Source organism: Haemaphysalis longicornis, unplaced genomic scaffold, assembly GCF_048455015.1.
Source record: "Haemaphysalis longicornis isolate Haplotype H1 unplaced genomic scaffold, Haemaphysalis longicornis Haplotype H1 scaffold_6, whole genome shotgun sequence".
Classification (NCBI taxonomy): Eukaryota; Metazoa; Arthropoda; class Arachnida; order Ixodida; family Ixodidae; genus Haemaphysalis; species Haemaphysalis longicornis.
In genome coordinates this window covers 162,853,618-162,997,796 of record NW_027526407.1, presented here as the reverse complement: position 1 = coordinate 162,997,796, position 144,179 = coordinate 162,853,618, and the positions used below count along the sequence as shown (strand labels likewise).

Below are 144,179 nucleotides of genomic sequence, written 5' to 3'. Positions count from 1 at the left end.
GCCATGAGCAGAGTTGTCGCCTGCCTCCACACCATCTCTCGTTATCCCCATAGTTACAGAGATAAGCAATAAGTAATACCAAGGAGGGGTTCTCTAAACACCTATAAAACATGCAATTTCAGTGCTACAACAAAAATGTTGACCAGCGGGACGTCACGTTAGTAACATCCAGAATTTAAACTACTTTTCTGAATACTGCTTTGCAAAGCTGTGCGCCACATAATTGAAAAATAACGCATTTTTTATTGCTTATAACCAGTTTTCTACCCACGGGACAAACGGAGCAAGCACTTTGGCGGTTGGGCAGCAATTTTAGTAGCTAGCACTCGGAGCTCATGGATTATTGAGCGCAGTTTTTTTCGGTCTAGCTTGCGTTCTTTTGCTGCATTCTTTCCCCAATGTTACCGACGCGTATCAGATGCCACTCATCCTCTCAAAGGAAAAAAAAAGCTTTCCGCATGTGCGATTCAAACTTGCCGCCTCCATGTCTGCCTCTATTGGAGTCAGATACCTTAGCTACTCGGCAACAGGAATGACAAAACAGTGAAAGTGTGGAGACTGTTGTATAAAAACTAGTTTGTATCACTGGACCTCAGTGCACCTTTCTTTTAAAGTTTAATTCACCCAGGGCTTTAGCCTCCAACGTAGTATTATTGAATGCTTCGGAAGTAATGGCCAAAGATATTCAGCAAAACAACGTTATCAGCATTTTCTCTTCCGAGGAAATATACAAACTGCGTTTTGGTGAAGCTCTGCGACGTACATCTTCATCATTGTCGTATTTGATATTACACTCTGCAAATAGAAGAAAGTATTATCTTATATTCCGACTACCACAAGTTGTTTCGATCAACATGCTCATGAAATGAATTCTGATTTTATGCTGCCGATCTTTTTTATTGTCATGCGAGAAAGTTCGCCTCACTCACTATAGAGGCTTCTTGCGTATGACGTCTTAAAGCATTAGTAAGACTGTAGACTACCAGGATGACTATTAGGCTAGAAAGAAAGAGAGAAAAAAATACGAATACCTAGTTTTCCTTCATCATGGTTTCTTTTGGTTGTAGCGCTTTCCAATGTATGCAAGAGTTGTTAGGAGCTCGGGGGCAACTTTGCAGCAAACTGCATTTTTGGTGTAGTTTTTTTAGCGAAACAAACTGTTGGCAAATGCTTTATACCTAGCTTTTCACAAAGCACAAAGTAAAAACAACTGAGACGTCGCTTCTACTTTGTCAATATTTTTTTCACTTACAAGGCATGCACACTTCGAGATAGCAGTACACATTTAGGTAATGCGCTACTATGTCCAATACGTGATCATCTGTGCGCGCCTGTAAATTTCACCTCATCCTTGAGTAAGGTATCTTTTGTCAAATGCGTTTTGGTGTAATATTACTTCCGCTGTGTCCTTGTACCGTCTGTAATCCATAAATTGCTGCCGTCATGTTTTTTTGTATGAAGGCTCACATAAGCAGTGGTCTGCCCTTTTGAGCAGCGGAATGGAGCCTCTGGGACGTATTAGCGAGCCTTTCTCGATGACAGAAAAACGTTTTGTACTACAGTGTTCTTTCTCCCTGTAAACATGCGCAAAATAGTCAGATTGCTGTCAGCTATATCGAAAAAGTGTCTCATGCAAGACAAAAAACTGCCTTCCTGTGGATGGGACTACTCATTAACAGGTCCTTAACGGGTCTGTCACAGAGGTTCAGCCTAACTGTCTGACTAAAACGGGTCTCGTCTGTAGGGTGCCTATCTGAATTGGTTCCTGTATAAACGTAGCCCCGTATGAACGAGGACCTGGCTGAATGGGTACCCATCTAAACAGGATCATATTCCATAAACCGGTATAGTAATATGTCATAAAAATTCTTTTCTCAAGGAACCAGGTGCCCAGGCCATCACTTTTATAGTAAGGTGCGACCAACAGAAGATTATAGTACTCACCTTCACGCTTACAAATTCAGCAACCAAAGTCATCGCTTTTAATAGAAAAGCAAATTCTTTTTTATGTAGCTTCGACGACTGATACACTTGCCTTTTTTAGGCATAATTCCTCAATCACATCTCTTGTCAGGTTGTGCTTGTGCAACCTCAGGTGGGACGAAAGATAGAAAAATTTTTAATTGATTGATTGTAGGGTTTAACGCGCCCACGCAACTTAGGCCATGAAGCGAGCTATAGTGGAGGGCTTCGGATTAATTTTGACCACCTGGGGATCTTTACGTCCGAAATCTTATTCAAAGGGGCGTTTTTACTTTTCGCTTCCATCAGAAAAGCGGGCGCCGCGGCCGGGAATTAAACCCACGACCTCGTGCTCAGCAGCGCGACGCCTCAGCCACTGAGCCACCGTGAGGGATAGAATATTTTTATTCTGCTGCAATTTTATACCTGCACCGTCTAGCGCAAGGCACTTAAAATTTGAGTGGACGTACGTAGTTAGGGTGGTTTTCTCTCCTCCGGATAAACTTGTCAAGTGTTTGAAGTTGGTGAAAACGAATTTGCCAAGACAGACGTCTGGCAGCAGTCGCGTTGTTCATCATGCTGCACAGTTTATCCCGTGCTGCAGGGTCGTTGTTTACACATTTCCTTATATTTAGACGACGTATGATGCGCCAGTCAGGACGGAACAATAATGTATGACTCCTGTGCCACCAAAGAGGTTTTCAAAACAATTCTTATGCGCACATAACCTCCACCTTCGCAACCCACACACTCAAGATTCAAGCAAGGTGTAGTCCATTGTTTGAAAACGGGTATATTTTGCAGCGGCCCCCAGAGAAGCTGACATCAGAGGTTATGGAGGCGGTTTACATAAAAAGAAACAAACGCAAAGGGGTCAGCCACGCGTCCGGGATGCTGAATGAAAAATAAATTGTTTTCCTATCTAAAGTGATGGCTTAGGTTGCTGGGGTTTTATGTATGAATGTGAGCATCTCCATCGTGTATTCATCGCACCGTATTATTGAAAGGATGCTCTGCACGCGTGTTTTTCTGGCAGTATATATATATATATATATATATATATATATATATATATATATATATATATATATATATATATATATATATATATATATATATATATATATATATATATATATATATATATATATATATATATACATATATATATATACATATATATACATATATATATATATATATATATATATATATATATACAGAAAGATAGGTCGGCAGTCTACAACGCCAAAGGAGGCATAGGGGTGTGGTTAGGCTCTTTTTTTTCTACGGTAATGACGTTAAGACTTTTTTTTTAAATATACGGAAGAAAGGAAGAAAAAAACGCGCCCCCAGAGTGGGGACCGAACCCAAACTTTTCGACAAGATCTCGAATGCTTTACCAATTCTCCTTCACTTCCTGCGCTATTTATATTTACTAGAAGTGTATCTGACGCTTGAGGGTGGTAGCCAGCGCCCTCAAGGGCACCCATCAAAAGGCGTGGGTTCGGTACCCGCTCTGGGCGCGTGTTTTTCTTTCTTTCTTTCTTCTGTACATTTAAAAAAAGTCTTAACTTCATTACCCGTAGAAAAAAAGAGCCTAACCACACCCCTATGCCTCGTTTGGCGTTGTAGACTGCCGACCTATCTTTCTGTATTTCCTCAGCGAGCCCCTCATTTCCTTAATATATATATATATATATATATATATATATATATTTATATATATATATATATATTGAGGGAGACGTCAAGGGCAGCCGTCACCCAGAAGACACGTCGCCGAGGCAGTGGAAACAGCGCGTTTATTCTGAGCGGGAACCAAGAACTCCAGCCCCAGGAATGATGATGAGGATGGGTATGAAGAAGGCATGAGGTACGGCAGGATGATGATAATTGCCCTGGGAAGCAGACGAAGTATACGATGAATTGGCCACGACAGTACAAGGGCACTTATCTATGTCTCCTTGAAGTCGGCACTAGCGCATGGGACAGATTGGTTCCAGCAATTCCCCCCTCTTCGCCGAAGCGACCACCTGGGAGCAGTTCATGGAGTGCGAGGCGTACATGGTTTCAACCGGGACCCATGCACGATCTCTGTGCCCCTGTAGCGGTGGTCCGAAGGAGGAGAGCAAGGCGCGAGGCGATAATGTACGAAGGAGGTTTCTTCCAGGGTGGTGTAGGGACCAAGAATTCAATGAAGGTAATTCTCACATAATCCTGGCTTGCGAATTGGCGTCCAAAGGAGTACCTTGTCAACAGGGCGGAACTAGACAGCCTGACGCGTGGCGTCCTATCGGAGTTTCTGGTCGTGTTGGCAGGCTTCCGTGTGCCGGCGAGCAAGGTGACGGCAATAGGCAAGGCTTGAGACCAGCTGCTTGGATAAGAGGCTTGATGTAGACATGGGAGCAGTAAAAAATGTGGTATCCAGATTAAAAGACGGGTGGTGGCCAAAAACGAGAGAAAATGGCGAAATACCAGTGGTCTTTTGAACAGCGCGGTTGTATGCGAATGTAGTTATATGGAAGAATCGTGTCCTAATTTGAATGGTCGGATCGAATGTACATGAAAATTATGACCGACTAGGTACGGTGGAAGCACTAAATTACCCTATCTGTCTGCGGGTGGCATGTGGACGTGGTTTTGTGGACTGTATGAGAGGCTCGGAGAACTTCCTCGAGAAGGTTGGACAAAAAAGTCCTGCCGCGATCGCACAAGTATACTCGAGGGGCGCCATGACGCAAGAGTATCGCGCATAAAAAGACATTGGCGACCTGAGTAGCACAACCAGAACGAACTAGAACTGTCTCCGCGTACCTTGTGAGGTGGTCTACGGCTGTTACGACCCAGCGATATCCGGCAGTTATTGGAGGTTGTCGACCGTAGAGGTCAATTCCCACAGTTTCAAACGGTACTGACGGGATAGGAAGATGCTGTAGGAGTCCTGAAGGCACAGAAGTCGAGCATTTGCGCTGCTGGCATGAGCCGCACGACGCATTGAAGCGGGCAGTCACAGGTAGCAAGGCCAGGCCACAAAAAGCGGCTCCGGACGCGATCATACGTCTTATGAAAGCCTAGATGTCCAGCTGGGGCATCATCATGTAGGCTTGCAGTATCGTACTGCGGAGGGAGCGTGGCGCAACGGGAACCCATCTGTAGCGTGACGGGTGGTGGTTAAAATAGTGAAGGACTCTATTTAAAAGCCAAAATTCTTGAAGTTGACGACGGCCGCGCTGTTCACAGGATGTTTGGTTCTGGTAAGGCAGTCAAATATACCACGGCAGTAGGGATCTGATTGTTGAAATGTTGCCGAGTCAGACACGTTGTCAGGCGCTATGTGGCTGACAGGGGCGATGGTAAGTGTCGTGTCACGCGACGTGGTCGCATCTGGAGCTTCGGATGACTCCAGCGGACATCGTGAGAGGGCATCTGCATCAAGGTGCTTCCTTCCGGACTTTGCAACGACTGTAAAGTCATATTCTTGCAGGCGAATAATCCATCGTCCGAAGCGTCCATATAGGTTTTTCTGCGACTGAAACCAGCAGGAAGCATGGTGGTATGTCACCACTGTAAAGAAACGGATGTATAGGTATGGGCGGAATTTCCGAACCATCCAAACAACAGCGAGACACTCCTGCTCGGTAATGGTGTAATTCTTCTGAGTTTGACTGAGAGGCGTAGGAAACAACCCTTTTCATGTGTTGGTCATCAGCCTGCCAAAGCACAGCACCATTGCCATGTCCACTGGCGTCAGTATGCAGAATAACCGGTCGGGACTCGTCAAAATGACAAAGTACTGGACCGCAAGTAAGTCCTCGTTTCAACTCTTGGAAGGCCTGTTCACATGCATTAAACCACTCAAAGTGTGTTCCGGAGTGCATCAGCTTGTTGAGGGGAGAAGCAATAGCACCGAAATTCCGGACGAAGCGGCGGAAGTGCGAGGACCGACCTAACAAGCTGAACAGATTTTTTTGTTGTAACGGGCGCAGAAAGTTGATTACAGCAGCAGTGTTGTCAGGATCAGGCCGAATACCATCCTTGTTTACTACGCGCCCCAAAATTTTATTGCTTCGACTAGCGAAGCGGAACTTCTTAGTGTTGAGCGGAAGCCCCGAATTGGAAAGACAGGTGAGAACTTCATCCAGTTGCTTTGGGTGCTCAGCGAAACTTCAAGAAAAGATAACGATGTGGTCGAGATAACAAAAGCATGTTTTTAACTTGAGACCTCCGAGGACCATGTCGATCATTCGTTCAACTGTTTCAGGGGCATTGCAAAGCCCAAATGTCAGGACGTTAAATTCATGGAGCCCGTCGGTGGTGGCGAAGGCGGTCTTCTCTGTATCGTACTCATACATGGGGATCTTCCAGTACGCCGAGCGCAGATCAAGACTTGAGAAACATTCGGCGCCTTGTAAGCAATCTAGGGCGTCATCAATTCGTGACATCGGGTAAACGTCATTTCGCGTAATTTTGTTCAGTGCGCGATAATCGATGCAAAATGCACCGATCCATCCGTTTTGCCCTATCGGAGAAGAACACGGACTAGTTGAAGGCCGAATAATGTTCCCCTGAAGCATTTCGGTGGCATTGTCGCTGATAACTTTCCTTTCTGATGAAGATACGCGGTAACGACGGCGGTGAATAATGCTGAGACCCGTCAGTTTCGATACGTTGCGCTGCCACCGACGTCTTACCCAGTACGGTACAATTAGAGTCGAAAAAAAGCACATGTTAAAAATTATTTATGTCAAAGTTCACACGTTCAGTATCTGGTGAAGGCGCCTTGGATTACACCCCAATGGGGTCGTACATTCTGCGGGGCAGTGAGGCGTACGGTTCCTCAGCGTGCCCTGGCATTTGGCGGAGGGCGTCCCGTTCCACATTTACAGCCAGCCGCGAATGGCCGGTGGTCGCCATGGTGAGGTAGCGATGAGTAGAGTTGTACTTCATTGCTCCTGAAATGTTTTCTATGGTGCTGACCATAGACTCCATTGGGAAGCTACTCGAGTAGCTGTTTACCGCATCTTCAACTAGGCACTAGATGGCTTTTAATTCGCGGAAGGGCCCTCGAGCCTGTGAGGTGTAGCACCCATCTTTGAAGGGCGCGTTCAGGGCGTGAGGTATGAGCTCGTGGTCGATGACTTGGCATGGTGCGGTGCAGTTAAAAGCGCGTCATCGCTATTTCATATTTGCCGCGCTTTCGAGGCGCTTTTTCAAAGAAAGTGCTACGAGTTGTGCCGTGCCTCCGCCACATGGCGCCACGGGTCCCGCAACCGAGAGAAGACGCAGTGAAGCATCCCCCTCGCGAGGGGCACGATCAAATGCAGAGCATTTCCGGGGGCGCATGACGTTAAGTAGTTTGCGTTACGTTAATGTTGTTGCACTTGTGGCCACTGCTGACGAGAGAGCACTCGTCAGCAGTAATTTGAATGAGTCAACGATATAAGGCACGTTCGTAGGGTCCCATTCTGTGTCGGCTTTGTGGCGCAGTGGGTAGAGCACCAAGTACATTGCGTTCCGCCCGCAGGGTCGAGGGATTGAAACCGGGCGCCGGGTAGTTTTTTTATATAGTAGGGAGGGGTGCGGTGCAAACTACGGACGTCAACGCGGGTGACATCGTGAGTTACTGAAATGCTCTGCATTTAATAGATTTATGTTTGTTCAGAAGCTGCAGTAACGACTCAGTTTCAGACGGGGAAAGGTCAGAGCTTATTGTGGTGGTTAGAAAGGAATCAGGAGAGTCAGAATTGAGATGAGTAGTAGATGAGACCGCACAGAGAGGGAAAATACAGACGGGAGTAGAGGCAGCAACCGTAGCAACTGTGGTGCGCCAAGGTAGGATCATTCACTCACGATTGGTGTTAACTACGAAAAGAGCAGCAGTTCTCTTTGAAAAGCCCAGGCTCAGAGCGATCACCAGCCCTCTGGGAAGGATCGAGGGGAGGGAGTAATGAGAACGTCACCATCGCAAAAGCGATTGGAACTAACCGAGATGACTTTCTCACTGCCAGGATCAAGGACGTTAGGCGCGCTGACCACTAGGCGCTGCTGCGGCGCGTCATCAATAGTTCAATCATCGGTTTCCGTGAGTTCCGTGTCTGGGCGTTCAAAAGATATAATAGCGGATGCCGACGAGAGGAAGTCCCACCCTAAAATGAGCTGATAAGCGCAATGCGGCTGTACCGCGCACTGTGTGTGGTGCCGAATTCCATTGATGAAAACACGCACTGTAAAATATTCAGTAGGTTCGATGATACCTTGGTTGGCGTTACATAAAGTTGCCCAGTGTACAAAGTTTTCTCTTTTCGCAGTTCCAAGCATAACTTTTCATCAACCACTGAAATACTGGCTCCTGCGTCCACTAGCGCATCAACAATAACACCTTCTACATCGGCTCTTACTGTGTTCGAAGGTTTCTCTGGATGAGTTGTCGATTTTCCCACTGGTGCAATTTTCCCTACAAACACTGGAGGAGCTTCTTTTCCTGGTGGGTGTTAGTAGCGTGGGTGGCAGGACGGAGGGAGGACAAAGAACGACGGTACGGGGAAGGCGAGCGCCGGCGTGCAGAACGATTACTGGAAGGCTCGAGTGGCCATGGAGGCGACGAAGGGTGGCGCGGAGGGGAAACGTGTTCGGTACGCCGATGGCAGTAGGGAAACTGGGAGTGGAGACGTTCGAACGGGGCGTAGCCTCTTCGCTCGTGTTGCTGACGCTGACGGCAGAAACGAGAAATGTGGCCTTTGATCCCACAATATTAGCACACTGGGCCATCTCAGGACACCGTCGACAGCCCGGTCGCATGATGGTGTAATAATGGGTGGAAGCAGGGGCTGCGGCAATCGCTGTCACATGGGCCTGCGGCTGCGGTGGCTGAACCTGCAAGGGTGGTATGGCTGCAATCGCAGAGTAGGACAGCGCGTAGATGGTGGCCAAGGGAGGGGTCGTGGGCGAGGAGGACTGAGTTAAGATGGTGGCACGAGGAGAACGTGCGGGTGAATATCCCGTCGTGGATGTCAGCTCCTCCTTGAAAATATCTCGAAGCTCCAGCGCTTTACTGTGAAAATAGTCACGCGACGAACAAGGCGAGTCCTGCTGCTGCAGTTCTTTGCGGTTGAACGCGCGAATGAGGCTGCGCAGGTCAGAGTCCCCATATGGATGAGAGGCGGAAGCCTCCTGGCGAAGGCAAATAGACTGTAGTTGGTCCAACCGTTCACAAGTCTGCGAACATCACTGAAGATTGCAGGATTTCGCATAGCCAGAGCGTTAAAGTGCGATACCCTTCAATTTATGACGCACCTTGTCATCCTCTGGCAGTGTTTCTTCCACACGGAAAGAGTGACGACGTCCTCAATGTAGAAGGCGAATGTCTCATCAGGCCGCTGAATGCGAGCGGCAAGCGTTTGTATGGCTACGCCGGCGCGAATGGACGGCGTGCCGAAATTTTTTTGTAGCTCCTGAGTAAAGTTGGTCCAGTTGGTGATCGTGTGTTCGTTGTTACGAAACCACGTCTTGGCTGCCTCGTGCAGGGAGAAGGAGACGATTGGAGGCTTGAATGCGTCATCCCACTGATTAAAGCTGTTTACCCGATTATAGATATTCAACCAGTCGTCGACATCCTCACCTCGACGACCAGAAAAACATGCCGGATCGCGGTGGTGGTTGGTGATTGTAAACGCAGTAGGCACAGCAGCTGACCCTTCGGGGGGGTGGGGGAGGGAGCAGTTTCTGCTTTCGTGCTGCATCCCGAGAGGCAAGTGCCTACCGGAAAGGAGCTCCAGGTGTGCGACTGGGAAAGACAGAGTACGAGACCGAGGTGTACCTCTACCATATGAGGGAGACGTCAAGGGCAGCCGTCACCCAGAAGACACGTCGCAGAGGCAGTGGAAACAGCGCGTTTATTCTGAGTGGCAACCCAGAACTCCAGCCCCAGGAATGATTATGATAATGGGTATGAAGAATAGATGAGGTACGGAATGGTGATTATAATTCTCCTGGGAAGATGACGAAGTATACGATGAATTGGCGACGACAGTACAAGGGCACTTATCCATGTTTTTTGAAGTGGGCACTCGCGCACCGGACAGATTGATGCTCACAATATATATATATATATATATATATATATATATATATATATATATATATATATATATATATATATATATATATATATATATATATATATTTATATATATATATATATATATATATATATATATATATATATATTTATATATATATATATATATATATATATTTATATTTATATATGTATATAAACATATATATTGTCACGAAGCCACAGACGACGCAGTTGTATTCGAGGAAAACAAGCTTATTGGAGCGAGCTTGTACTCCCCTAACAACTCAAAGAATACAGAGGCGGCGAGGCGGCGAGGCAGCAGTCAACAAAGTAACGTACGCATGCAAGCTACGGCGAGTCGAATACTCCGGCTTCTGCTCTGCAGGCTTTTTATCTTTCGGCGCGCGTGGTTCTCAAACCGTCGATTCACGTCTAGAACTTTGTAGATCCAAGAAGATTATTCTGGGCTGTTCACGTTAGATCAGAATGCTCTCCCTGTCTGAACAGAAAACACATGCGGCACAGAAAGAAAGAGTGGAACACGCGCTTCTCTTGGCACAGAGAAAACACATACCGGCGCAGGCGGGTGGTAAAAGCAAAACACAAATAAACACAAAGCATGGTTCGCGGCATTACCCCCTCTAAGAGTGCATCAACCCGCTGCTAACATAGGTGACAGCCCGGACAACTAAAAATAAGAGTTCGTCATCGTCCGTAGAAAGATTTTAAGCGAACCACGTGGACGACTTCGGGTCGCGTTTGTCGTCGTGATGTGCCGGAGGCACCATTGGGGATCGCTTCATAGGTAAGTTGGCCAACACGTCGTGGAATCTTGTAGTGTCCCAAATACCGTCGCAGATATTTCTCACTCAGTCTGCGTCGTCGGATGGGAGTCCAAACCCACACACGATCCCCTGGGTGGTACTCGGCGGCTTGGCTTCGGAGGTGTTAGCTGCCGGCACCCACCAGCTGCTGGTCCGTTATACGAACTCGAGAGAGCTGGCGGGCCTTCTCCGTATCCAGAAGGCATCCTTGGACGTCGGTGTTCAGGCCGTCGGCTTCTACATGCGGCAGCATGGCGTCAAGCATTGTAGTCGCCGTCTTCAGTAGACGAGCTCGAATGGTGTCATTTGTGTGGTTTTTGTATAGCCGTGTTGTACTCAAACGTGACATACGGGAGCACTTCGTACCAGGTCTTATGTTCAACGTCTACGTACTTGGACAACATATCCGCAATCGCCTTGTCCAAACGTTCGGTTAGTCCGTTCGTTTGGGGGTGGTACGCCGTCTTTCTTCGGTGATTCGTGTTGCTGTAGAGTAATATTTCTTGCATCAGCTCCGCAGTAAAGGCTGTTCCGCGGTCAGTGATTAGGACTTCCGGGGCTCCATGTCGCAGAAAAACTTGCCTTATGAAGAAATTTGCGATTTCCTGTGCAGTCCGAGCGAGTAGGTCCATTCCAATCTGTTGGAAGGGCCTCGATAGGGCGGCAATCGGCTGCAGAAGTTCGGCGGGTCTCGTCACTGGCGTTTTTCGTCGCTGGCAGTCGCGGAAGCTCCGGACGTAGTGGGTGACGTCGAATGTAAGGCGGGGCCAGTAGTACTTCGCCTTGATTTTTCCAATTGTGCGGGCTGTGCCGAGATGTCCGGAAGACTGGTTGTCTGGCACGCGTCCAAAACTTCGTCACGAAGGTCTGCGGGGATTACAAGAAGGTAATTCGTTCTTGTTCCGGGGATAAAATTCTTCTTCACGAGGACGGAGTTTCTCAGGCTGAATGCTGGTAAGCTGCGTTTGAAGGTCCTAGGAACGGCGACGTTTCATCTCTCGAGGTCGTCGGTTATGACGCGTAAGTCGGGGTCGGCACGCTGCTGGGCGCCTAGCTCGCTCTGCATCACGATTCCGAAAAACGCGCAGTCTTCATCAGAGTCCTGTGGTGGTGGCTCGACGGAGGCGCGCGACAGGCAGTCGGCGTCGGAGTGTTTCCTGCCGGATTTATAGACGACTGTAACGTCGACCTCCTGCAGGCGCAAGCTCGACCGCCCAAGATGGCCAGAGGGGTCCTTTAAATTGGCGAGCCAACACAACGGGTGGTGGTCTGTTACAACCTTCAATGGCCTTCCATACACGTATGGGCAAAATTTTGAAATCGCCCTTATAATTGCCAGGCACTCTTTCTCAGAGGCAGAGTAGTTTTTCTCCTCCTCCGACAAACCACGGCTGGCATAGCCGATTACCTTTTCGCAACCGCTTTGTTTTCAGACGAGGACGGCACCCAAGCCTATATCACTGGCGTCCATACGCATTTCCGTTTCGGCGTTTTCGTCGAAATGATCGAGCATGGACGGGCTTTGCAGGCGTTTTTGCAGCTCACAGAATGCTTTTTCTTGGTCGTTTTCCCAGCTAAAAGGGGTACTATCTTTCGTCATGCGTGTGAGTGGCTCTTCAATGCGTGCGATGTTTGCGACGAAGCGCCGGTAGTATGCGCACAGTGCAAGAAATGCTCGCACGCCCTTCTTGTCTTTCGGAATGGGGAAGTTGGCAATGGCTGAAGTTTTTGCCGGGTCAGGTAGTACTCCTGCGACGTTGACGACGTGGCGCTGAAACTTCAGCTCCTCATACGCAAAACGGCACTTTTCGGGCTTCAGCGTTAGCCCCGACGTACGGATGGCCTCGAGTACAGACTTCTACTTTGGAATGTTTCGTCGAAAGTTCGGGCGAATACCTCAACGTCGTCGAGGTATACGAGGCAGGTGTGCCACTTCAGGCCAGCTAGTACATTGTCCATGACTCTTTGAAACGTTACTGGTGCCGTGCATAGCCCAAACGGCATCACCTTGAACTCTTACAGGCCGTACGGGGTTATGAATGCAGTCTTGTCTCGATTTCTCGCGTCCAATTCAATTTGCCAGTAGCCAGTCTTCAGTTCCAACGATGAGAAGTACTTCGCGTGGCACAGGTGGTCTTGAGCGTCGTCGATTCGTGGCAGGGGGTACACGTCCTTTTTGGTGATCTTGTTCAATCGCAGGCAGTCAACGCAGAACCTAAGTGTGCCGTTTTTTTTTCTTCATGAGTACGACCGGCGCAGCCCACGAACTTTTCGATGGCTGTATAATGTCGTCGTTGAGCATGTCGTCGACTTGAGTCCGGATGGCTTCGAGCGCTCGTGTGAAGAGACGTGGTACGGTGACTGTCGAGTAGGTCAGGCACCATCTTCGGTTATTATTCGGTGCTTCGCTAGATGTGTCTTACGTAGTTTTGCGCTCGACGAAAAACATTCGCTATAGCGACGCAGCAAAGCCAATAGTTTGTTCCGTTGTTCTTGCGGCAGCACCGGATTCACGTCGAAGGGCTGCGGGAGCTTGAAGGTTTTTACGGGTGTGCGTTCAAAGTCGGCGACCGCAATCACATCACTGGCTTCTTGCGTTTCTTCGAGGAATGCAATTGCCGCACACTTGTTTAAATGCTGGGACTCCTCGTTGAAATTAGTAACCAAAACATGGGACTGGTGTTCCCTGAAGCGCGCTATGCCTTTGCGACAGACCCCACGGTCGAGAAGCAACCTTTGATGACTGTCTACGATAGCGTCGACGTCAAGTACAGCATCTTCACTGTAGACTGCGATCATCAAGCTTGCGCGGGGTGGCAGGGTGACATGATCATCGGTAATCCTTACATAAGCACGACGTTCGGGGTTCGGCTCCGGCGTCATGGAGTGGTGGGGCGAAAAAGTTATTGACTTGGTCGGCAGATCGACTATTGCACCGTTGTCCCTCAAATAATCCATTCCAAGAATTGCGTCGCGGGAGCAGTTAGGCAGAACGACGAATGCCACAGGGTACGTTGTGTCATCTACGGTGGCGCGCGATGTGCACGTTCCACTTGGCGTCACGAGGTGGCCTCCTGCTGTGCGTATGTGCGGACCGTCCCATCTGGTCATAAGTTTCTTCAGCTTAGACACAAATGGCCCGCTCAATTCTGAGTAGTCGGCTCCCGTGTCTATGAGGGTGACTACATCAAAGCCGTCGATGGACAGCTGAACGTCGGACGCCGGGTGCGTCGTGGCGTAGTATCTCTGCTTGTACGTGTTGACGGCCGGGCACTATGCGTCGTCGTCTTCGTCGTACTCTCAGCGGCAGGTTCGGTCGTGTCGGGTACGCGTCGCGCCGTTTGGCTGTCTTCGTGTTTGGAAGTCACGTCAGGGTTAAATCGGGTCGTCCGGCTGAGGGCGTGTCGTGAATAATGGTCTTCAGCGAGTCGCTGCGTCGTTGGAGGGTTTTCATTTTTCCGTGGTCGTGCAAATTTACCTCCAGAAGTTGCTGCTTTTAGTTTCCCCCGCGTGGGCTGGGGGACCTTCCACGTGAGAAGTCAGCAGTGCTGCGGCGGTTTGGCGACTGGTACGGGTAGGGCGACGGTGAACGCTTTAATCGGGCTGGTCCTCGGTTGGTGTTGGACAGGTAGTCTTCGATCTCAGTTGGGCGCTGGCCAGGTCGGGGGCGTGGTGCGTCGACGGAGAAGCCTCGCAAACCGAGCCTCTTGTAGGGGCAGCGACGATAGATGTGGTCGGCCTCTCCGCAGTGGTAGAACAGCGGTCGATTATCGGGCATTCGCCACACGTCGGCCTTCCTTGGGATGGGGGTTGCACCGCAGGTGGTCGGGGCGGCGACATGGGGCGTCGTTACGGAGCCTCGTGACGGTAGGGCGCAGTTGAGCGAGGTCGGTGAACAGCAGCCGCGTAGGACATGGCTTGCGGCTCGCGGGGTGCTTCTGACGTCGTTGAGGTTCCCAGCGCTTGCTGCACTTCTTCCCTTATCACATCGGTACGGGAAGCGACTTGCGGCTGCGGCGGCGTGGGGTGAAGTTTCCGCAGCTCCTCCCTAACTATTGCGCGGATAGTCTTACGTAGGCGGTCTGCCGGAATCGGCATGCTGTCGACGTAGTTCGCATTGGCCGTGCAAGAAAGTTGCGGTCATACTGCTTAGTACGCATTTCAAGAGCCTTCTCAATTTTGCTGGCTTCGGTCACAAATTCGGCGATGGTTTTGGGCTGGTTGCGGATAAGTCCAGCAAACAATTTCTCCTTCACACCGTGCATTAAGAAGCGTAACTTGTTTTCTTCCGCCATGCACGAGTCAGCACGCCTGAAGAGCCTCTTCATCTCTTAGACTGGTGTTGTGTCCGCGTCTGCAGCAAGACTTGGGCCCTCTCTTTTCGCACAACTGTGGTGAACGTCGTTAAAAATTTCGTTCGTAAATCGTTCCCAGACTCTAGGGAGCTCTCATGGTTCTCGAACCATATCCGTGCTGAGTCCTCAAGTTAGAAGAACACTTGCCTCAGTGTCTCCGCGTCGTCCCATCGATAGAACAGCCTGACACCTTCGACTTGCTCCAACCAGTCTTCAGTGACCTCCGAAGGTGATCCATGAAATGAGGGGGGCTCCATGGGCTGCTGAAGAAAGAGGGCAGGACTGGGAGCGATGGTCATGGTGCCTGCGTTGATCATGGTGGTGGTCACGACGTCTTCTTTCTTCACTTTATCCAGAAGCAGTCCAAACTCCGGCTGCAGACCTTGTTGTCGGCGGTTGGCACAAGTTGGACTTAGGGGTGGTAGCCAGTGCCACTCGGACTACTTGGGATGAAGGAGATCTTCTTTTTAAACCCCGGGCCGTGACTCGAGTGTCTACGACATGTAGAGAGTGGTCAACCAGCGTTTAATTTTATTAGGCTACCTTTCGCAGCAAGACTGCCAGGACAGATGCCCTCGATAAGCATATAGCGAATCAGAAATGGGAAATGAGGGGCTCGCTAAATTCAGACAGCGCAAAAGTTGGCAGTCAAAAAAAACCCCGAAAGCAAAGAGGGGAATGTGGAAGGTCATAGAAATAAATGAAGAAATTTTTCAGTCACAAAGAAAGTGGTAAAAAAATGCCCGCCGGGTGGGATCCGTACCCACGTCTTCCAGAATACCAGTCTGGTGCGATGACCACTACGCTACCAGAGGGGCAGTTTTTACACAACTTTTTTAGTTATTTATGTTGAAGAATTTTTTGTTTCCTGCACTTGGGTGTGGTAGCCAGTGCCACTCGGACTACTCGGGGTGAAGGAGACCTTTTTAAACCCCGGGCGGTGACTCGAGTGTCTACGACATATCGTGAGTGGTCAACCAGCGTTGAACCCTCTTAAGGTACTTTTGGCACCACGACTGCCAGAACAGAGACCCTCGCTATGCATGTAGCGAATAAGAAATGGGAAATGAGGAGCTCGGTGAATTAAGACACAATGATGGTTGGCAGTCACGAAAACCTCCGAAAGCAAAAGGGGGAATGTGAAAGGTAATAGAAATAGATGAAGAATTCTTTCAGTCAGAAAGTTAGTGGTGAAAAATTGCCCGCCGTGTAGGATCAGTACCTACGACCTCCAGAATACCAGACCAGACCATCGCACCGGACCTCCGCACCAGTTTAGTATCCATTATTTTCATAGCACCAATTAGTTTCCAAAGGAGTTTCACTTACTGTCGTTCGAATTTTTCTGTAAACAAGGTATAAATGGGTGAGTGTCTGGATATACTTATCTTCATAATGAACAGTTGCTAACGTTAACCCCTTGAGGTTTTGGAGAGGACCAGTCATTGGGTTGCCAATTTGACTGCGTGATTGTTTCATGATTATTCTTAATGGCGCAAGGGTCTCTAGGCCAAATAGCGCCAAAAGAATGGTGTGTAATGTCGCAGGTGAGTTATATGCTATATGCTTTCGTTAAAAGTTGGTTATGTAAAATAGGCGTATAGGGCCAAAGATAATCAGTAAAAAGGGAATAAAACTTGTTGTGAGAGCATAAAAAGATTTGGGCTAAAAAATCGGTGTCCCTCAGGAAGAGTTTCTGCCTAGGACAAAAAGGCTGAAGCCCCTGAGTGTTACGAAAAACTACCTGAGCAGTGTCCTCATTACTGACGGACAAGCTGGGGTCATGTGCGATAAGATATTTTCATTAAAAATGAATCTCGGCAAAGCAGTCTAAAATTTTTTTGCAACTGAATATTCCTTGAACTGAAAAACTGTGTTAATTCGGGCTTGTTGGTACATACTTAGTTTGATAACAGCGCTAAGACAGGACACAGAGAAGGCGACACGAGACTGGGCGCTGACTAACAACAAAGGGTTTATTTCGCCGCAGCTGAATATATACCCTGGGAAATAAAAACAATAAAACACACAAAATAATAAAATTCCGAAGGCAAGGGCTTGTTTCTATAAAAACGCACATGCGCTAAGATTACAATCAATGACTTAGGTAATCGTGCTCCTTTTTGTGCAAGTCAATTGACGCCATGCTGACGGAATTGTCATTTCGTGAATGGATAATGTGGGCCTCAAAGATTTCCCTGGTGCGTTGCTCCTTATATCTTCTTAGTACACGTGTCTGTTTAAGTCTTGGCGTGCATCCACACTTCGTACAGTGAAGGTCTAGACTGCTGCCTTTTCCTGTTTTTTGGTTGCAGGCGTGTTCCGTAGCCGGTCGTTTAGGCAGCGGCCTGTTTGGCCCGTGTATGACTTACCGCAGGACAGCGGTATGTCGTACACTACCCTCGATGAGCACTCAACGAATCGCTGTCCGTGCTTCTTAGAGCAAGGCCGCGTCGAGGTTTTTTCCGCATTTACTCGTCGGCAGAGACCGCTTAATTTGTTAGGGGCGCTGAACACTACATTTACACCGACTCGAGCAGCAACCTTCTTGAGTTTGTGGGAAACCCCATGAATATATGGAATGACAGCCCACTTCCTTCGATCTGTCTCTTCGCGCTCTTCCACTGGTTTTCGCCTTCGTAGTTGCTTCAGGAGGGTTTCTGATATACTGAACATCATGGGAGCGGGGAATCCTGCCTTTGTCAGCCGTTCAACTTGATTAGAGAAGCTGGGCCCCATCTCATGCCAGCAGGATCTGTTGAGGGCGTTGCGGAGAGCCGATATGGCGATGCCTCTTTTGACAATTTTTGAATGTGCTGACTTGAAAGGCAGTAGGCTCTTCTTGGAGCGAGGCGAGTATTTCCAGCACACGTGCTCGGGGCGCAGTGTCAGCATTAGGTCAAGCCTGGTCGGTAGTGGGACTCAGCGGGTGTTTCGATACGTTGACGATTTTTTAGTTTTTTACGAGCGCGATGAAACTTCGTGGGGTCAGGAACAAGTGCACTGCATTCTCAGATTGTTCAAATCCACCCTTCGGGGCTTCACCTTGACGACCGAAGAACCTTCTGATGACCACATTAGATTCCTTGACCTAATGCTGACACTGCGCCCCGAGCACATGTGCTGGAAATACTCGCCTCGCTCCAAGAAGAGCCTACTGCCTTTCAAGTCAGCACATTCAAAAATTGTCAAAAGAGGCATCGCCATATCGGCTCTCCGCAACGCCCTCAACAGATCCTGCTGGCATGAGGTGGGGCCCAGCTTCTCTAATCAAGTTGAACGGCTGACAAAGGCAGGATTCCCCGCTCCCATGATGTTCAGTATATCAGAAACCCTCCTGAAGGAACTACGAAGGCGAAAACCAGTGGAAGAGGGCGAAGAGACAGATCGAAGGAAGTGGGCTGTCATTCCATATATTCATGGGGTTTCCCACAAACTCAAGAAGGTTGCTGCTCGAGTCGGTGTAAATGTAGTGTTCAGCGCCCCTAACAAATTAAGCGGTCTCTGCCGACGAGTAAATGCGGAAAAAACCTCGACGCGGCCTTGCTCTAAGAAGCACGGAGAGCGATTCGTTGAGTGCTCATCGAGGGTAGTGTAGGACATACCGCTGTCCTGCGGTAAGTCATACACGGCCAAACAGGCCGCTGCCTAAACGACCGGCTACGGGAACACGCCTGCAACCAAAAAACAGGAAAAGGCAGCAGTCTAGCCCTTCACTGTACGAAGTGTGGATGCACGCCAAGACTTAAACAGACACGTGTACTAAGAAGATATAAGGAGCAACGCACCAGGAAAATCTTTGAGGCCCACATTATCCTTTCACGAAATGACAATTCCGTCAGCATGGCGTCAATTGACTTGCACAAAAAGGAGCACGATTACCTAAGTCATTGATTGTAATCTTAGCGCATGTGCGTTTTTACAGAAACAAGCCCTTGCCTTCGCAATTTTATCATTTTGTGTGTTTTATTGTTTTTATTTCCCAGGGTATATATTCAGCTGCGGCGAAATAAACCCTTTGTTGTTAGTCAGCGCCCAGTCTCGTGTCGCCTTCTCTGTGTCCTGTCTTAGCGCTGTTATCAAACTGATTATTCCTTCATCCGAGAGAAAGTGCTCCGGGTGTAGTGGTATGTGTTGTGTTTATATACTAGCGATGTGTCTTCGTCTGATTGTTCTGAGTGACTTACATTCAATTAGGAAGTGGAGTACAGAAAGATCTCCACATTTGTCACATGTCAGTCGTGGTGTCCCATTTAAGAGGTATCTATGTGTGCCATGTGTGTACCCTATTGCCCTATCCTTAAACGACACAGAACAACTTTTACAGAACTGTGTAGTTTTTCGGGTATGTGTCTACCTATTTGTGGTTCAATTGCAGGGAGTTTGTTTTCTGTTTGGGTGTCCCAGTGTTTTTGCAGGGTTCCCTGCGTTTTTTTTATTCAGCGATTTCAGGTCACAGTAAGGCACTGACATTATATCCACATTTCTACGAATAGCAACGACAGCTGCTTCCCTATCAGCAGCCTCATTTATTGCTATTCTACAATGGCCAGGAACCCAGCAGACAGTAATTTGGAGCCCCATCGAATTTGCGGCCATGATAGCAGTTATGAGGAAATAGAATACTGCGGTTTTATGCGGCTTCGCTAGCGACAGGGCTCATACTACACTGAGAGAATCGACGTATAAACTCGAGCAAACTATTTTGTTCTGTATTATGTGTTATCTAGCCAACAGTGCAATGGCTTAGGCTTCACCTGTGAAAATGTTACTGCAAAGAATAATGACTTTTGAAGCACAGAGGTTCCGTCCAAGTACGGCACATGACACTGCAGAATTTGTTCTGGACGCGTCTGTATAAAACTCTGCACGTTGAATTTTATGAAGAAGACCTAAAAAGTGCTGTTGAATTAAGGAACTAGGTGCTTTGTTTTTGTTTATGCTTGCAAAAGCCATGTCGCATGCTACAGCCGATCGCTTCCATGGGGCTATAACATCAGCTAAAGAGGTTTTGAACGTGTCTTTGAAGGAAATGTCCTGTTGGAGGCTACAGTATACACTGTTATTGCATAGGGCTGCGGAAGTTACAGCCGCCTAACGAACTTAGACACAGCGGATGTGTCATGGATGAAGAGGTTAGATAGGTGCTTTATGACTGAGGTTGTTTTTACAGCACATAACAAGGAGGTGCAAGCATGCTGGGTTTCCAATGACCACATGTCAGATTCTACCTAAAAACTTTCTATCGGGCTCGTACAAAAGGCACGCATCGCCAACTGCAGGCCTAAATGATAAACAGGGTCCTGTATATTTAAAGCAGCTTTTGTGGCTGACATACACTACGCTATTATAATCAAGCTCCGATCTTACGAGGCTGTTGAAAACTTTCAATAAGCATGGTCTGTCCGTGCCATATTACTGACGCGACAGAATCTTTAGAATATTTATTGGTTTCGTACTTTTTATTCATAATTGTTTTCTGTAAGGAATAAAGGATAATTTTTCATCCAGCAGCACTACCAAAATTTCGTGCTCTTTTGCTATCCGGATAGGCTTTCCTTCAGGAGTCACACATGGGTCCGCCCGTTTGCCTCTTAGCTTAGTAAAAAGGACGCAGCTGCTTTGGTCACACCTAAATATAAAACCGTTCGCATTTGCCCATCTTGAGAGGATGTTGACTCCAAGTTTATAGTTGTCTTTCACAAATGGTTATATTGCAAGATTTAAAACTAATCTGAACATCATTCACATATACAAAATAAAAGAGAGAGCGAGGTAGGCTGTTTAAAGAATTCATTTTGACGATGAAAAGTGGACACCTCAAGACACCTCCTTGAGGTACACCGTTTTCTTTATTGAAAGCGCGTGATAAGACGTGGCCAACTCTCACTCGGAATGTCCTCTGGGTGGACAGTCTTTTTGACATTTGACATATTGCAACAGATTCCGAATGAACAAAGATCGAGTAGAATTCCGTCACGCCACGTAGTATCATAGGCCTTTTCCAGGTCAAACAATATAGACTTAGTGTTATATATGCACGAAGGCGTCACGCGCGTATGCCTCAAAGGCCAAAAGGGCATTCGCTGTACACCTTCCCGAGCAAAACCCCGCTTGACACTTGTCTAAACTCCCGTTCTGGTCTAAAAAATAAACAAGGCGTCTGTTTATCATTTCCTCCAAAACTTGCATAAACAGCTTTTTAAGTGCGAATGCACTTCTTAAGCGAGCTTGAAGCGTCCGCCGCCGTCAGCATTCCGCCGCCGTCCGCATAGCAACAGCTGCGGGTGCGCGCGCTCCTCGTCTTCCTTGGCAACGGGGGGAGATGGGCGCGCGCTGCCTGGCCGCTGACATGGCACATACCCACGTGGGGGATTGGCCAGGAATCGGGCGGGAGAAGGGCTAATGCACCCGCTTAAAGGAGTACTGACACGAAATTTCAAAGCTGAGATCCGCTCTAGCAATCAAGTACAACGACAACACAAATAGGTGTCTGTGAATAAATGCATATTTCTTTCTTTGTAGTTGTGTGTGTGTGTGATCTCTCTTTCGCGAACATTACCGAACCGATCAAATTCAACTCTTGCATTCGCACTTTCACATTCTTCCCCTCGGGGAAATGCGGCGAAATTTTAATGCAATCAGCCGGTAGCTGGCAGGTAAACAGGTATACTTCCCCTCTTTTAGTACTGGAACTACAATGAATTCTTTCCAGGATTTGGGAAGCCATCGTACTTGCTATGTTTTATTGAAAAAAAAAATAATTGCTTCTTGAGCGTCTTGATGAACATATTTTAACATTTCATAAGTTACTGTTTCAGACCCTGGAGCACTTTTTCTTCATGTCGAAAGTGCAACTGCATACTCTTGTTTTGTGAACGGGCAGTTGTAGCCCATGCGTTTTTCTTTTCCGAAGAGGCTGCTGTTCCACTAACTTTTTGTGTTCCTAGAATTGTGCAGTGTGGTGAGCATAGCTGGAGACACTCTCAAAGTCTTGCCCAAGGGCGTTAGCTTGATCTTCAGCTGTGATCCAGTTGTATCAAGCGTGTCTCCAGCTTTGCTAATAAGTGGTAGGGTGTTTGTGTTTCTTCCTTGTAATGCACTAATTCTTTTCCAAACATTGTGGGTATGCCAATTGGACATCGTGAAAGCTGCTGGTTCTGATCGGGGACGTCCATAACCACAATTTTTTCTTAAGATTTTGGGGTTTTTGGGGCGATGGACGGACAAAGAACGGCCTAAATGGTTCTGGTGTTTATGACCTAGGTTACGTCCAGCACATAACTTTTTTCTATAGGTTTTTCCTGCAATATTGCCCGGACAATTTTATTTAGTTCGTAAACATAGGAAGGAAAAAGCTGTTTGATTTCTGGTGATGGGTTATCAAAGGCATTAGTTTGTGAGAATAGTATCATGACAAACATCTAGGATACAGTAAACGCAAGAATATAAAAGAGGGCGTCAGTTAACAACCTCAGAAGTCCATTTTTCTAGGTCACTTATACCTTCGGGATAGTGAAATTATAAAAAAACAAGCAATACACAGATATTGACATAAAAATAAATAATTTGAGAAACAGCTTTATAAGCAACATCTTCAGCTAATGCTATGCTCAAACAGCACCGGAAAAGCGCCTGTACAGTTGTTATTTGAGCGGCCATGTCCATGTCTCGGGGGTTATATTCTAACATCATCACCTCCTTCTGAAACCGCATGTATCTGACCTAGATAGTAAAGTACTGCGGATCTACGTTTTTGTATGTTTTGGCGTCCAACGTTCTGTAAGTTTTCTGGACGCGGGGTGAACCTGATGCCACTTGCGCTCTCATCACTGCTCTCCTGACATAACATGGCCTCCAGATTTCTTGCATCCCTTTCAGCACAATAGAAGCTGAAAAGGCGTTATTTATTTGAAGCACTTATGAAGTGTGTTACCTTACGTCACGTTGCATATACCGACGCTACATATCCTATGTTTCACGTGGGGTACGTCTTGCCTTGTCCGCAGATATTTAAGCTTCCACTTTCTGAGCTCGTTTGTTTTAGGATAAGAGGTGGTTGTGGTTTGTGCGATCGTGTTCTCAGTATTGCAATAGTGATCATGAGTTTGTATGTCAGATTATACACATTTCAATTCTCACGAGCGCTGGAACGGCATGTAGGAGCATGATCGTTGCATACACGTCTGTTCACCCTATTTGCCGTGCCGTGAAAACAACATTTCCCCGCAAAAAGGTGTCAGGTGATCCGTACTCGTTCAATTTACGTCTTACCCTGCAAGAAAGTTGAAAAAAGGCCAACTGGGTTGAATAAATATTGTTAAAACGGTTGAGCGAGAATTTACAATGGCTGAAACCACCTCATAGGATGGTTTGATCATGGATTTGTATATTACATTGACGTCAGGCTCACACGCACCGCGATGGAGAATCTGGACCAGTAGTGACTTTGCTGAAACGTTTTCAATGTCAAAATATAACCTTAATGACGGGCGCCTTGCTTGATATGGGCGGCCTGGAAACTGTGTTCTCGCAAAAGTGTTGGAGCAATCAGAAAAGACTTCTATTTGAAGTGAAGTGGTTCTTGCAAGTACTTTGTTCATTATTTAAAAGGAGGACCTTATCTCCTTCTTTTAAATACCCCTATTTTGCCCTCTTCTCGAGTGTGTAGCCACAGTATATAGAAACCGTTGCAAGAAGTCTATGAGCGACCGCGAAACCTGGTCATGCTGCTGTTGTTGGTCTGAACATTTCTCAACTGCATGGTAATTGCAATTACATCTTCATCGTCTAGATATGCAGCATCCAGAATAGATAGGCACGTTAAGCATCGCGAGCCGCAAGCCCCGCAAGAACCATTAGAGGAAGTATAAGAAGGCAACTTTCCCGTTTTCTAACAGAAAACCATGCAAACGTCTTTGAAGCCGAATACGCAGCACGCGTAAAGTCCAGAAGGTTATTTCAAAATTGCCATCCAACAAAATTAGTTTTATTCGCTCACGACATTAAAAAGACGGCTATAATTATAACCGAGTTTTTGTTCTGCCTCAACAATGCCTTAGATTTCTCGTTCTATAGGAAAATCATCAACTGTGCACAGGACATAGATATTGTTCCCAAAGCTAGAACTCTCTCGACGCTTACCTATAACGTATGAGTACTGATGCAACGATCCCGTTTACTACCTTGGCTTGAATATTGATATATGCTTTCTTGTCGAACATCGCGCGGTTATCTGGCCTGCGAAAACCTGCCTAAACCTGTTTTTCTTGTCTAGAATACCATATATACTATTTTTTTTACTTATACGGTATGTTGCTTTCTTATTGTTGACCGTCACATCTAGACGCTGAGTTATATCTCTTAGTGTTTTGCCAACAGAGCACACGCACTTGAGCACCCGTACTATCGGATGAATTAAAAACGTTTGTACATAGTAACACGAACAAGAACGATAGGAAAGTCGAACAAAAGGTTTTTCCGTGCTATCAGATATCCCGTGAGGCGCATGCAATAGCTCGGGCTTTCGCCCTTTCTATTATTCAGTACTCATTATGAAGGGACAAGTCTGTTATTGCGGCTTCCAAAAATATCTTGCAGAATACTTGTGCTTTCACCCTCACCACATGCTGGCATCTCGACATGCGATCTCAGTTAGGGGAATGCTTGTATTGGACCGGTGGTATTGTTTATATCTTTATACACCATTTAAAGGCATGTATGTTATGATGAAGTGACTATATTTCTTTTTCCCTTTTATATTCTCCGTAATTTTATGATCCGTCTTTTTCAAGAAGTTTCCTTTCACTTTGTTTCTTTACAATCTGCTTTACCCTCTTTATATTGAGTGCTCATTATGAAGGGATGAGTTCGTCATAGCGCCTTCCGAAAATCGCTCGCAGTGGTGTCAGTGGCGTTAATGTTTCTGATGTACATCTAAGGACGAGCGTAAGTTGCGTAGAAATAGATAACTGCTAATACTGCTAATTGTGTTTTTTTATTCTCAGCTGCTTTGTAGTTTTCAAATATAAGGGCCCGTGGCAACCAATAAATAAATTGTTCGTCTCAATTTAATAAGTGATGCAGCTTCAATTGTGTTAAAGACACTATGAGGCACAAAAAAAAAGAATGTCTCCTCAGAGTATGTTTGAAAATGCTCCCCACGTTTGTTTGGTAGGACACGCTGCACTCGTGGGCACAATTTGTGTTTTGCGTTAAATCTTTAGGCAGATGTACAGTGCAATGTCACATCAACGTCGGTAATATTTGCTTGCCACCCCACTTGGTGCCTCACTTCTTTCTGGCCCTGTTCATTGGTTTCGTAATAATGTCATTCGCCTGCTTCGTAGGCAGTGAAGAATCCTAGTGAAGCGTTTTTAAATTCTCCCTGCGAGAAGGAGGCGCAAAGCTTGCTCAGAGTTCGATTAGGTGTTGAAAATGCAGCTTGAATCCTCGATTAGATGGAGATCTCACCGGAATTTTCCCGGCACCACCTTTATATGTTCAATTGTAGAGAAAGGTCGTATAGAGTTCGTCGACTTCTTTGAAGTTATCTCCTCTCTACGCTCAGATAGATATCAGGCATTTCAAATGCTCAACTAGTGGCTCTCACGGAACAAAAAAAGACGTGCAAGCGCAGCATGCACAATTACTAACATGGTCACTGCTTTTTTTCGGCGTTGTAACTTTGCCATTTTTGTGCTACCAGTAATGCACATAGAAGCAATTTTGTTTTCGTCACCACTTGCTCTTAGAATTTTGTGGTGAGCTTGCAGCCTCTAGTTTGCCGGAAACATTTGTGTCATAAACCAAAAACGTGCGCTGTACACAGCAGTTCTCGCTCAAGACGCCGAGAGTATGCCTTAGTCAATAAGGCGTGCAGTAGCAAGCTAAGTATTCGTTTTAAAGGCAAAAACCACAAACAAGCATAGAAGCCGCATGATGAATGATTAGGCGCGGGTGAGCAATAATTACCCCCTGCTGTGTGTTCTGGTGAAGATTGGGTTTGCAGCTGCTCTCAAAAGGGGAGGGAAGTCGACGTCAGTCGAGGGCTAGCACAAGCCTCGGGCTATACATACAACACCAAGCTGTTCCCGCCCAAGACGCCGTGCTCATTTGTCAGGAGCCAGGATCTCCCACCAGAGAAGCCAAGTGCAAGCGACAAGGCCGCCAGAACAACGAGGAACATTACATACCCTCCCCCATCAGCACGTGTAGTGGTTTACAATGGCTGTGCTAGGCATCCACTTTCGCACGGCAGGATGGCGTCAATTTGTTCCTTAGCTTTGATATTGTTCGATATCCTCATCGGCACAGTTTCGTATATGAACAAGAGAAAGCACTCGTTTTATTGCGAGAGCCTTCTCTAGTTCACCGGTACGACAGACACCACCGTCAAATGAGTTGTTTAGAACACAGTACATGAGAAGTAATTGATGTATAGAAATGACAAAGTGAATTTTATGATAATGTAATGGTAAAACTTGGGGTATTTTTAATTTAGAAGGAAAGCTTGCATATGTGTAGTCACGTCTTCGGAGGTGGCATACAGCGACATGGTTTGCGGCAAAGGCAACTTCATCCGCGTTCTGTAATGACACTGATGATGATTATTCATTGATGAGTTCATCTGGCACGCAGGCGGGAGATTTGGACAGACATAATCTGTTTACTCTACTCCTGCTCGAGCTAAACTATATATATAGACATTTTACTCCCTCTGGGATTCCTCTTTTCGGACACTTAACTGCTGTGGCTGCATCTGTCCCGACGGAGACCGTTGCCACTACAACCGCTGCTGCCTCAACGAGCGGTGTCGTCAGGGGTTGGGCTGCCTGATGCAACCAGGGTGGGGGGGTGGCTGTGGAAAAAGTCCGTCCCGAGGTAATGAGTCCCTTCCGAAACCTGAACTCTTACTTCCCCAGAGGGAAAGAGGCGAATTGTTTTACGCCTTTTGGAAGGAGATGTTTGCAGTGAATTTCACGTGAAATATTTTCTGTTCTGGCTTAACCCTCTCGCATTTCCTGGAGTCGGCCGCTTGTGGTACTCTGCAGTTTCCACACGTGAGGTTGTTAGAGTCGAAATTGTTGGTGGGGTGGTCCGCGGCGGCGCATTTTGCACAGGTTGTTTTACCGCGGAACGAGATTGCCCTGTGCCTGAACCAGTGGCACTTAAAGCAGCGGCGCGGGTTGTGAGTTTATTGGTGAATCAAAGATCTATGAAGACTGAATATAGATATTGTAGAAGTGCCGAGTGGTCAAAGGTAAGGGTAATGTGTTTGGAAGGGATTTTCTTATCATCCCTGCGCATCGGGACGAGGCACGCGGCTGTGACGCATGATCGTTGAACCCTTCAGAAAGGTTGGCATCTCTTTCGGTAAGGGGATCTGTCTCAGACATCACGCCCTGGGAGCTGTTCAGGCTTCGGTTAGGTGTGATCCTGATGTCCAGATAGACCATTTTAGTCTGATCAAGAATCTTTGTTGCCTGTTGCTGGTTTTTCTCCTAAGAAAGAGTTCATGCGTGCGTTGTTCATCACATTGTGCGTTTCCCCCAATACTCTGTCCAGATACTTGGTGATCAAAAATACTGATTGTGAAGCAGGAGGGCGGTCTTCGTCAAGAGATTCTATGATCAGGAAATGAGAGTACTTCTTTGGCTCACCTTTCAAGGATAACCTCATGCTTGGGAGTGGAAGAAAAGTGACTTCTCAGCGCCCCTTTTTCAGGGACCGATCACGGTTTCGGGGGGTGTTAGAATTTGTCATAAAGAATAGAAAAAACCAGGGGACCAAAGTCCTCTCTTTGCGACGCGGTTACCATGATACCGAGAGAGGCCCCGGAGTTCCCGGCATGGTAAACCGGCAGGCAGCCCATCCGCCGGAGATTTGCCTGGGCTCCGACGGCAGCGTTTGTGGTTTCTTACCCTTCACTTTAAACACATCACCACGGTACATCACAGATGATGTTAGAGGGCTCGGGGTGCGTGGTTGCACCAATACTATCACCAACATTACTCAAGGTGCCCCTTGCTGGTATGACCTTATTTAAACGAAGGACTTTCGCGTACCCGTGTACTCTGTTCTTGCTATTACATAAAAAATGTTGAGATGATGCGCTTTTAGGCCTTCGCCAGGGGGCGTAAACAGGTGTGTTAGTCAGTCCTAGTGGTTTGTGGTTCCTTTCTTCTTCCTGGCTTTTGTCTGTTTTTCTCCGTATTACAATGGACCAACTGACCCGCCAGCACACCCTTTTGCAATTTATTTCTCTTACGCCGAGCTCTTTCACACCTGTCACTCCGCAAACCACTTCAATGCGCATCAACCTTTCCGGTCTTGCGACATTCCACTGTCGCTTGTGTACCTTCTCCATCTAGAACGACATCATTCCACCGCACGTTGCTTGTCTCGTTGGACCCCTGGCCCTTCAAAGGGGCACGGAATGTGATTGTGAACCACATCTTACGCTCAGAGGCGTGGCACCAAGTGAGCTTTTTGGAGGACAGCCTTGATGTTATCGGTTTCCATGAGGCTTATGCTGGAGGGGCACCACAACGCTTTCTCCGAGAGCTTTTGAATGCATCCCAAGTAGCTGAGCTCGTGTGGTCAAAGGTTCTGGATTCTCTACCTCGGAGGACTCATCCTGTATGTCCTTTCCAAAAAGTGAACATTGTGAGAACTCCGAACTTGCCAAGACCAGCTGAGGAGTTGCTGAGCGTTGAGCCCAAATTCTGCGAGCATCCCAGTCTCCACAAGACAGAGCTTCTCACCCTGGTCAAATGCAACGCGTCTACTACTTCGTCAGAGGACGTAAACAGGTGTGTTAGTCAGCGCCTGTAATTTGTGGATGATTTCTTCGTCCTGTATTTTGCACTCTTATTCTTCGTATTACAATGCGCCAACAGGCCCGGCAGCAAACCCTTGCACCAGAACGTCATTAGGTAAGGGTGAACAAGGTCGCTTGCAGATACATGAACGCAGTGTACTAAAAATATTACAAATCTTTGAAGAACCGTTTATTAAGGAAACATTCTCATAACGATAAGAAGGGTGCAAATAAGAGTGGATGTTAAATTGCTTCTTGGAACTATTTTTGTCAACTTTATAATGCGTTGGTCAGTTATAAACAGCACCTCTCCGTTGTTACACCGAAAACGAGCGGCCTTTTGTGCAAGGCCAGCCCTCCTTCTGCCAAGCCGGCTTTAGAAATGCAGTATGAAGAACTTCATCTTCGTACTTCATCTTCAACTTCATCTTTATCTTCATATTTATCTTCATACTGCGTCCCTGAAGCCTGCAGCGGGCAGTGTTTTTAGCATCAGCTAACCTCGGAAGGTGCTTGTTGTTGTTTCTTCTGTACATTAGGCACAAGCTTACCTCCACTACTTATTCTGCTTCTTCTTCTGAGCGACTGCATTCTCGCCCTTCAGCACCATGCGCATTCTGCTAAGCCACCTCTGTTTCGGGTCCGCAACTTCTTTGGTTGTCCCATACTCATGTGCGCAGCACATTGTCGGCGAGAGGTATTGTGCCGCCGCAGTTATGGCAATGCGAATAAAGCTTTTTGGCACAGTTTTGTGTAGCAGACACATTAGCCCTCCTTACGCAAGATTCCTTCCCACTCCACCATGTGGGTACGTGTGATGTGCGCGCTCATAAAACATAAAGCTCATTCTATTGTTGAAACCTCCACTTTCAATATTTTTTTCGAGTTCTCGCGTGAGATTATGTGCCCTTTCTTCATTGAAATGCTTAGGTTTCGAATTTCCAGCCTTATGTAGCGTTCACACTATCCCTCCATGCGCCAGATTTCGTGCCAATCGCCCATGTTGGGAAGTTTTGCGTGGCCCTACTAGGAGACCCAAGCTCACGTGAACTCGGTAATTTCTTGGTAGTCTTTTTGTGCTCATCGATGGCGCAACCAGTATAATAAACAGTTGTGCAACTGTAAACGTTTTAATTCTCCGGTTCGCACATTTAAGGACTTTCTCCTGATTAACAAAAGACCCACTTTAGTTATCCTCGATACAAGACCAATTCAAAGATACCACAAGAAATGATCCGTTGATACAAAACGTGCGCGCGTATAACGCACAGAAGTGTGCAATACATTCAAAATGACCGCCTTTCGCACCCGTGTCCAATGTGTTGTTGATGCAAAACGAAATCACAAGCAGAAAAAACCAACTGTGCGCACCAATAAAACTTCCGATTCATATACTCCCTCTATCACACACGTTTCAGTGAATCATAGATATTAAATTAAACTCTCCCGAAACACTGTAAGCAGCACCTACTTCTCTGGTGGTCGCCGTAAAACATCACTTCGCCGAACGGAGCCATGTACACTTCCCTACTGCCATCTCTATTGGTTCATCTTCATTATAACGTCTTTGATTTAAAATATCATACGACTTGGTTTTACGTGAAAAAATAATGTCTCACGGCATGGTGTCGGGATAATCATTGTTCAAAAATATTCAACACATCTCTATTGCTGGAACTTTGCCGGATAAATCAGATATGTATAAACTGGACAGTAACTCCTGCCCCGTGACACTTCAATCTGATGCCAAGTGAGTAGCAATAAATAGGCCCGTTGAAATACTTCGCTACAGGTGAGAAAAACTGGAAACGAAGAAAGATATACGAATAGGTTGAGCAACCAATAATTTGGGATTAATTATCGTTCGCATTTCTCCAACAAAGCCCATATAAAGGCTAATGTGTGATACGAATTTTTCGCTGCCCCTTAAATAACGGGGTCCTCAGACGGGGTGAAAACCGCGCGATTCAGAACAGGATTATAACAACTAAGCCACTTATAGGAGGCGGCGATGTCGGTTAAAAACTACCATTCACTTTTGAGGTTTTCGTTGTATGCTTTTTCAAACTTTAATTTTTACAAGGTGCACGTCTGTCTTACCTGAGATATTTTTTCTAATATATCATGAAAAGTTAGCTATACATCTACATTCCTAATCCAGCTGCGTTACCACGAGTGTGCAATAAAGGGCAGAAAACACCGGACGTTCTCTCACACAGCGAAAACGTGAGCACTAGGAGGGAGCGATGGCCTGTCAGCTTTAATAACAGCTGCGGCCCTTTATCTAAAATTCAAAACAAAATTGTGAGGATGGCGCATACTTGGTTCATAATACAGAAAGAGCAACGTCTGGTGGTTTGAAACGACCGATGATTCTGTTGTACACCTGTATAGAAAACCTGTTTTTCACCAGCAACTATCGTCCCAAAATATACAAAAACGCGTCATTCTGTTTCAGCAATTGATCACGAGATCGTTGGCCTTTAAAGAGGTTCCCAATGCCACTGAATGCCTTTTCTGGGACCATTTATTCGCTTTTGGGCGGTAGTCCCGGTATAATATAGCATATTCAGGCAATAATACCCAGAATAATATGAATGTAACAAAACAATCATACATATATTCTACCAACCCATCCATGAATCAAGAAATATTTATATTGCAATAAAATAAATAAGAGAATGTAAACAAATCCAACGAAAATGTCATTTATTGCCTTTACGGCCACCTTACAAGAAAACGGCAACGGAGCCTACCCCATGAAATAAACGCCTATAAAATGAAGTACTCAAAATAAGGTTACACAATTCATTTGTATCTAGAAAAAAATTATATATAATGTAAACATTTAAACACTGTAGTAGAAAAACGCAGAAGATAACTCACGTATCAAGAAAATCAGGAGAAGCATGAAACGTGAATATTGTCTGCTTATAGTTTGAAAGTCGAACGTCACCTGGCGTCGCCAACAAACAAGTGCCGGTTCTTCTTAATAATCCTAAATCAATAAACGAATATGGCAATGTACAAAAGGGTCATTATGTCGCACTATCCCAACTAAGACTGAGTATAAACAAGAATATTGAAATTTAACTATTGTATATAAAAATGCAAACGAGAAAACGTAACACGTGGGCAGCGTTGGTTGCGGGATCGCATAGAATTTTCTGTGTTTAAAAGGACGCGAATGTTAAGAATACTTTTCGGTTGCCGTGTTAGATATTTTTTCATAAAGCTCATTTACAAGCTTTCCTGCAATAGGTAATTGTCGCGACTGCCAAGGGGAGAGCAGGCGGGACACGTCCGAATGTTTTCGCACGTGAAGCCTAACTATGGCACGAGATAATTTCTCTGCACGCCGCTGGCCCCAGTGAGCTGTATCGCTCCTAAGGATAATGCAAGTGCGGCGGCCGACAACTTCACTTGCTGGGGCGCTCAGCCAGGCCTCTCCGTTTGTGACAGAGGATTGATGAGGAGTCCGTGTGGGCCGGGGTAAGGCAAAGCGTACTCTGTAAGTATGCAGAGTGCCGAGTGGAAGAGTTGTGCCTGGAAGGGCTGATGCGGATGGAAATGAAGGCGGCTTTGATGAAAGCGGGCTTTCGGCCATCGATGAAACCAACTGTAGCACGCCCTTTATATATAACGAGGAACGGCTTTACAGAGCGTGACATGACCCAATGTGGTCGTTGCAAGTTTATTGGTGAGGCCTGTAGTTACTGTATAAGCGGATGAATACATATTGGCTGTCAAAAAGGTTTGCGTGCATGATACCCGGGTTAGGAGAACGTGGCCGGGGGGGGTTGGGGATAGATCTTGGCTTAAATCGGGCTACATCATTTACGTAAGGCGTACTGGTTGGAAAACATTGTCTTGATCATTCAGAGGTACCAAAAGGTCTGCAAGAAAACGCAATGACGCGATGCGGACAGTGTGAGACACCGCACAACCTAAGAATTTTTTTATGTCAGTAAGTAACGCGACCAGTACAACCGGAAGTTGAACTGTCCTCTGTTCGGGTGAGTCATGAACCGTCAGTGAGGCCTTTAGCTGATGGTGAACCCTCTCGACCATGCTATTGGCTTGTGGATACCAGGTCGGTTTTTTAGGGGAGTAATGTCGAGAAGCAATATCAAGCGGGGGAACAGTGGGTAGTGAAATCGACGGTCGCGGTTCGTGACATTTTTCTTCGGCAGACAAAAACATAGGCTTCATTTGGACATGAGTGCGCAAGCAAGGGTCCATGCGATTATGTCTCTTTGGAATCGCTTCCACCAGTTAATAAAATGTTTCATTACGCACATAAAAGAATCCCTTCAATAATTGTAGTGGCCCTGCTAGATCATCGTTTATATTAGAAAATCGAGAATCCGGCAAGAAAAATGTTGCGAAGGGCACATGTGATAAGCCGAGACACCTTGCATTGTGCGGGAAAGCGAGGGAGCAATGGAACCATGTGCGTACGTCGGGATTCATGTTGGGCTTCATGTCGGGATTCATATCGGTGATTATACCCTGGTAGGTCGAACTCTAGGATGCGAGAGACGGTGAATAGAGTCGTATGCAGTACGACCCATAGATGTTCGTGTGAGATCGCGTTCACGGAGCGAAACACAGTAAACTACGCAGCCGATGCTGATTTTAGAATCTGGCTTAGGAAAGTCCTGCAGCCGCAGTGATGGACTCCTCAAAAACCCATATTTCTGATTTATAAGTCGTATCGTTGTAGTTGAGCCTATTCCTGAGGGAAGCACCCACAGCTGGTAACAGCGTAAATATGTCTCCGGGCGTCTACTACTGGGATGTTGTAATTTTCTGTACGTGCGTAATCTTTGTTGTAAACTATGCGTGTTGCGGCTGATTACGTGCCTTTCGAGGCAAATATGTAGTCTTAGATGACTTGAAGGTGCTCCTAAGAAGTTTGTAGTTGTTGAAGTCCATATATTTGCGGCCTTGATTAAAACCACACGTTCATCACAGCAAAGTATTTCGGTAGAAGCTGTAGTGAAAAGGCGCTGCAGTGTTGCTTAGTTTAAGAAAGGTCCTTATAAAAGAACCCAAGCGGATTCGAGCTGCGACAATTGTGTTTCTGTTCCAACCGCGCAGCGCGAAGCGTGTACCATCGGTATTGTGGTAGCGTGATGCTACGTTTGGGCTAGGGGAGTTGTTTAGTTGATGCGCTTCTTGACAGTAGTCAAGGCGCTAAAACTAATGTAGGGCCATCTGACTCTGTTCTAGTGACAATTTCAAGCTTGCAGGAAATATTTGAGGAATTTAACTATCACAGCACAGTTGGGAATCAACCTTCAGTAATAGTTTACTATGCAGATTGAACGCGCAGCTGCCTCAGAGATTCAGACCACGGAAATTCAATTTTTGTCTTCACTTTGTTTGGTAGAGGTCAATTCTATAGCGTTCGACCAAGTGACTAAGAAACTCTAAGGACTGCAGTCTTCTGCACGTTTAAGGGTCCTCGGAGGGCGGATTGGAGAAAAAGGTTCTGAACCTGATTCGCGAACTTCATTGGCAGTGACAGTGCGGGATCTTTCCACTACAGTTGATCATCTTGCGGAAGTCTTTCTTTATTATTTGGGAATTCTTTCTGCAGGTTCCGAAACACATCTGAACACATTTATAGTTAATGCGGGTCACTTCCAAGTCGAAAGTTGCGTTCCTCAAAAGCTTGCGTCGGCATGAAATATCCACACGTCATGGTGCTGGGGGCTGAAGTGGGGCAAGTGAAATGCGGGGGAGGAAGGGCCGTGTGCAGCCGCTGTGGTGCTGAATTACCTTTCAAGTGGAAGGGAGGGTGAATTCTGTCTCATAGCGTCCGTTCAACGTCTGGGCCACCGATGTCACGACCTAAAAGGAGAGGCGAGGCGGGCGTCACTTTGACCTCTAAACAACAACTTGGGTACCCATTTATATTTAAACGCGTTGCGGGCCTCATATTGTAGCTGCGTTGCCAGCCCTCATCAATAATGAATTTCGGCCTCAGAATTCCAATTTAAATTACCATTACTCGGAATTCCCATTGGTCAAGCGAGGACATTTTTGCTTTCAATTTGAACTTTTAGGTTAAAATTTAGCGGAAGAAACAAATATTTATTAGGGTAAGAAAGATAAAATATTGGCGGAACCCACAGTTGTGAAAGTCGCATGATTCCACATCCGAAGTAATCAGGCTGATCTGGCTCCGCTGGGCGTCTCTGTATACGAGGGCCAGTGCATAGCTCCTTCGCTCCGGAGATTGGAATGGCTCACGAAGCTGTATATAATGTGCAGAAACATACACGATATGACGTTGTGGTGGGCAGAATGCAAGGGTTGCAGATGGAGCAGAACGTAGCGCTGACGAGCAACGAAAGCATGGGGGGGTTTGCGTCTCAACAGTAGTGAGCATTGTAGATGAAATTGGTTAGTTGAACTTGAAGCAACGGTACCCCTAGCGACGAAAAATTTCAGTATATCTGATTGGCAGAGGGTACAGTGGTTGTATTGATATTTGTTTCAGGGGAAATATTTCACGGCGTTTTTTCTATAATCCGTTCAACGAGCACATACAGAGCTGTATCATATCCTTGGTGTTCCTTCGTAAATAATATTTATTTTTTGATTTATTGTAGGGTTTAACGCGCCGACGCAACTCAGGCGATGAGGCGCGCCGTAGTGGAGGGCTCCGGATTAATTTTGACCACCTGGGGATCTTTATCGTGCGCCGAAATCTCGTACACACGGGCGTTTTTGCTTTTCGCCTCCATCAGAAAAGCGGCCGCCGCGGCCGGGAATTAAATAATAGCATCATCATTGATATGTGCGTGGCCTATTGATATATAAAAGTTCGACGGAAACGCGTAGAAAGAAAATATGCGTCTAAACGATTGCGCTCATAAATATTACTTGTGTAGTTTACCTTTGTGTGACCAACAGTAAAAAAAAAATCCAAAGGAATCAGTTATTTTCTGTGGTCAACCGAATGCCAGTTCTATGCTAGTCACCAAGCCAAACAATTGTTGGCAATGGCTCATCTTTGGTGTACCGTTTTAATGCGGCAAAACATTGGGCGTTATAATAAAATGCTTTAGAATCACAAACCTGCTTCCATGCAAATAAATACTTGTTTATTAAGACCCTTGGTAAACCTATTACTGCGCCTCTAAGTGGGTGGCTTACTCGGGTGTGTGAATATTTTATGAACTTTAAATTTAAGGTTTGAGGAATACATAGGCCGTGCCAAGTCTCACGCGGTAATAAGATTTACTTCTTTGCATGCACCATGTGTTATGGCGAGGTGCGCGAATGAGACTACAAACCGTAAAGAAATGCCCAGCGCCGTAGGAAAACCATTTGATACAGATATACAAAAGTTTGGAGCAGTACTGTTGCTGTAACAAGACTTACAGATGACACTCTCTCAGTCATAACCACTTATATATTTTCTTCCGAAAGCATCCGACTGTTGTTTTCTACATTTCTTCACCACTACTTGTGTGCCATGAGTAATTAAATATAACTAATAATCATGACGTTCATGGAACGTAAGTCACTTTCAATGTTCAGCTGTGTTTAACAATTATGGCCAATCAGCTCGAATGCCGCCGATAAAAAATAGATAATAAAATATGTAGCGTGTCTTCCACTGATGAAATTGCGAGAGGAAAGATCTAGCCTTTGTAGAAAAAAAAACTGGGGCGCACAAAAAGTTGCAGTAACATTAGCCATCACAACGACGTCTCATTCCTCCGGTTTCTAGAGTGCACAAATATAGCTGAAAGTGCGTCTAGTGTGACCAAACATGATGCTCACATATAAAGCACCAGAAACAGCATTCTTTCTTGTTGTCAAAGCAAGGGTAGAGCTCTAATGCACGGGCCACAGTTGGCCTCTTTCTCCGAATGGGCAGCTGCTTTGAAACTTAGCCTTGGCACTTCAAATAATAGTAGCTCGAAAACGTTCCGCATTAGGATAGACGGGAGGGTATTTTGACAGGCAATCAACATTCCTTTTGAGTTTCTAGATTCACAGATACCTATGTCATCTGAGAGTTACAGTGATGGAATCAGGAAAGGCGTATAGCGGCACTGATATTTTACTGCGCACTTGGATGTGTTATTGCCGAGTGCGCCAGAGTTAAACAAAGGACTATGCCTAAATTGACAGCTCTTTTATGTTGAATTCATTATTTCAAGAAAGAAATGTCGGTGCACATTCATAGCGTAGCGGATAAAAAATATCCAGCTGATCGGAGGATCTTTTCATTACAGTTGATCATCTTGCGAAAGTCATTCGTTAATATTCGGGAATGCTTTCTGCAGGTTTCGAAACATATCTGAACATATTTATTAGTTTTGAATGCGCTGACGTCTAATGACAGAATTTTCATATCTCTAAAAGGAAGCTTCAATATCTTTTCTTTTATTTCAGTGCGTAACATTTAATGATGTAAACCTTATTACTTTTAATAAAAGCCATAGCAAGTGTTTAGATTTTTTTTCAAACGCATGAACATATTTCTAGACATTTAGGCATTAACCGAAGACGATTTTTCTAGAACTAGTGCTTTTCACCCCGTTTAGATAACACTATAAAATTCATCGCTAAAAAGACCGCGAAATATTCGCACTTTAAAATGCCCTGGATGACCTCATTCTAATTAACCATACTGACGCGGCTTCGCACTAGTACAGCAAAGATTGAGAAAACTACTAAGCTGCCCGCCCCACCTCAGTTGTTTGTTCGGCTACGTTTATGCGCGGTTGTGCTTGAAGACTCGGCAAGTTTTCTGCTGGGTAATGCTTCCAAACTCCGGGAAGTGTTTAGCCTTATGTCATCGTTAGCCGCCTAAAGCAATTAGAATTAGCTCATAACTCTTGATGTTCTGCAACGCGCTAGCGTTTCCACGTGGTTCCACAGGCGCGATATTTGGAATGGAACTGAAGTCGTCGCATCCGTTGTCGAGTAGTAGAGTGTGTCGCCATTCCTCCGCTTTCTAAGAAGTAGCGGCCTTCTATTGTTTCCCTATCCCTCCCTTTGTCACAGACCCTGCTGTTGCACCTTCATATGGACTTCCAAACTTGCCACAGCAAGTTCTCTATCTCTATCTGGACCGGATCATTTCTCCGCAGGCTTTCAAATCTCGCCCTCAGTCAACCGCGTTCGCACACGCTAGAACCTGCTGCAACTACTACACAAAATCAGCGAGTGTATCGTGAGCGCATGCAGAGTCTGTAGCAAATGTCTTCAGCGTCTCCTTTCTACTTTAGTCCCGAACGCGCGTGAACTGGAGAGAAGAGTTGCACCCGAGAGATGGCGCCACGAACACTGGACAGAGTGCCCATGAACGTGCCGGCGGACACGTTGGCGTTATCGGTCGGTGAGGTTTCCTTTCGAACGTTCACCAACAGAATACCAAATAAAACAGAATCGCTGTATTAAACCGGTATCGGTATCAGGCTATGGTGGAGTTTTTATTTGCTGATGCTGCATTTTGCAAGTTGTACTGAACACTGAAGTGTATGCTTGTGGCATGTCATTGTGCACCTCCCATCAGTATGAAAAGAAGATGTACAGGTTGCATTCTCTTGAATGGCAGTAAAAACATTATAAGGTATATATAAAAGTTGAAATTAGGAGAATTAACCCAGAGAAAGAATACACTCTCACTGACCGTCACCAGAAACTTCACGACAGTGGAACTTTCTTCGAAGACAAAAATGCGTTTATGAGCAAGCGCGCTGATTCATGCTTCTGTATATTTTCCTGACCATTTCTACGTTTGCATTTTGTTATGCGCCGAAATACAACGCAAGACTACTTTCTGGCGTCTGTGGATAGCAAGTGGTAATACAGTGGGAAGATTGCTGTTAGAGGTCAGAATATTTCAAGCATGGTACACTTCTCTTTGGAAAATGACGTGCATGCGAGACGTTCGAAAGCGGTGAGAAAGTTGTAGCTTTACGCAAGCGTCTAGAAGAACAGCGACTATATGAAGGAGCTTGTTGTGGTGGAGTGTGGTAATACATCCCCTGTGTAGCCCAGACTGAAACGCTATTGTTACAACATTAGTTTATCTGGAAAGCGCTTGAATTCTGACAAACACACACACTAAATCACTGGCAATGCCTGCCGGTGTAGGTGCGGTTTGTTCAAAAGGTAGGCTGAATAAACTTTCACTGTTTCAATTGCCTCTGACGTTGTTTGGGGCGAGCAAAAGTAGCGGGTTTCCCGGCCAAAAATATCTAAGGTTGATATTTTTTCACCATTTTATTCTGTAGTTTTTTTATGGTAGAGTCTTTATGATGCTACTATGCGCATACTTTGCGTCGTAGAAGGAGGAGTTCATAGTATCTAATTCCCTTTAATGCATTTTAGCACAACAATAGTGCCAGAACTGTTTGTCTTAACAAATAGAACCTAAACGTTTGTCTTTAGCTGCATTCGTCTACGTTGGCATTGAAGTGGCTCTAATGAAAGTGCAATAAGCGTCTTGTCTAGATCATTTCAAGTTTTCATTGGTTCAAAATGACAAAGCAAAAGTTTTTGGTTTAAAGTATTAAATTACAAAGCACTCCAAAAATAAGTGAACCTGAATTTTCTTCCTGTCCGCAAAGGCGTCCCCGACCGGAAGCCTGTGAGGAGACATCAAAATCTTTGGAAATTATTGTGAAACTACTTCGAAGTGCGGGTATTGATGTTTGCCGGCAATATACCTCATGAGACAACATTACCAAATCTCTTATTGTATATGTGAATGGGTGAGCGCACATATCTACGTTGGATATTATATGTCGCGCCGTCGACAGCATCCCTGTGCCGTTGTAAATTTATGCCGGGTGTTTCATTCCTTGAACGCTACGGCGTCGGCTTCCGTAGTGAAATCCCCAAACGAAAAGAGGTGTGACTCAAGGACATTGGTAAGTAAAGGCACTGCTTTCGCTATGTTGTCGTTGTACTCAACACAATAAAACTCGGCTTTCCTTTTTTGCTTTAATTATGTGTGCATGGTTGACAGACTTAACGCGGAAACACTCGCGCAAAGCGTGGGGTGTGTGGTCACCAGCCAGTTCACTAATTGCGCAGGTGGAGCGCGTGTTGAAATTAGGTTCCCTATTCATCCGAATATTATGGCAATGTCTCAGCCGTCCTCACTTTTAGCACCATGACATTAGAACTGGCAAAGATATTTAAAATATTTATCCTTTTCTAATGTGAAATGCAATAACAAAGGAGCTTCCAATTGCGGTTTCCTAAGCTCTGTCTTGTGCACGGAGTAAACTCATCAAACAATATCGTAAGGTAACTTATATGACACATGGGAAACAATTCTCTTTTTCTGTACGTAGGTACCTGAACGCAATATGCCCGGGTGCACCAAACTAACCGAATTATCCATGAAATATATTGCTGCCCATACGCTGCGTGAAGCGCCCTATTTTTTAGAACACCTGTACGAAGCAGCTCATCACCACCACTCAGTAGATTGGAGATTGCATGGCCTGCCTCGTAGTCTCTGCTGCAAATTATAACTTCTTGAATTGTGCTACCAAAAAAGCGCATGTCAACCCTTGCTCAGGAAGTGTACCTTCATCCGGCAACATACTCGCTCAACACCAACTGTTCTTACAGATGCGCTGACGCCTAAGACAGAATTTTCTAATGTATAAAAGGAAGCTTCAATATCTGTCCTTTTATTTCAGTGCGTAACATTTATGATGTAAACCTTATTATTCTAATCAAAGCCAAAGCAAGTGTTTAGATTTCTTTTCAAACGCATGAACAAATTTTTACACATTTAGGCATTAACCGAAGACAATTTTTCTAGAACTAGTGCTTTTCAACCCGTTTAGATAATACTATAAAATTTATGGGTAAAAAGACCGCGAAATATTCGCACTTTAAAATGACCTGGATGTCTTAATTCTAATTAACCAGAATGACGCGGCTTCGCACTAGTGAAGCAAAGATGCAGAAAACATCTAAGCTGGTGTCCCCACCTTAGTTCTTTGTTCGGCAACGTTTATGCGTGGTTATGCTTAAAGACTCGGCAAAGTTTTCTGCTGGAAAATGCTTCCAAACTCCGGCAAGTTTTTAGCCTTATGTCATCAGCTGCATTGCACATTTTATTGTGAGTCATATGACGTGATTTACTTGTTACCCGTGTAGGCTGTTAAACGGCTTTATTATGCGGTTTTCGCCTAAATATAACCTTTCAACTGAGGAACTAGTGATTCTCAAATTCCTGAGCCAACGCCGACTCACTAACATACCAAAACCAATATTCTATGAAAAACAAAACATTTTTTATGTATGGTTGGTTCCTACCTGTGTTGTCTAGTTGCAGGTATGATTCATTTCAGCACGTACAAAAAGTTTCGGAAATATACAGAAATTTGTTTTAATTAAGTACACTCTTAATATTCCCAAACAACGGTTACGCATGGAATGCATAAGCTATAAAAACATACATTGCAACACATATTGTATTAAAACATACGTTGTAGATATACATTTTAAAAATACTTTTTTAAAAGCGCATTCGCCCTGTCGCTGTCCTAGAAACTGCAAAAAAAATACGTTTGTTTCTCTTTTTGGCAGTTCATAATTCCCCCTATCACAATGATTTGCGCCCTATAACAGGCGCGGGTTTGTTGCATAATATTTTAATGCTGCTTCTGAATTTGGTCCTCACGACAGCTTCGTCTGATTTGCGTTAAATCGACAAATTATATGTATAAAATATTCTTGATGATGCAAAACCTGCCTAAGTAGTTAGGTATTCGAGGAGTTCCCCCGTGCATAACTTGAGGAGGCATTAAATTGTCAATGAAGGTAGACAGCGGGTCCCCAATTTGCGTCATATCTCGTGAACTTTATGATAAGCCCCGCCCGCAGTGACCAAGTCTGAGAGCCTCCAATATCAACCTTTCCTGCTACGTAGGCCTCACACCTCTCTAGGGAGAACTTCAGTTACGAGTCCGCTACGGAGGGGTGTCCAAGGGCTGTTTTCCTACTGTGTTGGACTGTGCACTGCCACGCCCGTGTGTCCGTGATTTCCTTCGTTTACTCGACCACTCAGGAGCTCTAATATTGCAGGTACAAGCACGGGACGTCCCTCCGAAAGGCCACGAAAGCAGCTACTGCTTCAACAGCATCTTCGAGGACTACAAGGACGTCGTTTCTGCCGATCTGGGCCTCATCGAGGGAACCCCCGCCAGTCTGCACCTAAAAGAGGGCATCATTCCAAAATTGTGTAAGGCACAGTCTCACCCCTACGCTTTGCGCGAATAAGTAACGCAAGAGCTGGGCAGGCTGGTTTCAATGGGAGTGTTGTTGCGAGTAAAGCATTCGGATTGGGCAACGCCAATTGTAGTGGTGCAAAAGAAAGAAGGCACTGTGATAATTAGCAGTGATTTTAAAGCCACCCCTGAACCCAGCTTGTGACACTGAGCAATACCCGTAGCCCATGATTGAGGACATCTTTACTCGCTTAAGCGATGGTGACTGTTTTAGCACTCTTGACTGGCGCGACGCATGCAACCAAGTACCACTCGACGAAGCTGCAAAAAAAGTCTGCGCCATTAACACGCACAGAGGCCCCTTGGGGTTTCTTAGGTTGCCGTTCGCTATGCCATCCGCCCCAGCAATCTTTGAAAGAAAGATGAATGAGTTGCTGGCAGGCCTGCCGGGCGTTCAACCTTATCTAGACGACATGCTTTTTTCGGAGAGAAGGAATGATTATGGCGAGCGACTGAGAAACGTCCTGCAGCGCTTCCGCGAACGAGGAGAAAAGCTCAGATTTATAAGTGCGAAGGGCGCAGATCGTCTTTGACGCATCATGGGCACCGAATCGACCGAGATGGCCTTCACCCGACAGAAAAGCACGCCGACGCTATGGTTGAGGCACCAAGACCGCGCAATGTTACCGAACTGCGCTTGTTACTTGGAATTCTGAAGTTTTACGTGAAGTTCCTGCCTAGCACGTCAACTACGCTTTTTCCTTTATATCAGCTGCTGGAAAAGAAGGCGGGCTGGATCTGGAAAGAGCAACAGGAAGCTGCTTTTACAGCTGTGAAGACAAGGCATAAAGATGGCCAAGTTCTCGTGCCTTTCGATCTAAACAAAAAGTTGAACTTGGAATGTGACGCATCCCCCCACGGTGTGGGAGCAGCTCTGTTCCGCACAGTAGGTAATGTTTATAAACCAATTCGAGTCTGTCCCAGAACATCGAGACAAGCTGAGCGGAACTATTCTCAACTAGAACGAGAGGCACTGACGCTCATTTTTGGCGTAACAAAATTTCGTGACTACCATCTAGTGCGAGATTTCACGCTGGTGACAGACCACCAGCCACTTCTGGGCCTGCAGCGACCGGACCGCCGGACACCAACGATGGCCGCCGCCCGAATCTGACAGTGGGCACTTTGCCTCGGGGTTTACCAGTACAAGCTTCAGTACACTCCTTGGATAATATTAATAATAATTTTAATAACAATCTTTATTTCAAGGCACTGAATACATATTCGGGCCAGCCCAAGCCAAAAAAGGCTTGTGGGGCGGTGCCCGGCAGTTGCTGCCCGTTACGGACACCGCAATACAAATATTGTCGTCTTAAAAAAAAGGAAAAGGAAATAGAGAAGAAAATGCAGATGTTCCACTCGGACGTCCTGAGCCGTCTACCGCGGTGAGTTCCGGAACCTGTCCCGTATGATGACCCGGCCGTATACGTTCTGTCTCTTGAAAGACTGTACAAAGGCAGAGTGACCACATGTGAGCTAAAGGTTTTGATTGCCACTGACCCCTGTACTATCTGAGGTTGAACGTTACACACCAAACGGGAGGTCTGAAACAAAAAAATTACACCATCTGGCCGCGGGGAACCATGATGAGGATACGAAGCATCATGAGGATTCCGTGTGGTTCCATTGTGTTGCCGTTATGTATAGTGATCTGGTGTTTAGTAGTGCCAGAGGGAATTCCGCGTCCAGATACACACCAGTGGCAAAGGCACGCAAGTACTGCTGTGTTACGGTGAGTTGGCGGTGGTTCTTGAGGCGCCGAAACTCGTCCATCATGTTCTTGTCGATGTTGTCGTCTCTGTGGTAGAATCGGTAGTCTCCGTCAGCGTTGGAGAGGTAAAGGTTGTTGACGTTGGGGCACCGGCTGAGAGCAACGTACATGCCCTCCTCTTCACAGGTTTGTCTTCTCCTTCTTGTTCTTCAGCGGTTTCCCTACGGGAAGATGACGAGGGTGGTTGATCGCGAAGCTATCTCGTGATGGATTTTTTGGTTGGCCAACCCTTAGTGGCATCCTACCACAGTTATCATCAGAGGCGCTGCCGACCGGGCGAGAGCAACGTACACGCCCTCCTTTTCGCAGCTTTGTCTTCTTCTCCTTCTTCTTGTTCAGTGGTTCCCCTACGGGAAGGTGACGATGGTGGTTGAACGCGAAGCAATCTCGTGATGGATTCTTTGGTTGGCCAATCCCTAGGGGTATCCTGCCACAATCATAATCAGAGGCGTTGCGGACGGGGCACAGACGCGGGACATCCCCCCAAGAAGAGATGCGACTTCTGTATCACACGCACCAGGGATCGTCTGCTATGAAAGCTGTTGCACGCTCGCTGTTTTGGTGGCCAGGGAAGGATAGAGATATAGAGCAAATATCGGCTTCGTGTCAAAGCTGCATCCGGAACCTACCGGTGCCTACAGCCGCTCCACCCGTCAGCTGGCCAGCGGCGAATGAGAAATGGTGTCGTGTCCGCGTAGATTTAGCGGGTCTGATCGCAGGAAAAATGATTCTGGTCGAGGTCTACGCGCACACAAAATGGGTCGAAGCCATACCGCTAGTGCACGCTAACAGTGAAGCCACGGTCAACTGCCTGCGTACTATTTTTAGCAGGTTTGGTGTCCTACAAACCTTATTTTTTGATAATGGACCGCTATTTACCAGCCAGTAATTCAAGATATTTACAAAGAACAACCACAAAGTGCATCTAAGGTGTGCCCCTTACCACCTCTAGTCGAATGTAGCTGCAGAAAGAGCAGTTTAAAATATAGAGGGGCTTCAAAAAATGAAAGGACAGAAGTTGGAGGACAATCTAGTGCGACTCTTGTTCAACTACCGAGGAACTCCACAGAAAAATGAGAAGTCACCCGCAGAGATGCTTCTCGATTACCAAATGCGGTCCCAGGAAGACTTTTTTTTTTGCTTTTACTCTTGCCGAGCCGTTGCAGGGTCAAGACGACTGTACCTTACTACCCGACACCAGTGTTTAGGTGCAGAACTATGGTAGCGGTGGCAAGTGGATATCGGGACGGGTCAAGACTGCGTCCGGGTCCAGGATGGCTATCGTGGAAACTTCCGGAGGACTGGCCAAGCGACACGCCGATCAAGTGCGCTTGCGACGCCACGGTCCAGTGACGCAACAGCAGCAGCCTGACGATGTGATCAGGCAAACCTGCAATTGGTATTTTTTCACAATCTCTAGATTGGAGTTATGCACTATGAATCCCTGATTACACACTCATTTTAGGGCCGAATTTTCAGCAATAGCTCTCGCTCTATATCAATGTACCACGGCATGTATCAAAAATCCTCATATTTTCCGATTTCATGGCAGTTATATCGGCATTAACTTCCTTTTCCGACACTCCATTGTACCGCACACTAATATTTTTTGTTCCTAATCACGTGAATAAGGTACGCTTGTCTTGGGTCCCTGGTCATACAGACATCAGGGGCAACGAGCTACTGGACCATTTTGATAATCTCGCTGTCACAGCTCCCATTCAATTCGGAATTCCTAATGTGGCTCATTTTGCATCTTCAAGATTAAGGCGAAATTAGCATTTAGTTGCTACTCGTTTAGACTCACTTTTATCATTTGAAGAGTACCAACATTTAGAGTTCGGGTGGAATGTTGATTTTCGTGGTTCTCTGCAATGCGAGGTGACCTTCACCGAGCTGTGCCGAAGGATTCCAAGGCCTAATTTCAATCTGTTTAGATTTGGACTTTTACCTAAAAAACTAAGTGCGCGGAGCCAGGAACCTGAAACAATCGAACATTTTTTTCTCCACTGCCGCTGTTTTTGAACAGCTAGACAACTGCTTTTGAAGGGCCCAACTGAGCGTTTGGGATTGGCGTTTTTGATCCCACTTCTATTATCTATTAGCGCATCACAGTTGGAGTTTGCCAAAAGGGATATTTATGACTCTATTCAAAATTTTCTTTCGGCTTCAGGTTGTTTGAATTGCTGAATGGTGCTAATAATGGGTAATTCGGGTTTTATTCATCACTAAGTTTCCCTTTACAGCCTTGTTCCAGAAATGATTTATATTTTGAAGTCCCCACGTATTTCAACAACTCATTTAGCCCTGGCCAATCTCCCTTGTGTGTACGTGCAAATATTATTGAGGACATCATCATCGTCATCATCATATTCATCATCATTGCGTTGCGCGCACAATTAGGTGCGCATCTTTCGTTACGTGGCGGCGGCAGCTAACGCCGCTCCTCTCGCTTCGTCCCCCTCCCTCTCTTACCTTCAAACTACATATAAGCGAGCCTGGCTTTGACAATAAATCGACGTTCTGCTCTCTTGCTGACCGGCATGAGCTCTGTTCTTCTGCGTGCCTTCGGGCGGCCCGTGGAATGCTACAGTGCTAGACACTCTGCAAAGCCACAAAAGTGGCTGTGGATGGCTCAGTACACCGTGGGTATGCAAAGCAAGTCTGTTCGAGTCTTTGTATCGCCTCGTTAACTTTTGATGTGGCTGTTTTCCCGACCATGGCTCAAAGCCATTCGGTCCTGTGCAACGCTCACTGAAGGGGGACCTGCCAATTTTTCATTCACGGCGACCGTGGTGCTCGCCTCGCCGGGCGCCAGATGAGGCATGCAGCCCGATGCGACTCTTGGGTGGATGCGTTGAGGCAGCGGGGTTTGGCGGCTTGTTAGCCGCTGATCGGCCGTATCCGCAGCAGCCGCCACTGCTGGCTGATCGGAACGAGTGAAAACTGGGATGGTACGCAGCGTTGATAGTGGGCCCGGCGAGTCATGTGATCCCATTCAAGGGGTGTGTCCCAAGGGGGTGTGTCTGAGGTCAAAAGGTAAATCTGAGCACCCGCGGCCAACCGCTGGGTGTGAGTGCTACAGCTTTGCTTTAAAAGACCAGACTTTCAAAAGAAATCACCCAAGACAAGTATAAAAATCGGCATTGATTAAATCTATGTGGTCAGTACCATAACCGCAGATTCAGCGACGTTCGCAAATGTGATGCGTAGAGCGATGAAACAGCGGAGCTAGTGGATTTATCATCATTACCCTAACGTTTCTTATATATGTTCCTTTTTCACGATAATAGTGGGTAAAAAGCGAAGCATTCTTCATGTAAACAAAGCCAGATCAAAATCCACAATCTACCCTCCCGAAGTCCAAAATGGCTGAAATCTATATTGCCCAAGTCCAAAATCTGAACTGCCGTAGTTCCAAGCCAAAGTTCACTTCAAATCAGCCAGTGCAAAGCCACTTACAGTGCTAATGATGGAAATCCCTTAGTGGGCGACCTGTTTAGTTAGCTGCGACCCCAAAATACAGAGTGTCATCAAACTGGTCGAAGATGCCACTCGCGCCAAGAGCTGGGGGCCGCCATCTGAGGGGGGGGGGGCAGAATTCAGGAAGGCTCCCACTTTCTCTTCGCCGTTTCACCCAGTTTTGGTAAAACTAAAGTTACTATCATCATCAGGAAATGCTTGGTGCTTTGAATGCGGTGGTAGTGCCTACAAATAGACGGCGTTTTTGTAATGCGAGGGACCCAGCATCAATTCAAACCACGGCAAGCGGTTTTTGTCCTTGAGACGCGGACTTGCCACCAATGCTCGTGGGCTATTTGGCTTCTGTCCTATTTTCGTCCGAGTTTTTCGTCACCTGGGATTTCCGTTTTGTGCACTTTGATGCGCCGAGATTTGCTTGACGCCTGGCATGGGTGAAGCTGAAGCTGAAACTGCACCTTTGTATAAATAGTCTTAGACCTGTGCGTTGTTCCGAATTGTGGGGGCAAGTATTGCTATTTGTTTTTGAGGCAACGCAAGATTGTTCTGCGCTGCGCCCTCTAAGCGATAGAATTAGGCTAACATTGAGATAATTGCACACGCGTAGTGGCATCGTCATCCTCGTTTTACATTGCATAACAAACTGACAGCGTTTAATTAGTACACTCCAGGAAAAACCCATTACAGATTCGTAATCACGTTCGACATCGGTTAGTGGAATCACCGCATAAAAAGACTTCATTGGTAGACAAAAAACACCGGAAGTACGAGCAAATAAAAAATTTACCACACGGCAGTTGGAATACATTGATAAAACAATGTGCTCTTTCTGTCTCGCATGTGGTGACGCATGCAAGGTGGATGAACCATTCTTCGCTATCTTTGACAGTATAATAAAGTTAGACATCTGCAGCAGATGGTACGTAGCAGCCGACTGCCATGATCATGCAAAAGCAAGTGAACCATCGGTAATTAATTGCACGGGCGAGACAGCTCCGGACGGCCTGCTGGTATGTCCTCGTATGCGGGGATGCGTTTGCAGCAGTCAATGTTTCCTAAACTGAGGTTTATAGTCCTTGAAAATAAACGTTTTTGAATACAGATGTTGTGACGCACACCCATTGCGTGTATTCAATACCTCTAATGAATATACAAAAACTGTCTCGGTAATCAGGAATAAATACGAACTCAAAAGATGTCTGTAACACTATCTATTGAAATTTTTATTGCACATTTTTCAAATTGTTTTCTTTGGCAATTACTAAGGTCACGATAGCAGTACGTGTGAGGTACGTCGCCTCATCTCGTCTCCTATTTTGAGTCACCTTTCTGGAACGGTGAAATGCGTCTAACTACGCGGATTCGCATGAAAGGCAGGGGAACCTTAGGCGATTATTTTGTTGCCTCGTTTGTAAAAGGCTAGAAGCCAGCTGTGCTGCGTTACGGTTAACTGGGAGTCTCTTAATTTGGACACATTTTTTGGAAAGATGCCATGTAATTGCTCCTAAATAAATACAGATATTTCGAATCTGTTTTGCTAACGTACCCGATGGAACTTTCCGCAGTCTGTTCCAAAACGGGGCGGTTTATTCTTTAGCATTGTAATATTGCTAGTTGTTTTAAAATATTGGGTTAAGAGCGTATAATTACAAAAACCAAGAACTAGTGTGGAAGGAACCTCTATGGTTGTGGTTTACTCGGCGCAAAGCAGTGCAGCAGAAGGCTCGCCACTTTTGCTTATCATACGACCTGGTGGCGTATATCTTACGCCGTTGTGGCGTGATACAGTGGGCACAGTCGGTTGTCGCGGTGGCACGAGGCTCTTTTATCTTTCTTTGTGGCCAATATTGTGCTGAGACGTAACCGTGTGAACGCGTGGTGTTTACGTCCCTATGATACGGATAATCCCTGACAAGATCCCACCGGCCCTCGATTATCTTCTTCGAAAGCGCGTGCAACACACCGACACTCATACTCAAACACAATCCCGTGCCTTATCCACTTTGTTAATTGTCTAGCACTACCTCGGAAATTTTAGGGCCACGCTCTTTATGGGGTCGGGCTGTCAGCGTCTCCTGTCGTCACCGTCGTTTCATGTAGTCCCGGTACCTAAATACCAGCAGACTCATTTTCCGACGCCTAAAGCTAAAACGCAGCGCTAATAACAGAACACACAAGGACACTGCTTCTCCAACGGCTTGCTCCAGAACAATTAATTCATGCTTCAAAGACACCAGACTGTTAGAGCCAAGCTGTAAACCTCTACCACGCAGCAGTTTCATCTACGTGGGTAATATAGCCAGTAGCCAAGAATACACTGTACAGTGCATGCCTCGCTCCGTGCAGATGGTCCGGCTTTTTTTACAAGCATAATTGTCAGGTTGGTCATTTGATTAATGAATATGTATTCGTTGCGGTTTTTATGATAAAATATTGTTTGCGCGTCTATTCAAGGTATATGGGCATTGTGACGATAATTTTGATGTCGGCGTTTATAAACCTAACGCGGTATATATTTGAGTTCATCTGAGTTTTTACACTTATTCAACGTCTTCAGTACAAAAATCTCCCATCTCTCTGTCTTCTTAGTCGCATCAGCAATAAAGAAGGAGGGGATGGAGCAACCTAACATTCAAAACTCATGCGAGCTTTCTATCTGGCGTTTCACTTACCTACCCCTGAACTTTGACACTAACGAGTGCGACATACACTCTCAGAAAGCTTAATAAAAAGAGCAAGAAGCATGCTGTGAATTTGCAATCTTCCTCCTAAATGACAGGTTGGAGGATGTGCGCACACTGCAGCATCGAAGCATAGACTAATGCTAAGCAGTCGCCCCTAGACCAGTACATGGTACCGGCTCTGAAGGGAACTTTTATTCGTCTAAGAAGAGGGAAAAGCAGGATCTCTGAACACCACTGCCGCTTCCTAACAGCATCTACGCACTGCCTTCGTGGCCTTGAAAGTCGATCGCGCAATTACAATTCGAGAAAAAGGGCCAGAGCCGGCCCTAAAAGAACAGCATGACAACACAGAAGGAATGTACATAGATAAAAAAACTTTCCTGAAAATATCTCCTTGATATAAAGGAACGGAGGCAATTCGTGTAGCAAATATAAAAACTACAGCCGAATACATAATGTATTTTGAAGCCGCCGTACAAACTACAACGATACCCAAATCTACAAAACTCTGAAGGATGTTATAACACCTTTAAGCACATGACGAAAGGTTAAGTTGTCTGATTGGGCTTCCGTACTTGCAGTGTTGCGGGAAAACGTTTCCCCAAGCTGCCTTCGAGATCCCCTAGTGAAGAGCAAAATAAATAGACCCCGTACCACAACGGAAAAATGTACAGAAGCAGAAAGGCTTTGGTGCTCTTTTTTTCGGTGGAATATCAGCAAAGGAATCGAAGCTCAAGGACAATGGCTGAAGTCTTCCGGCTCTCTCCCTCCTCAAGGAGGAGATGACTAATCCGAAGACTGTGCGACCTTGACCTTGTTTCTGCGTGTCTAAGAACATGTTCTTTCCCTAGCGCACGGAGGAAGAACAAGATATGAGGGGAAAAGGCAGTTTCTAGGGGTCCACAAAACATCTCCAATGCTTGTCGTGTCTTAAGGTAGCGCCATCTATCGCTGAAGAAGAAATTGCGCTGCTGCAGCCTCGGACCAACTGGCGCAGCTAGTCCGAGTGTCGTTAGTTAGCACCACCAAGCACAGGAAACAAAAATACTTTAACATAATTACCCCAGAAACTGGCAGGGAAAATAGCCCCACCGGTACCGTAGTGGTCATCGCTCCAGACCAGTATTCTGGAGGTTGTAGGTTCGGATCCCACGCGGCGGGCATTTTTTTCTCCACTTTCTTTCTTGCTTTCCAAATTCTTTATCTGTTTTAATGACCTACCACATTCTCCCTTTTCCTTTCCGAGGTTTTCTTGACTGCCAACCATTATTTCTGTCTTATTTTATTAAGCCCCTCATTTCCTATTCTGATTCGCAACATGCACAGCGAGGGCCCTTTTTCTTGCAGTCTCGGTGCCAGAGGGAGCCTAAGAGGGTTCAACGCTAGTCGCCCACTCCCGACATGTCCCAGACACTCCAGTCCCGGCCCGGGGGTTAAAAAGAAGGTCCCCATCACCCTGAGTAGTCCCAGTGGTGCTGTCTACCACCCTACAGTGGAGGAAACCAAACTTCCTGGCCATAAATACCCCAGAAAGGGGCGGAAAATATAGCCCCGCCGGTAGCGTAGTGGTCATTGCACCAGACCGGTATTCTGGAGATCGTGGGTTCGGATCCCATCCGGAGGGCAATATTTCCTCCACTTTCTGTGTCTTTCCAAATTCTTGATCTTTTTCAATGACCTACCACATCCTCCCCTTTGCTTTCGGAGGTTTCCTTGACTGCCAACCCTTATTTCTATATATATATATATATATATATATATATTTATAAATAAGAACAATATGCAGTGATGACAGGGACGACGTAAAGCATCTACACTAAGTCAAGTCCATCCTTATGAACAGGATTCACCCGAAACGTGCCCTCTATCAGGCGTACCAACGTGCATCGAATCTCAAAAGGGATTTCGTGCTCAACAAACAGCAAAAAAATAAAAAGCCTGGCCACCCGCCCTAATTAAATTTTCAAACACCCTCCCTAACGTAAACAATATCTTGGGGAAATACAACCTCATTTTTGCCAGTAACGACTGACTTAAAAGGACGTTCCCAGAAGCACCAAAGGTTACCTACTGGAGAAACAGGAATCTAAAAGATATTTTAGTGCATGCTAAATAGGGCCTTCAAAGCAACCAGTAACACAAAGCTGCCCCCGTCCCAGATGCAAGACTTGCAGGCACCTGTAAACAGACTGCATATTAAAAAGCACAGCCAGTAGTTATGTTCACAAATTTTTTCCAGTTTTACGTTAATATCATCCAATATTGTGTATGTGAAATATGCTCAATGTGTTACAAATAGTATATACGTGAAAGGAGTCAACCTAAGAGCCCACGTCCTAATGGTCACATGACAAAAAGTGTTAGCTAAACCTCCTTAGTTCTAGCGTAGCATTTCAACCAACCAGGCCACAATTTTAATGATCATAAGTTGTATATACTTCAGTCAAACTCGAAGCCTCCTAGGGGCACAAAATATGGAGAATCCTATTTATTCATAAATTACACTCTATGGAATTCACTGGAAATTATGCGAGCTGGGCGGCTTGTTTGTCCTGCGCCTTGTTCGGCGGCATTTGGGGTCCCATGCATCTGCTTCCCAAATTTCTACGTCAGGCAGACAACTTATGTTTTGGCGCTGCCGTGGCCTAAAGAGGAAAAGTGGACGAGGAGGGACGGGAGCTCCTCTTTGAGGCCTAAGAAAAAAACAGGCGCCCGTCGCATGCGGGGGGCTTCAGGGAGGGCGCTCGTATACGTACTGCTCCCGACTCTGGGAGCCCAAGCCGACCGGGATGGTTACAGCTAGCCGCGGCTGTCAACCACGCAGTTTTGTGTCCCCTATCGCTCCTCGGCTATTCAAACAAATATGCGTGTCTGTCGTTCACTGCCTGTCCGTTTATTTCTGCAATTTTACTTTATTTTTATTTTTTTGCTAAATATATTTCTGCCTTTTTGTCGATCTCTCTCTCTTATTTATTTTTGTTTTTTTACTTTAACCCTTTCTTATTGCTGCCTCCTATGCTCTTTTCTCCCGTCTGTAACTCTTTCCACCTGAAAATGTACGTGACCGCCCTGGAGCCTCAAAGCTTGAACTGTATGTAAACAATTTCCATTCTGTAAGACATCATTCTTGATAAAGGACGGTCCCCTTCCGAAACGTTGAGTCAGCTAATATTGTTATGTTTCCTTTGTGCTCTTCTACGTATTTTACACAAACACACACACACACACACACACACACACACACATATATATATATATATATATAGTCTGGAATCAAAAACTCACACAGAGCGCGAAAAAATAAGGTTAGTAGAGACAGAGACACGGGAGAAGGACATTAAAATTAAAAACAAAAGTTTACTGACGTTTTAGGGAGAGTACTCTCTTTCTTCAAAGTACAAAATAAGTTCGTTTCAGAGTTATATATATATATAGAAAATGTAGCAAGGGCCAGGGCAAGGTAAGAGGAGGGAGAGTTTGTACATATGGATCATGGTTGGTGGGTAGCAAAAGAATGAAGAGAGAGCTGGAAAATAAATGACAAAAACGGTAATAAGAACACACAGTCACGCGGCACGAACATTGGAAAAAAAGAGAGTGAAGAACCAAACACAGAGAAAACATAAATAATTAAAAAAAACTAACAAGGTAATTTTCCTCCCGCGTGGCAATGGGGGTGAAAGAGGGGTCACAAGAAGATATGCCCATGCGCGTGTTTGACATGGGTAAAAAGATTAGTCACGCGGAACGAAGACGTTCCAAAGATATGCAAATGCACACAAAGGACTAACATCTGCCCATACACACCCGTTCTAGGAAGCCGGGTAAGGTTATTGAAACAAGAGACACGTGGTTTCTGATGGTGGGAGGCAAGGGTCACGCCCAAAAGCATTGAAACAGATAAAGAATTTTGAAAGAAAGAAAGCGGAGAAAAAATGCCCGCCTGTTGGGATCCCACCTTGCGGGCATTTTTTCTCCGCTTTCTTTCTTTTTTTCCAAATTCTTTATCTGCGTCAACTACCTACCACAACCTCCCCTTTGCTTTCCGAGGTTTGCTTGACTGCCAAACCTTATTTCTTTGTTTTTTCTACGAGCCCCTCATTTGCTATTTTGATCTATATATATATATATATATATATATATATATATATATATATATATATATTGCTACTGGCAACTATTCATAAGGGCTCCTCGGTTCACAGAAACACAGTAACAGGTTTAATAAACCATCCAGTTCCAGTCAGTCCCACGCTCACCTTTGTCTTCATCTTCATCTTCCCGAGTCCACCTCTCTGACTAGCTCATATACCTAGGGGGATCAGCCTTCTCTATAGGTATAATATGCGTCTAATTAAACCATAACACTTCCCTCAGTCCCCAGGGAAGGTGACAAGGCCGAATAGAGGGCCTGCATAATGATGGCGCCTATAGTCACAGCTCACGATAGGGTTCACGGCAGCTGAATAGCGCACATGGCAAGGCCGTTGTGCGCTATGTTCTCCCGCTTGTTCCACCGGCAGCAGCCATCGGCCACAGGGTCGTTGCCGCCGGCCTCCGTCAGTCGTGCTGAGGTGCACCATGTGGGCGCAGATGTGGCACTTTTGGTCGACCGGGTCGCTGTTGAGGCAGTCCCGTTAGAAGCGGCCCGGCTTCTCGCAAGTCTAGCACTAGGTAGATGTGCCGGAACCATTCCTTTTTTCGACCTCTTCGCAGTCCCTGGCAATGTGGCCCTGCTTATGGCATAAGTACTCCGTTTTCTCTTGCTCCTTGTAGTCGCGTGCGATGTGGTCAATCTTCCGCATTTGTAGCAGGACATCTCGTCCGGTCTACGCTGGCAGTTTTTGGAGATGTGGCCAGTGCCGTTGCAACTGCGACACCGCTGCTCCGCCTCTTTGCAGACCCTGGCAAAGTGGCCATTCCGGTTGCACTTGTAGCACCTCTCCCTACTGGGCGGAATGTAGTCCATGCGGCCACCACGGCCGCCCCAACCGCAGACTCTGCCGCATGGGCCCAGGTCTCTACCCCTGCTTCCTCTGCCGGCTCCGTCTTGGAAGCACTCGCGGGCAAAATATCCCAGCTTGTGGCACTCGTAGCACTGCGTCGTCGTTGTGCTCCGCCGCCGCGTTGGTCTGCTGGCAACTCGAGTAAATGATGCCGACCAAACCACTGGCTCAAACAATACGTGTTCAGTCAGCTGCCTTGTCCTTCGACTTCCACCCTAGAACCTGCCATTGGCGGTAAACCTTTGCTAACAGCTGCTGCCACTCCCATCTAATATCCGTGTCCCCATTGTGCGGCAAAACCCACGAAGACACGATCAACAAGACCTTTCCATTTACCATGGATACACATTAGTGGACGTACAAGGAAAGCAAGCATAATTGCGAGCAGGCAGGACCAACCAGCAGGTATTGTACGAGTAGGAATGTCATCACGTCGCTTGCAGCTAGGCTTTGACGAAAAGAGTTATTTCGACACCTGCCTGTTGACACCAGCTACATCCGACGATTACAGGCCAAATTGGGCTTTCGGCTTCGACAAACACGGTGGAGTCTTCCGAGGACACTCGCATCCAGAAGCACGTATCAAATCGGTTGTATTTCAGCTCCATTGAAGGCAAGCAACTATGTGGCGGGTACAGACTGGATTAGGTGGGGCACATGATCGATTACAGAATGGTCCAAAATGTTGACGGCAGCACCCGTGTCCACTATAGCTTTTAGTGAGTTGCCCAGCATGACCACATCCAACAACACATGAGGAGCGTAGTGGAGAACCTTCGCCTGACTGCGGCGTTGCCCGGCACTTCCGCAGCCGCAGTGGGCACAGACAGCACTACTGGGTTTAGTTCGCGAGTAGTTGCTTCGCTGACCTGGGGAACATCTGGTGCATCCGATTCCGTACGCGCTCAAGTACCTTCCGGCGAAAGGTGAGGGGTTTGGTAAGTTACGCGGATTCTGGCCCTGGACGACCCGCGCTGGTGTGTCCTCATCGGCTACACAGAGAATCTGCTGGGCGGCCACAATCACGCGCATAGTGACCAAGGGCACCACACAGGTAGCAGCCCAGATAAGGAGGGCACTGCCGAACCCCACCGTAAGGTAGCCGACAGTTGGAAGTCGAAGAGCGGGACACAACTTGCTGTGTAGCAGAGAATTCTAGAGTAGAAGCTTATAGCGCCAATCCAAGATCCGCACGGACAGTCATCGGCCGAGCGAGAAGCACAAAACGCTGCAGGTTGGGGTTCTCCAGGGCGTCAACAAATGCTCTGGTGCCAATAAGATCTTTTGTGGCGTTCGGAGAACCCGCGAGTAACTTGTGCCTTAGTCGCTCCAAGCAATTCGCGAGATCCCCTAAAGTCATACCTTGCTGTCACACACGCTTCAGCTTAGGGAAATGTAGCTTAGCAAATGTAGGCCAAAGTGGTCGTCCATGGCCCAAAATTAAGCTTGGCTTGTCGAGTCTCGTGTCCTCCGGCACGTATTCCAATACATCATAGTTAGGAGGGCGCAGCTGTGCCACCAGAACCCGAGCCTGGTCCATCAGAGACCAGCCATTGACCACAGCAACCGTCTCAAACGGAATACGGAAGGCTGCAATGAGGTATAACCATAAAAACCTGGTGGACGAAGTTAAGCACACTGGTATTAAAACGTGGAACATACAAAATGACCAGTCAGGGCTAGGGCAAACGGTCGACCCGACGACTCCACGACAGCCATACGATTGGATAGGTCATAAATTCGACCGTTGGCATCCACTAACCAGTCAGTCACCTTCTCAGTAATTGAGCTCAGCTTTTCGTTGATGGCGCAGGTATGGAGATCCAGGTGGCCAAAGAGGTTGCGAAAGAGCGCTTCTAATTGGCCTGAGTGCGCTTTATTCATCGCGCCAAGTCTGACACAACGTTGGGGCTTGAAGTTGGTGGAACATGAGGTTCGCGCAGATCCTGACCTCTAACGTGGCCCCCGTCGTCGACACAGTGGACATACTGAGTGGTGGCCAGACAGATGGCAGAGAAACCACCCACGGGAAGCGATGCGGATGAGTAGCTCGCTGGTGCAACTCCTTGTGGCACGAACATGCCACAATCTTGGCTTGTAGTCGCACGGCTCTGCCTCTCGGGGGACTCCTCGATGCGGGATGCAGGCGCGGCAAGAAGGAACGGCAGCTCAGCGAGAGCTCGAGCTTCTCTGCGCATTAGCATGTCTATCCCACCGCTGCCACCAAAAATGCTACGGGCAACTATTCCCAAGGGCCCATTGGTTCACAGCAACACAGTAACAGGTTTAATCAACCGACCTGAGCCAGTCAATCCCGCGATCTTCTTTTTCGTCTTGATCTTCCTCGTCCTCAACCAACCTCTCTAAACAGCTCACAGTCCTACGGGGATTGCCCTTCTCCATAGGTGTAATATGAGTTTAATTATACTATAACAATATATATATAAGGTAAGTACCGACAGAGACACAGGAGAAAAACAAAAAAGTTAAGTAACGTTTCAGAAAGAGGACTTCCTGTCTTCAGAGTACTCTGAAGAAAGTCCTCTTCCTGAAACGTCCGCAAAACTTTGTTTCTTAATTGTTTCTAGACTATAAAAAATATATATAAGTGTGTATATATACACACACATATATATATTTATATATATGTAGGTATAGACATATATATTTATATATATATATATATATATTTATATATATATATATATATATATATATATATATATATATATATATATATATATATATATATATATATATATATATTGTTAAGGGGTTTATTGGTGCTCAGGAACACCGAGGAAGCAGTCAGAAGACAAGGGGCGATGCCGAGCCAGCTGAACCTCTTCTTCACAAGCTCCTTTTTAATGATGATAGATGAGGTGTGCCAAAAGCACGGCGGTGATGATGATCCACGATAATGCACGGCAATGGCGCTGTCAGGGAATGTCCCGTAGTCTTCGCTACAATTTCCCCCCCCGCGGAAGAAGACGCCATCCTGGCGGCGAATTACGGAGCAGACGAAACCAGAGGCTCGTGGTAGGGTTTTAAGCGCTGCACGTGGACAGTCTCACGCCCACGGCGGCGGAGGTCCGTAGAGAGGGCCATAGGCTCAACGATGTAGTTTACTGGTGACGTACGCTCCAAGACGCGGAAGGGGCCATGATACTTGGCGAGAAACTTCGTAGACAATCCCGGGGTGGTCGAGGGAATCCATAGCCAAACCAACGACCCCGGCGAATAAGTTGGTGTCACAGCTGTGTCGTCGTGGCGAGATTTTTGCCGCCACTGGTCTTCAGCTGTGAAGGTTTTCGCGAGTTGTCGGCACTCTTCCGCGTGTTTGGCGGCTTCTGATGCTGGGGTGCACTCCGAGACATCCGGACGATAAGGAAGCACGGTGTCGAGAGTGCACGATGGTTCTCGTCCGTAGAGTAGGTAGAAAGGGGAGAAGCCGGTTGTAGCCTGTATGGCCGTATTGTACGCGTAGGTCACATAGGGGAGAACAAGGTCCCAGTCATCGTGGTCGGAGGAGACGTACATGGACAGCATGTCTCCAAGAGTTCGATTAAAACGCTCAGTGAGGCCATTAGTCTGCGGGTGGTACGCAGTTGTTGTGCGGTGGATAGTACGGCACTCAGTGAGGAGCTTCGCGACAACATCGGATAAGAAGACGCGTCCTCGGTCACTTAGGAGTTCTCGAGGCGCTCCGTGGCGCAATATGAAGCGACGTAATAGAAAGGAGGCGACGTCTCGTGCTGTGGCGGTAGGCAGTGCAGCGGTTTCAGCATACCGCGTGAGGTGGTCGACCGCAACAATGACCCATCGATTCCCGGCGGCTGTGTAGGGCAAAGGCCCGTACAGGTCAATGCCTACACGGTCAAATGGTTTCGCCGGGCAAGGAAGGGGCTGCAGCGGACCAATAGAACGTGACGGCGGTGACTTTCGGCGTTGGCAGGTCGCACATGATCGGATGTACTTGCGCACAAAGTTGTACATGCCTCGCCAATAATAGCGCAGGCGGATACGCTGGTAAGTTTTGAGCACCCCTGCATGGCCACAGGTGGGATCGGCATGAAGAGTGTCACAAATGTCGATGCGCAGATGACGAGGAATGACAAGCAGCCACTTCCGTCCTTCGCTGTCGTAGTTGCGGCGATATAGCAACTCGTCGCGAATCGTGAAGTGCGATGCTTGCCTGCGCAGAGCCCGAGATCCGTGAGCGGGTGACGTGCCAGAAAGCAAAGAGATGAGGGAAGCAACCCAGGGGTCTTTTCGCTGCTCTGTTCGGATGTCGGAGAAAGAAAGTGGTGACATGTCAGCGTCGTCAGCACGGAGGCACCCGGAGTCGTGGGACACTGACATTGGAGAACGGGAGAGGGCATCCGCATCGGAGTGTTTGCGGCCGGATCGATATACAACCCTTATGTCGTACTCCTGGAGCCGCAGAGCCCACCGTGCGAGCCGCCCTGACGGATCTTTTAGTGTGGACAGCCAACAAAGTGCGTGGTGGTCTGTGACCACGTCGAAAGGGCGACCGTACAAATAGGGCCGGAACTTGTCCAGCGCCCAAACAATGGCCAAGCACTCCTTCTCCGTCACGGAATAGTTGGATTCGGCTCGGGTAAGGGTGCGGCTGGCGTAGGCAACGACATATTCATCAAAGCCTGACTTTCGCTGGGCCAGTACAGCGCCAAGGCCGACCCCGCTGGCATCAGTGTGGACCTCCGTAGGCGCGTCAGGGTCAAAATGCCGGAGAATAGGAGGTGACGTAAGAAGTCGCCGCAACGTCACGAAGGCCTTTTCACATTCAGGGGTCCACGCAGAGAGATCGGTGGAAGCGTTGCTGAGTAGCTGCGTCAATGGCGCAACAACGGTGGCAAAGTTGCGGACGAATCGTCGAAAGTAGGAGCAAAGGCCTAGGAAGCTTCGCAGTGCCTTCATAGAGGTCGGCTTGGGGAACTCAGCAACAGCCTTGAGCTTAGACTCGTCGGGCAGGACACCGTCCTTCGAGACAACGTGACCCAGTATGGTTAACTGCCGTGCAGCAAAGTGGCATTTCTTGAGGTTTAGTTGTAGCTTTGCGCCGGCCAGACAAGTCAGAACTTGCTCCAGGCGCCGTAAATGGGTGTCGAAATCTGGGGAAAAAATTACGACGTCGTCCAAATAGCAGAGACATATCTTCCATTTTAGTCCGCGCAAAATGTTGTCCATCATGCGCTCGAAAGTGGCAGGTGCATTGCAAAGGCCGAACGGCATGACGTTAAACTCGTAGAGTCCGTCGGGTGTTATAAATGCCGTCTTTGCGCGATCAGCCTCTGCCATAGGCACCTGCCAGTATCCCGAACGCAAATCGAGCGACGAGAAGTACTCAGCTCCCTGTAGGCAGTCAAGTGCGTCGTCAATACGCGGTAGAGGGTAGACGTCCTTCCTGGTGATCTTGTTGAGGCGGCGATAGTCGACGCAAAAGCGTATAGATCCATCCTTCTTCGTCACTAGAACGACTGGTGACGCCCAGGGACTGTTTGAGGGCCGAATAACGTCGCGTTGGAGCATGTCATCCACGTGGACATCAATAATGCGACGCTCTTTCGGAGAAACACGATAGGGTCGTTGTCGTAGCGGTGGGTGCGAGCCAGTGTCTATGTTGTGTTCCCCTGCTGATGTTCGGCTGAGCGAGGCTTTCACGCAGTCAAAAGACGATCGAAATCGTTGAAGAAGTGCCAGCAGCTTAGCTCGTTGAGTTGGGGCGAGGTCGTTGTCGATGACCTTACTAAATACGTCGGAGTTAGATGCGTCTTCTGCTGACACTGTTTTCAACTCCAGAATATCAAGGTGAGGTGGATCATCGGGCACGTAAACTACGGCATTATGATCGACAGGTTCAATCCAGCCGAGCGTTTCACCTTGCAACAAAGATAACGGATGGGAGTACAAATTTGTAACCAGCATGCGGCTAGCGCCAGCGTGGGTCGATAAGAGAGCGGACGGCAGCGGAAGACGCCTACGGCGGTTGAAGAGCACAGATGGCGTAAAGAGCACAGTGGCGTCAGTATAAGAGGCACAGCCCAGAAGCACGGAAACAGAGCACTGCGGCGGAATGGTAGTGTCCTCGCTGACGACAAGTTTAGCGGCGTTCGCTTTGTCACTGTACACGTCACACTGTGAAGTAAACTCAACCTCCGCGCGCGCACAGTCAATGACGGCATTGTGGCGAGCGAGGAAGTCCCAGCCCAGAATAACGTCATGGGAACACGAAGGTAGCACGATAAGTTCGATTATGTACAAGAGGCCTTGGATGGTGACACGAGCTGTGCACGTCGCCAAGGCTTGAATGTGTTGCGCGCTCGCAGTACGCAGCGAGAAGCCACCCAACGGCGTCATCACTTTTCTAATCATCCGACAAAAGTTTTCACTAATCACTGACACAGCAGCGCCTGTATCGACTAACGCCTGTGTTGGTCTGCCTTCTACTAATACGTCAATAACGTTCAGGGGGGAAAAACGAGGCCTTGAAGAGTTCGACCGTAACGCAGTTCTTGCCTCAGGAACTGCGGTTGCTAGTTTTCCTCTTCGGAAGCGGGTTGCCGTCGACGCATCGGAGAAATAGAGCGGCGACGCGGAGATGACGAGCGACGATTCCCAGAAGCGCGGTGGTCAGCAGGTGAGGGACTGATATGATATCCATCGGAGACGTCGTGGGGGACTGGCGGCCTGTTCGACAAACCATAAGTCGGCGGTCGGAGAACAGCCGTGGCTGGCGGTATGCGGCGGCAATATTTCGCGACATGCCCGGCATAACGGCAAAGGAAACAAATTGGGCGATTGTCCCACGTTCGCCAGCCATTGTTAAACTTGGCAGGAGTCCGAACTGGAGGAAATGGGGTCATCGGTGGTACCGGGCGCTGATAAGATGGTGCCGCCTGACGTGGAGGGACTCCCATGGTGTCAGCACACGTCATAATCGGCGCCGGGGGCGACCGGGCGGCAGTTTCTGCATACGTCATCGGCGCGGTTAACGCAGTCATGTGATGAGGATCCACAACGGCAGTACGCGGCAGGGCTTCAGCTACTTGCTCCTGAATCACCCTCCTGAGTGTCGGCACAACAGGGGACGGAGTCTCGGCAACGCAAGGCAGCAGAGAAAGCTGACGAGCGACTTCCTCACGGACAAGTTCCTTTATGCGCGACAACAATGAAGGGCTTTCGGGGTCACCAATCAAACTTGCTAAAATGTCGTCAGGAGCTGAAGGCCGCCGCGTGAGGCTTCGCTGCCGCCGAAGCTCGTCGAAACTCTGGCAGAGGTTTACTACGTCAGCAATTGAACGTGGGTCCCTCGCCAAGAGCATCTGAAAGGCATCGTTGTCTATACCTTTCATGACGTGCTTGATTTTATCAGCTTCGGCCATGGATGGATCGACACGCCTGCATAGGTCCAGAACGTCCTCGATGTAACTGGTAAACGTTTCACCAGTTTTCTGCGCACGGGTGCGCAAGCTTTGCTCTGCGAGCAGTTTGCGCACGGCGGGACGGCCAAAAGCTCTCAAGAAGCGCGTCTTGAACTCGGACCAGGTGTCTATGCCCGCAACGTTGTTATTAAACCACGTCTCGGCGAGTAAAGTTAAGTAGAAGCCCACGTTGTTGAATTTCATCACATCATCCCACCTGTTGTACATGCTCACGCGTTCGTATGCCGACAACCAGTCTTCGACATCCTGGTCTTCCGCTCCGCTGAACTTGGCAGGATCCCGTTGCCGGGTCGCGCCAGAACAGATGATGGTTGGGGCGGGAGGAACCACGGGCGGGTCAGGCATGGCCGTAGGGATGGTCCGACTGCGAAGTTCCAGGGTGGGGACAAGGACTCCGCACTCTCCACCAAACTGTTAAGGGGTTTATTGGTGCTCACGAACACCGAGGAAGCAGTCAGAAGACAAGGGGCGATGCCGAGCCAGCTGAACCTCTTCTTCACAAGCTCCTTTTTAATGATGATAGATGAGGTGTGCCAAAAGCACGGCGGTGATGATGATCCACGATAATGCACGGCAATGGCGCTGTCAGGGAATGTCCCGTAGTCTTCGCTACAATATATATATATATACACAAAGTAGAAGTACGCTCTTCGGAGACTTTATTTCCAACTTTGGGTAAAATCGTACGGACTCAGACAGTCGTTTACTGACGTTTTGACCGCACGACCAGACTTCATATGAGTAATTAATAATACCCAGAACAAGACTGGTCCTCCTGTTTTTGTTTTTATTCATGAGTGCCCTAGGAAGCTTAAGAGGGTTCAACGATGGTCGACCACTCTCGACATGTCGTAGACACTCGAGTCACGGCCCGGAGGTTAAAAAGAAGGTCCCCTTCACCCCGAGTAGTCCGAGTGGCGCTGGCTGCCACCCCCAAGCACAGGAAACAAAAGTACCTAAACATAAATACCTCAGAAAGTGTAGGGAAAAATCGCCGCGCTGGTACTGTAGTGGTTATCGCACCAGACTGGTATTCTGGAAGTCGTGGGTTCGGATCCCATCTGACGGGCATTTTTTCTCCACATTATTTCTTTCTTTCCAGATTCTTGATCTGATTCAATGACAACAACATCCTCCCCTTTGCTTTCCGAGGTTTTCTTGACTGCAAACTCTTATTTCTGTTATTTTTGACGAGCCCCTCATTTTCTATTCTGATTCGCTACATGCATAGCGAGGGCCTCTGTTCCGGCAGTCTTGGTGCTATAGGAATATTAAGAGGGTTCAACGCTGGTCGACCACTTTCGACATGTCGTAGACACTCGAGTCACGGCCCGGAGGTCAAAAAGAAGGTCCCCTTCACCCCGAGTAGTCCGCGCCGGGTAGCCCTGGCTATCACCCCAAAGCAGAGGTAACAGAATTACTTAAACATAAATACCCCATAAAGTCGACGGGAAAATCGCCCCGCCGGTAGCGTAGTGGTTATCGCACCAGACCGGTATTCTGGAGGTTGGGTTCGGATCCCACATGACGGGCATTTTTTCTCCACTTTCTTTCTTTCTTTCCAAACTCTTGATCTGTTTTAATGACCTACAACATCCTCCCTTTTGCTTTCCGAGGTTTTCTTCACTGGCAACTCTTATTTCTGTGTTATATATATATATATATATATATATATATATATATATAAATATATGTATATACACACATATATATATATATATATAAGTGTATACAACTAAGCGATCAAACAAGGGCAAGAACCTAACTCCGACAAAGAGGAAGTTACCCTGAATAGCCCATCAGCCAGGCTCAACATAGTCATAAAGCCAGCCGACAAAGTTGATAGCGTAGTCTTTTTACCGATGGGAAAATACAAGAACGAAGGTTATAGGCAGCGCATTACCCCTTGCAACTAGAAGCCCTTAGATAACAATCCGAGCCAGGAATACAGCCTAAAAATTCTTCAGAGCCTCACAGATCTGCGATCCAGATAATTATTAACGACCACTGACCTAAATTTCATAAAACCGAATAATAAGCATGCAGGACGTCTTAACCTCCTCCCAAAAGTCCTTAAATTTCCAATGGAATTATTGTTCACTGCCGACATTCCTGGCAGACGCATAGGTTAGAATAATATTACCCCAACCGAAGCATTATCTCTGTTTCTTAGTCATTACCTATCCGACATTCTGGCTCTTCTTCCTTCATTCCTTCAGGACACCCCCCCCCCCCTTCCTCCGCATAATAGAAGACATAAATAGGTCCGGGCCCCTACCCACTGGAACCCTCCTTGTTACACTTGACGTAACCGCATTGTATACAACCTCCTTTTCGGCGAAGGAATCGACGCTATTTCAAAAGCTCTAACAGAGCGCCAGCACCAACATACGCCAGAAGTGTACATAACTTTGTTAAAAGCTAGTTTTAACTCTAAATTATTTTGAGTTTGACTCTTCTTACTTCTGGCAAGCTTCTGGGACCAGCATGGGTACTCCATTCGCGCCAACCTATGCCAATATATTCATGAGGCAACTTGAAGCCACCCTATTAGGCTCTTTTACGCATAAACCTCAGATTTACCTGCGCTACATAGACGACATCTTCATAATTTGGGAACACGGTCGCGCGACTATGGAAACGTTTATATCGCATCTCAATTCTTCGCATCCGACTATTAAATTCTCCTGCCAGTATTCTGAAAAAGAAGTGAACTTCGTAGATGCTACCGTCATTCTAGACAGCGGTAAACTTAAAACCACGCTTTTTAGAAAACCTACAGACAGGCAGCAGTACCTAGATTATAAAAGCCATCACCCGAGGCACTGCAAGAGAGCCATCTTTGTAGGACAAGGCACCAGGTTTAGAAGAGTATGCAGTGATGACAGTGACTACGTAGAGCCCCTAGATGAACTCAAGTCCACCCTTATGAACAGGAACCACCCCAAAAGCCCCGTCTAATCTTAAACCACCCCGTCTAACGACCCCGTCTAATCTTAAAAGGGATGACGTGCTCAACAAACAGCGAAAAAACGAAACCTCCAGGCCGCCTGCCCTTATAACTAAATTTTCAAACGCCCTCCCAAACGTAAACAATACACTGCGGAAGTACTACCCCATTTTGGCCAGTAACGACCGACCTAAAAAGACTTTCCCGGAAGCACCAAGGGTTACCTACTAGAGAAACAGGAATCTAAAAGATATTTTAGTGCATGCTAAATAGGGCCTTCAAAGCAACCAGTCATAGACAGCTGGACCCGCCCCGGATGCAAGACTTGCAGGCACCTACAGACAGACTGCATTGTAAAAATCAGAGCTAGTAATTATGTCCAGAACATTATTTGAAGTTTCTCGTGCACTTCATTCGACATTGTGTATATGTTAGAATGCTCAATGTGCCCCATACAGTATGTAGGCGAAACGAGTCAGCCTATGAACCTACGTGTTAAGGGTCACCAGGCAGATACTAGTTGCAAATCCTTCATAGCTGTAGCGCAGCATTTCAACCAACCAGGCCAAAATTTTGACGATCTGAAGTTGTATATACTTCAGTCAAACTTTTAGTCTCTGAGGGAGAGGAAATACCGAGAATCCTATTTATTCACAAATTAAACTCCATGGAACCTACTGGAATTAATGCGTCTAGGGGCAAGTTGGAATCCCTGCGATATTCCCGGGAATACAGAATTAGGCACTGTCTTGCATATTCCTTATCCAAAGACTATGACCCTTCCCTCTGTTCTTTACCTGGGTATCTAATTTCTTATTTTCATTCCTTAGCTTCCAGCTTAATATTAGCCCGCATCCCTACAACCTTTGGTTTTGGAATTCTATTGCATTTATTTTATTTCTATTTTTTACTCCACTTTGTCCTGTGCCCAGTACGTTACTATAACTTTATCTCTTCGTTTTTGAGTTTTAGGACAGGCCTGTTCCAGGAATGTTGCCGTGGGTGACACGTGCCATTTTACTACTTGCCGGGTCATTGCTTTTTTTGTGTATGTGGGTTTGTGTGGTTTCCCTACTGTTTTTCTTCCTTTTTTTTCTTTTTCCTTGACCTTGTTTTTCCCCCCTCTCAACCTTCTCTTTTGACCTGAGGATTGTAGGCAGTTTCTGATAAGGGCCCAACTCTCTCCGCCTGATCTGCTTCCGGCGGTTCTGAGAACCTTTCGGTATGCCCCTCGGCTAGTCAACAAACACCCTCGTTTTCCTTCTCTCCAAACAGTCTCAGAATATCAACCCCCGGTGGACTTCCCTGTGACCCACTTCGTGGCTCAAACTATACAACCTTCTCTCTCCCTCAATATCTCCCCCGACATACTCCCAAACCAATCCGCTTTCTCAATTTTACTTCCTTCTTTCCTTGTCTTCTCTCACCTGAGAACCTACCCCTATACAAAGCGCGCCAGCCAGGCGAGGAATTGCCCTGACGAAAGCAAATCTCTTTGCTGAAACGTTGCAACAATCGTCCTTTTACCTTGTTCGAAGTTTTGCTTCTCTTGTGTATATATATATATATATATATATATATATATACACACATACATATATATACGTGCCAGTAGGCTTACAAACAAAAAATGAAAACGGGGCAAACATAAAAGAATGATGTCAATTGTCTATTTAAACAAATTTTCTGACGAATAACCAGTTTGAAGCCCTAAAAAAGAACCTGAAATGCACCAATATGTCACAAATGAGCGCCAGTTTATAGCCTGCTAAGGTTAACGCCAACACCTATGTTTAAAGTGTTTTCGGAACGCTAAGAGCTACAATTCTTTCTAGAGAGACACAATAGCCTTTCGTCACCTTAGAGCACCTAGCCGCTGTATGTGACCACTGCTCGAAATAAAAGCGGGTGCACCAGAAAATCACCTTCTGAGAGTCCCGTAAAAAAAACTCATCGTAGCCCGGCTAAGGACAGTCGCACTTGACATCACCCTTTAAATTGATGCGTGCCTCTTTGCCAAAAACAACCAGTTGCAATGTTTTCATGAGTTACACGCTGCCAAAGACCGGTTTTGGTACATCCAGATATACTACAAAAGATGTGCTATTACGCGACCAGAAGCCATCAAGGTGTGTTTAGTGGTCTGAGAAAAACATTGTATGTGGAGCTTTTTGACCCCTTCATCCGTTAAGGCATTTTGGGAGCTCATAGTAGTGTTTCATAGGACGGCCAAAATGGCACACGTTCTTTATTATTGCGCAATGCAACCTGCAAAAGGGTTCACGAAACCCCACAAGAACAGTCTTTAATGTACGGATTCCAAAAGCCGCAACTTGTTTACGTAGTACCTTCGATGTACCTAGCCACCGTAGCTACACGACATCATGACCGAAGCATGGGCTTCAACAAGCTCACGGCTTCCTCTGGGTAGTATGGAACCTTGGTTCCTCGGGTTAGGAAGGTGTATCAATCGGATGGCCTCAACGAAGCACATGATTGTCATAGACAATGTGTAGGAGAGAGGGACGCAGTCGGAAAGAGGGCTCTTTGCGGTGCGTCTTTTCTACGGAGGTCATCGTTGCTAAGCCGCAAATACGAAAACAACCCCGAAATAAAGCATATATTCTGTGTAGTAAGAAAAAGTGAATCCAGTGTCTTCTTGTATTCATTTAAAGGGACTGCGATGCCCTTTCTTCGCTTCTTTCGCTATCAACGCCAGCACGATACTAAAACTATTTTTAAGAGGGAGCCACCACCGCTGTGGGGCATCCCTGCTTTATACTTCCAGAACTTTCACGATGAGTGAAAATGTTTTAGGTTTGGCTGTTCGTTCCGCCGCGTCATGATGTTTTGTGTCAAATGAAACAACAAAATATCTGTTTACACTAAATCGACTAACGTTACATTGGTTCCTGATTTGTTTGTATCTTTGTTTACATTCAGTAAGGTAATGCTTATGTTGGTTAATTCAGAGACGTTTCGTAGGAATACCATTTTATGGTTTGTGAGGCTACAGAACGACAAGCAAGCAGAGTGTTGAAAGCGGAGGAGTCTCCCCTGATAACATAGCGCATGTAATAGGATGCAGATGACAGACGCGTCCTGTTCCGTCTGCTTGAAATGAATTTCATTTTAGCAGTGAAGTTGTTTTTCTGTGGTCAGGACACTTGAAAATACCAAGAGAAGCTGATCGCTCCTATAGGTGTGCCTCGAGTGCACGTTCGTCAAGCTAAGCGAACCCATTATTGGATATTGGCCATACTGATAAAAACACCCTAGATTTCACTGCGTGCCTTCAGCGCACGTTGTTCACGCCAAATCTACCCAGTGAATAGGATTGGCCAACATTGTCACCAAAAAACTCCACCGGTCCGCGTATCATGGTAACACTTGCCCGCAACAACAAAGACATGTCGTAGTGTACGCCCCTCGTTTGTTCGTCCTCGTATCACCATGCGCATGCGCTCCATACCACAGCAGAGCGGTGACTTGGTTGTCGAAAATTCTGTAGGCGATTATTGACTCCACATGGCCAGCCGTGGGTAGTTCGCAGAGACGAGGAAGGGGCCTCATTGGAATGGGCTCTGCGTGCATAGCATCTGCTAGAAACGATAACTCGCGCTTGCAGTGTGGCGTGCGAAAACGTCAACGAAAGACCTTTTGTGGGCCTTGCTGAACATAAGGTCTATGAAATTTTATTCCGCCCACCCCAAACACGACACCACAATAATACAAAACCCAACTTTATGTTCGTCTGATCCCCTACAACACATACGCCATTCAAATCTTGAGCGTGAGTGCAGGCTTCCCCGATTTTATTATGTTGAAGGAATTTAAAACACGGATTTTTATTTTCAGAATTACGCAGGAGCTTACAAAGACAGGACAGCTTTCGAGTACATATCTTGAGAAAAGCAATCACAAGTGGCTATAGAGAGGAACCTAAGACAGGACCGTCTCTTGCCAGCAGCGAGTCACGGTATGGGATATTCAAGACACACGGATATTGAGCACACCGTTTATACGCTATTTATTCTGAATTCCAGACGCCCACGAACTTACAACGATTTTCTGAAATTTTATCATTCTGTAATTTATAAACCAATTCCACTGCAGATATTCAGCATAGAGCGTATGGGCTAGGCAAGCACAGTGGGTGTCGTATGCCATTTTACAGACCAGACAGTAACCTAATCACAGCATTCGGACCCCGCATTCTTGTTACTTGATAGTATATTGTAATGGCGGGCATCATATTTTTGTTTGAAAATCATCAGCTCCTCCAAAAAGTATACTCTAACAGCTTTCTTTCGCGTTGGGCATGCGCTATTTTCATTTGATTCTCTCCTCGAAAAGACAACGTTCACATGAGTGCAAATGGTTTTATCGTGCTTGTGCTAGTTGTCTTATCTGATTTTATTTTATCTTAGTTGTCTTGTCTTATCTTATCTATTGTCTTAGTTGTCTTATCTTTGATATCTTATTTGATGTTCATATAACAAACATGGAGCGAAATCCAGATAATTTCAGCGCACATTTATTTGACGTACCCGCCAAACCAAGAGCGACAATTTTTTTGGAATATAGAAGAGGTTAGATGTCAGGCGTTAGAGCTATTTTCCAACGGTGACGTTCCGCATCAATTTGCCCCAATGTTTACTGCTTTCATGAAAACGCTGTATTAAATGTAGCGCTTTTTGTTTGCCTTTATATACACGCAAGCGCCAATGTACTGGAATACCTGATACGGCCAGTACGCCCTGAAACCGCTGTTACAGAAAGCCAAGTGCACTTCACCCGTAATAAAACGCTTTCACATATAGGTACACCGGACGCGGAGAACCGGATGCAACGCTAGGGTCTGGGCAACCTATCATGAATGGGGACAAGCATGTGAGGACTACACGCTTTCACTGAGGCAGAACACCGTCGTGCGCTGTAATACCTTACTTGTATCGTGTAGAAAAGTATAATAAATGAAAGGCCGGAAGTTGCCGCCGGCATGGATTTTTTAGCCCTTCCAGACAGATGGAATTTACAGAACCTACGGATAATAAAACAGCACTCAAAAGTTCAGTAGTACAGGCGAACTTATAGAAGCTCACACAGGCGTAGTGTATGCTTTTTGATAAAAACAGTTGTCTTACGAGTGGATATTTTTAGTTAAAATATTTGAGATTACTGCAAAAATGGGGCAGATTTGCTGTACTGGAGCGAAGGCTGGGCAAATCGCGTAGCTGGTGGCCCCACCTAGTTTATTTTTGGTGTTGCTAGGCTTACGCAGGGCCATGCTTGGACATTCGGCTGAGTTTTCTGCGTTCCTTTGCTTCCAGGCTCCGTCAGTCACGTTTCTGCATTGTTCGTCTTTAGCGCCGAAAGATGAATGAGCACGCGATCATTAGAGTATGTACAATATACGCGTGGTCATCCGTTTTGCGTTGAAGCTCCAAATGTAGTGGGAGGAGAAGCGGGACAAGTGTTTGTTAAAAACTTCAGAATTCTTTCGGTGGCGAATGTTCCCCTTGTGTGGTCTGGAGTGTATGACGCGAATAACGAAGTTTGGTAACGTTAGCGCTTGTCGGCCTTTTGGCTTCTTTTATTTTGGCGATGTTTCTTCTATTTGCTCCATCATTATGGTGGCACTCCTCGTAACAATCGATACACCAAGCCTCTCCATAATGCGTTTTCAGAGCCGTGCTTGTACGAGCTGCTTCTCCCCTCTGCTCTACGCGTTTCTAAAGTCGTGCTTTATTTATGTTTATCCCCCCTCCCACACGTCACGACAAGAGTTTGCCCGAGAGCGGCGAGGCAACACAATAGTGAAGCGATGCGGGCCCGCGCCGTGACGTCATCGATCGCGTAGATTTTCCCGCAAACGTTCGCCGGCCCAAACACTAGCCAAAGTGCATAAGTGCATGCCAGTTAGAAGGCCTTCTGTTCAATTTTTCTACCTGCTATTTCTTATGATGTGGGCTTTCTTTCTCTACAAATAGACCCCTGGCGCCGCAATTAAAAAGTAGCCTTTTGCGGTTATCAGTCCATGTGGTGTAATACAACTGCTGCAAACAAATATTCGCGTGAAAAAACTTCTGGATGTTTTCACCAATACTCGGTGACACATCACGTCTGACTTTTTAAGAAAAGGGCATTCACGTTCATTGCCGCAAAAAAGCGGCAGCGAAACTTGTATTTCGAGGCGTGAACTGGCAATTTTATACCAACGCGCAGACAGCTCGTATCTCCGCCGGACTGGTGTAATGAACGATACGTGGCTGATGAAGTTTTGAAAAATTCACACAAACAGAGGATTGTGATCGATGACGCCAAAAATTATATAAAGTACCGATCTTCGGTTTTACAATATCCTCACGTTATGCAACTACGACGACGGTACCAACGTATCTGCAACGTTTCGCACAAATGATATTTCATCGTCTTTGTGTACATTGCTGGAACACCAGATATGAGTGGCAGATTATGTGACTAACGCCTCCCACAAAACATTCCTACCTAAATACGAACAGTACATAGATTCAATAAATATAACTGATTGTCACGTGATTTATACAAGCGCACGTATTTTCGCAATTTCCCTTCAAATCGCGAGTGTGCGTGACAACCGCGTTCCTCGTAGCGGGGAGAGATAATCACATTAACTATAGGCGTTCTTAAGTTCTACTCAAATATAGTTAGCATTCCCCCGGCCAAATTACTAGAGGTGCGCTTTGCGCTTGAACTGTCATTCGAAGCATACATTTCTCATTAAAAAGTATTCAATGTTTGTGGGCAATACAATTTGTTTCATTTTGTTTCATTTTAAAACCAGTGTCAAAGTGGCGCTTCCTTCTAGCTTTTTCTCAAAAGTAGGTATTTTTAAGTGGTTTTATTTGATTCAAAAATTCTGGCAGAACGTATATTCGACACAAGCAGGAATTTTTAAAGAGCAATACAATCTGGTATTTGTCATCACTGTATAAAATCACGTAGTGTGAAGCAAACCTAACGAATGAAAATGTACCCTTTTATCAGCACGAGGGCTTCCAAGAATGTCCCTGTCTGTTGTACAATAAAATTTCCCGGTATTTCCCCGAGGGGAAGAATGTGAACGTGCGAATGCAGGAGTTGAATTTGCGCGGTTCGGTAATGTTCGCGAAAGAGAGATCACACACACACACACAACTACAAAGAAAGAAAGATGCATTTATTCACAGACACCTATTTGTTTTGTCGTTGTACTTGATTGCTAGAGCGGATCTCAGCTTTGAAATTTCGTGTCAGTACTCCTTTAAGCGGGTGCATTAGCATTTCTCACGCCCGATTCTTGGCCAATCGCCCTAAGTGGGTATGTGCTAAAGAAATTAGGAACTCTTCTTGGCCAATCGCCCTAAGTGGGTATGTGCTGCGGACGGACGGACGGCGGTGGACGCGTGATTCAGGTTCGCTTAAGAAGTGCATTCGCACCTAATAACGCATCTAAACTTGTACGTCTTTGGAATGCCACGGACACATATAGCCTGATGACGACGATAGATTACCAATCAACCAATATTAGTATTGCAGAATTATATGGCTGCGTTAAAGGCAGCAATATATCTCCAATATTCGTGCAGTTTGCTCTAGTTGCCCGGTTATACTTTTTTTCGCTCACGGTTGCCAAAAATATCTACAAAAATACACTTGCCAGTTAATCTAAAAAAGTATTGTAAGGATCGTTACTTTTAAACAAAGAATGCATAAGTGCCATGAAACTTGCAAATGTGTCTCGTGCTGGGCGGCCTCTTTGGATCCGAAAGAACTGCAGCCATTTGCAGAAATACAATAAATTCGCAATTCGCTTACCATGGCCGAGTTAAATGATTAGGTGGGGGAATTGATTCGCCAAAATACTCCTGACACCCTTATAAAAAAACTGTGGCTTCACTTAGTGTCTTAACCGCATTTCAGAAAGAATGCTTTCCTATATCTCGCCAGAAGACGACAACCATAGCTTGCGCGCAAAAAAAAACACTGGTTGTGTGGCACAAGCATGCCTTATGCATTGAACGCTAGCCACTGCTCTCTCCGACACCCGAGCCACTGGTTACTACCATGTTCCTATGTTTTCAGCTTTAGTAAATCGTCCGCAGCCATTCACGGCGGTTGATATGCAACCATTTTGCGACGAGCAAGACTCCGGAATCACTGGAACTTCACCGGCAGTTCACAGTCCTCAAGTACAGGACCAACTTGGCGACGTGCGACTTCGGGGGCTACCCATATTCATTTGCATCCCCGGCTTCTGCAGAAATAATGGTAGGAAATGTTTCAATTTTTTTTAAGATAACGACATGAAGGACGCTTGCAAGAAACGCCCTCATCTGCTAACGCGGTGCGGGGAACATACATACGACATTTTCTGCGCCTCGTTCAACCCAAGCAACTTAACAAAATGGTCTGCCATGACATCGCTGAGGTACTAAAGGCTCAGATTGGTCCGCAATCTTGTGCAGTTTTCTGCAGGGCCCGCTTTGAAGGACGGAAGCAAAGGCACGACGAAACGGTCAGTGATTACGTGGCAGTGCTCAAGAAACTAGCAGCGGTTTGCAATTTTGGCACCAGCACAGATACGACTGTGAATACATCAAATATATTACTCAAAGTAACAATGAATTATCATTTTCTGCCTGGTCTTTGAACAAGCAAGTCCACCATCCGCTATTTGCAGAAAAGAACTTGACATTGAAGACCCCTTTAGACTTTGCACTGCGAGGTGAAAACACCCTTCAATACCGGAAAAAAACCTACAGGTGGAATGGAGAGAGATTCGCAATACTATACAAGTACCTGCAATGCAGCAAGAACAGGTCTCTCCAGTAGCTCGAGTAACAGGATCATCAGTAACAGCAGCTCCAATAACAGCTTCATGAATCTCTGCTTGGTATACTGGGACCATGGAAACCAACGGCTGAAGTCCTCTCACCACGTTTGACCAGATGGTGTATCATGTTTTCGGCGTATGATTACGATATTGTGTACAGGCATGGAAAGAACCACCAAACGCAGACGTGTTAAGCCGACTGCCACTGCAAGGACCCATTTATGAAATAGGCACCTTGCCACGTGCTGCTGTTCTAAGCGTTATCGAGCCCTCCGCTTACTTCTACAGAGGTAGCCCTTCTGACGCAGCAAGACAACATCTTGCGATGGATTTACAAGTGAGTTCAATGCGGCAGAGTGGGAAAACTCATTGGAGATGATTTGTCTCTTTACCGGTGCAGAGCGAGCGTACTGGCTCCTCATTGCGAGTATCTCACACTAGGATCTCGGTTGAGCATACCAAGATTAGCCGGAACTGCAACTTCTGCACGCTTGCCACCTAGTCATGGTAGCCCCGAAGTGACCAAGAACTTTCGCATGGTGACCCGGAATTGAAAATATGATTGAAGAAATGGGGAAGAATGCTCCTAATGCGAATAAGCTCAGAAGAGCCCACCAAAAGCCGCCCTTACTACGAAGGACCGTACCCAGACTCTATGAAACAAACTGCGTGTTGACTTCGCGGGGCCACTACTCGGCAGCGCCTAAATGGTTGTTTTGGACGCGTACACGAAGTGGTCGGAAGTTTGTCCCGTCACACAAAAAACAATCTAAATTTGTCGTTGACTGACTTTGAATTGTTTTGCCAACCTTCGGCATTACACGAGAAGTCATCTATGACAACGAAAAACGTTTATTTCAAGCGAAAGAAAGCAGTTCTGCGCATCGAATTGCATTCAATTTACAACGTCACCAGTGTATCACCCTGCAACAACTTGGCAAGCAGAATGATACGACGCCGAACTAAAGAGAATACTCTTAATAGATGAACACTGCTCCATACAGCGCCAACTTGCAAGGTTACGCAAGCGGCAGCACTTGACGGTGCACAATGAGACAGAAATACCACCAGCGAGAGCGATGTTTGGCCGTGAACCAGTATATACCCTCAATTGGCTCAAACCAGAAAAGGAAACTCACATATCTGATCACCAGCAGATACCTAAAGAATCACGTTATTTCGCTGATTGAGAAAGGCCCCCCATCAGACAGTTCTTTAGAAAGCAATGATGGATTAAAGGCTTACTTTCGCGCCGCGTTGGACCACAGTCCTGGAGGGTAAAACGCGCCCTCATAATTGTCTCCTATCATCACAACCACATCAAGAAAGCGAGACAGAGCACCACGCCAGGGAACTCTAGCACAGCAGACGATTTCGCTGATACAACGCAAGAGAAGCCGTCGAGCTCCGCTGTTCTACTGCTACCGTACTCGCTGGACTCTCATAATAAATTCCTCCCAACCATCAACCTCGACATCTCAAGCAAGGATCACCCGGGTCTAGGCGGCCTCGCGACCGCTACTGAGACTTCCCTTCCAAGTTGCCTCATTAGGGGGGGGGGGGAGATTTACATGTCTTTAGAAGCCAACAACGATGATGCATTCCCGAAATTGTCAAGCACTGGTTGTGTGGAACGAGCATGGCTCACGCGTCGAACACTTTGTACTGCTCTTTCCGACACCCGAGCTACTTGCTTTTGCCATGTTCACATTTCTTGAACATTATTAAATCGTCGCCAGCCATCCACGGCTGCGCCGACACAACACTTTCTATGCCGTAGTACCTGCTTCTTGGATAGAAAAATTATTGTGTTTCTGTTTTTCTGATTGTAGAATGAAATTTCGTCAGGGTAGAATTGTCACGGTCATCACGGAAAGCAAGTTCCAGCTATCCGGTAGAATGCCGTATATATTGAGAAATAAGTTTCTGCGTAGAAAAACCTGGCAGCATCTTCGAAAAAGTATTGAAAGCAGACTTTTGCTTTACGATATTTTTTGCATGATTATTGCGTGTACAGTCACGCATTGGAAAGCGAATACTATATCTAAATCAGGGGCACGTAAAGATTCTCCCTCGCCGTTTGTAAAAATCGCAATCGGATAAACTAACGGCAAAGAGCTACGACAAAAAGAATCCGGACGATTATAAAAAAAACAAAGCATCCGAACAAAACGTTGAAAATAAAAACCTGTGAAAATGACAGTGACAGCATTCAGCAAAAACACGCGCAACGTACGCGCTGGAATACTGCTCGTTGCGAAAAATGGCACACGAGCAATCGTGGACTAGCTACACTGCACAGCTCACTGGACGATGAGGGTTGGTTCAAGCTACCGCAATAGCAAGTTTGCAAACTATTACACACGATCGGAATATCAGGAGAAAGTATGTTGGTTTTGGCAATAAAATCGTCGGCTGGCCGGCGCTTCTCTAAACAAAAAGTACCCAGAAATTTCGTGGAATGGCGAACACAAAAACGTACTGAGGAGAGGTGGTAAAGGGATACTGCCTTCGTATTTGCGAAAATGTAGCGTACTGGTAAGGTATTCCTTTTGGCAAAGAATGTTTATTAGGGCGGTGTGAGAACAGAATTGCTTACTGCGATAATTTACACATATTTGTTGCTCCATGTAGTTTCTCAATGACTTTGTTTTTTATAGTTCATAATGTAGTTTCGCCATGTAGTTTCTCAATTACATGTGTTGTCCTGTCTTCAAAACAGTGTTTAATCGTTCCTTTTCGCTTATTAACAAAATAAAGGAAGCAAAGTTCTTCAGACAGAAACTCACGTGAGCCGCTCCGCTGCTTGTAAAAATTAACCATTGCAGACTTGTACGACCAACCGCCAGGAAACACTTACTTCCGCTGACCACAAACGGTGTTGTTCTATAAATACGGCTGTTAGGAGTAAGGACGTTTCTTCGCATGCCTACAAAAGTGCATGCTTAAAAATATCACAAACTCATCTGCAGCTTTTCGGTTTGACATAGCGCGCTATGAAGTAAAATAAAGGAGTTAAAACTTAAACAAAACAATGACATGCTTTCGGGGCGAGGAATAACTTCCTTTGTAAAAATAATAACGAAAGCTTAGAATCTACTGGTACACATTCGACGCCGCTGTAATTATTTTTATAATAAAAGAGATGATCGTTGAACGCGGCACAATGTTTTGTTCTTGGCATTATTTCTGCATCTTTCACTGATTAATGAAGGTTACAACAGATGTTATTTATCCTTGAGAACGTTGTGTCCTTGACTTTACAGGAAAGTCATGTCAGAATGCGGTGAGAACGAGGAGTTGGATTCTTTACACAACGAATTGAAAATTTCCTCCGCCAGGGCACATCCAATGTACGGTAGGAAATAATGTCAGCGAAATAAAAAAAACGCACACAAGATACTTTTACCCTGCAGCTGCGCCGTGGATGCCGCTATAGCGCACGAAGTCGTCATAGCTATCGGACACACAACTAGGCTTCTCTATATTTGAGGACACCTGCTACGGCATTTACCAACGCTTTCCCTATGTCCTGGTCTTTCGTTGCATCGCTATTCGTAAGAATTGCCGGAAGTCGGCTTTTTGCTTATTTCATTCTTCTGCAGTGCGTGCATAATTCTGTAATTTATTTATATTTTGAAATTTACCTCTCCGAATGACAAGGTTTTACCATTCTCTAATGTATTGAAATATAGGCCACCAAAGAAACCCAAAATGGAAAATGAAACGTCACATAGCATTCAATTGCCTGACCTTGAACATCCTGGAACGGTTCGAGCCTCCGGCAAGTAAGGAGAATAGATAGCTTTATATCGTGGTATTTAACAACGAAGTTTGGAATAACCACTGGGCTGAGTCGAGCCCTCAAGTATAACAATAGCGGATTTATCCTTTCTCTTTTAGCGTTCATGAAACACATCTTTTGGGTATGTTATCCTGCGTGCTTCTACCAAACTTTTCTGCATTGGTCTAAGGCATTTTAATGGTCACGTTTTGCTTAAGAGTGAAAACAAACGTTACAGAACTTTGAATTTATTGTACGGTTTTATTGGACGTCTTTGCTCCAGTTAACGTAAGCAAATAGTTGAATTCGTATGCCATTATTTATGTACCGAAAACTGCTCGTCTTCAGTACTATATTTATTTCGCGTGCAGCCGACTAAACATGGCGTCAAAAGACCACTTTCTCTTAAACTGAGTGTACAGCTAAGCAAACACCTGACACTCAGGTACCGGTGCCAGCGTAAATTTACTAATTTAGTAAGATTAGAAATTTTGAAAAAAAAGCAAAAAGAACTTTCTTGTGCAATAGTTGGCAATACCCGTGGAGTGATGCTAAGGGTATGATTTGGTTTGTTATTCCTCAATGACTACCAAAACGCGCATCTTGTTTTTTAAATTCAAATACGCTTCGACTCCTCCCAAGGAATCTTCACGAAATGGGATGGGAAAACAATAGCAACATCAGAAACGGTGCCGAGAGGTAACATGAACATATCCATAATCAATTGACAATTACTTATTTACGATCACCCTTATTGTGGTGGTGTGTAAACAATTGCGTGAAACAAAATACGTTTCTTTTTTTCTGCTGTCGTCATCCGCCAAGTGCCCCAATAAAATTTGGCATCTCTACATTGTTTCTTCACCCCAAAATCATACGTAGGTTCATTGCATGGTTGCTTTACGCTACTCCTGAAATAAATTTTGGCGGCAAATTTATCTCTTTTTTTGTGAAAAAGGCAAATGATGCTCATAAAATTACCTTCAGATGGAAAACCTACCGAAGTATTTACGTACTGCAGCTGTGCACCTTCGCATACATTCATTGAAGGTTGGTGTGTTCGAAAAAGGACACAGCTGTTTCTATAAACCTACTCTTCCCCTAAAACCTCATTATTAGAGGCAGACAGAAATTCCCAAAATGTAACTCATCATTTGTGAACAAAAAATCGCAACAGGTAAATAATCGTCTGGGCGCTGATAGTATGTTTATTACTCCGAATCTCACAGCAAATTTTTGAAAACGGCAACATCAAATATTTATCCGCTGGAGACTCTCAACAAAGTTAGCAGATGCACTTTCCGATTCTTTCGACGATTATGCTGCGTAGAGCTTTGCTACGTAAGTTCCCACAGATTTCGAACACCCCAACACCAATCTTCTTCAACATATTGTACCTACGAAGCAAGGAGCTTATTCTTATGGAAAATTTCTGTATCCGCATTTCGTTCTCTAACTTTACTATTTCCTTGAAGCCTGCGTCTTTTTTTTACATTTACCGGGGATAGGTAATCAAATGGCTGCGCATATGGTTCGCCCCTGGCCATTCACTACCCCGTAGCCCTGCAAGGGTTGTCAAACGTGTGTATGTCATTTTTAATTAACTGAATTAGCTCTGTGTACAACGAGACTGTATCCTAATACATAGTCCTCATATTTGTGTGCCTTATTTGGCCAGCAGAGATTTAGTCTGAAGACTCCCAGAAAGACCCGCTTGGCTGATCTGTATGCAAACAGAAGGTATTAAAAGATTCTTTGTCATTCTTGTTAATGACTGGGGAACCTTACAAATAAACATCTTCACATGCTCAGCTTACGCCAGCTTGACAACAAAGAATTCAGCTTTCAGTTTTCAACAGTAATTGGAGCCCGTTAGAACTCGCCAAACCTGCTTATCATTACGAATTTGTTCTGGCATAGAAATTTCCGCGAATAATTGGGAGTCCTAATAACTGGGTTCACAATATTTTCAATGCCATAGGTGGTGATGTATCCCTGCCCGTAAGTGCTGTTAACACCGCAGGTAAAGCATATTTTGTAAGTTTGATATAAACCTTTTAGCCAACGTGAAGCGACTGGAGCATCCGCTGTAAGTATTATCCCTGTTTTTCTCCATAAAACATGGTAAGAACTCCAACAGAGAGGTAGGAGATAGTTTTACGGCAATTTTATTGGGCTGTCAAGCACCTTTACTCAAGTGTATTGTAAGCCTCCTGTGTAATAACTGGTCTTTAGAAGCTGGTATATCTCATTCATGAACGCTCTATCAGGATCGCGGGCGTCATAACCTCTTGATGGTACAGAACGACAAAAATACTTGATGGAGGACTGAAATGTTATATTGCAAAGCTATAGGCAGTCATTTTTAAACAGGAAGTATTTTTGAAAATGTCTCTTTCTTTTTCAGAACGAGCGGGTAGAAAATTTTATACACCTTAAGGATACAGTTAAACCTGAACGCAACCAAGTTCACAAAGTTCGCAATCTTTTGTTACATTCACTTTGGGGAAATGCAGATCGTGTTGTTGAAGCTGAGACGAAAATTCTAGACATCAGTGAAGGAGAACGTACCCCTTGCGGCTGCTGCTTCCTCACAAGCTTAGGCCCTAAACGCCTTTCCAAAGCGGCAAAATCTCTTACCCCCATATTCACAAGCCTAACTTAAGTATGAACTACACCGTATTCATAAAGAAGACCATTTAGTAAACTCGATCATGTTTTTGCGATCAAAATTGTTGAGAAGCTAGCTGCGCTGCCGGCGATATTTTTGTTTCTCGTAGGCGAAGAATGCATTTGTTTTTGTTTTTGTCTTGAAAACAGTCAACGTTTCTATCACCGAAGAATCGATACCACCGATAGCAGTTGGGACGTGTGGCTACACGCCGACAGGAAGGGCTAGGACCTAAACACGTAGGACTCAATCCCACAGCGCAGTCACATGTAAACACGGAAGGCAGTTTGAGGTGCGGGTGAAGGAAAAGTGGAGTATAGTTACTCTTGCTACCTGGAATCAAAAACAGCAGTGGCACGGGGCTATGTAACCCAAAAGATGGCGCTAGCGGCTCTTTTTTCATCTTCCTGGCAAATATCGTTTTTAGTTTATTCTATACGTTTTTGTAGGTTCGTGGTGCTAGTTCTAGCAAAATTAGTGCATTTCTACGGCCACTTCTTCATACAAAGTTATAAAAACGATGACTGATCAGCTTAGCGCCTTCGTCGCATTAGGTTTACCATCACACGGCTTGATTACATAATGGTCGCAAACACACGGGCTTCAATGTACGTTCCAATTGGAAATAAAAACAAAAACATGCTTACTTCCAGGATTTAGCAACATAGATGTTCATTATATCCAGGTTTAACTCTATAATAAATACGAAACTCTACTGCAATGTCATTGGGCCAGTTCGAAAGATCTAAACTTACAGATAATAAGACAGTTTTAAAAGGATCTTAAGATACTGACACTAAGTTGTAAAGCTTAAAGCTATCAATCATCCGGTAACTATTTGGATGTCTAGTCCGAATTTCTAAGTGTGCCTCTTCAATAAGGGTCATTTTAAGTATAAAAATGACTTCTAAACTTTTCCGAGTCTTAGGCAGCGGACTCGATCCCGGCCATGGTGGCAGTTTTTCTCATGCAGGCGAAAGGCGATAATGTCCACGTGCGAAGATTTGCGCGCACGTTCGAGGTATCCAGGTTCCCAAAATTATTCTGGTAACAGTCGCTACGGCGTGCGTCATAGCTGAAGTGTAGCTTCGGCGCTTAAAACCCTACAATCAACACATTAGCCAAGTCATACCGATTGAAAGCAACGACCGTGAAAGGCAGTTTTTGTGAATATATATATATATATATATATATATATATATATATATATATATATATATATATATATATATATATATATATAGATAGATAGATAGATATATCAAGAGAGAGAGATAGATATATAGATATTTAGATATGCTGAGGTTCGGTTGCTATTTTTGGCAGTGAAGACCACAGGGGGTTTAACTTTGTTTATAGCGGAATGTGAATGTCCCCGTTTTATTAAAAGTGTAGTAATACCGAAATTATGGTACCTAGAAGTAAAAAAAATAAAGCAGCTTCGTACTTGTGGCGCAAGGACAGGGACAATGTCAACGCTGGCAGCCACACCAAGCTTATAATGGGTTCAGCTAGGCTTATGCGTGGGTATTCGTGGGAACACGGGAAATATTTCTGTGGGGTTTTTCTGTGAGACTCAGTCAAGTTTTCTGCATGGCGTGGTAGTTATCGCCCTAAGTTCAATGAAGATACGGTGATTAAATTATGTACAGTAAACGCGTGCCAATCATCTTTGTGGTGAAGTTTCCTAAGTAGCGGAGGCCACCACGTGAGGAGCGTTTCCTCAAAAGGTTTCACTCGTGTGGCAGCCCGTGCTAGGTTGGGGTGGTGTGTCATCTGGGTTGGTAATTAAGACGTTAAATAATGTAATTCCGTGTGGGCCTCCTGGCTTCTTTTTTTGCCATGACTTACTTTCTTTGAAGCATCGAAACGGCAACCTCTTGTGGCAAAAATCGAAAATGCGAGTAACCACAACAGGCGCTTCTGAAGCCGTTCTTTAGATGTTATATCGCGCCTCCGTCAGGAAGCAATATGAGTGAGGCCAGAGCGCCGCAAGGCAAAGCTAAGGTGCGGCTGGGGCATGCAAATGATGGTATCACCGTAAAAGGTTTTTCTGGGTGCGTTCGCACGCACGAGCTCACACTAAACAGCATCGCTGTTTAAAACCACCAGCGGCCGTGTGGTTCTCGCTAAGAATTCCTGTTTGTGGTGAGTCATGCAGGCAACGTAGAACTTCCGAGTGGAGGTGTTCCTGAGCAGTTTGAATTACTTAGATTCTTAAGAGGCGATGTTAACACGTGAGAAAACGCCGTCTAGAAGCGCATGACGAAGCAGACAATTGTTATCTAGTTCTGATGTGAGGCGGTCAATTATCAATTGTAAAGAAAGGACACAGCACTACTGCTGTTTTTATTCACTAGATGGAAAGAGCAAACACGGAATGGTCAGTGCGATGGTTTGCACATTATTGAGGGTCTCTGTATTTCCGAGAATTGAGCGTGACAGAGTAACTGAGTAACTTATAGTAACTGACAAGCTTGCAGGCGCATTTCCGTGTAACCAAGGCACCCGTCACTCTTTCAAAGACGACAGTCTATATGAAGCGCGGTGGTCAGTAGGAAGGCTGAAGGTGCCGCCATATACGTAGTTTCTAGAGTCTGGCGGTTCTCAAGAGACTTGGACATTTTTTAAATAGTAGAATATTTTAGCTCTGCTTAGGTAAAGCCATGCCTTCGATAGGGTGGCGGCTCCCGTCAATTCAGATTTTGGGAGGAGTGGTGAATTAAAAATTTTCTTATACCCGCCCATCCAGAACATGCAAAAGCCAGATAGCTTTTTTTAGACCCTGGGCAACTAGGTGCATGTTATTTCAGGGCCCGTGAAGTGACAGGCGATGTTCTAAAATTTTGGCCCGAATGGGCCAATATGGGAGCAAATATCTACAAAATTTTTTACACCTTGTGGGGTACGAAAGCTATCATTAGCGCGCTTTATTTCAGCATCGTGCCTAACATACACGTGTGGAGTTGGCGGAAAAATATGGTGCTATTGTTGCTACGAAACTGGTAATGCCCTGGAAATATCTGGAGGTTGCATGATCTAAAATACGAAAGGAGGCGATATTCGACGAATGCGTAACGCAAAGTGAGTGATACATTGTGGCACAGAGAAGATAGCAGGACCAAGTGTCCGAGTTCCAACTAGGCAAGACGGAGAAAGGTTTAGACGCTTTACATCCGTTAATACCAAACTTTAAATTGGGAAACTCCAGAGAAGGTTTAAAGCGGAATTCTTATGCTCATTGGGATCGGCAGCAGTGAGAAATTACCCTAGGGACAAGTGCAGGGACAAAAAACGTCTTAGTAAGACGTGTTAGTCTCACTCCTCTGTTGGGGGTAACTTTCGCTACTTACTGTAGAAGCAACGCAAATTTCTTCTACGCTACGCGCTCTTAACAGCACTAAAGCATGAACATCAAATTAAGTTATTCGCGTTGCATCATGATCATCCTGTTTTTATGTCGCATATTCGAAAGAAAATAAGTGTTAAGTTTGTGGAATTCAGAATTAACACACCACAGGCGACATTTGCACGTTGAGGATCGGTTTGCTCATTCAACCACCTCAAAAATGCACGATTGGTAGAGAAAAGCACACCTGTACCCATGAGCGACCGGAAACGTAATATCGTGGCAATTCCCGCACAAATATAAACTTATCCGCTGCTACGTACAAGCATGCCATTACGCATGCGACATGTGTGAACCACTCTTCGTTATCCGCTATATTTTATTCAGTTGCGCATCCGGCACAGATGGTGCATAGCAGTAGGCTGCCATGGTCACCGCAGAAAGCAAATACGTCAGTTTATTTCACATAGGAGCAGCTCAAAACTGGCTGGTCATATATTCTTGAATGCCGATATGCCTTTCCTGCAGTAAACGTTATCAAAGGGGAGGTGATAGTCAATGAAAAAAACAATTTCTTGAATTCACCTGTTGTCACGTTGTATGCAGCAGATCGACATGTTTTGTGCCTAGTTGAGCAATTTGCTTTCGTTTGTCAATATTTTCTGTGCTCAGAGTAAGTGCACGGCGTTATTTCTGTCTATAGCCACGCCACCCAAGACAATCTTTTAATGACGATTGTCTTGAATAAATGAAATGAAAAAATTAAATGTTGCATACCCTCAATTCAATACAGTTACACCTAGATTTAAGGAACCTCTATGTAACTAATTCCTGTGTTTAACGACGTTCTTCAATTCCCCATTGCTACTGCCATAGAAGCCACTTTTTGTGTGACCTCTATGTACCAAAGGAGTAGTGGCGGTTAACCTTGATGTACAGAACTCGCTAAGTTGATCTTTCAGTGTTTTTTTGCACTCTTAATAAAACTTGGCCGGATAAATTCACTAATTTATCAAATAATAGTGCTACTTTAAGCCACCAGCAGTAATGAAAACGTTTAGAATTGCCAAAAACAATACTCGCCTTTATATGACGGTGAAAACAGCGGCTAGCGCCATCTTAGGGCTTACGTAGCGCCAAGATTAGGTTTTGCTTGTGTGCGTGACACCAGCGTGGCAGTTCTTTTTTGGTCGCTGCTACCGCAAACTACTGTCTATTGCAACGTGAGTGAGGTGCCGGCTCGAGAGGCCGTTGTTGAGGTGCTTGGCATTCCAGTCGGGGTTTAGTCGCGCGTCTTAAATGCTAACTGTCGGGTCGGTTCGCTGGTGATGAGGTCTGCTGCCAGAAAAGTAAAAGTTTTCTTCTTTCGTAATCAGCTCGCATTTTTAAATGCCGTAGCCGCCTTGTACAGCATTCCAGCCAGCATGCCTTCAACAATGTTTAGTGGAAAAAACACCATCGTGTTTGCGAAAAGGCGCCCTTTCAGCACAGGTTTCGTTTTTGAAACTTCTTTGGAATCCAAAAGTGTCCAAAGGCAAACAAGGTACTCAAGATAAGTTTCTGAATACGGGGGTAAGTGATTTCTCTTCTTTGGAGGGTCGAGTAGTGCCAAAGCTCGTGTGAAAGCAGCAGGCAATCACGCACTTTTGCACTGTGAACTAAATCATTGAAGGCTGAGTTCACCTTCACAGATATCTGCCATTCTCAATTTCTTTCTGCTTCATTCACGCAAGACTTCACTGGAAACCTGGATGTAACGACAAACTGGATGTAGCAAAAAATCGCAAACTTTTGTCAACTTCGTTATATCCACGTTTAACTGTAGTGCAACTCTGCCTCGAAAAATAAAGAAAAAGATACGAAACGCGAAAAAACCACACTCTTGGAAATTGTATTGCTAATTTTAAACTCGGTGCGTTTTGAAATGATATATGTACTTGAGCGGCATGTTAGTTGTACGTTGCTTAACGTCGCCTCACTTTCCAGACACATTTCTATAATATCAATATACGTTGTAGTAGAAGAATTTGCACAAAAGGCTCAGTCAAAGTATGGGTCCCAAAGTGGCTTGGTGTGCAAAGATTCAAAAATTACCTGTCCTCCTGTGCGGTAACCTTAAAGGCTCTAAATTTTGACACTTCTGTGAACTCGTGCAATTGCGAATAAACAAAGCAAGGTACACTGCAGCTGCTCTTACTACGCAATTCCGGTAAACTTGCAAAAGCGTACCACGAGCTTACCCTTTTCAAATTGGAGCGCTAATGGATGGATTGTGGTATACGGAAATAAATTATTAACGACGTAAAAATATTGAAACGTGATCAAAATATTCTTAAAATACTGTTGCAGAAACCTCTGTTCTTAAGATAAATTATCCGCCAAGCGTTGTAGCAGAAGGCTCGCACATCGCCCACCTGACGACAGCAGAGTTTTAAGTGTCGCACTTGTTCTCATCGTACCTATGTACGCATATGTGAATACCCTGTTGCGTATACAGAGCCCGTGGAAGCTGCATAACGAGACTTGCTGTCTTCTCGCTCCTATGTCGTGTTTCGTGGCAGCTTGTGGGCCTCATAAGATCTCGCACAACTAATAACGACAAGCCTACTACGCAGGCGCATGGAAGGTTTACATTGCCGGGATTTATTTATTTATTATTTATTTCACAGTATCCCTAAAGGCCCTCAATAGAGGGTATTATATAGCGAGGGGGGGGGGTATACAGACACGAAAAATACACATGTTCAAAAAATAGAAAAAAGAAGAAAAGAGATAGTTAAGAAGGAAACAAGAAAACTTCGGTGCAAAAAGAAGAAGACAGATAGAAAAGAACGAATAAAAAAAATTTAGGTACAACAAAATATGGCAGGAATGCAATGTGTTTTAGGAAAAATAACACAAACCGATTGCGCTTGCGCAAGAGAGCACTGACAAATGACAAGTAAATTAGTCTACGGAACTAGATAAATACAGTGATAAAGACAAAAACGTTGAAGAGCAAAAAAAGAGAAGAGCGGTGGGTGTACAATAACACATTTCAACGAACAATACAAATCAAATCGTCACAATTGGCGAAGCAATTCTTGAAATTTACTTATGTCAGTTTGAGTTGCTATATATGGGGGTAAATCGTTCCAGTCAGATATGGTGTGGGGAAAGAATAAATTTCGTACAAGGACGAGTGACATAGTGGGCGTTTAACTTTGTTGGGATGATCCCTGCGTGGAAAAATGGCTGATGGAGGCTGAAAGAAATCGCTTGGAAGTGTTGGGTGGAAGTAGATTTTATGGAAAAGGGACAGGCGAGAATATGTGCAACGAGCGCATAACTTATCCAGTTCAGCACGCTGTTTTAATGCTGCGACGCTTTAAAATGTAGAATAATCAGAAAAGATGAAGCGAACAGCACGATTCTGTAATGACTCGAGGTTATTTGTGAGATATGCTTGATGAGGATCCCAGATTGCAGAGGCATCTTCTATTTTTGGACGAATAAGGGTGACGTATGCAAGTCTCTTAAAGACGATAGTCTTTCTTGGGCTACTTAAACCCAGAAATTTTGGTCTGTCTGTATGTCTGTATGTCTGTCTGTCTGTCTGTCCGTCTGTCTGTCTGTGACTCGATTCAGCCACCCGGCCAAAGCAAAACAATGCCTGCGCAATAGTCTCATATAGTCACAGCTAAATCTACCCGTCTTGGTCCGGTGTAATGTTCATACTTGTCAACATTGTTGAAGAAGAACAAAACATTACGCAATTATGAGACAACAAATCAATACAGAAGTGATATTTGCAGTGTTTCTTTATAAAAATTCAAACATGCTTGACTTTTGCGAAATTAAATACTTCAGCAACTGCAGAAAAAGAATTCACTCCGCCGTCGCCTGCTGTCGCCCGCGCCACTATAGCTTCTGGCGCCATTTTAAGAAATCCACCGCTAACAATTACGCAAGGTTCCACTAGATAGTTTCCACGTTCTGCTTGCAACGCACGTGGAGTAGGGAAACGCGGTTCTATAAACGTTGAAGTAGGGTGCCTCGATTAACGCGCGTCTTCGCCGTACGGCAGCGTTCGCATCGAGACACCCGGTTTGGAGCAGTTGAACGCGCAAAATTTAAAATGATTTAAGCAAACATTTGGCGTCTTTACCTTATGAGAAGCGCGACGCAAGAGGAACAACATGAGAGCTGAGCGGTAAAGCGAAGGGAGGCATTTACTTCGCAAAACCGATAAAGACTATAGTCTTTCGACGTCATTTGCAACGAAAGGAGCAGATACGCGGCCAATTTTTTATATGAGATGAGGTTTGTTTCAGATTACGCCTGAGTAGTCCTAAAGAGCGGTTTGCTGAGGCAACGATGACGTTAATATGGTGCTGCCATGTTAAATCATTTCTGAAGTGAAGTCCAAGATATTTGTACGTGTTCGTTACCTCTATTGCATTATGAAGTTGCAAAATGGAGGGTTCCACCTGAAAACGACACTTGCTTTGGTTTAGATAAATTAAGGGGCATCATACATCTTAAGCATGAAGCGTTAATAGTATCAAGGTGAGATTAGAGACTGCAACGGTCGGTATCAGAAGAAATGGTACGGTAAGTTACAAGGTCATCGGCAAATAGGCGAACACGGGATGATACACAAGAGGGAAGGTCGTTAATGTAGACTAGAAAAAGTAATGGGCCTAAAACGCTACCTTGAGGGACCCCTGATGTTACTTCAGCGAAAGCAGATGCGTGATTGTTAACAAATTTAAACTGATGTCTCGAAGTAAGAAAATTTTTAATCCAAGCTAGAAGGCCAAGATGTAGCTTACATTTAGATAGCTTTAGGAGTAGTGTATGGTGAGGAACGCGATCGAAGGCTTTAGAGAAATCAAGGAAGACTGCATCAACTTGCAACCCGGAGTCTACTGAAGTATATAAATCGTTAGTAAACCGGCCAATTGGGTCTCACACGAGCAACCATTACGGAAATCGTGTTGGAATTTAACAATGGCGTTATGATCTTCTAAGTACCTAATAACTTGATAATGTATGATATTCTCAATATTTTAGAAATGATGCTAGTCAGAGAGATGGGTTGGTATTTTAGTGGTGAAGAACGATCACCGGATTTGAAGAAGCGCGACATGATTGACATGAGCGCGACCGCAGTCAGCCACACAAAATTGGTTTTGATTAATTTTTCGTAACTGGATTGTACTTGTGATGCGGCAAGCACAACCGCTAATGCCTTTGAAACAAGGAAGATCTTGCTTGTTAGACCACAGCCAATCTGGGCGACCACAAAATCTTTTAAAGCGGTAGTGTTTATGTGTCTGTGCACAACGGGGAATCCCCAGTTCGATAGCACTTTTAATCGATTATCGGCTTGTTTAAAAGCACCTGCAGTACACTGACGCTCATCCTTGAACAGCTGTAATGCCTCATTCCTTTTTTTGTAGAATGCCCCTTATTCCACAAGACGCAGCGCTGAAGGTCACAAAGATAGCTAAAAAACTGCAAGGTTAAGAAAAATAAATACATTCTAGAAAAATTGTCTTTATAAAATAAATATCTTTTGTTACCTCCTGAAGCAATTGAATTTTGTTACATAGCGCACCGGATTATCAATGCTAGCTTGGCTGGTCTACCTTTCAGGCAAATCCCCAAAACACAAGAACCGGGTATCTCTAAAAGAGGCTGTTGGTAGGTTTAGGGCTCCTGGTATATCTGCGATGCTTCTTTTGGCAACATTTTGCGTTATTATGACCAGTCAACGCATAAGACGAGGCCACGTCAACACCTGTGGCGTGTCCTTCCGCCAGAGCTACCGAGATGGAAACAAAACACGTGCCACTTCCAGCATGAGATAATAAAGCATTTTCGCAAAGTAGAAAAGTATCAATGCTCGGAGAATTAGATTTCTTATTGAAGCCATGTACATAACTGAAAAGCCGTTGCATATAAAGATGTGCTCGGGAAGCGATAGCCCGCGTAAGATGCTAAGGGTTGGAAATCTAAGTGTCTTAACCACTTCACCAAAAATTCCCTGTCACAAAAGCGGTTTAGCAGAAATTGTCAAATAACATCTAAAATTCACATGCAGAATAAGTGAGGAAATTCAGAAATTGGCGACTATGAGAAAACCGACATACTTGGTGTCATTGTCACTGCAATTATTATTTTTTTAAATGGTATTCTTAAATTTTTTGCAGTTCTTCATAGTGTTACGATGCAGGTTAGAGTTGATTAGAAAGATAGAAGACATATAGTTAAGGGTGGAAGGGCCGAAAACAACCAATAAATTATCCAAAGGTTTTACAATAATAGCCCAAAATATCTCTTGTACACTGCCCCTTTTATACACCTGAATTTATGTAGTATTTTAAGGCAATGTCTTTATTGGGCACCGGATAGGGTGCTGTGTTTCACACGAAAACTTGCGCTTTAAGGGGTGGGAGGGGGGGTGTATTTATAAAAAAAAATGCAGTTTCACAAGTTGAAGTTCCTAACTATGTATTACTCTTTTTCAACTAAACCCACTATAACAAGTTGAATTTCATTCCTTTCTATTAGTGTTTTCCTACAAAGAAACGTCCGCTCGTTATGGCTCATTACTAGGCACACGACCACATTTTACACTCAGACACCTGATATTATTGCGAGGTCGGCTTGTAAAAGACTCCCATCCTGTGCCCACTTTATGTACGCAGACAAAAAAAGCGTGTTGCTTGAAAAAACTTACTACTTCGGTTTTCTAAACAAACCCTAATATAAACCCTATAGCGATGTCTTAGAATAGCTATGTGACGACATTAAAAAAAGCAAAGGCATACATTTACCTCGAATAAGACAGATGTTTTCTTAGAAGCAATGAGTGTACCGGCACACATGATCTATTTTTTGGTTGCAACAGCCATTTCTCCTTGAAACAGCAAACAGGAAACAAGAAAGGAGTGCAATGCATAGATATTCTGAATTTGGCGATATGTGTTTATATATGGAAATGTATTATTTCAATTTTGCAGGCACGCCCTCTGGAATGGCGGCTCTTCTTTGTCTCCCTGGCTGTGCTAGTTTTCACCCTATGGAGAAAGAGAACAAGGATTCCTACAGGAAAAAAACTGCCACCAGGACCACCAGGATGGCCAATTATAGGTCACCTGCCCAATCGTGCGAAAATGTTTGACTACAGAAAATGCATCGAGCTTTCCAAAGTGTATGGGCCTGTGTTTAGGTGAGCATTCTTGCGTTTAGTCCACTTTTGGTCAACCAAATTCTTGAAAACAATATCTAACACCAAAACTATATGTCAAGGAAGCAACTCAATGATGACTTTAGAAGGGGTATGTGAGTAAAGATTCATGATTTCTTTTTTCACTACTTATTCTTTAGCGGGCGAGAGGAGTAGTTATCTGTTTTTGACACTTGCACAATGCGACGTACTTGATGTAACAGGTCGAGTGTCAGCTGCAAAAGGAGAAGATAAAGCAGACGTTGTGCTGTTTCGCAGTTTTGTGCCAATACTATATGTTTTCAAAAAAGGAGTCTAGTGTGTAACCTGATGAGGGGAAGGATGGGACTCCCGCGTTCTCCTAACAGAAAGAGGAAAAGGGCCCCTCATTGAGTGAACTGCATAGGCTCGAGCATCCGGTCGAACACCGATGTAAGCGTCCCCGCGAACGCCGGCAGTTGAAAAGGAACAGAGGTTGACCCCGCAGTTAGCAGGCGACGGCGTGGCTAGGAAGCGTCCGCTACAAAGCATCCCCTCCCCCTAGAATGCTGTTACGGGCCGAACGGGAAAAGGTCCGAGTCGCAAAGGAGCACTGGTTATCAATCAAAACGTGTGGGAGAGACCGCATGGAAAGTTGTCTCAGGCTCGTCTTTGTCAACGGCGACGGCTTGTCGCTTGCCCCGTACGTCGATTTTAATGGTCTTGGTATTACGTTCGAAAATCTTGAACGGGCGATCAGACGGCAGGGTGAGGGGGGGCAATGATGATTCGTGTCGCACAAACACGTGTGTAGCTGAGCCCATGTCGGAAAATGTGAAAACTTTCCGGTGGAGGGCGACGCGAGGTGCTGTTGGCCGTATTTCTTCAAACAATGCACGAAGCTTTTCGAGGTGGTCGGAGGGGGCTGGTGTGCAAAGCCTCTGGTCGAATAAGAATTCCCTAGGGAGGTGCACTGTTGAGCGGTACACAATTTCCGCTCTGCTTAAGATGAGGTCTTCCTTCACCGTTGAGGATAGGCCAAGAAAAACGAGCGGGAGCTTTCCGACCCAGTGTAGGCGATCGAGTTCAGATTTGAGTGCAGGTTTTACTGCAGCTTGAAGCCTTTCTCGACAGCCTTCGTGGCCGGGCGGTGACTGGAGGTCCGGTGGGGACGGTATGGTGAGTCACGCTTTTTGGCCGGTTGTTTCATGTTGCGGGGATTGGTGAGAGATAAAAATGCGGCCAGGACCTGGTGGAAGGTATACTGGCTGGAAGGCGCAGATTCCGGATGACCAGATGTTTGAATCCAAAGCACGCTCTGTGAGGTATGTGTTTTTATTCTCGAAGCAGCGGCCATTGCTGCTCACAGCCATGTCGAAGTGGCTCAACAAATCTGCTCTCAGTATGGCGGGATTAACGGCCGTCACCATGAAGACCTGGCGAAACAGGCGCCCGAGTTCCACGTGTAAGTTCAGAGAGCTGAAGCCGTACGTAGCAAGGACAGTGTTGCTCACAGCCTGCCGCGACGATACGTTCTTGCTACGTCGTCCGTTCTCGAGGGTTGCCCGGACGATAGAGATTTAGGCTCCTGTGGCTACGAGCGCGCCTGTTGCCTACGCGGTTGACTGCGAAGTAAATGTGGCTGGGTGTAGTTCTGAAGTCGTAAGACGCCGTTAAACACTGACCTGAGCGCTTCCCGGAAATGCGTAAGGCTGAGCGCAGCGGGTAGCATTCTTGCTGAAACGAGGGTGGTACCAGCAAACTCTCTTCTGTCTATCTTGTGACTGGCTTCACTGCGAAGAGCTTGGTTCTCTTGAAGGGTATTTGTTACCTCGGTTCTCGCTGTGTTGGGGAGTGCCAGGCGCCGAAGCTGCTGCATGGTCTCAGTGAAACGTTGCAATGTCCCCTCAATGCGTGAAAGTCTATCTGGTTGTTCGTGTGTTCTGGCAGCAGCAATTGGCAAAAGTTTGGAGAAGAATGTTCTGTGATACGATCACCAAATTGAGCCAGTCTACCAAGGGAGGTCTTACCTGTACTTTCGTGAACACCACGCACCGACTAGGGCCGCCGTTAAAGAAAAGTTCACGAAATAGAGGGAGCTGGCCGTCCTAACGTTCATGCACACCGAGCAGTTGCCGCAGCCGGTATAGCTGTTGGGGCCATCGTTGTTTGCTTAGCTCTTCCCCGTATATGAACTGCAGAAGTCTGCTTTCTTCCGACGCCTCGGGACCATTTAAAACTGTATTTCGGATGGTACCGTATTCAACTTGTGATGTGGATGATGGCATGATGTCGTCGATAGCGTCGGCATTTTCTGGAGGCAGGGCTGCGACATCGTGAAACTACCTTGTCCACTGCGACGTTATGTGCCTGCGATTGAAGCGGGAATAAACTTGGTTGAACCAAAACCTTAGGTTTTTAGGCCACGCATTTTGTAGCTTCAGTTCTGCGGCAAAGACTGCAGGTGAGAAGCAGTAGGGTTATTGTCGGAGCTAATCTCGTCGTGTTCAATAGAGCGTTCACCGGTTCACGATTATTGTCAAATCTCGACATGTCGGCTTCTCAATGAGACAAGGGAACAGACGTTGGGCTTGTTCGCAATTTGAAGGAGGGACATTTTATTTTAAAAAGAGGAGTGGGTCGAGTGGGTCTTTCGACGAGAGAAAGAAGGAGGATTCCGGCGTTCTTATAAAATGGAGAGGGAAACGGCCCCGAGGAGAACCCACCGCTGCGGCGCCAGAAGCTGGTCTGACCATATTGTACGTGTGCACGAGAAAGGCGACAGTAGAAAAGGAATTGGGAATGACTGCCCAGTGAGCAGCGACGTCATTGCTAAGAAGCCCCCGCTACAATGCACTGCAGACGCTGTGCTAAGGGCAGTGTTCTACGTCATTCATGCTGAACCTATAAAAAGTCTTGTATCGTATTTAGAACTAAGTTGTGGGAATGAGATGGTTTAGGTATTTGGGTATTTTTTGATAAACAAGTATAAACATCGTGCAGGCATTTTTATTTTATGTACATTTTTACCATAGGACAGCCTGCTCTCTCAAATACTTCTATTTTTATTTCTCTGTCAATCTAAACCGTAACGCCCTTCATTAACTCTCCCAAATTTAGAAAAACCGGCAATGAGGAACCAAAATAATGCTTTAGAGCTGCAGCATTTATGAGAAGTGCCATTTTATATTCAAGAAACCCTAAGTTCTCACTAGAGGAGTACAGGGAATATTTTAGGTAGGGATGTTGAGAAGGGCTTTCGTAATGGCAGTTACTACAAATACGCTCTTCAAATTTATGATAATGACATAAAAGGATACCCTAGTAGTATACTTTCACGGTAATATATTTTAAAAACCTGATATATAAAGATCTCAGGATGTTGTTGCAGCCTTCTTATTACCCAATATTTGTTTATTGTGGGCACGTGCAGGTGTCGCACCACTGCAGTTTTTATTGTTGAACTTGCTGTTTCAGTGGCTCATTTTCTCACTTTTTTTACATTTTCTACACGGGGCTGGGCAGACAGCGCAATTTAGCCATGACATTCCCCTTCACCATCATTAATGGGCATCGGATACATTAGTAGACTAGCGAGTGCTGTTTCCTGCTCACTCAAGGAAAGCTGTGTAAATGGAGTCTCCTTTGATAGAAAACGGGGTTGCAAGTAGGGTTGAAAGAAACGTGGTTGAGAGGTACACAGTCACATATTTAGATTAAGAAGTAGTATTACGTGTAAGATAATAAAAACGTTCCGGTGACTATTAAAAAAAAGAGTAGGGTTGCTATTTTTAAAAATAAAAACATTTTTGTGAGAAACTTTTTTCTAAAAAATTATGGCAATTTTAACCTTCGCACTCCTGAACTAAACGTTGACTGGAGAAACTTCGCGGCACTCAAAAATCTTAAAAACATATTTCACTACAGGTAAACGGTAAGAGATACAGGGCCAATCAATAGAAATAGCACAGATGTTCTGGAACTACACCACTCCAGTTTCTTCAATGAGCTCCTGAACCGCTACAAACAAATTCGCATGCGTTATTATTGTTGTTACTAGGCATATGTGAATAAGCGGTCTATTTAGAGATAAAACAGCTCAATGCCAAGATAAAAAAACCAAGGCATCCCATGCAGCTCGTGCCAGTCTGGTTCTGGCGATCTCTTGCTAGCCACTTCGGCTTGTCGTGCGCACCCACTCATGTGTTACCTACCCTTAGGTAAGTATACAGTGGATTGACCATCAGGTGATCCAGTCCAATGCTATGTGAAGTGTTCAGGGAGTTATGTAGCATGACTCCCGCCGGCGGGGTAAGCACAGTCTTGGGGCACATTCGAAATTAGGCTCAAGAACCAGGTGGGACCGTAGAGAAAAACGGCTTGAGGCGGCCTACGGGGACTAGGCAAGCTACTGGGTCTGCTGATGGTGAGGAGGAAGCAAAGGGAACGATTTCGTAGGTGACCGGAGTGACTATGCGTTAATGCGATGGGGGCCTTTGATGCGAGGCAGAAGTTCTTCGGAGAGTGTTATTTGGTGGCAAGGGGTACTGGCAAGGACTATTGAGCCGAGCGTAAAGTGGGCTGTGGGATGTTGCTGGTCATAGCGGTGCTTCTGAGCTGACTGGGAAGCCGAGAGCTTGGCACGGGAAACCTGGCGGGCAACACCAGCGTTAGCGCAGCATCACGAGCATATTCTGTAGCCAGAGGTGTCGCATCAGGAAGGAGGGTATGCAATAAAAGAGGGGGTTCGCGGCCGTGCAGAAGAAAGAATGGAGAATAGCCGGTGGTGTCATGGCGGGATGACTTATACACGAACGTAACATATGGCAAATTTACTTACCTATCCAGATGATCCACGGAAAGGTACAGTGCGAGCATGTAAATGGTCTTGTTCAATCTTTCAGTCAATCAATGAGTCTGAGGATGGTAGGTGGTGGTTAGCTTCTGCTTTGTGCGACAAGAGCGGAGTAGGTCCTCAACACCGCGAGACAGGAAGTGCCGGCCCCGGTCGGCGAGGAGCCGACAAGGAGCACCATGGTGTAGGCTGACGCTGTGAAGCAAGAAATCAGCAATGTCTGTGGCACAACTGGTGGGAAGGGCACGTGCAATAGCGTAGTGGGTCGCGTAATCGGTCGCGAGAGCAATCCGGCGATTTCCTGAATGGGACAGAAGAAAAGGAACGAGTAGGTCGAGACCCACACGAAAGAAAGGCTCGAAAGGAATCTCTATTGCTTGGAGAGGTCCGGCTGGGCACAAGGAAGGGGGTTTCTGGCGCTGGCACAGGCCACATGCTGTGACGTAGCGGCGGACGGAGCGGTAGAGTCCAGGCAAATAAAAGCGCTTACGCACACGGTCGTAATTGCGAGCGACGCCAAGGTGGCCAGCCGTCAGCTCGCCGTGCAGATGGTGGAGGATGTCAGGCCGGAGGTGCTTAGGAACAACAAGAAGCTCGGTAGGGCCATCTGTGCGATGTTTCCGGTGGAATAATACACCGTCGCGAGCAACAATGCGTTCAACGCAGGGTTACGGTATGGTGCTCAGACGGTCAAGGATATACCGCAATGGTTGGTCGCGGCGCTAGTGGTCGGCGATGTTGACAAAGTAGATATTGCAAGGACGCAAGAATCTATGTCGTAGTCAGCTGTGTCAGGTTGGTCGACTGCTTGACGCGACAATCAGTCAGCGCCGCTGTAGAGACTGCCAGACTTCTAGGCCACGGAGTAGTCATAATCCTGAAGACGCAAAGCCCACCGACCTAGATGGCCTGTAGGGTCTGACAAGGAAGCCTGCCAGCATAGGGCATGGTGGTCAGTTACCGCGGAAAAAATCCCTCCGTACAAATATAGGCGGAAGTTGTTCACGGCCAGGCATGCCTGACCGTGAACAATTTTGTGAACAATTTTGTGAATAACCGTGAACAATTATCGAACGCGAATGCCTACCCAATTGCCTACCCAATTATCGAACGCGAATGGCGTACGCTATCACTCGTTCAAGGCCGGCGAGCTTCGGAACCAGTACAGCACCTATGCCGTGGCCACTCGCGTCTGTGTAGACTTCAGTCGGAGCGCAACCGTCAAATTGCGGCAGGATAGGTGGATTCTTGAGACGGTCGACGAGGGTTGAAAAAGCGGAAGCTTTCTCAGGGGCCAGGGAAAACAGGGTGCCGTGCTTAAGCAAATCCGTGAGTGGCCTGGAAATTGCCGTGAAGGTCTTGACGAAGCGGCGAAAGAAGGAGCAGAGCTCTACAAAGCTGCAAACGTCTTTTACCGATGGAGGAACAGGAAAGACGTTTACTGCGTGGATTTTGTCGCGATCAGGTAGAACTCCGGTAGCGTCGACGAGGTGCCCAAGGATCTATATTTTACGGCAGCCAAAGTGGCATTTCGACAAATTGAGCTGAAGTCTAGCTCTGCGAAAAACTGCAAGGACGTTAGACAGGCGATGTAGTTGGGTCTCAAACGCGGGAGAAAATTCGTTAACGTCGTCCGGATAGCATAAGAATGTTGTCCATTTAAATACAGCGAGAAGCGAGTCCATCATTATTTTGAATGTGGCTGGCGCATTGCAGAGACAAAACAGCATGCCCTTAAATTGGTACAGTCCATCTGGTGTTACAAAAGCGGTCATTTCGCAGTCCATGGCGTCAACTGCAATTTGATAGAATCCGGATTTAAGGTCAGTGGACGAGAAATACGACGCGCCAGGCAGGCAATCGAGGGCGTCGTCACTGCGAGGGAGTGGGTAAATGTCCTTTTTTGTTATTTTGTTCAAATATCTGTAATCGACACCGAATCGCCTGGAGTCGTGTTTCTTATTATACAACACGACTGTGATGCCCACACACTCGAAAATGGGTAAATAACATCTGTTCTCAAAATATTCTCTACTTACTGCTTAATGGCGGTACGTTCGGCGTGAGACACACGATATGGACGTCGGCGAAAACGGGTCGCATCACCGGGGTTAATTCGTTGTGCCACATTAGTCGTCTGGCCCAAAAGACGGTTGTCTATGTCGAAAATGTATCGATAGGACGCTAAAAGATGTCGGAGCTCATGGGCTTGTGCAGGTGGAAGGTCCTACGCTATCATCTTCATGAAATAACCAGTAGTCGGGTAAATGTCCCGTTGACCGTCCCTTTGACTATCAGAGGTGTTCGTAGTCACAGCGGAAAGCTCGCATTCGGCCAAGGGGATGAGTGTATACAGCGACATTCCCCGGGGTAGAATTTGGGTTGAGAAACCGAAGTTAAAAATGGCAGGGCTTTTGTATTTGCCGCGAACGTCACAACTGTATAAGGCAGGGTCACGTTAAGTTTGATGAGTACATCGCTGACAAGTGATACAAGGTAATCACCATGTGGCGCGGGTTGGCGCGACGATAAAGGCACGTAGGTCATGGTCTTCGGTGTTAATCGAGCATAGTCGGTGCACAAAGCCGTGAACTATGCTTGGTCTCAACAAGGGGCATGGTGGACAGCTCAAGACGTAAAACCCCAGCGGCGCAATCAATTAGTCCGCGTGGTCTGTCCGAAAGTCTAGTCCGATTTTAATGTCTTAAGGGCATGTGTCCGGGATGACAGGTCGTGCAATTACGACGCGCGCGGTGCACATTCCGGCTATGGTGGTCGTTCCTCAGTCGGCGACTCGTATGGTACGGCATACAGCAGGCGTCATAACTTTCCGAAGAGTGAGGCGAAGGTTCAAACTCATTACCGAAATATTGGCGCCTGTGTCGACTAACGCGCTAACAGGAACGCTGTCAACGTTTACGTTTCAAATTGTGTTTCGTAATCGTAGTGAACAGAGCATTTCCAGGCCGGGTCAATATTGCAGCATCATTTTCCGTGAGATTCACTGGCTAGTTTTCCGACATAGAGGTTGACAAAGTGGGTAGCGAGGTTTGGCGGCGGAGCCTCGGCGAACGCGACTGGTGACGCTGAGGTGACGACGAGCGGCTACAGCGATTGCGGGGTGTGTTTTTGGCTGTGAAGAGCTGCTGAGGACCGGGAGGAAATCGTCCAGGGTGGTAGTTGGAGTAGCGGGTGTCGAATAACCGTGGGCGGGGAGATGACGACCAGCTCCTGCGGCCGTAACGAGCGACATGGCCAACGCGATGGCAGTTGAAACAGATGGGACGTTCTTCGGCTGTCCTCAATTCGCCAGGGCTGCGTCGTCGGAACCGCGGTGGAATATTGTAGCGCGGCTAGGCATACCTGCGAGTAGAGGGTATGCGGACCCCGTGGAAGGGATCGTAGCATCCTAAGGCACAAACCGAGTGGAGGCCCAAGGAAGCGATGTCGTGTCTAACGACGGCTTGAATGAGGGAAATCGTGGGGGGGGCACGGTCATGCGTGTAAAAAAAAGCAGCGACTGGGGTCATAGCCTCGACCTCCCGGTGCACCTTTTTGGTCAGGCCTTCAATCTTAGCCTGCGTGTTTGGCGTCAGCGGCGTCCGCGGTGGCAGCGTTGCAACTTGATGAGACCAGGTTGCCGCTGTGTGTCGCAGTCGATCAAACTGGTAGGCAATGCGACATTTTGCCTCCTCAAAGCATCGGCATTCCTTAAATATGGCATCAGCGGTAGTGCAATCTGTACACACCAGAAGATGGACGGCGTCATCTGCAATGCATTTGAGTACGTGGCCCACCTTATCCGCTTCCGACATTTACGAATCAACCTTTTAACAGAGGGCCAGATGTACGTGATGTAGGATTCGGAGGACGACTGGGCACGAGATGCGGGCTGTTTCTTTGCGGCGAGATGGCGTTTGACGGGTCGGCGAAATATATCGGGCAAAGTTTCTTTGCACACGTCCCTGCTAGTCAATGTAAGCTCATTTTTCTCAAACAAGGTGTTGGCCGCTTTTTAAGAAGATAAGACAGATTAGCCAGCATGATTGTGTCATCCCACCTGTTATGTGCGCTGGCGCGTTCAAACATGCGGATCCATTCCTGCACGCCGGCACCACACTCACCGGTAAAAAAACCTGGGTCATGGGGCTTGGAAACGATGATGAGTGGCATGGTGGTTGAGGTATCGGGAGAGGAGGCATTGTTCATCGACGGAGGTGCCGCCAACTCCGATGATTCGTGGTAGGCTGTACCTGGCTGCGCTAGTGATAGGCACAGGGAGGACAAACCGCAACCTCCACCAAAACAATGTTACGAGGCAGATGTGAATAACCCAACTATTTAGAGATAATTACAGCTGAATGACGAGAGCACGAAGCCAAGGCATCCAATTCAGCCCGTGCCAGTCTGGTTCTGGTGATCCCTTCCTCTTCACTTCGGCTTGCCGTGCGCACTCACTGATAAAGCAAGTACCGATAGAAAAAGTGTACAATGAATTTGATTGATTGATTGTAGGGTTTAACGCGCCGACACAACGCAGGCGATGAGGCGCGCCGTAGTGGAGGGCTCCGGATTAATTTTGACCACCTGGGGATCTTTATCGTGCGCCGAAATCTCGTACACACGGGCGTTTTTGCTTTTCGCCTCCATCAGAAAAGCGGCCGCCGCGGCCGGGAATCGAACCCGCGACCTCGTGCTCAGCAGCGCAACGCCTTAGCCACTGAGCCACCGCGGCGGGTGTACAATGAATTTACCACCAGTTGATCAAGTGCAATGCTATGTGAAATGTTCCGGGAGGTAGCAACATAAACGTTCTTCGATATCCAGAGTAAACGCCGTATTAGCATTTCCTGTTTTGAACGAACGAAGTGTACGACTTAGCCGGATTAGGTGGCGGCAGAGGTATCTCAAATATTGGGCTTGTTAAGCCAAGCTTGAGGGTACTGTCCAACGTTTCGCTGTCATGTTCTTTTTCATGCGTAAATATTTCATAGCTGGCAATTGCATTCGATGGTCATGGAAGAAAAGAAGACAGTCCGCCTGTATTTTTTTATGTTCCCTACCTTCTTTACTACCTTTTTGAAGTTGAAATATTTTAGAGGTCGATGGCGTCTCCAGTAACATTTTGCAGTTTCAGTGCTACTTGTTTGAAACACTTTTCAACCGCCTGCAAACATTTTTAGTGAACATTCCGCGAAGAAGGCCAACAAATCTGTCTTGTTTCTAAGCCTGCACAAGGCTTAGGTCATGTGTCTGCAAACCGCGAATCACAAGGCGTAATATGAATTGGCCAGTCTTAGGTGGCCGCTAACCAACATGCTTCAGAAATACAGCGCCTTCAGAAATGGAGTGTTCTTTTTCTTAATGGTGCCTTTTTGACGATACGACAAATGCTTCCCAGGGACTGAATGGGTGGACAGTAAGTTCCAAGCTGAACTTCGGACCCTTTTCAAGCAAACCTTGAATAGTAGGCGCAAAGACAAACCTTACAGACATGTGACCTCACCACAACAGCATCGGGTGAAGACATTGCCCGGCCGGCTTCGTCGCACAGAAGACCAGTACACCTTCATAAGCTGGGCTGCCTAACGGCTTTATTGACGTAATGTTTCGAATGAGTGCGACTTGCTTTGCCCATGTGCTTCATCTAATGTCACGTTCTGTGAAAAAGCTTTGGAGGCGGTCGAAAAAAATTGAAAGAAATAACACTAAAGCCACAAAAGGTCAACAGAGAGGCTATCAAGCTTTTTACTCATGTCAAGATGGAAAAGTTAAGAAAGGAGGTATACGAGACAAAGAAAGAGAGATTGAACGTCCTGATTGCAGCCCAGTCCCTCAAACGCAATTTCGAGATTAGGGCGTGTGATTTCCTTTCTCGTGCTCCTCCACCTCATCATCATCATCATCATAAGTAGCCTACTCAGGCCTGCTTGAAGGCGAAAGGCTGTCCCATTGACTTCCAAAGGCCCGTCTCCTGCGTGACTCGAGTTCACTCTTGGCCACCAAAATTCCCCATTGCATCCCTCCATCTTGTTATTATCCCTCCTCTTCTCTCTACACCGGTCTCTTGGTATCAACTCCGTTACCCTAACTGCCCCGCCGTTCTGATTTGTTCTTACTGCACGGCCATCCAAACTACATTTCTTTTTTTTTGCTTGATCTTTTCTTTACTTGATTAAGCTTGAGCTTAATCAAGTTGGCTACCCGACCCACAAAGATCTTGTCCCTAACTGTTACTACAAACTACATTTGTAGGATGGCTCATTGGTCCGATATAAGTTGTCTTGCCTTTGTTTAGTAACGCACCAAGGTTAAGTTCCGTATGTCATCACCCCCAGTAGGCACTGGTTGTATATGTTTTTTGAGTGACAGGGGTAGGTTACTTTGCAATTTTTCAGAGTGCTTGCCGAGTGCTCTACAGCTCATACCTATTCTTCGCCGGATTTCCCTCTCGTCGTTGAGGTCCGCACTGGCCATCTGTCAGAGGTAGTTATGTTCTTTAACTTCATCTAGCACTTCGTTTTCGAAGCCGAAAAGGCGCTTAAGGCTTGCTTTTTTCCTACTACTTTGAATTTGTTCATTATTATTTTTCGTCCCTCGAAGGTGCTTTACGGTTGTGGTTCCCCAACAATTTTTTCAGGTGTCCTGTAGTGTCACTCAGCAAGAGTATGTCATTTGCAAATCTCAAATGACTCAAGTATTGTGAGTCAAGAGCCATTAGCTCCAGAGCTATTGTGACAGAAAAGGGAACATGAATTCAAATGTTTAGACAGTACCCGCAAGATTAGCTCTATACGCTCGATATTACAGATCCCTTTGCCGTCACATCATAAGAATGTGCAGTAGGCTTCCTTCGTAGGAAACAAAAAATGCTTATTTTGCATTTTCTATGGCTATAAAAAACTTTTTAAAATCCGTGCCACCTGCCGATACGTCTTTAGCTGTTCCTGAGATTAAAGAAACCGGAGCAGTGTCGTTGAGAGTGCCTAGGAGCTTCTGTTGATTCGTTCTTGCGCCTTTTTTCTCTGTACTTTTCGTGAACATTTTCTGGCTACGAAATTAGGTTATAAGTGCAAACGAACAGAAGCGGTATACGGTGCACAGTGGCTACCGTTTTGTGCGATACGTTTATTTCCCAATTCGAAAGTGCACAAAGCTGTGCTTCAGTGGTCACTGTAGGGGCGATTGTCTTGAGCTAGATTGATTAGTTCTTAAATTGGAGTTCCTAAATGAACCCTGCAAACTTACGAATAGTGTCATGTGATACTTTTAGCTCTTTTAAAGCATGCAGCAGAGGTATTATTTGCACTCTCATGTACACATGCACTACAATGTACTATATTTGTAGTAAAAACGCAAAAACGTTTTCGACATTGAAATAATGTTTTATATTTAAGGACGTATGTGCTGAATGTATTCTGCCCGCCAGAAGCAACTGCTTTTACAATTCGAGAGACCACATTTACAGTTAGTGAACTGTGGGTTAGCATCACTGTGTTTTAGCAATGCATTTAAGAAAAGCTGCCATTATTGAATAAAACAAAGTCTCGGTGGACAAGTTCAATGTTTAAAGGCGGCTGGTTTACGTAATACTCTTGTGAAATTGGTAGCCGACACAAAGTTAAACAAGATGAAAAAAGGAGCTGAGCAGGCGGCACGCATACGTACTATTTAGGGCGGTAAGAATGTGGAAGGAATTCGCCATATTCATAAAAATGGGAAGAATATGAAAAATGTGCAGCCAGGAACGGTGTACCCGAAGTGTTTTGACATCCTAGCGCTGGAAAGCCTTCATGAAAAAATTGTCGACCGGAAACCAAATAGCACGGGCACAACGCGTCAAGCCACAAAATTTGTGAAGTACAATTTGAAATGTTAATAACCGCATACCGCTGGAGAGCAATAAAATATATGTAGGGCAGACCGGACATTGTATATATACTCGCCTAAAAGAATAGAAAATATCTGACACGGCTGACGAAGGGGAAAACTTGCCTGCCCCGTGGCCGAGAGTGTGGTAGCGCTCATCTCCTTGATAAAACTGAGAATATTGGTAGGGGAGCCACAAAGCGTGTAAGGGAGCTCATAGAAGGATATCTAATGCGAAAACACTGTCATACCAAGGGCATGTGTGTGCGCTCACCAATGTTATGAAGTAAAGAGGCCGGTTGGTTGGAAAAGGGCCGCAATTGAAATGATGCCAAAGAAAGCCATCATACTTGATTTCGTGTGAGGCATGCCCGTGTGGTATTCCTTTGAATATTTATTCATGAAACTGTTATATTAAAGTGTTGGTAGTCTGCGATAGTGCGTTGTCCTGCTCTCTCCTCAAGTAGGTCTCCTGAAAGTCGAGTCCAGTCGTATTACTGTAGAATGTATTAACATGTCACCACCGAAGTGTTCTACGAAGCCCTAGGCCTATTAAAAACATGTTGTCCTAGCGAGCGTTCACTGCGTCTGTTCAATAGAGCACGTGACCAGCACTATATTCATTCGCAATAGACGCTAGCGTATTAATACCTATATAAAGTGAAAAATTACCACTCGTGGTCGAATAACTAGTACCTGGCCAAAAGCACGTAGAAAGAATATTCCCATCGTGAATACTACGTTCACCAATCTATCCCACGCAAACACCTCCATACACTGCTATACGTTCGTTCTGGAATTGGGTAGTGATCGCCACGTGTGAGTTTATAAAACTGTCGCTATCAAGCTTCGGAATGGTTGAAGGGTTTATACATAAATAGGCAGAGTTCCAAACCATCTCCATGCGTAAAGAGCTTCGAAACCCGAGCGACTAGGCCGGAGAATTATGTGCTAGCGCTGTAGGGATGCCTTTGCCCCATTCTAGTAGTGGATGTACTGATGCCAACCACAACCCAAATTTTTGAATAGAATCCTAAAAAAAATGCGGGAACAACGTTGTAGTGCAAGTGGCAGACTATAACACTAACAGGAGCGTTAGGTACATAGGCAACGCAGTGTAATGTACGCACACCTTTTCCCTTTGGTCTAGAATTTGTGGGGTGAATACAAGACGTTGAATAACACAATAGACACAAGTATGTGCCTAGGAGAAGCAGGCACAGCACGACTACTAATGTATGCATGCTAAAATCAGTTAGCAATGCTATTTTCAGCGTAATTGTGAATTGTTTACAGGACGAAGGCGCAAAGCTCTGCGATAGCGATGCCTGTTACAGGTATATTATTAAGGTAACTGAATGACGCAGCTTTTGAAAGAATAAAAACGAGCAAAGAAAAATACACTTGAAACTGTACCTGGCCTGTCAGTAACACCTTCATGACAAGGACCGAGCCGAGGCATCCACCTTGACAGCTGCGAGCAAAACTCTGAACAGCTATAGGAAAGACCTATCAGTTTTCACACTAATGAGAATATGCAGCCCAAGGCCACAGTATTGTACGGGTTCGGGAAAAGAGGAACATTTTTTAAACTGAGACGCACACCGGCGTTGCTATGCCAGACATGCTGCACAGGTACTAAAACACGAGGATGGAGAGAGCCTCCAGTGGTTTACACCGCATTTTGTTAATCAAATTTGACAAGAATTTTTCACGTGTGGTACCAAGAACGTAATGAGATAACCTGGTCAAGTTTTCTAGTATCCTAGTCGAGTGAGGCGGATTGATTACCGAAGTTGGACGGCAGCTGGTCAAGTCATGTTAGGCTATAGCTCCTGCGGAATTCTATGTTTGAATGATAGGTAAAAACACCATAGATATAGTTGTCATTTTTCACATTGTTTTAAAAATATGTACGAATATATACATTACAAACCGAGTGATGTGAAACACTCCGGGCCCTTAGGGAAGTACGCATTGCGGATGAAAACCAGGATGAAGCGTAAGAAGGTAATTGGGTTTGAAGTGATAGTCATAACCGTAAAAATTCAATTCGAGTGAGATAAGCTAAAAAACAATTTGGCGTTTGCTGACTTCTAAATATCAGGAGGAAGGTACAAGAGTAATTGCAGGTTTGTGAGCCCTGTCTTTGTGAGTATCTCGGTCAGTTATGCACCCAAAATAGAGACAGACATAAGAAGACTTTTGCGCATTTATTGTCACGACCCAACACGCGCAATCGGTAATATATACAGCGAAGGGAAAGCCGCACACTGCACAACCACAGCTATGGGGTAAGAGTGGGTTCTGCAAGACAGTGGCAAGTGATAAAACACACACCCCTACCTGGCTGAAAAAGGAGGGAAAAATTCGAATAATGTTCATTCACATATTTTAATACGTCTGTTAGAATGCATTAAAAATCACTACAGTCAAATTATACTTGATATTGCACGTATGACACATATGTTATTTCGGGAACTCGGATTATATCTGCATTCGTAGCCGTGCACGCGGCACTATGTCTCAAAATAATGTTTCGAAACTGAAGGATTGAGGCGAAAGAATCTGCTGGTTAATAAGAAACTAATGTGGATTTGTATAGTTTTCTGGTGGAACAGTCGAACAAGAAAATCTTAGTAACCACGAACTTTTTGCGACGAGCTGTAAGGGATTCAGAGATTGAGGAAATATCTTAGAATTCGGCGTTTTTTTAAAATCGATCAAATAAAAATCAAATGACATCGCCTTGTTCAATCTGAATTGTTTTAACAAACTGAGTAAATAGCAATCATAATGGATAATAAATTGGCTATGAGCGTTGTTTCTTGGCGACAAGCGCCAACTGATGATGATAGTATTTATATGGCGACCTACATGAATTCCCGTTACCCCTACGTATTCCAGCTGTTCCACATACTCCATTTTTGCCCATTCTGGCAATGCCATCTAATGTGACATGAACGACATATAAAAACCACAGGAAAAATTAGCGCGATCCTCCGTGAAGAAGCGTTAAGCTTTTAAACGTTACACCAATTTTCATGGGTAGTAGACTTGTCTTTTGCAGTTCTCCGTGCCGTCTTGTTGGTGGCTTAAGAAAATACTCATACATCTGCCTATTTTTTGCAGGCTGCACATGGGAGTCAAGGACGTCATAATACTGAATGATCTTGAAGCTATCAAAGATATTTTGACTAGAAAGGAAATGTTGTATCGCTCTGAAAATGCACTGGTCAATCAGACGAGGTTTAAAGGTGAGTTTTACATTACAGTGAAACAACTTTATCTTTAAAGTCTCCACCCTGCCAAAACCATTTTTGTTCTTTTTGTGGTCCCCGAATGGTCCAGAATGCTCAGGGTACCAGCGGACATACTTCAGTTAATTTCTCGCACATCTCTCACAAAGTATTTGAATCACTACCTTGAAAACAATAGCAACTTTATAAAATTGTGTCAGGTATTTAGGCCAAGTATAACTGAATAAACTCTGTAGTCGTTCAAGCTGATGTTTTCGTCACCCTATTTTTATTCTCTGCAACTCCACAAATAGTAAAATATATGGTTACGAAACAAAGGATGCCTAACAAAAGCTAGAGCACTGTTCATCTCACAGAACGCGAACGGCTACACTCATGCAGATATAAAACCAGTTGTCAAGAACGTTGTTCAGAGGGTGAAGAGGATTGCCGGTACTGGGGGGCGGAACGAGACCACTTTGAGTCAGTCAACAGTGCCAATACATTGAGGCAACAATTAGGTCCAAAATAGCTCTAAAATTTCGGGCTCACGTAGACAAACGATGGCTACTGGTCGCTGTAGCTGATGCACTGTGGCGCTGAGCTTGCCGTGGGCCCAGTATTGGCCTATTGTTGCAGCGTCCCTCTCGGTCGTACTAACACAGGTCACGCAACAAAGCTGTCATGGGGACGGTGTCTCAAAGTCGCTACTCTTGTCATCTATGAAGAAGATGCGGCTGTAATTGGAAGTTCTCTTAATGTCTACATCCAGCCCAGAGCTCCCCGATCATACTCGTTTTTCCAGCGTCTCACGTGCTTACGTAAAAAACCACTTTTGCGACCTAGACACCACAGTGGTCCAAAAAGAGGTACCAAATGTATTGACGCACAAAGCTAGTGGTAGAGAAATAATTAGCCGTGCAGCAGTCGGTCAAAATATTGCAGGTGACTCTCAGCATTTGTAAGATAAGTTGTCTACGCCTAACTGATGAGGTCTACGTTCAAACAAAACGCACTCCAGAATGCCAAATTTACGCAGTTGGTCTCACAAGACGATGAGTATAAATAGCAAAGGTACAACAAGCGCCGTAACAAAAATTTAACATCCTTCTGTCTAAGGACGACAATAATTGAAGCACGAAGCTTTTTTTCGTGCCAAAATAAAATCAGAAAGTGGCAAATTTCATGCAGGTGCAATGAAATTCAAAGCTTCAATGACGAAACTGCAAACCACAAGCCTCGTGACAGTCAGAGTCGAATCTAAGATTAAAGCAAACGAATTACTAATTCGAAATCAAAGCACTCACCCCCCCAAACCGTCGGCGTCGTTCAAAGCAAAGGTTTAAAACTCGCTTTTCATTCGAAATGCTTGGACTGCGTCGTAATGGTGAAATTAAATAGGGGTTGCGTCACATAGCCTACTCGCTGGCTGCACACCACGGGGGACCCAGTTTTGATTGCGATGGCGGGAACCGTTTTTGAATGTCATCAATATCATCACCCAGTGCACTCCCAATGTGTGAAGCGAAGTTTCCTGGGGTGCGTTTTAGTTAGCGACATCGCCATCAGTAAGATCGAGGAACCTTTATTTAAAAAAATTTAGTGTTCGGAAACAAAAATTGGTTCCCGGCTTTATGAAGCCGACGTGTATCCAATGGCGCAATTCTGACACGATCAAAGCTGTTTTTATTTTCGACTTTGACAATGCGTCCGGTTGTACGAAACGTAGATGCTCATTTTAACAAACCTAAAATTATAAACAGACCTTTGATTTTGCCGTTAGCTGTCCCCGTAAGCGAAGCGTCGCTTGGTTGGTTGTGCCGCTTAGGAGGGATGTTTGTCGTTACACACTCACCAGTATGTCCAGTCTCACCAGTTTCTCGGAGTGACGTTTGACCGCCCAATGTCATGGGCCCAACATATTCGGCGACTGAAGGAGCTGCTTCTGCGTTTTGTGCACATTCTGCGTATGCTCGGTGGAAAACCATGGGGCTGCCCTGTATCCTTCCTTTTTTGCCTATACAAAGCCCATTTTCTCGGCCTCTTGCGTTTAGGCCTGCCAGCCCTACATAAACTATCGCCTACAAGACTGAAGGTCATAGAATCAGTTCTGGCAAAAGAAGTGCGCACCTGCCTGGGTATGCCTAAATGCACATCGACGGTTGGAACTCTGTGCGAAGCTCGGTGCTTTTCCGCCACAGTGTACACGCAAGAGGTCATTCGAACGTCTTTGCGCCATTTGACCCGATCTCACACACATCCTTTGGCAGACATCTCAGCACAGCATTTTAGACGCCTGCTTTCTGAGAATTTTCAGAGACCTTAAAAGTCGATAGTAGCACCGTTGATACTGGCGCCACCGAAATTTTGCACAACAATACCCTGAATCAGCAAAAAGTCCGCCATGCCCGCGGCCGCGCTCAAGTTCTTCACACTCGAGTATATCTCCAGTACCTACACATGCTACACACATGTTTATGCGGATGGCTTGGTTCGCCCGGGCTCATCCGCCATCGCTGTGTGGATCCCAGCTACCCGGTGCACTATCCAAGAAAAACGTAGCCACGAAACATCATCGGCTGCTACCGAACTGGAAGCTGTAAGGGCTGCACTTCACAATATCGGCGGACATCATGCCCAGCAATGGGTAATATTGCTCGACTCTCGCACCGTCTTACAATCCCTCCGAAATTTTCACAACCACAGTCAGCTTGTAGTTGAAATTGGCGAACTTCACTCAGTGGCAGCCCGCGAAGGTCATGATATCTATCTTGAGTGGCTGCCTGGTCACTTGGCAAAACAAGGCAATATTAGATATGATGCAGCCACCAGCGCAGGCCACTTTATTAGCAGTACGACCCAGCTTCCTTTCTTCCGAGAGGACAGAAACGCCCTTATCCTCACGAACGGATGGACTCCACAAATGTCGAAGTGGCAGGCACCTCACAGCAGGTATCTACTACAGCAGGCTATTGACCCGCACTGCAACTTCCGTTTTCCACATGGCATCAACAAGCGGTGTGAAGGAGAGTTACACCGACTAGGTCTAAATGTAGCATTAATCGGAGTTTTAAGTTCAATATAAGTTGGGACGACTCTGCTCTGTGCCGGACTGGCGCTGTGCGTGAGACTGTAGATCACTTGCTGTGCGTCTGCCCTCGATTCGCTGCTGCTAGGAAAACTGCAGCGGCCTCCCTCTCTCGTGCACCCCATGGAAGCAGTCTGGAACTTCGTCATTTTCTTGGGCCCTGGGCCAGTACTGCTTACAGTACCTTAGGTACAAAACTTCTACTCCAGTTCCTACGAGACGCTGAACTAGACAAATTTCTCTAGATCGCAGACAGAGCAATTGTGTAGAGATATCTATTGTTTCGCACTGTGGCGTTCATCTATTTACTTTGCTTGTGTTGGTGTCACTGGCGTTCATCAATTTATTTTTCTTGGGTTGGTGTTGTTACTCCTTTTTTTGGCGTCGTTTACTTTTCAATGTTTTTCAGTGTTTACATTACGATTCTCTTTTCAATTGTATTTTTATGTTCGGACTCTACTAGCAGCATTCTCTTGTTTTTACTTTCCTTTTTTTCCACGTTTTTTCTTTGTCTTCTTCCTGCTGTAACCCTAATGTCTAATATTCCCTAATCATCAACGTAGTCACCCAGCATTTGGTGTAGCAAGCATTGCCCGTAGCAGGGCACCTCACCAGTTCACATTACAGAGCCTTTTCTCTGTTTTTCTCGGATGCGGTTTAACCATACATAACAAGTCCCCCTAATAATTGTGATGCTTTCCTTCCCACCTAATTTCGTCAATGGTAACAAATTTTCAAGGCTTGCACTTCAATAGAAACCTCGCTGACGACATTTCTTGCCAGCTGAAACAGTGACACGTCCGTCACTGTCAACAAAATCACCTAGCAAAATTGCACTAGATTGGTTGATAAAATAAACAAGTTTGCGAACCAGCGCTTGAATCTACAGGGATCATCTACTTCACGGTACAGATAACGTATAAAACCCCGCTTTTGTGAAAGAAATGGGGATAACACAGATTTTTTTTAAATATCCCACGCTCCTCGGCATGACAACGACGATATTTGAACCTAAAGCTGTTTCATGATACATTCGTTGATTGTACTCGGCGTTTGGACATTGATACGCTCAACTTTGACTTTACTTTCGGCGCACTTTGTAGTTTTGAATTCAGCGGCTTTGATTTTCTCCCTGCGGTGAATCATTTCGAACAAACAAAACTTCACATACAACAACTGCCCGCTTTACACGGGGGGTGTAAAATTCTTCTGTGTAATTTTCACGTCCCTGCGTCCCCCTCCAAAATCAATCTGCTGCAACCGCTTCAGGATTGCGCATTCTATAGACGTAGGCATTATAACGCCGCAGACCCGCTTGCGATGGCGACCACTGAGACGGTTTTTTCTTGGTGTACTTGATCTTCTTTAACCATTAGGATGAGACAACGTTGCAATTTACCAGTGAGAAATCGAAACCTTGGTTTATTAACTGAATTTTGCATAATGCCCATAGTGTGCATTGCCGCCGAGTGCAAATAGACCGAAATGCGGCGTGATTGCCCGCAAATCAGACAATTGCAGAATCAATGACGTCGGGTACGCTTAGCTGTGTATCCCTAAATTACTCCATTGTAGGCCTTTATGCATAAACTCTCCGTTTTATATTGCAGTATAGAGGGAGTCCTTGGCCATCCTTTCTCTAAACCACAATACCCTGAAGCCACCTCTTAGAGCGTCACCTCATCCGCGGCTTATAATGTCGCCCTCCATTTCCTCACCATGCACCCTTTTCTTCTAAGCGTATGGCTGAACCATCTGAGCACTTGCCTACATGTGGTGAAATTTTGATTTTGAAATATTCACCACCGCGTCATCCCCCCGGAAGTCGTATTTAGCCATTTACCTAATAGTGTTATAGGTAATTATAATTGTTGCCGGGAGGAAACCTTGAGCGGATATTTACGCCAGTAACGCGAGAAGCTGTGAACATCGTCCACTTTCATATTGCTCAAAAACAGCTTTTGCACAGGTCTGTGAATTTGTCCTTCGGTATCAATGAAGGCGACAGTGAATGCAACGTCTTGTACCGCCCGTCCAGCAAATGCAGAAAGCGACGCTAGACGATGGAATTAAGAATAACAAAATGATCAACGACAATACAAGCTATCCGCCTCAATCCTTCCTGTCTCACTGTGGACTATCGGCCTTTCATCTGTTTCGTGTTTCGCGTTTGCTCCGTTACGGCAACTGCGACAGTGACGTGTTTCATGCATCGACAGTGAAATAAAAGCTTGGTTTACAGCAACTATCTTGTTTTATGGTAGGAGCACATGATAGTGTGCTGTTTAGCCAACCCACCTAAATTCCTTGCAGAAGGTGGTGAGCAAAATGGCAATTTCCATTTCCGGGTATTCCAACCAAAGTACAAGCGAAATAATTCGCCTGCCACTTTCAATTCTTTAGTAAGAGCGAATAAACCTTTGTGACCAGAAAATGTCACGAAAATGCAGAATCGCACCACCAAAAGTTACATTTCGGTTCATCGCGAAGGGGAGTTTAGAAGAGTCATTTGGGGAAGTAGAGGAGTACACCTGCGTGAGGAAGCCCTGAATTTTTTTAAATATGCTGAGGACAATCTTACTGAGTCTGTCGCGTGGGGATTTGCACGAATACCTTCGACAACAGTACTTCATAACAGAATAGGCCACGTAACAATAATAGCTGATAAATTCAAGATAATATTCAGCCATGTGCTCTTATTTGTTTATTTATTTTTATTTATATATTTATTTATTTATGTTTGTATTTTTTTTATTTATTTATTTACCTATATATTTATTTAAAGATACCTTACACGCCCTTATCGAGGGCATTGAGAAAGGGAGGCTAACAAAGGCATGAGTACATGTTTAACAAATACCACAAGTAAATGCGTAAAAGGAGCCAGGATGTAAGCCCGAAACATAACATTCAAACTGGAACTAAATATGTAAAAATGAAACATGACATATAATCACCAAACTACATAACCGTCAGCTCACGGCACATAGCATTAGAAAAACTATACAATATCTGTAACTGGTATTAACAAAGATTGTAGCATAACAAACAGTCAACGTCATAACAGCGCTTACAGAAAATCTGAACAGTTTCTTCAGATATGGTTTTAAAAACAAAAATGAAGCAAAAAAGATCAGTGGGCACAGTTATTTACAAAAGAACTTTTGCAGAGCACAGAAAAAGCCATATCCAATCGAGAACAAAGTGCTGAAACGTTGTTATCAAGTGATGTGCAAGAGGAATTTTTTGCGGTAGGAACCTGGGTTGGGGTCTGATACCAAGTTATCGGGAAGATTATTCCACAACGTGATGGTTCGAGGCAATGCGGATGCGTTAAATGTGTTTCTTTTACCATACACGCGCTGAAAGCTAAGCTGGTTGTCTATTCTAGTTGATAAGTAGGAAGGTCGTTCGATAGGAAGTCTGGTCATTTTTGTACTATTTACGTAATTATGAAAGAGTCATAAATGAGAAATAGTACGGCGACTGGCTAATAATTGAAGGGAATAATCCTTTTTAGGTTGAGTTACACTGCAGCAGAAATCATAGTTACGAGAAATATAATTGACTGCTCTAATTTGGACTGCCTCGATCATGTCAGTTAAGTAGTTTTGGTGGGGGGACCAGATTGGTGAGGCACATTCGAGTTGAGGTCGAACAAAAGTTTCGTAAACCAATTTCCGGATGGTAGCGGGAGAAGGATGTAGGTAACGACGTAGGTAGCACAGAAATGTCGTGGCAATCACACAGATAGAATGATAATAAAACACTACACCTTCGAGATTCTTACAACCACGCTCAAAAAAATGTCAGTGGTTACCAATGGGTTACCCTAATTTCGCAGAAGAACCATGATTTGCGCTTCCTTCTGCAAACATTTTGAAATTTTAGAAATTGCTGCGCTACTGATATAAAATCAGCCCGTTTTTTCTGTGATGATGTACGTGGTGGGAACTTCATGCCTCATTGAGCATGTTGCTGGGGAATTTAGTTTGGCTTAAAGAGCTTGCAAAAAAACATTCATTGGTGTACTACTCAGACATACGAAAACACTAGCAGAAATTTGGGAATGATCTCTTTAAGAGATATTCTAGGCGAAAAAAATGATCGCGCAGTCGACTAAGTCACTGCTGACGAGAGGTAGACGGTGCGTTTAATGATATTGTTTATAACCGACGCAAAAAAAAAATAGAAAAATAACCACAGATGTATGGACAACAAAAATATTGCGAAAGAATGCACTCGAGAAACTTGAGAAAGAACTGTTTGACGGGGAGAAAAATAACTTTTATTGACGTTCTCAAGAACTACGGAGTGCCACCCCCCTGCTGGAGGATTCCAAACCAGTTTCGGGCCGCTGCCACGTAGGAAGAGGAAGTCATTGGATCTCCCGCCTACAGTAGCCCATCGGAAGAGGCAGGGGCGGGCAGGAGAAGGTCACTGTATTTAGCGCTTTCTCACAATGCACTTTTTTTTAATGCAGCGCCGCGTAACGCAGCGCATTGCCAGAGCATATGAGCTAAAAATTATTATTCCTGGACAGTGCACATAAATGTTGGGCGCAGTGCCTGAACCTGCCCCATGAAAGGAAGGATGGCGTATGAAACATTCTCAAGTCGAGAAATTGATACCGAGTAAGATGCGCTTGAGGAGCTGGGTGAAACCACCCTGGGAGATGTTAGTCAGCAGCAACTTCGTAAACCGTGAGAAGACAATTTGTAATCTTCTCGGCATCCCCGCCAGCGAATCCGCCGCTACCGCCACACAAACATGATCTTGCGTATGGTCATTGGCTAACTCGTTGTCTTTGAGGACGTAAGGATCGATATGGTCATGCACCGTTTTATGGTGTGATATTCACTGGCCCCCTCAAAACCGAAGAAAGCCGCAGCATCCAGCGAGATTTATCTCAATCCAAATGGCCGAACCGCCACTCACGGGACCTTTAGAGGGAATCACCTGTTCACCTTCCTACGGGAGGTATGACTTCAAGGCCCACGTACCTAATAGCCAAGGAGCACCAATACGAAAAGCTTTAAAAATACATTGTCAACGATCAGAACGGCCTATTTGGCTCATTTTATGGATGTCTCTTCTGTACTGAAATAATAAAGTGAAACTCTTGCTTGGTAGCTGCTAGCGCAATCTAGTAAAAACTCGACAAACAAAAATTGGGTTTTTTGTTTATTTTTAAAGCAGTAAAGAATGAATATATTTCTGAAAGAAGCAAACGAGGCCGTTACAAACATTTTTGTGATTTTTTTAAACTTTCCGTATCGTAGTTGTCGCATTTAAAGCCCGTTGGTCAATATTTAAAAGTCCCTAAGGAATGTGATCGGGTGAGTTTACCTTAACGTATTCGACCGTAATGGGTCCTTTCTGGCCAATGCGATGGGTAACTGCTCGGCCACCCCCGAGTAGGCCTTGCTGACCAAGGTGGAGTCAGGAATCTGCTCAGCGGGCGCATGGAGACCGCCTCAAAACAATGCGAGTGGTTGAAATGAGCCACGCCCAATAAAATGGCGAGTCATGGACTACCCGCGACCGAGTACAAATAAATTATTGGCCCCGAGCCTTCTGCATTGTGGATGGACATTCAGTGATCTTTTTAATACTTCCAAAGGCCTTTGTCCGGCAGTAGGGCAAATGTGATCGCTGAAGGTGATGATAATGGGTAATGGGGAAATAACAATAAAAAGATGTGGGTGATAATAATTATTTTTTATCTGACGAGAATTGCGATTATGGCGCTAAATGACTCAATATTTTTGCATCGTTCCCCACAAAACACTTCACGAACGGACTAGGATGTCCACCCTTGCCTGTCTTCTTTAACACCCTCTTTATGCTCACCCAATTTTCAGAAATTTGTGCGTACTCTCTCTCTCTCTCTCTTTCTGGAAATGTGAGAGTTTCTGCGAGCGCCCGGTATGCAGATTTGTGCATGTCTAAATATTGTACAACACTCTCCGGCTAATTCGGAACTTTCCTTCGGAATGGGCTTTTAAAACGAAGACTGGAGAAGTGAAAAGGGATTTTTTACCTTCCTAACGAAATTAAGCATTCTGTGATTAATACTTCTGGTTATCTTCTTATATCATTCTGAAGGACTAATTACTAACAAAAATCACCAGAAATAACTACGGCAAAGAGTTATGGGATACTACGGAGCGACAAATATGGAAAACGATTCCAATAAAAAATAAAGTATTTATAATTTCGTGTTTACTGTAAAACGATTTTTCTGTGTAAACTACTTTAAAAATTGACTGCTCTTTTCCTTTGGACATCTGCGAAAGATCATGAAAAGTATTTCCCTTCATTGCGAGTACGGCTTGCAATTCAGTGCTGTGGTTTTGTGTATAGGTAGCCAGTGCACGATTTGTATACTCATACAGACATTATGCCTGTGTGTACAGAGGCACTAGCATATTCACGTGCACTTTCATTTGTACATGGTAAATTTATTCAGTATGCGATGTATATGGTCATACAAAGGATATGCGTGCGTGTACACTGATACAAGCAAATACATGCGAAACTTCATGTGTACATGTGTAAATTAATGCGTATGTGTGAATACAAAGATGTGTGTATTGTGTAAATATATGTCTGCAAAATGCAATTGTGTGTGCAAGTGTATCTGTACATATCCGCAGATTTGTATTTGTTTTAAATGTACTCGGGTAAAGCTAAAGTTTAAATTTTTTGCTGCCAATGTATTTGATTTAGGCCTCTACTAGCTTCAGCTATTGCCCCAATACTGTCTTGCCTATTTGAATTTAACTTTTCAACAAAATAATCAAACTCATTTCAAAGTAAATAAAAAGTAATGAAGAGAAATACCCGTTTTCAGAACCTAATGCACAATTTTTAAGTTCACTGGTAGCGCACTGCGCTGTGGGATTCTCTAGTGGGATTCTCTAGTGGGACACTCTAGTGGGATTCTGTTAAACCATTGTTCGAAGTTTAGGACCAGTGGTAATGTCTCGGTTTAGGGGACAAAAGAAGTGGTGTAAAGCCACTTTTTGCATTGTAGACTGCTATATACAAGCATAGATTCTAGCATAGGGTCTACATAGGGTCTACAGCTAAGCATAGGGTCTACAGCTACGATCATCCTCCATAGGGAGAGCAGCAAAATACTTATAAGAAAGGGTGTCAGACAAGGAGACACAATCTCTCCAATGCTATTCACAGCATGTTTACAAGAAGTATTCAGAAGGTTGGATTGGGAACAGGTGGGAGTAAGGGTTAATGGAGAATACCTCAGTAACCTCAGATTTGCTGATGACGTTGCCTTGCTAAGTAACTCGGGGATCGAATTGCAAAGCATGCTTTCCGCACTGGGCGAACAGAGTAGAACCGTGGGCCTGAAAATTAATATGCAGAAAACTAAAGTAATGATCAATAACCTCGGGACAGCACAGCGGTTTGAGACAGGTGGCGAAGCAGTGGTAGTGGTAAGCGAATATATCTACTTAGGCCAAGTTGTAACCCCAGGTCCCAACCATGAGGCAGAGATAATTAGAAGGATCAGAATGGGGTGGGGTGCATATGGCAGACATTCTCAGATAATGAATAGCAGCCTACCATTGTCGCTGAAAAAGAAAGTGTATGACAGCTGCATCTCACCGGTACTCACCTACGGGGCAGAAACTTGGAGGCTCACTAAGAGGGTTCAACTTAAATTGAGGACGACTCAGCGGGCAATGGAGCGGAAAATGATAGGTGTAACATTAAGGGACAAGAAGAGAGCGGAGTGGGTCAGGGAGCAAACTGGTGTAAAGACATATTAGTAGAAATTAAGAAGAAGAAATGGACGTGGGCAGGGCATGTAATGCGAAGGCAAGATAACCGCTGGTCATTAAGGGTAACAGAGTGGATCCCTAGAGAAGGCAAGCGTTGCAGGGGGCGGCAGAAAGTTAGATGGGCAGATGAGATCAAGAAGTATGCGGGGATAAATTGGTCACAGTTGGCACAGGACCGAGGCAATTGGAGAATAATGGGAGAGGCCTTTGCCCTGCAGTGGGCGTAGATAGGCTGGTGATGATGATGATGATATACAAGCAACAGCCACATAACACAAAGAGAAAAAATCAGTTTTCATCCTTCTTTAGAGTTCTACATTAGCAAGAATTATGCGACAGTATTGTGGACACAATTCATTGATTAGTCTTTTCTGTTGATTCAATGTTGATTTATAAGAAAAAACATTCTGGCTTCCAGGTATTTCGACGCTAAACGGCAAAGCATGGCGGGAGAATAGAGGCTTCTGCCTCCAAGTACTTCGTGATCTCGGCTACGGAAAGAAGCCGATGGAAGAGCACATGAGGGTGAGTGCAGTGCTGGGTTTCATTTTCACGCTGGAGCCTCGCATTGTGGCATGAAGGAAATGTTCTACGAAATATTATCTCGCAAAATTTGTTGGGTAGCATTTTTATAGCTGAGGCTAGGCTAAGATATATTATTATTTTCAGCCAAAGAAAATCGAACAAAAAAGTTTGCAGAGACATCTACGTTTGTATTCTAAGATGTAAGACGCGATAGCGATATTTGACTCCAACGAAGCGTTTCTGTACCCAGCTAGTGCATTTTCAATCTATGCTTCACGAGCTCGAAATGTGTTTGAAAAGAGAAAGACTAACAAACAGGGTTTTTACTCGCGGTGTCCAACGAGAGACACAGGCGCTCTGCGCTTTTGTGGTTAAAACTTGGGCGGGAAAGGTTGCAAATGCGATGTGTTGGCAAGTTTGAGCGAGGAGGATTCAGTATGAGTGTATCAAAATGTTTATTTCGTGATGTCTAGGCCGGGCTGAGTAATTTTACTTTTGCAAAGTGAAAGAGAGAGAGAGAGAGATCTTTGTTCAGAAAAAAAAAATATGTGTGTTTTACGAAAAAGGGGTTGGTATACGAAAGATATGGCAGAGCTCAAAGATGGAATCTCAGTTTACGGAAACAGCTGCAGCAGCCCCTTTTCTCATCCTCTCAACTAGCTCGTGCTGATCTTGAGGTAATCTGCTTTCCATGCTTCGAAGAAGAGGAAGCCGTTATGTTTTTGCGGTTCTTCCCCGCAATATTTATTATTTTGTGACGCGTCTAGTTTGCATGAAAGAGGGTAGATGTCTCTCCTATTTTAGCAAAGTTCTAAGCTAATGTCTGACCTTGTCAAGGAACACCTTAACGCACATAAATTTTCAGATAACTTTGGTTTTTCGTCGACACAGCCTGTGATTCTTCGGCATTGACACTTCGTTGTAGCGTGGGAAAGATTGTGTTCCTTGGCATAGGATGTGAATTGGTTCCTAAACTTTTCCGATGAAGGAAGTATGATAGTCGTGCTCACAAAGAGCCGGGTATGTGAGTTCATGTATATCATGCATATTGCGTCGTTCGCTTTCAGACCATTGGTTCCGTCTCTCTAGGTTACGTTGTTAACTGTATGCGTTAAGGATGAGAATGTCGTTCCGAGGCGCTGGGTGTTGTGCCTCTACAAAGCTGTATAATGGACTTTGTGACTTTGTAGTGTTGTTATGCTTTTATTTGATACAACCGCTTTAGGGATTGCCAAGAGCATGGCTCCAACTTCCATTTCTTTGCCCATGTATGTTTGAAGGTCATGCTATCACAATTATTGCCACAGTAGTTACCTACGACTATTGGGGACTCGGGCATTTGTACATCCAACAGTCGGTGTATACTGTGGCCTCATGATACTGAAAAGTTCCCCTAATGAACTTGAGTCTGCCATACCGTTCTTTCTTGTGGGGGACTGTCTCCATATTTTTGGTAGAGGAGAGTTTTTATGCGGGCTCGCTGCATGGGTGCCATGTATACGATTGCGTGCAGTGGCTTCCTTTCAAAGGGGTGGGGGCGCGAGTCTTTTTTTTCTGTTTGGGGGTGCCTGTATCTTTTCTAAGGGGCTAGGATGGCCCCTCCTGATTTTGTTTTTTATCCGCTTTCTTGGGGCTAGCGGAGTACATTGTTTCTTTGATTTCTTGAAATGCTTCAGGAAGACACAATTTAAGGACCTATTCATCGTCATTATCACCAACATCCTATTTAGGACGCATGCCGCGTGAAGGCCCCTGCTATTCACCTGCATCCGCTGTTGTCCGGTGCTTCGCGAGTCCATTCTTTGCTCCTAATACTGTTATTTAATTCCTCCATCTATTCCTTCCTTCCATTCATTCATTCCTCCCATCTATGCATGTTCATTCTTTTATCTTAGTGGTCCACGCTTTGTTATTTCTTATTATGGTCAAAATTGAGAGGTTCAGAACCGCCTTATATGCTGTCCCAATAAAGTTGTTTCTTTCCCTTTCTTCGGTGCTGGTGAATTTATGGCACGGAAGGCTCTGCCGTATTCTGGCTAATATGAGTGGTTGCATGAGTCGTATCGTTTCTTTTTTTGTTGCCCTTTCGTGGTTGGACGTTTTTCTTGTAGGCAATATTTGGCTAAATAATTTTGTGGTAATTGTGAGCTGGGAACTACCCGTTTCTCTTAAACCCCACCGAGCAATACCACTTACTCGGCTGTTCTTTGGGAGGGTATTCGTAACCATTTTGAGAGTTATTTTTATCTTGGCCGCGCGACGCCCTGTGTCGTTCACCAAACCAAGCTTTCAAGGGACACAACCGTTGGAATATTGAAAAGTATTTTGTTAACCTATGTGATTACACGCTGTATAAAGGGCTTTATTGTAGCCATTTTCCGCCCACAATCTACGCCTTAGTTGATTTCTGAGAGACCGGCGTGAATCTTTTGTCTGCTATTTTAATTTGGGGATGTGCTCTTTTTCCTGGCCTAAGTCCAGGTAAAGGAGAAGGAGGAATCAGTTTATTGACCCTTAGGCTGGTTTCCGAAAGCGGTGTGGCCGCCGGTTTGAGGCGGGCAGCGACGTTGGCAGGACGGGTGACCAAAACTATCTGACTCTTGGGGTTCGAGCTGCCCAGCACCCTATCCCACTGCTCTTCATTTTCTATGGGTAGATTGGGATCTTGAGGACAGGTCTATATAAAAAATACTGCGCGGTGCCTCAGTGGGTAGCCCAAGGTACTGAAGCCTTGAAGCCCGCGGTAGCCCAAGGGTATTGAAGTAGCCCAAGGCCACTTGTTCAATATCCGGCCTCAGCGGTCGTTTTTCTGGTGGAAGCAGCAAACAAAAGCGCCAGTGTATCGAAATTTTGGCGGCCGGTAAAGGTCTTAAACTGGTCAAACGTCTTCCGGTGTGTTCTACTACGACCTGCCTCGTAGCCAAAGGGTAACCTCGGGGCATTATTTACCTTAAATTTATATTTTGATCTTCTGGTGGCAACCGGCATTGGCGTGATGACGAACTTGGGGCATGGCTGGAGACCATGTCTGCCGAGCATGCTACCACCGGCTGGACATAGAACAAACTTCACCGCGCACGCGCAGCATGTGGCGAAAATGCGTGTCCTTTCTTTCGTGTCCGACGTTGTTTCATTTTCCACCTTTCCAAACTTCTGTCGCCATAGCGCCAAATTAGAGGTTCAGCAGAACCCTTGAATCTTTCTGCCTCAGTTGTTTCTTCCGGGTTGCAGCGGTGACGTACTTCCGTGGACGCCTGATGAGCGCGAGTGATACCGGACGGCTAGCAGCCACGCGGAATCGGAAAATGAGTCTAGTAACACTTTCGCAATAATTGTTGACCTCATTCTACCAAGCGAACTAAGAGGCAATGTTGTGGGTCATGAGAGTATAGGTAAGGTAAGTTGGTGCGAAGGAAGTGTTGCTACGACATTTTTCGACGATAATCATGATTTTAGGTGTAATGGCCCAAGGCCGAAAAAGGCAAAGATTTCCATGACAATACACGGCATTTTGTTATTGACTCAATCATGTCGCTTTTTCGAAACCTGAGAATACGTTTTCTTGCTAGAAAACAAATTTCGGACAGCGAAAGAAAAAAAGTGTTGCGTAAGAGAAGACGAAATTCTGGAGCTGTTCGCTGAGCAAATGTAGCCTTTGTGTGAAGATTTATTCTCACTCAATTACGGGAGAGTACTCCTGGATACGCAAGAAAACGGCCGACGAGGAGAAAGGAAGGCGTACATTTTAAGCAGTTTTCCGAGCAAGTGCTCTAGTTGAAGATGCAGACTTGGTTTAGGTTGACATCCAGTCCTTGCGGCCGTCGCATTTCAATCGCCGAATCAATGTACAGCGGCTAAAAATACTAGGACTAGAAGTTGGAGTGGAAGTGACGAGGAAGTACACAGCCGTAAAGCAGCTACGGGAGTTGGCGCCGCGGTTCAACATTCGAATGAGGATCTGCGCCGGGTGTCGCTCAAGCTCGGCGCTGCAAAATAGCAAGCATAAAAATGCTAGGACAGGAAGTGTGAGGAGGAGTTGCGAAGACTCATGGAGGCAACGTTCAGGTTTGGAAAGTGCGCGCCGCGCCACTGGTCTTTGCATAGAAGGTGAGCGTGTAGGAGTGGCTGCACAAGCGACCACGCAACCTCTGATGTGCTGGCTTTCTTATAGTTGAGAGAGGCGCCGTGTGCCCTGTAAAAGGTGAGTGAGTGTAAGAGGGAAAGAGGTTCCCAGCCTGCACCACATATGTATCACTAGGAAAGAAAAGGTAGAGGAGGGGGTAGAAATATGGGTTGACGTAGTTGCAGAAAGGTGGTTTGGGCAGGAAAAAGATATTGTAATGGGGAAGAGAAGATAGATATACCATCAGCGACTACCATCATCTACCTGTAAAAGGTATCGAAAAAGCAAGCTAGAGTTAAAAACCCACTTTGGACCTGTAAAAAAATGCAAAGCAATATTTGAGAGAAGTTAAGGCCAGCGCAGACCGCCGGCTCTGCCCTTAAGCCTTCGGCCGTAAATTGCGAAGATGGCAGAAACTTCGCCACGAACGGTTTATGTCCCTTCGGAATGCTGCAGAGACTTTATGGACACACAGTCGAAAGAAAACAAAGAAAATCTGCAGGATAAGCCTATAAGGGAGTGGGACAGACATTGTGTAGTTCGTACAACAGAAGTGTCTCTAGTGCAGAAGACATTCTGTTCTGCAGCAGAAATATCTGTCTTACGGCAGACCATCCTGAACAGAGATTCCTGTTCAAAGAAAGATATTCTTGCTGTACCATGCAAACTTGTGCAGTGCACCAGAAATGTTTGTTTTATGTTTTTGACTGAGAAGGTTCCTGGTGAAGCTGCTAATGCCGTAATAGCTATCAGAAAGTTATCAAAAGAATAAAAAGCAACTTTTGCTATATCTTTGTACGTTTTCTCCTCCTCGTTGATGGTAGAATGGCTAGTAAGAAAAAAACGAAGACGACAAGAGATTAGGGTTCCCCCAAAGGCCAACGAACTTGCCTTACCACAGGTGTGAAACTTCGTTGAAGCGGTCTTTCCAAACAATGAGATAAGGCCTCGGAACGGGGGTAAGGTATCTGTAATGCGCCATCATGCAATTGCGTTTAATACCGCAAAAAAGAGCGCACAAAACCGTATAGAATGGCACTGTAAGATTCGTGTTTAAAATCTGCAATAGCGCAAGAAATACTTTGCGTTTTAGAAAGGGGACCATACGTTCAGTATTTATACGCGCTATCACCAGCTTTCAGAAAAAGAATCTTTGCCTTGGCATAGGGTCTTGTGTTGTGTGAAAGTCAAGAGATGTCCTTATTGAAAATAGAGAACCCGGTTTAGTTGTTTAAAGACGGTCCCAGATTGCTGTAATTTCTTTAGGAAGTGTGAAAGAAATAGGCAAATTATTGTGTGTACAATCATTTTTGAAACAGGGTGTGAACGCGAATGTGCAGAGAATGCCGACAAACGTAATTGCAGGTACTTTACTGCAAAAGAAATCTTTCTAGCAGAGACAAATTTTGTTGCTCCGGGGTCGTAATTTCTTGGAGAGGTATGCGGGCATGAGTCGCCGTTAAACAAAAAAAAAATTGCCGTTGATTCGTAACTCCGCAACATCATCCAGTTTGTGTAGCTGCTGTTGCTTGCATCTGATTTAGGATTGTCGTAGTCTTGCAGGATGTGAAGGTAACCGCAAAAATTGCACACTCAAAATTACTTTGGTGATGGCGAATACCTCTTTTTTTCTACAGGAAGAAACCGAAGAGCTCATAGAAAAAGTCATGCAGGTGAATGGTGCCCCAATGATTATGGACCCGCTTCTTCAACCAAGTGTTTCGAACAATATTACGGCTTTGGTGTTTGGAAGGCGCTTCCCCTACGAACACCCAACGCGGAAATTTTTAGATGACCGGAACCACAAGCTGTCGAAAGAGTTTGAGACTGGAACACATTACGTGTTTTTTCCGCAATGGCTGTTCAAGCTCAGTAACCTTCTTCCGTCGTCTGGCTCTCGTCGTGTCAAAGCAATATTTGAGGACATGGGAAATTTTATCAGGTAATATTTTTCGTCTACATTATAACTGTTCTTGCTACAGTTTCCCTAACCGCGCAAAATTCAGAATATTATTGTGACAAAAATAATTTAGTAGCCACATCCTCCGTTATGTGAACGTATTTATTGTTCGTTCATGTTTGTGTAATAGATGAGGCGTCTGCAAAACCGCAAGGCCAGAAATAATTGTGCAGGGCCACACTTTTTTTAACCTACTCAGCAGAAGCTTGATACGTTTGATATTGCTTTATTTTAAGAGTGTAATTGTGAGCCAGTAAAGCATGTACCTTAAATTGAAATACACGTCGACTTCTTGGGAGATCGATTCTTTAACTAATTTTACATGATTTAAATGCTGCACTGTAACCGCACAAAAGAAAGAAAATCTTCCTGTTACTCGTCGCGTCAATCTCCCCGTTCGCGGAATCACGGGTAATCTTGGTGATTGTATTAACGACAACCACGGAAGCCTCGCCACATTCTCGCGTTTTCCTACCGGGGCCAGGACTTTTAGTGTGAAGAATAAAAACCACAAACGGTGGCCCTCGGAGACTAGTCAAGCTCTAGGTAATGGGTTCCCTGTCTGTTTACCAGGCAGGGGGCTCTGGGACCTCTTCACCTATCTGTGTAAGGCTGCAAAAGAGAGTACCCGCGTCCCCTTCTTTTACACTAGTCTGAATGGTACTTCCTTACACTCCTCCCCAAATTTCTAATTTTCTTACATACCCCCAAACGTGATCAGTCCCTGACAAGCAGGCGCACCCAAGCAGCACCCCCTTCTCTTCTAGTGTCTCTGTTCCTCTATCTGACTACTACTTGCGTTTTCTTGTGACTGAGTCTTTTTCTCGAAGGTCTAATTGTTAAGTCATACAAAGCTAAGAAAGAAAGAACTGGTGAAGTTCTAGTAAACGTCACCACAGAGACTTGGGCCACCACACTCCTGAGCCAGAACCGCCTGGCCGATCTGGACACAAAGTTTACGCCCCACTGCAGCCTTAACAGATCGCAAAGCGTGATCCCTAGCCAGATCTCGCAAACGAGACCGAAGCCGATCTCCGTTAAGGACTTTGAAATCAAAGTGTAATGGCAATTAGATGCTGACAAGGAAATATCCAGTAGACACATAACCCTCACCTTCATTTGACGCTCCATCTGAGTGTATATATAAAATACCCCGTGCTGTTACAAGTGCCCGTAGTTGGGGACGGTACTACCTCGTGTCGAGGCCGACTAACCTGCGCAAGGTGAGCGTAACAACACCATCTAACTAATAACTGTCCTACCAATAAATTCTTCTGCGGCAACTGCCAAGGACCTCACAAAACCTGTACGCGAACTAGTCAGAAGTACACACTAGAGAAAAAATTATAATCTTCATGGTCACCGAAAACATCACATTCCCAGAGGCGCGAAAAAGGTTCCCCTATTTCCCTCTTGGGTCGTACGGCGAAGCAACTCACCGGGTGAGAGCGGCATCTCGTGTTGACGGTGACCCAGCTCAGCGAGTGTGACCTGATCCCGTCCCCGCCCCCGTTGGGTTGTTTCCACTAGCCCAACCTGTTTCCACACCACTTGTTGAGTCACCAGCACTGTTAGCGGTAAGCCTCCATCTCGAATGATGCTGCACCTGGTGTCTCCACTCCGCCGGCCCACGGTACACCTGGGGACGTGGCGAAGGTTCACACGGGGGAGCCTCGGCAGCTCCCAATCCCGCTGCACCGCCTGGGCCACAGGCGGCAATCCCTATACCCGTATCGGTGGCGGCTGAAGCAAACAGCACCCACAAAGTGCATGGCGCAAGGAGCCCGATCTGTCGGATACTCCGACGGCGTCTCATGACGAAATGATTGTCGGACCGGTAGTGCCTTCGTCGCCGCCGAGGGAACGCCCTGCAGTGTCCAAATGGAATGAAAAGCCCAAAAAGCCATTTACAACCATAACAGCCCCGAAAGACAACACAAAATGTACACACACCGGTAGATTTTAGGATTAATAATGGGAAGTTAAATCATAAGGCAAAGGAACTGTAGATGCCATCTTAAAACCTTGATGATGTGAACAGGTACTGCACTCCAATCAACCAAGTGTCATGTGTCAACAAGAAAAACATTTAAATTCAAAACACACAAATTTCGTGAATATATACATGGTCATTAGGAAGGACTAGGATTGTAATGGTACATCATCCTGCGCTGTGGCCATCATAGCCCGAAAGGCCTTGGCTTGTCACCGTATCCAAGTACATACCGTCCTCGATGATGTTGCCAAGGGTGGATAATCTCTGTAGAGGCTAATACGCTATGCCCCGTTTAGGTATTTCTTGATTTCCAGACCTTATCTCGGAGTTCGAAGCTCTCATAGATCATCTGAGTGAACCTTTCATATTTCACGCGAGTTCAATGCACAAAATGCACTCTGGGGCGTTACGCGCGCGGATTCCTGCGGTATTATCATTGAGAAATTTCTAACATCTTCACAGCATACCTATTTAACAAAAGCAAGCTCGCATACCAAAATATAGTACACAACACGTACTCACACTTCGACTTGGCTACTGGGTCTGCAGTGCTCTTTCCTCCTCTTGAGTGGGATGTTGACACGAACCCTTATAGTATTCTTCCCAGACCCATTCACACACAAGTAATGGGCACAACAGTTCAGCTTTTCATAAAAAGTTCAATGAAGTTTGAGCAAACAACCTTAAATTTAAAGAAACATCCAAACTGCATTACACATTTATAATGCACCTAAACACTGAGGAAGCTTCCCATCTCCTCACGGCGCCCATTCTCGACGCCGGCAAAAAGTTTATTTCCAGGTGTCCGGGACCCTGCGCCACCCAAAGAGGCCCTTGTGGAAGGAGCCGGCGAGGGGACCACGAAAGGCCCAGAACTAGGCGTGGGTATCCTTAGTCGGTACCCCACGTGAGGGAACCTCCTATCTTTCAAACAAGCAAAAGCACTTGGGTAGCGTGTGCGCAAAGAGGCATAATGGGACGTTCACGCACTTTCGTTACATCCATCAACTCATAAACCGATTCTCACAATGTCTGGGCACATAGCGGAAAACTCAACAGACATAAAACACAGCCTGCCCCGGTTAGCACAGAAGGTGACGGACTGGAATACCAGGCTAACACACTCGTACATCGTTTGAAACACGGGACCAGTTCAGCACAGTACGCAAGCACATTCATGAATCCCAAATTTTATGCGAAAAGAAGTTCCTCCGTGACAACAATAGGTCGCACACTTCGCACAATTTTATGTTTTAGATTCATGAGCTGAAGGCTGCTCTGAACACATCGAAGCCTTCAGCGCCGACTGCTGAGAACATTACTTTCACAATGATACAATACTTACACGCAGCCACACTGAAACTGTCCTTATTTATACAACAAAGTATCGCTTTCGGGGCCACTTTTATGGTCTCGGGCGGACGTCTTTGTAGTGACTTTCATTAAAAAACATTTATTTTTCCACTTAAAAATATTGTGCCATTTCCCTGTCAAGCTGTCTGTGCAAGCTTCTTGGAGACGTTAACTTAGAGTTCAATGGTCCTATCGAAAGCTGCCAGGCTGTCTTCAGAGATGGGAGATCTAGCAACGATCAACTGGATGTGTTGGAACCTTATCGAAAGATACCTCTATATGGGAACAGTTTTGCATAACAGTCTCCTTTGATAGGAAAAAGGGCTATGAGATGGCGTGGCGGTAAGTAATTTAGTGTCTCTGGCTACGTGCTGGTTACTGTAACTAGCTACATAATAGAAAGTTCCTTTCGAGTGAGGATTGGCAGTGCCTTTTCCATTGTATATGCGGAGAAAAATGGCATTCCTAATGCGGTGTGTGGAGCAGCACGCTATTTATGGTTTATATGAACTCGCTCAGTGAGGCATTGCCACCTATTTTTTCCTGTTTTTGTATATGTAGATGACGTTGAAATAGGTTTAAAGTCGTATCTCTTCTCAATTTGTGGACCACAAGTCCAGCTTGGGATGACCGAACTTGCTGGCTGGCCAGACACAAACAGTTTTACACAGAACTCTGAAAAAAAAAAAACCTGTAGTGTTTTCCCGGAAGCGCGGGATTCACGCGGACCCTGATATCTGCATTATTTGTGTGGTAACTCCCGTCAGAAGAGAATATTAGTGTTTAGTCTTAATATTTGATCGCAAACTAAGCTTTCTCTCTCACTTAAAACAGACATAACAGAAATTGCCTAAACATCATAAACATTCTTAAAGTCCTCGCACACCAACCTAACGGTACTTACAAAGAACTCGTTAAACCGGTTTATACAGCTACGATAGGATCCCGTCTGGAAAATGGCCGTGTTGTCTATGGGGCAGCGTCTAAAGCTTCCCTGAAAGTGTTGGACGCAGTGCTGCACCTCGGACTTCAACATGCGTGCGCGGCTTTCCGCGCTAGCCCATTGGAGCACTATATATATCATGTAACAAGTGGAGCCTAGAACGTCAGCAAAACTACGTAGACCTTCTCTGTGCTGTTAAAATCTCATCAATTCTTACCATAATTTTGTGGCAGTGTTTGAAGAGGTATCGATATCCCAGCTTCTTTAAAATGCCCATCTACCTCTCCTCCCTTCTCATACAGAGCTAGAGAGGAAGAATCAAAACTCTCAGCCTCCTTCTTAGCTACCACGAAAACGTCTGCCACTAATGCTATAGCCCAATAAAATCTTTGCTCTATATCACATTACGTATTTTTATATATATCGACAAAACCCTACTACCTGCAACACTTCTTGTCTCCTTAGCACAATATCAGTGTGCAGATATTTATATTGACGCCTTAAAAACTGCCGCCACTGTGTCCTGTGCGGCCCATGGACCCAGATTTATTGTTAGCAAAACCATGAATGTATACACTATGATTTTCATGGCAGAGGCTTACGGTACACTTGTGAAATATACCCTCCCAACTAAAATTACTGTTCATAGTTTATACTGATTCTATCAGTGTTGTGCGGACATAGTCATCACAAAAACGTTTAAAAACCATCCATCCCATTTTCTCATTACAACATTATCTTTTTATATGCGTTAGACCTCGAAGTGATTTTGCGCTGGGTGCCAGGTCACCCTAGGATTGCAGGGAGCCAGACCACGGATCTAACGGCCGTTGCTGCTGCACTTAGTACAACAACAGTTGACATAGCAAGGGTGCCCTACACTGATATGACGCGAGACATCAGACAGAAACTTCGGAAAACCAGGCAAATACTATAGAGTGAACAAACAGGCAACACACTGCATGAATTAAAGCTGTGGTAGCGATGATTCACAACTGGTTCCCAAAACAGACAGAACCAATTGTCCTTAGAAAGGTTACAAGTAGGCCACACATATGTAATACTCCCCCACCTGCTCACTGGATTCCCAAGACCCAAATTCAGCGGGTGTGGAGAGGCCTACCTGTCATCAAATGCTTATCGTCGGCAGGGCTGTTGACACAACACAACGCAACACTTCGCACAACTATACAGACAACGCATTCCAGTACACCTATGATACTTTTTAGGACACCACCCCGCGTTTTTTACCATGGGCGTTTTTCAGTTTATCACTTAAGTGAAATTTTTACATCTCGTTTCTATTTTTCTATCATGACCACCTGGCCCTTCACAACAGTAATCTTCATGAAATTTCGCTTGATTTACGTTCACGTGTTTTGAAACGTTTTGTAGCCATATCACTCAAATGAACAACTATCCCTTGGCGCTCTTTGCATTAAGTTGGCCTGGGGCCATAAAAATCCAAACATCATTATCGTCATCTCACTTAGATACTCTCGAATCTGTTTAGATTCATGGTTAACAAATAAAAGTGTTGGAAAAACTTTCTTTTTCTCGCAACCTGAGCGACAAATCTTACTTCATTTATAAACAAACCTAAATAATTTTTCCTTCAACTTAGAAAAGAGATGGAGAGCCATATGAGCACTCTGGAGGAAACAAGCAATCGGGACTTCATAGACGGTTACTTGAAGAAGATGAAGGAATATCAATATGATACAGATTCCAAGTTTCAAGGCAAGTACTACTGGAAAGCTGAAATTTCTTGAGCATGTGTACGCTTGCTTTGTATTTTTCGGTAATGCAAAACGTATTAAAAATGTAACTTGCAATTTCGGCGCTGTATGAAAAAACGTAAGGGGAAATAGAGAAGGCAATGAAGGATGCAACATTATTCATTAGGGCTAGAGCAATCTGTGTCACGTAATAATGAAGTGTCTTCTACCAAAGACCACTCCATTGATATTTTCACAAAAACGCTTTACCAGGATGATACAGTCAAGACACACCATAAATAAATAAAATATATTGATTAAAATTGTTACCAAACTACAGGAAACAACAACGATTGCAAATATCATCTAATATTTCAAACATTTACAGGTCCAAAATGGTTTAGTGAGAGGTACGTGCCGCGTAAAAGGTGACCGAATTCAAATTTCTATGGTGAGGATAGTACTTATTTCGCGTGTTTGTGTATCTGTTTGGGAAAATGTATTAGGAGGCACTTGAATTTAAATGCTCATGAGAAGCCGTGGCTGGTTTGATGTCAGGCCTAGGAAAAGTAATTGTTGACCCGACAATAGTTCACTCCCCGGTGAAATAAACGCCTGGAGAAAGTTTGTTAAATGCTTCGTTATAAAGAGCAGCAGAAATTGCGTCCCTGTTTGAGTATCCAGAGCAGCAAGGTGTCTCCGTGTCAATAGAATGAGCTGAGAGCAGGAAAGACTTTATTTCCTTCCATTTTATGCGTGCAACAGGGTGGATGCACAGTGTTGACCACTACATGACTGGTTTTCCAGCTTCTCTAACTTTCATGTCTGAAAAATTGCTAGAGAGTACTCTTTATTAAACTCATGCTATAGAACGGCTCTGCTCCCGGTCAGCGTGTTTCCGTGACATCCGGTGGGACATTGGCGTTGGTACCCGCGGAAACCAGGGTGCCACTGTCGTGGCCCTACCATGGCCTATGCCAGAGGCTTCGTGTGTTTAAATGCCACCATGGTGGGAATAAAAGGACTCACCTTGGTATATGCCAAATTACACTCCGTTAAATGAGTACTTTTTGTTATATTGCCTAATTGGGCATATAGGTGCCGAGAGCACCTAATATTACAATATCGATTATCTGTAAGCAAGTTCAAGGCAAGAAACATGTTATTATATTTTCGCAATTCCCAATGATACCCGCCTGACACACTTGGATTTTCAGAAGTGCTTGTTTGTTCCGAAGTCTACTAACAGGAGATTCAAGGGAACGGGTTGTTCACTTTTTCGGCGTCAGTCTCACAAGTAACCAGTGCACTTTATTATGTGGGTATATAGTGAAAATCTGGAGGCTCTCTGTTTCGGTAACGAGGACCCTATATTCCACGCAATTACGTCTTTCACTGCTACCGCGGTTGCTTTGAACATACGAATCGACTTACCTTTGAACGAAGGCCTGTTCTAATGCCAGGTGGGCATTTTAATTTTTTTGCGCTATTGCCCCGGAATGCTCTCAAAATATTTTCGGTGAAGCTGTCGAGGTACATTTAACGCACAGTGCGGTATCATTGAAACATTGAAACCGCCTTTATTACCCATCTAAGGTCATCCGAGTTTAAGTGTTGGCCCTGATGCACCAATAAAAACGCAATTGAAAGAGCGCAGCCCAAGTGACACAAAAGTGGTCTGTCTTGTTGGGGGGCGGTGTCTCCGCGGTTGGCTGCGCCAGCGAGTGTGTCCCGTTCGATACAGTAATCTCGGCGCCTCTGCCGCAACACCCATGCTACTAGGCAGTGCCATCGCCACAATCCGGGGCATGACCGCACTGCGGATCGCCAATGTATACCTTCTGCACTCTGTCCAGAACCTCGGCTGCGGCCCCGCCGTGCGCTTTCTGCTATTCGCTGCTTTAGTGCAGAGTGGAGCACCGGCGAAAAGTGTTTCAAAAGTCTTTCTCTCTCTTTCCACCCTACCCCACACTTTCGATGCCGATGAAGGGAGACAATTTTACGCCAATCCCTGCTGCATTGCAGCACCGACATGACGCCATATCTTGTGCCCCCTCTCCAGCACCTTACATTGCGCCACGCCTTGCCTTCTCTCGTTACAGCAGATTGGGAATGTGGGCGCTTTCGGTTCGCGGACATTTCCCGGATCACATTCCCCCTCCACCACCCTTGTAGCCCGTATATGCCTCTTACCATATGAGTAATCTCTACCCAATCGCACTAACATCGGCCGTATGTAACCACCTTGAACGGATTCTAGCCATACGCCTTACATGGTGGCTAGAACGGTATAGATGGTACCACCCGGATTAGATTGTGTTTCGTCCGCACCTGCGCACAGAAGACGGCCTAGACCACCTCTCAGCTAAGGTGCTGTTAGGTGGCAGATGGAACAAAATACGCACGGTCCTCTCTATGGACGTACAAAAGGCTATAAAAATGTGGGCCACCCTGGAATAATCATTATTTTCAGTGGCTCCTCCTTCCACCAGCAGTATGCCGTTTCATGGCGTCTTTTCTTCAGAGCCGCTCCTTCTCCATCCGCATTGGAAAAGGACGCGTGGGACACTGTTTCGGAGCGAGGCGTGCCGAAAGGCTCTTTGCTGTCTCCAGTTGTATATAACGTGGGCATGTTGCCTTTGACATGGAAGCTGGCTGAAATACTGGACACTTTCTTCCTCATATTTGCAGACGCTTTGACTGTGTGGTATGCGCACGATCAACTGCACCGACAACGAGCATGTCTATAAACTGCCTTGGACATTACGTAATGGTGGTGCTCAATTATTGAATTGAATCTATCCCCTTCAAAGAACATACATATCAGGCACTAATCGTACGGCCCGACACCGGTTGTCGCAAACACTAATACGCCTGGCTTTGAATTTAAAACACCTGGATACTGCTGCTCATATTCGTGTATTGGGGTTAGAAATAAGCACAGCAGGTGCGGCTGCTTCGTGGGTCTGTTCCATTTCACCAAAACCGCAAGCATGCTACAGCTTTTCTGTGGCATCGGCAGAAGTCGGGGGGTGCCTGCTACCGTGTCTTGCGTGAATTTGTGCGGGCAGTCTTTGAGCCTCGTATCGTATACCAAGCCCAGTTCCAGCAATCTCGCTTTGCGGGACTGGGATAGTTTAGAAACCACCAACCGGAACGCAATGTGAGTGATCACGGGCCTTCCTCGCATGACCTGCATTCTGACCTTACAAACAGAAGCACAAATAAACACATTGGACGAACTTGTACTCCAGGGTCGATCAGCGTGTCTTCTAAAAACTATCGGTTCCTGCTGCCACCGTGCTAGCCCCCTTCTATGACCCCGCATCACCTCTGATACCACGTCCAGCTTAGCCGCCACCATGGCACCACCCACAGGCCACGGACAACGGGCCTGTCTGACGTATAAAATGTATTCGCCCAGAGCAGCTGACCAACCCACCCCTGCCGTTGGACACACAAGCTGATCTCCAGGCCCATCTGGATGCAAGGGTAGACAATGGCATCATCCACACGAGACTGGTTTGCCCTGCTTTGCTGTCTGTAAACCAGACATGCACTTATGTTACAGCGGCACCACTTCCGTCGGTTTTGGCAGAGCTGGTCGCCATCCGTAATGGTTTGTGTGTCCTAGCCGCTCGTCTTTGCGTTGCCTCCCGTCTTGCCTGATCATCCACACCGATTCAACACAGGCTACTGGCGAGATGCCGCAGTGTATACAGCACACTGGGCATTACTTGCGATTTCCACCTTGTACTGCAATCGATCCCGTGCCCCGTTTGCATCTTCTGGACTCTACGTAGCACGCCCACTCACGTCGAGACCGATATGGCTGCTCATCGTCCGCAAGTTATGTACCCGCTCCCGCTTCTGCAGCTGTCCCTGCAGGATGCTCTTCTAAGCAAAAAAGAGTCTCTTCGGCGCTCCACGCGGGCCCTTCTTCCTCCGTGTGGGATGAATATTCCTGGTGGCTTAACCCACCGTGCGGAGGCAGCGCTCCGGACAATTTGCCTGAGCGTTGCACTGACGCCTGCTGTTCGTGCAACATGAACTTGTACACTTGCAGTTACCTATGCAACCTTCTCTTACTGTCCTGTTTCTGCCGCGGGAGCGGCATTAGACTATCTCCTGGGGACATGTACAGGACTCCAAACAGCCCGAACCCTGCAGATGGTAGTCGCAGGACACCGACCAGCCGCCCGCCCGATATCTATCGGTGGACGCATGGTTCTCCTTACAGGCAGCTTTTGGACTTTCTCGCTGAAACTGGCGTATACGGCATTCTGTAGTGCATGAAGCCACTCGCATCCGGCCACTTCCTTTTTTTTCAAATACTTCGATGCCCTGGTGCAAATTGGGGCAAAAAAAACTACCTCCTTTACTAAAGCATATTCTGTAGAATGTGTACTGAAGAAATTAAGGCGATTGTTTGAGTACGACAAATTACTTTCATTTGGAGTCACGTCCGGACAGGCTAGAAGCTGTGCATGTGTAGGAGGCCTCATGTGAATGCCCATTTTCTGTCACGGGTGTACCAATATTTTTTCGCAACAAAATAGCAGGGGCTCAGACCCCTCGTGTTTGGTTTTAAAAGTACGTACGGGTATGGTTGAATGCGTTGCCAATAAATTTTTAAAATTTACCACACTGCTACTATTCGCCCTGGCCCAACGCCATTTTGTTGCCGAAGTGCGGGTATTCGCTTCCCAGTAATATGAGGGGCTCTGGAGTTATTATCATATATATTAGGCCGTTTTTTGAAGACTAAAGTTTGAGCAACTACAAAAACCCGGCGGCTGTGTGGGGGTGAATAAAAACGTGACAATAGAACTTTGCTTTAAAGACATTTAAAAAAATGCACTACTGTTGCAATCTCTGACTTTGACATATCTGTGTGAAAGTCATGTCGCCATCGCAATATAAAAGTGCTTTTAAGCGTAAAGAGAAATATATATACTCAGATCGCTGATTTAGCAACACGGACCAGTAATTTTCCCTAATACCATACCCTAAAGTAAATTTCTCTTCACAAATATCACGGCCGTCTCTGCAAACGAACTAATAAATTCCTTCCTTTGAAAAGAAGATTTCTTCGATCATTCCAACTAGCATAAAGTTTCGTATATAATTTTATCTAAAAGTGACCTATTCTCGCTCTAAATATTTATTTCGCTTGAGACTGATCCTGGGAGCAATTCAAGAGCTTCTTGTTGGCATGGTATCCCAAAAATTCAGCGCAATGTGCCCAGTGACACAAAGGAATTAGGGTGTGAAGAAGCTCACAATGTTATTTACAAATAATATTTCAAAGAACTGTTTACGACGTGAATTTGTGCTTAGAGAGGCATCGGCAAAATGAAGCCTCGGCAGTCAAGCGTCATTCACGCTTGATTTGCAATGTCACTGAAGATTTTCTGGGTTGAGGTTGCTGAAAGAATGATTTGGCAAGATTCTTGTATTTGCTTGTTTGAATTTAACCGCTAAACAAGTTAAAAATTTCTTTACTAACAGAAAGTTTTACAGTTTTACAAAGTGTGGCAACTTGCCAAAATACACGACGTTTTTTCCTTATACGCACGTTCCCCTACGCAGAGGTCAATCTGACCGGCAACGCAATGGCTTTCTTTGGAGCGGGGACACATACCGTGAAGGCCATGGTGGTGTGGCACTTGCTCAACTGCGCCGATAAGGTGGACACTGTTCAGAAAAAGATCCAGGACGAGATTGACCATGTTACGGGTGGAGAGCGGGCACCACGTTGGGAGGACCAGACTAAAATGCCTTTCACAGTCGCAACACTTTGGGAGATGTACCGCTGGAGGGCCATTTCTCCCCTAAGCCTTCCAAGAGAGTAAGTAATGCAAGGCGTAATTGGTAGTAAGCGGGGAAGTGACGACAATAAAAAGAGTCGGAAAACCGCTCTTTAAATTCTTCTGTCTCGCGGGCGCTGCTGGTGGGAATTCGTCAGCTTCATAATGACCATGAGAGATAAAAAAGCACACGGCATCATTGGCCAGTCGTCTTATGTATTTCTCATTGTAGTAAATAGTACTCCTTAACAAATGCTCAATACACGGTGCTAGCACATTATTAACAACGATTTTAGAGTTTGAAGAAGTGTGAGAAGTTTTATGTAGGTGTCGTTAGCCGAACATTGTAACTGAAGGCTCGTAATGAAGCTCGTTCATCAGCTTGATAGAGGCAAAAAAAGCTCTGAAATCTGCGGAACGCCCTAGATGAATTGTACCTGATAATAGAAATTCTCCTAGCGGGTAATGGGTCTGGTTAATGTTTTTTTCAGAAATACTCTAAATAAATGAACTTGTCACCTTTGAAAAAAATTACTATCGAATAAGGGTATTGCTGCACTTTCCCCCAACTACTATCATTGGGTTATTGAACCAATTATGATGAATATGATGAGCTCTAAAATTGATTTTACAAAATGTAATATTCTCGCTCAAAAAAGGCACACAATTGCGTCAAAAAAGTCCAGTTTTTTGTTAGACATCAAATGCGCAATTTCTCCAACTCGACGAATTCACTGGCACAAGGTATCGTATCGTAGATAGCATAGAGTATCAAAAGTAGAGGAATCACTGCAACATTGTACCGCTTTTAACACCAGCAAAAAAGCGCCAGCCAAACTTCGGGCTGGCAAGAAGTAGCGAGATAAATGTTGTATATTGGTGCTAGTTAGGCAGTCTGTCGGATATATTTTTAGGGTAGTAAGCTGTTTGGGCTGTTAGATGGTAAACCAACATTATTCTCGGATGGGAGAGGGAATGTGGACACTGCGCCGGCAGGAAGCGCATTAGTCTCTTGCGTACTACGCCCTGACATGCAGTGCCACCAGTGTTTTCCAGCAGCAATGAACGTACATACATCAGGCTGGCGAGGTGGCTGCGGCGGTTCTTTTTAAAGCATAGCTGCACACCTATGTGGTGCAGGTGCGGGACCCCTTCTTATTAGGTTACCTGGTTCTGAGACCGTTGATTAGGACGTTCACCCTGCTCTTCTGTACCCGCAGTGAAGGGGTTTAACTTTATCACCGTCTATCATATTACGAATCCTACGGTGAGGAGGCAAATTTTACTCTCTGCGGAGTAAACTTGTCCGTTTGCCAATCCGTATTGTTTTAACACCCACATAGTTATAGGAAATAACGACTACGACGTATTTTCATGAAACCACAAGAGAAAAAGTAGGAAACCTAGAATCGAAACCAAAATGGTAGTACTGATGTGCTGTTCAATAGTCAAACATGTAAGGTTTAGTTTGCTTGCAAAAAAAAGTACCAGAGTTTGGTTTTTCTAGAGGCGTTTTCAAAGCCCATAACATACGAGTATTTTCTTGAAATGTCTGTTGAACAGGTGGCCCACATGTTTGCAAAAATCTACATGTTTTAGCGATTTTCGCTAAGGATGAAAATTGATTGTGCTTGCATATAAAATCCAAAGAACCAAACATTTGTCATCTTGGAAACTTACAGCTGTGGGAAGTACCACCTTACTCATAGTACAATGGTGTGAACTCCGATCTGCAATAAATGTTGGTAGTTGGGAGCCCCGTACTCACTTGGAAGAAAATTAGCGAAATCAATTTTTTAATATACTATACCGTGCCGGATTGAGGCTCGTAAAACACATACATCATAGTAAAAAAATAAAATTTTTGAATTTGGGTATCCTGGCACAACTTTTTATATTTAATTTGTGCGCACTAAACTGGTGTGCAGTATATCAGCCCTTGTTACTCTCATTATCATCATCATCGTCTTCTTATTCTTCGGCCGATTATGGTCCACCGCATCACAAACGCCTCTCCCAATGACCCCCACCGGCTTCTGTCCTGCCGTGTCCTATGACATATGTATTGTTCGTTGTGTTCCAGCGTAGAATAAGTACAACACAATTCTAAGAATTCGTCCGTGTGAGGTTTTAAAAGCATTTCGCGAGGATTCTTAAAAATTTGCTGGATCTTGCCTCAGATTTTCTGTTTGTGATGTTAGATATTCTTAGTGAGAGCGCATCTAACTTTCATTGAATCGAATGCGCATTATGTGCAATACGTAAGAAAGTTAAAATCGTTAAGAATATATGGTTTTAAACTATTGACAACCTGCGAACTGCAGAATTCACGGCTTAGGAAAGACATCTCTGGTTGGCAGAATGAATTTAAGAAGCATAATTATTGTGAAGAGTAACTGGAATTGAGAGTTGCAGGGTTGCTGGTAATATGCTGTTGAAAAACATTCCAATCGTCATTTCAAATTTTGTAAATTACTTTATGAGCCCATAGCGTAGAAAATCATAGGCCCTAATGAAATATTTGCGCAAAGAGGTCAGCGGGAAATCGTGGAGAGCTCAAGCGTGAAGCGTTGGCGAACGCTGAAGTGCTCGGGTGTAAAATGCGTCTAAAGAATTGTTCCCCTCCAAGGCTATGTATTTATGTTTGTGGTGTAGTGAAAATTGTTACAAACTTGAGACTTAGGCACAATAGAAAAATTGTGACTGGCGGTGTTTCCGGAGGGCAAGTGGCGTGATTTTGTTTGTTCCCGTTCCTTTAGCGCTGTCTCGCCGCTGCTCGCTGCCGGCCCACTCCCCTCTCGTGCTCCGCGCTCCGCGTGGACCCGCTCGTCGTCGTCTTCTCTTCCACCGCCGGCTTGTTTTCGTCGTCTGCTTGCGCGTTGTCGCGGCCGGGGGATGCCAGTCATCACAATAGATTATATCTGCGGAGGACCGACTAAACTTGTCTCGAAAAAAATCAGTACAAACCCCTATATGCTTTTTCAGAATTCCTGTTTAGTGTATAACACTTCCATAATCAAAAAAGCATGCGTTTCAATGCCATTTTTAATATCTTATATTGAGCTACTCGCAATGCATTTAAATTTATTTGTAAGAATTTCTGGGGATATTGAAGTCATTTGAAACAGTGGACGTCTATTCTTGTGCGTTAATAATATTTTTTTCTACAGAGCTTCTGAAGACGTCATCTACAAAGAATACTTTATACCAAAAGGATCAGTCGTGATTCCAAATATCGGAGCTATTCATATGAGCCAAGCATACTGGAAGAGCCCGGAAAAGTTTATGCCAGAACGATTCCTTCGCGAAGATGGTAATGGGCTGAAACCCAAACCGGAGTGTTTGATTCCTTTCTCTATCGGTACGTTGCTTGAGTTTCTAGTTACGAGATATATATTGCTGTTATTTATGGCTCACACTTACAAGCATAGCTCCGCGCACGACAGGTAAACAGCAGGTCCAAATGGCCAGTTCGCACATATTATTTGAAGTATTATTGCGTTGACTGCTTACAATAGCTCCTGGACCTCCAGACGGGTGCGAGAAATATTCGACGTGATGGCAGTTTTTTTTGTTTTATTACACCAGAGTGTAAATCCGGGGTGAATGCGGGTAAGATGGACACTCTTCTTTGTGGGGGAGACTGAAAACGCAAAAATTGTGTACTGTTGGTTTTCAACCTTACCTATTTTTTGGTAGTAGTAAATAAATGCATATTGGCGTCGCTCAGACAAAAAAATGCTGATTTTGGATAATCTCTCTTAACCCGTTGAGGGGCGAAAGGAAGAGGCGCATTATAACTCGCAAGGTGAAAACTGGGGCTGGAAGGCTAAGTTAGGCGTGCTCGATTGCGCATTTTGTGGTTCCGGTTGTGTAGAGAACGTTTAAAATTTCACTTTGCAGGGGAATATAGAAAAACTCTGCTCCAACGCGTATTTTTCACGGTTATGCGGGAGTCAAAACTAGGTATATTTTTATTTTTTCTCCAAAAATGTGATGGGCCACGAACGGTACTTTAGCAAGATTTGCCTTCCGGCTTTTCGGCAAGCCATTGCAGTGCTAAAAGATTTTGCAGCACCTTGTTCTTGAACGCTTTCTTTCCCTGTAAGAGCGTTTGGGAACGTTCTTCAATCACTGGTGTTTACTTACACTTCACGAAAATAGCACGGTAATGAAGGCGGGCTACATCTTATGTCTATACAGTCATACCAGTTGGCCTGGTGTACTTTTTAGACCATGTTGAAGGCGTTTGTGGGAAAAAGGCAGCGCTTCAATTGAACATTTCTTCCTTCTCCGCAGGGAAAAGAATGTGCCCTGGAGAGATCCTGGCCACCGTCGAAATTTTCATTTACCTGACGGCGCTGCTACAGAAGTTCACTGTGCTACCTGCAGAGGGAAGCAGTGTTAGCCTTGTCTCAACATCTACGGCGCTCAACTTTCCACGGCCTCAAAAACTGAGATTCTTACCGCGTTAGTCTAAACGCTCCATTATGCGTATTTTTTGCTTTATAAGAAGCGGGTGTACTCGTGCACATTTATATTTCGTATGCTCACGCGCTTTATCGGCTTAGATATTATAGAAAACAAGTTTGAAAATACTTGAGACGACGTAATAGCCAGCAAAACTTGGGAACCGCTGCTTAACGGCAGCAAAAGCATTTTTGGGCAAGTGTTTCTAGCAGCCGCCTATGCACGTTTTGCCTTTTGGTTAGACTTCTCGCGTAAATTTGAATAATTTCACTGGTTTCAAATAAATAAAAAAAACACTTGGAGGTGTGCGCGTCGGTGTTTTGTTCTAGTCAACACGCCACAGACACCCAGTGAAGTCGTTTGCCTCAACCTTATCAGCCTTTTGTATTTTATAATTTTTTAGAATAACTTACGTGTTCACAATCCTCACTCGGGTTTAGGTGACGAACTTGGCAATGTGCGACTGAGCCTTGCATCCGAGCTAAAGTCTAGGGGTGGGCTTGAAGTTGTGCGTTTTCTGCTTTAAATGTTATATGCCAGATTTTACATCGCACATTCATTTTTTATAAATTAAAGTTTTCTTGCTCTACCAGCGAGCGGTTCTTTCGTGGCATGCGGGACAACAAACTCTTAACGCTTCGTATGCGGCGACGCGAGGAGGGAGCCGGGATGGAGTGTTTCACTCACAGAGCACACTAGAGATGGCGCCGCAGTTTACCTAGCGTTCCCCTTGCGAAAGTGCCTGCACGCCGGCGGTGGAGTCGGTCGTACGGCGTGGTCATCCGCTTCAGCGGTGGTTCTTTTGGGCCTGTTTTGGTGTAGCTTGGCGTTCATTCCGCCGTTGCATTCGAAAGCACCTGCAGGGTAACTCGTACCCAACGTAAATAAATGGTCGTACTGAAAACATCCGTTAATCATTTGTTGGCACGGCAGGAAAACGATATGTGCAAACTCCACACAGACTTTCAGGCCCTAGGCAAACGCCACCTTTGACGCACTGCTTGCCGCGAATGGGACTCTTTTTTCTAAAATGGTGATTACCATTTTGGTTGCATTTTAGGAGGTCTTACAAGAGGCGAAAGTAGAAACAATCCTAATGAATAAAATGTAAAAATTGCCTCAACTTTCTCGCTACTCTCAAACCTTAAACGAACTAGTCTAAATCGGTATAAATTGGAATCACTAAGCTCGCAAGCAGAATTGTTTCGGTGTCTGCGCTAGTGTCGCGCGTTGATGTAGACGCAACCTAGCACATCAGGATGGCTAGGTTCCGCTGCCTCACTTCCGGAAAAGCGCGGATCTCCGTTTTCTCTTTCCGTACCCACGGCCGGGCTACAGCGGTGGCGTCCGCCGCTCTAGCCCGGCCGTGGGTGACGCTGCTGATGCGTTCAGGCTCCTTCCGGCGATTCCCAGGTAGCGGCTGGCAGAATCCATCGTTTCGCTCTTTGTAGAGCCACGTGAGTGAATTCACGTGATGTCGCCTGGGAAATTGTTCTGTTCGTCGTTTAAAACTTTGCTTTCCAAACACCTTCACAGCGTGGATTCGAGCCAATTTTTTTGCAGGTTGTTTTTCTCTGCCTTCACGCACTGATTACAAATGTAAATTTAAAGTAGTAACTCATTCTGTGCAGTATTCGTTACCTGTAAGCGAGGGTGTATAAGAAAATGTTCTATTTAAAAGGAGATTTCAATGCCGTTTTAAAGGATAGTCTCAACGTTTTTCAAAATTGTGTATATTATGTCCGCTTATGACCTTTTTTCAAAAGAAAACAATAGATATCAGAAAAATGTGCATATAGGAAAACTTTGGTAGAAACAAACTGTCTCAAAAACAAGCATTTTCTGATAAAAACAATCTTGACCTCTCGGTGCCGTCCCGGGGTAACCAGACAAAAAATGAAGGAAGCTCACTATAATGCCTAAGACTGAAATTTCGCGAAGCTGTACGCAACCTTCACGATCATCCGGACTGTTTATGTCCACGATTGCAGCGGATTTGCGTCTTCTTCGCTGCCGCGACCACCGTTAGTCCCTCGTAGTAGCTATAAGTGTGACCGTCCTTCTTATTTTGTGGAGGATAATTCTTGGACACCCCCTTGGCCTCACATCACCTTGGACATTAAACAGTTACGATTTGCTAAACAGCTTCGCAGTTAAAAATGCAATCCACCGCTGCAGCAGACAATGCTTCCACCACGAGCCTGAACAAGGTGGTCGTAGTAACTTGACAGCTGGTATTGGGCTATTCTGGGACACAGCTTTTGTTCAATATCTCCTATGTCGGTAAACTCCCCGAAGAAATTGTCGTCGTTTCATATGGGCACAGCTGTATTACAGATATCGGTGAACAATTTTAAGGGGCAATCATGCACCCGGTCCCAGACTTCCTTCGACCCCCATTAGGTGCATTCTACGGCAAGAAATATTCCACCCATCCGGTGACGTATATAATAAACGAACACCAACATTTTGTTGCAGGACATTCCTGCACAGCTATGATAGAGTTGATAAGGCTTCGGCTTACCCAGCCCTAGAGGACATACACTTGCGTATAGCAAAGTGTGCTTGCCTAGACAAAAAGTTATCTTTAAAGACACAAAGGGAGAATCAAGTAGTCTACTATAGAGGCACCACGTTTTGACATTTTGAGCACAGAGTAATAATTATTCATTTATGCTCACCCTGAACTTGTGGGGAAGGGTGTTGCCCACAGAAGAATTTTCCATCAAAACATATTGCACCTAATTGTCAGGTATGCATAAAATAAAAGTGTTTATTTGCAGTGATTTTTAAAATATTTAAACACCTTTGTGTATTCATTAGCGTTTACGGGACCTAGACGTGGCTTCCCATCTTTTTCTGGCACCG

General features: G+C 45.4%; 1 protein-coding gene across 1 annotated transcript; it reads left to right on the top strand.

Moving 5' to 3' along the window:
- The first annotated feature begins 77,999 nt into the window (after positions 1-77,999).
- Positions 78,000-141,613, top strand: LOC144141239 (cytochrome P450 2H2-like). Its single transcript, XM_077672797.1, has 9 exons — positions 78,000-78,109; positions 91,367-91,575; positions 107,408-107,532; positions 118,832-118,938; positions 124,699-125,003; positions 130,938-131,053; positions 136,624-136,882; positions 140,012-140,202; positions 141,141-141,613. The coding sequence occupies exons 1-9, from the start codon at positions 78,080-78,082 to the stop codon at positions 141,314-141,316; spliced, it is 1,518 nt and encodes a 505-aa protein (XP_077528923.1). The 5' UTR covers positions 78,000-78,079; the 3' UTR covers positions 141,317-141,613.
- The last annotated feature ends 2,566 nt before the right edge of the window (positions 141,614-144,179 follow it).

What these genes read in the sequence shown, in the direction of transcription:
- LOC144141239 (XM_077672797.1), top strand. Translation starts at nt 78,080, where the DNA reads ATGTCCTGGTCTTTCGTTGCATCGCTATTC. An exon ending in GTGTATGGGCCTGTGTTTAG is followed by an intron (nt 91,576 to 107,407) that starts GTGAGCATTCTT and finishes TATTTTTTGCAG; the next exon opens with GCTGCACATGGGAGTCAAGG. An exon ending in CGATGGAAGAGCACATGAGG is followed by an intron (nt 118,939 to 124,698) that starts GTGAGTGCAGTG and finishes TTTTTTCTACAG; the next exon opens with GAAGAAACCGAAGAGCTCAT.